We start from the raw sequence: 144,179 nt of genomic DNA on the forward strand, positions 1-144,179 counted from the left end.
CTTCGGGGAACAGATCCACCTACGTCAGATATGACAGCGGACATGGGGGCGTGGCTTTCAGTGTGCCATTTGAATCGGGGCGTGGCTTGCCAGGGTGGGAATGATTCAGACAGTCTAGTCAACAGTGTCAGTGTGACTGGGAAAGAGAGCTGAAATGGCAGAAACCAGCCGCGTGTTCAGTGTTGTCTACTCCCGACTCCTGGTGTTTGGTGACGGTTTCCGATTTCACCCCATGTACAGTGCCTGTTTTCTTCCAAGGTATAGAAGTTTTAAAAGATGAGAACATAACTTTCTTCTTTGGGTTCCTTAGGGTCCACAGGAATTACCTTGGGATATATAGTTGAACAGTGTCCACTGCACCAAACAGCAAAGCTTTGGATCTCCCAGCATGCACAGGGTCCTCCTCCCTACATACCCCAGCCACAGGCATTATTTTTTTGCTTGGTGCGCGGCAAGACGCACCTGTTATAACAGCCGGACTGCTAGGCAGTCCTAGGCTTTTCTCTTTTATGCTTTACCTTAACTTTGTAAGACTTCAGAGTTTAGCGGAACCAGCACCAAGAATTATGCTCAACGTCTACTCCATCTACCTCCGCCGACGCTGAAACACCAGTATTGCTTTATGCCCTGAGGTTCTCGGCAGGCCTCAACGTGGCTTAGCTGGCAGCCAAAAGAGGCTGAGGTCCAGGACTGCAGTTGGGTAAACTGAGATGTCAGGTAAGGATTCCCTTCGTGGTATCGTGCACAAGCAGTCCCTTGCCTCTGGTGTTGAGACGCATCAGAGGCCGCTGCGGGTGAAGGCCTCGGCTAACGTTTCCTCACTAAGGTGGTCGGGACCATATTGTCTTGCCAGGGAGGGAAGCAGTCGGGAAGCCGACGGACGTAATCCTGACCGCCGGATTTCTGACTGTCTAATCCTGGCAAGTGTCTAATGACAGGCGTCGAAATCACAACGCCTGTTATTAGACCTACGTCGGGAGCCCAACACCCGGCTTATTGATCGAAGGTAAGCGGGGCGCGGACATCCGTGGCGGGGGGTTTAGACTTAGGGTTAGGCACCCTCGGGGGACTTAGTTTTAGGCGGCGGGGAAGGGGGCGTTAGGTTTAGGCACTTAGAGCGGGGGTTAGGCACCCCCCTAAGGGACGGTTATGGGGGGGGGGGGGAATTAGGTTAGCATACTTGACTTAATGGACAATCGGGATTTCCACATCTGTCGGGCTGTCACTGTCGGGATTTGAACCGCCGACAGGCTGTCGTAAATCATACCGATCCCACCAGGGGTGGGTGGTAAGGCGCACTAGTCAATGTCTTATTACCGTGTAGTTCAGCATACCCGGCCATCAAAATCGCAGCCTAGGGTAGATGAGGCTCTCCACCGTCCGCTCCTCCCCCCAGACGCAAACTTCCGGGTAAGGATTCCCACGTCTGGTATAAATTACCTCCTCGTGTGTGAAACGCGTGCAGTTTAGCCCCTGTCCACTGCTGGAGCAGTTGGTCTCAGAGGTTTGGTCTGTCTCTATAAACTGCTCCCTTTGGTTTGGCATATAGCGTACTCTATATCCTACCATCTCCCTACGGGGGCCGGTCAGTTGATTGAGTCCATATTGCTGTAGCAATTGCACGTCTTTTTGCATTGTATGTGACTATGCCAGCTGCTGTATGTACACTGCTTATGTTTTCATAAACTGTCAGGTACTGCTAGCGCCTTGTTTCTCCTTATACCTCTAAGGGTGGGGTGTGTCACATTGAATTTAGACTTGCATATTTTATACCCTCTGTACATTTTGAAATTATGTCTGAAGGTAAAGATGAGGATGGGAGTCCTCCGGTGCTTATATACTGTAATTCCTGTGCTGCAGGCCTGTCTGAGCAGAATGGTAATCTGAATGGGTTCTGTAAGAACTGTAGCAAGAGACAGCTACCTAATACATCTGTTTGCCCTCCAGGTTGGGCTAATGCGACTGTTCACTCTAGCCAGAGAATACTACCGTCTTCAGCCTCTCCGGAGGTGGAAAGACCAGTGGTAGTAAAGAAGCAGGGGCATAAAAGGGGCTCTCGTTATGTATTGCCTCAAGAGTCTGACTCAACCTTCTCGTCAGACGATGATTCTCAGACTTCTGGGTCAGTCTCGGTGAAGGAGGACCATCAATACGTGGTGGATGTTCACTCTCTGGTAAGTGCGGTGAGGTCTGTCCTCAATATTGAGGAGGAGGAGGTTGCACTGACATCTAAAGAGGTGGTCTTTAGATGTCATGTGGTGTCTAAGGACTAGTTACCACACTCGGGACATTTGACAAATTTCATGTATGAGGCATGGGAAACTCCTAGTAAACATTTACCGGCCACTAGGAAGGTGACCTCTCGAAGCTCATTTGCACCAGGCGTGTGTAACAAATGGGAAGTTTACCCCAAAATAGTTTATATCACTAGATTAATTAGGAGTGCTAAATTGACCATTCCTGCAGCATCCTCCTTAAAGGAGTGTATGGATAGAAAGCTTGATACTTAAGATTGGATGAAGTCTCTGAGGGAGACTATAGTCGACCCAACAAAAGAGCAAGGGTTCCTTCTGGAACAGATGCAGGAAGCGGCTATGGCATCCAGGGTATCGGCTAACTGTGTGGCAGCCCGGAGAACCCTTTGGTGAAAGACCTGGAAATCAGATCCAGGGTCTAAAAAGGCTCTAGAATCGTTCACAGGCAAGGTGCTGTTTGGACCAGGATTAGACGATATTCTGACTTCGTTGGCAACACCGAAGTCTGCTGAGTTACCGTCTACTTCTAGAAAACAGTTGTCATCCCGGTCCTTTCGTCCACAAAATAAGACGAGGAAACAGTCCGCGGCCAGACAGGGTAAGTCTCCTAGAGGACCACCCAAGAAGTCTTTGTCAACCAAGCCAGACTGTAAGCCTACTGTCTGATGGGGCGGGCCTCCCCCTGGAGGATGTCAGGGTTGGAGGCCGACTATTACAGGTTTCCAAGGCCTGGCAGCAGACAACTACGAATGCCTTGGTACGAGAGCTGGTTGCTCAGGGTTATGCCATAACATTCCAAAACCAACCCCCTTAGAGGCTTGTTACAAACGTTCCTGCGGACCCAGTCAGAGTCTCGGCCTACCGGGAATCTTTGGGGGCTCTCCTGGACTCAGGAGTTATAATCCCAGTTCCTGTGATGCAACAGGGAAAGGGTACTGGTCAATTTTTTTTTTTTCTACTGCAGGGTCCATAGGGCTCCACAGGAGACCTTGGGGTATAGGCTGATGACGTCAGTCGTCGAGCACCTCAATAGTTAAATTTGTGCTGCTAGGATGCTCCAGGCTCCACTCCTATACCCCGCCCCCATGCCAAGGCACCTCAGTTTATTAGGTGCACGGCACGGAGTCGAATCACCTCAAGGAGGCTGCGTGAACAGACCCTGAAAATAGTTTTTTTTTCTTCAAGAGTGGTCAGCAGGGATCACGGCGGGTGTCTGGGGGTTTTAGCTAGCAAAAGCCCCCAGACGCCCAGGACTGTGGCCGGACTCCACAGGGGACGTTTCAGGTAAGCAGCAGGCATCCGCGGCAGTTGCCCGCTGAAGTCAGTCTGTCTACTTCCCAGGTTGGGGGTCTCTGGGAAGGGCTGCATGTGTCAACAGACACAGCGCCTGCTCTGACACTAGACCACCAGGGAAAGGGGGCCACAGCGTGCGGATGTTGTGGCATCCCTGGGGTTAACAGCATGCCAGGGGAGCGGGCCTTCCCTGTACTGCACAGCCGGCCCCTCCCCCGCTGCTCTGCGCGCCTTTCCACAGCGGTCTGGTGGTTGCAGGCAGCTCTCCCTCAGGCACGCACCCTATGAGTCCTCCGTTGGCCATTTTATGTGCTAAAAACGCTGGTCTCACCGGGAGCTGCGGAGCCTGGGTCCCCCTGCATACCGCTACTCCACGTAGGTCAGTGTATGTAGCACTCTTCCTACTAGACACAAGGTCTAGTTAGTTGATAGTGCTGGTTTTCCTGGCATTGTATGTATCTGTTGCTAGCGCTGTCTGACTGTATTCTTTTCTCTGTCAGCCATTTTAACTATCCCTGTACGTCTATGTCACTAGCCCTTGCAGTGACAGTGCTGCTCAGGGGTTCATTTGCTTCACAGTTCAGTTGTTATTGAGCTGAGGAGTGTAACATACATTCATCAAGTCTGGCAGTGATTCTGGACAAGCTGATATTCCCCTCACACGGTCCTGCAACAGGTGTTTGGCTGGAATAAAGGAGGGAGAGATTATTGTGGGAGGATTGTGTAACTACCTTGTGTACCAGAAATGCAGGATTACCTGCTGGGCCCAGCTCTTCTCAAGAGCCGCCCTGGGCTTGTTTTGCACAAGCACTTACTACCCTGATGGGTCGGCTTGCTGCACCTCAGGTGGCCCCACAATTGGGTTACACTCCGCAGGTAGCTATGCCATCTACGTCACAGGGAATTCCCCGACAGTTGGTTGTGGCTCATAATGTGCCCATACAACCTACTCCCTACCAGACATCACCTGAACCTGTATGGGTTAATACTCTCTCCAATATGGTGTAAAACCTGATGGAGGTGTTACAGGGGGAGTCCTTCCAGCGTAACGCTAGGAAGGAGGTACTTTCTCAGTCCACTTACTATCGTGATGACGTGTCGACTGATGGGGAGATTCATGACTTGTCTGATACAGAGCCCCCTCAAAAAGAGGTGGAGCCAAAGTCCAAAATTTATGTACATGGTCTCATTCGTGCGGTCCGTGTGGCCATGGATATTGGGGATGAGGATACCCCAGCGGCCAAATCCAAACATGCTTTCTTTAAGGAAGTTAAAAGCTCAGCGACAGCTTTTCCTCTGTCGGATCAGCTAGTTGAGCATCTGGAGGAAGCCTGGAAAAACTCCAAGCAGGAGATTTCAACAGCAGAGAGGGTTAGAGGCCACTTATCCTTTTGAAGAATGGTGTTTCTCTAAATGGGAGACTCCTCCTCAGGGGATTCTCATATCACGCGCCTTGTCAAAAGTGCGACACTTTCTATGCCGTCCATGTCATCATTGAAGGATGTTACGGACAGATAAGTTGAGGCATGCCTAAAGTCCATTTATTCCCCCTCGGGGGGCGCCATATGCTGGGTGGCCAGGGCCATGGAACGTTGGGCTAATGCCTTGGAGACGTCCTTGCCTGTAGAGACTACCAGTGAACAAATTGAACTGGTAGGTTTATTCAGAGACTCGGCTACATATGTGAATGAGGTTGCTTTGGATGCTTGGGCCTCATTCAGACCCGCTCACAAGCGCTGAGCGCTCGCAAGCAGGTCGATGTTAAGCACGCAAGCCCCGGAGCGAGAGAAATTCTCTCGCTTCTGGGGCTTACTACAAACTGGGCAGCTGTTGATGAAGGGGGGGTGGCTGGCCAAACGGAGGCCATTTGGGGGCAGCCCCACTGACTTCATGTGGGGGGGAGTTTGCTTGTGCTAAGTGTACCCAGTTAGGTGTGGGGGGGTGGGTTTGCTGGTGCTAAGTGCCCAGTAAGGTGGTGGGGGTTTGATGGTACCGAATGTGTCCATTAGGGGAGCCAGGTGTGCCAAGTGTGCTCGGTAAGGGAGGAAGGGGTGCACCACGTGTGCCTAGGAAGGCAGATCTTTGGTGCCAAGTGCTCAGTAAGAGAGGAGGGTGTGCGCCAATTGTGCCCAGGGAAGAGGTGCGCTAAATGTGCCCAGGTGGGGGGGTGGGTGGGTTGCTGGTGCCACGTGTTCCCATTAAGAATGTGTGTCCAGTAAGAGGGGGTATGCAAAGAGTGCCCATTAAGAGAGGGGTGCAAAGTGAGCACTCGAATATGGGGGAGGGGTTGCTGGTGCTGTGTGCCCAGTAAGGGGTGGAGTTTGCTGGCGATGTGTGCCCAGGAACAAGGGGGGGGTTGCTGGTGCTGTGTGACCAGTAAGGAGGGAGGGGTTGATGGTGCTGTTTGACCAGTAAGTGTGGGGGTGTTACTGGTGTTATCTGTGCCCATAAGGGGGATGGTATGTGTGCCTATTAAGAACATACATGGGGGTAAGTCTGACTTGTGCAGTAGGGGAATGGGTATATGACCCTGCAAAATGGATGGTGGATGCTTTTATTAGGCACATGTTTATGTTTGCTCAGTAGGTGTATGGAAATTGAGGTGGTGGGGCGGGCTGTGGCCCTGATTCAGAGCCGCTCGTAAGCGGCCGCTCGTTTGTTCTGACCGATGTTCGCACAACTGCGCATGCGTACAGATTTTAATACGCATGCGCGAACCAGTCAGTGCAGCAGAAAATCGTGTGCTCGCTAAATAGCGAATGCCTGCTATTTTGAGTGATTGAGGCGTCTGTGAGTGGTAACAGGGGAAGGTGCTTGAAAACGGAGAGTGGAGATCAGAACGCAGGCGTGCCTAAAGGTCAAAATGGGCGTTTTAAGGGTGTGCATAATTAATAAAGCAGCGTCATCGACCACGTCACTTGGTTGTTTTGTAGTCAGAACTGCTCACATGATTGTGGTAGGAAAAACCAACCACAAGAATAGCGAGCAGTTCATACGCCGTCCGATGTACTCGATTAATCTAATAGATAGCGGACATGACGTATGATGCGAGCAGCCAGGGGTCGTTTTTTCTCAAAATTACGTTCGCATGTTTTGTTTGCTCATTCAGACATATAGGCGTGAACAGACCGCAAAGAGCGAACGGTTAATTTAAATAGCCAGCCCCTTTTTCTGGTCGAGCGAGCGCAAATAGCGTCCGTCTCTGAATCGGGCCCTGTGTCTAGTAGGTATACTGGTATATTCCAAGTGCGCACTTGGGGGATAAGTATGTCTGTTTACAAATACACTGTAGAGGGCTGGTAAGGGTGCCCAGGAGGCATATAAACAGTGGATGGTGGGTAACTAATATTAGTAGGCACTGATAGGAGTAAGTGTTCATGTATGTATAGTGTTGGGTGCTCAGTAGTTTAAGGCATGTATTCCTATTAGGACATTTTCCTGTCAACCTTCTTACCTGTTGACCTATTGTCTGTCTATCTAATTACTGTCTATCTCTTATACCACACATGGTCTGTGTGCTATTTGTTATGTACCACCGTACCAGCCACTGTCCAGGAGCCACCTTGGGTGTTCTTATCCCAGGTTATGACGCAGCTAGTGGACCACTTATCGGCTCCCACGCTGCTTCCCACAATGGGGTACCCACAGCTGTTACAACCTATTATGTCGGTACCCTCTATGCATCCTCCTTGGATGGATGCTTATGCCCGCTCAGTTCAGAATATGGCTAAAACGTCTGCCACCTATCAGCAAATGGTAAAGGCAGGCAGACCGTAAACCACCAAAGCATATAGTCGAACTGTATCATTCGAGTCCACCAAGCTTTCAGATTCTGACGCATCATCTGAGGAGGCAGATGATGCACAAGGTTCTCTCTCCGGGTCGCACTCGGGCAAGGAGAACCGTCATTCAACAGTTGATAGCCCTTTAGTGAGGATATAGATGATGATGATGAACCGGCCCCTAAGCCTAAAACTCTGATGTTTAAACGTCAAAAGGTGGTTAAGACTGAGGGCCTGATTCAGAGCCGCTCGTAAGCGGCCGCTCGTTCGCTCCGAGTGGTGTTCGCACAACTGCGCATGCGTATGGGTCGTAATGCGCATGCGCCAACCAGTCATTGCGGCCGGAAATCGTGCGCTCGTAATACAACGAGGGGCTGCTAATTTGAGTGACAGAATGAGGCGTTTGTGGCTGGTAACAGGGGAAGGTGCTTGAAAACGGGGGAGTGGAGATCCGAATGCAGGCGTGCCAAACGGCCAAAACGCCGTTTTATGGGAGTGCATAATTAGTAAAGGAGCGTCATCGACCACGTCACTTGGTTGTCTTTTAGCCTGAACTGCTCGCAGTGATTGCGGGCAGTAAATCCTACCACAAGCACTGCGAGCAGTTCAGACACCTTTCGATGTTCCCGATTAATATAATAAATAGCGGAGATGACTTATGATGCGAACGGCAAAGGGGCGTCTTTAGAAAATAGCGAGCGCATTTTTCGGACGCTCGCTCAAACATAGAAGCGTCAACAGACCACAAAGAGCGAGTGCTCAATTTAAATATCCGGCCCCTTTTTAAGAACAAGCGTCCGCAAATAGCGTCTGGGTCTGAATCAGGCCCTGAATTCCCTCAATCAGACCAGCTCACTGAGCTCATGGGGGAAGCTTGCGGTACTCCTGGCAAACCGTTCCTGGTCCCAAAAAGACTAGCGTCTTTTTACCCTCTGCCTAATAGTGAGTGTACTAAATGGAAAGTCCCTCCTACTGTTGATTCACATGTAGCACGCTTAGTCAGAAGCTCTGCGCTGCCTTTATCATATACATCCTCCCTTAAGGATGCCACATATAGAAAACTGGAAACTTGTCTCAAGTCAGTCTACTCGCTTTCTGGTGCTATCACTAGGCCAGCTATGGCTGTGGAATCATGGCTCCCGTGGCAGCCTCAAAATCTGCCTTTCTGCCATAAGCAGCTGCCCCTAAACCTGCGCTGTCCTCTTCTCGGTCTTTTTCGCCCCCAGGGTAAGGCAAGTGAACAGTCCTTTCCCAGGCAGTCTAGTTCTCACAAGACCACCAAGCCACGATCCAAGCAGTCTTTGTCCAGTTTCCAAGTCTGATGACAAACAATCCACCTGATGGGGCGGGCCTCCTCCTGGGGGATCCCTGGGTGGGAGGCCAACTTTTTCAATTTTTCGACTCTTGGCATCAAACATACGCCTGGGTTTGAGAAGTGGTCTCTCAGGGGTATGCCTTCACCTTCCTGAGGCGTCTTCCCCAGCTATTTTTTTTTTTTTACAGGTTCTCCATCAGATCCCATCAAGGCCCTGGCCCTCCAGGAAGCCATTCACTCCCTCCTGCGTTCAGGTGTGATAATACCGGTTCCTTCTGCTCAGCGAGGAACATGTTTTCCACTTTTTAAAAAAAAAAAGCCAAATGGGTCCCATCGACCTATTCTGAATCTCAAATCCTTCAACAGATGTATCCAAATGTCCATGTTCCACAAGGAAACTCTACAATCAATTGACCTGGCATTGGAGCCTGGGGTTTTCATTGTCTCTATGGACATTCAGGATGCATAATTGCATGTGCCTATTACTCCAGCCCACCAACTGTTCCTACGGTTTGCAGTCCTTCAGCAACATTACCAGTTTTGGGCGCTGCCCTTTGGTCTGTCAATAGGCCCTCGGGTCTTTAACAAAATAATGGCAGTTATTAGTGTTCACTCTTGCTCCGGCGGCAGGCAGGGCACCGAAGTTAGAGAGGGCACCTCCACGCGCGCCGCCATTGAAAAGGGTGCCAGTCTATAAGACTCGTCACCTTTTCGTCACTCTTGGTGGCATGCCGGGCAGTCCACAAGCAATTCTGACAGGCGTCTATTCATCCACGGTGACTGGTTCTCCGCACATTTCCCCACCTGCGGGGCACTGCGACCCATGGGTGAAGACTGCACCCGCAGGCTGTCTTAGCACTGCGCGGTGAGGGCAGGGCGCAGTTCTCCGCTAAAAGAGCCTAGCGGGAATGCTAAGTTATGGTGGACTACCTCAGGCGCCTGGGAGTCAGAATCCTGCTATACCTAGATTTCCTCTTAATCTTGGCACATTCATCGCCATCTCCAGCTGACTTTGGACTGCCTGCAAGCACAGGGCTGGGTCATCAATTGGAAAAAGTCCTCCCTATCTTCGACACAGCGGATGGTACATCTGGGGTCACTCCTGGATTCTCGAATACAGAGGATCTTTCTGCCAGCGGAAAAATTTTTGGCACTGCACCTGCGTGTGTGCAACTTGCTCCACAATCGGAAGGTTATCCATTCACTCAGCAATGCAGGTCCTGTTGTCCATGGTATCAACCTTCGATATAGTGGAATACACCCAGTTCCGCTCCAGGCCCCTTCAACAACTGATTCTCTACCAGTGGAACATGCAGTATCATCTGATCCAGTCCCAGACGACCCTCCTGTCTCCGGAGGTTCGGCTTTCCCTCTCATGGTGGCTACAGATATTCCATCTGGACAATTGTCGCCACTTCTGGATTACAAATTGGGAGCTTCTCACTACAGATGCCAGTCTTCGTAGATGGGGTGCATTAATTGGTCATCATACCTTTTCAGGTGGACAACCCAGGAAAATTGCCTGCCTATTAACATTCTGGAGCTTCCAGCAGTGTACAGAGCACTCACAAGACCTTCTCCGGGGCAGGCCAGTACAAATCCAGTCCAATAACACAACTGCGGTAGCCTACCTCAACCGTCAGGGAGGCACGCGAACTCAGTAAGCCATGCAGGAAGTGGAAATCAACCCAGTCTGGGCCGAATGTCCCTCTCCCGGCATTCTCTGCAGTGTTCATCCCTGGAGTCCTCAACTGGGAAGCGGACTTCCTAAGCCATCAGGACATACACGCCGGAGAGTACACTCTCCACCCGGATGTCTTTCAACTTCTGGTGGACAAATGGGGCCTGCCAGACGTAGACTTCATGGCATCACGTCACAACCACAAGGTCCACAGGTCCAGGACCAGAGACTCCTCAGCCGCCTTCGTGGACACTCTGGCATTGAGGTGGGACTTCAATCTCACATACCTCTTTCCTCTAATCTCCCACCTCCCGAGAGTTCTTCGAAAGTTCCAGCAAGACGGTGGCACGGTGATACTAATAGCCCCAACCTGGCCCAGACGACATTGGTTCACCGACCTCTGGAGTCTCTCCATAGACTCTCCTTTTTTGAAGTTCCTCTATGGCAGCATCTACTATCATAGGGTCCTTGCCTGTACCCAGACCTACCTTGTCTCTCTTAGACGGCGTGGCTCTTAAGTCATCCCTCTTAGGATCCAAGGGTTTCTCTCGCTCTATGGTCCAGACAATGCTCAGGGTACATAAGCCTTCCTCAGCCTGCATCTCTTACAGAGTTTGGCACTCTTACTTTAAATGGTGCTCCCCCAGAGGCTATGACCCTACAGTTTTTAGGGTCTCCCGGGTGTTTGCCTTTCTCCAGGCTGTATCAGATTTCTTCCTCCGCCTGGCCTCCCTTAGAGTTCAGGTTTCTGCTCTATCAATCTGGTTTCAACAAAGGATCGCTCCCCTGCCTGATGTTAGAACAGTCTTTCATGGTTTTCTCCGCCTTCAACCTCCCTTTGTGTCAACCCCCCCCCCCCCCCCGGGGCATTTGTTCTTGGTTCTCCGGACTCTACAGGCTCCTCCATTTGAACCTCTGGACTCAGTAGACCTCAAGTGGCTGACGGCAAACGCGCTCTTTCGCCTCGCTATTTCCTGTGCCCGCAGGGTATCTGATTCGGCAGTGCTCTCCTGTCGCTCCCCATTCTTGATCTTTCATCCAGACAGAGCTGTCCTCCATACCAGGGCTGCTTACCTCCCTAAACTGTTATCCCGGTTCCATTTGAATGAAGGGATTGTGGTTCTGGCATTCCAGTCCTTGGATCTTTCTGCAGGTGAAGCCTCCTTGGATGTGGTTCGTACGCTTCGAATCTATGTGGATTGTACTAATTGCTTTAGGAAATCAGATTCTCTTTGTGTTGTATGAGTTAAGTAGACTTACCTTTGGTAACTTTTTCTTCGAGCTCCACAGGGAGCTAAAGCTTTTACTGCTTTGATGTCTTGATATCTCCAACCACACACCCCATGGTATCTCTGTGGGGTATGCAGTCGGTAAGCCGGCAGACCTAATGCCGACAGTCGGCTTCCCAACTGCTTAATTCCGGCGAGGGTTAAATGACCGGCGTCTAAATCTAGACGCCTGTCATTTTACCGACGCCGGGAGACCGGCACCCGACATTGAAGGTGACGGGCGCCGCTGCGGACAGCCGAGGGGAGAGTTAGGTTTAGGGTTCCCGGGGGGGGAATTAGGGTTAGGCACCCTCCCCCGGAAGGTTAGGGTTAGGCTAGGGGGAGGGGGGGTTAGGCTTATGCACCCCCCGAGGGGGACTTAGGGTTAGGCAGCGGGGAATGGGGGGATGGGTTTAGCACTTAGGGGGGGGGGATTAGGGTTAGACACTAGGGTGGATGGTTAGGGTTAGGCACCCTAAAGGAGGGTTAGGGGGTTAGAAATAGGCTAGCTAATACTTACCTTCAACGATCGGGTTTTCCTCCTCTGCCGGGCAGGGGTCCGGTGGTAAATCTTACCGATTCCCTCTGTGGATCCTATGGACTTTGAAGAAATAGAGTTGACAGATTCTACCATAACTCTTAATTTTCTCTCCTTCACTCTGATGTCTAAATTGTTAATACATCTCAACATTATTGCCACCTGTTTCACGAAGCAGGGAGAGCTATAGCAGTGCGATAAGTACTGCTATGCCCCCCCCCCCCTGTGTCAAAATGTACCTTAGAGTGCGTCATGGAATGGTGGTTTCGTTGGAGGATGCAGTCAGCTTGTCCACACACAAATGTTGCCATTTATTAGGTCTACATGGTTATATTGTTAAGGTTATACTTTCGAGCAGGGCCGGCTTTTGGGGTGATTGACCAGTGCAGTCGCACAGGGGCAACACCTCATAGAGGGCGCACCCCTCCACACCATCCCGATGTCAGCATGACAGCACTGTTACAACTGTGGGCCGAAGTGTCCCGCGGGTGGTCTGGTTTGGAGATTGGCCACCCCCCACTGTTGCACAACGGTGCTGGACCACAGAGTCTGAATAGATGCCGCGCGCAGCATCCATTTAGTGCTGGCAGAGGGCTGGGGAAAGCCCAGCTAGTGACAGTGCTGGGCTCGCCCCTAGCCTGATGTTGCATGGGAGGCGTGCCATGCGGGCACAACCCCAAATAATGTAATTTTGTGGGTGTGGCCTATGGTAATTAGGCCATGCCTCGAAGCTGCATGACTAGGGCACACAGGGTGTGGGTATCCCTGGAGTCGGCCCTACTTACCAGAAAAACCATTGCTGACACAATAAACATGCTGACATTCTCATGTTTACCTGGTCATCGTCACCCTAACATACTGAACCCGTCATCCGGACTGTGCTGAGCTACAGAGAGATGTTAAATATATTACAACAAAGAAGAGAGCTGTCTGCCTTACATGTACAGGAGCTGTTCTCAGAATAAACAATGACAATATATTCTGTATCTTAAATGTGGTACAATGTAATATACCTTAATAAATTCATGATACATAAAATTCATTTTCTTGTAAATATGATTTAAAAATGTTGGTTGTATTGATGTTTTAAACATCCAAAATATGCTACAATTTTTTAGGGATTTGCTGGGTACGCACTAGATGATATGTTGGCTGATCTGGCGGATTGGGCTGACATTGTCAACATCGGCCAGTGTGTAACCACTATAGACTACCATGCTCTGTCCCGCAGTTGTCCATCGGGATCGTTCAGTTGGCCTGCATGTAGTGACGATGGAACAACCCAGCTGCCGACGGCAGGCAGCTGAATGGAGACAGTGCCCGACAGTTCTGCACAAGATCATGTAATATGTACTGGCTATCCAGTATGCCGGCCCGTCACATCGCTGGGTACACACATCGGTAAGTGTGTACCCAGCTAAACTTTATTTAATTGTAAATGGTCATACAATGGGTACATATAAGGTGTCTTACCATATTACAAAACTGAGCAACATCATTGCCATGACTGAGTGACCTGCACAATGGGAGAAACTCCTGTGAAGGATACCTTATATCGTTATTATATAATTGCATAACTACATCGTAACCACAGGGCTTGGTGTATCTGGTCAAAAGTTATTATGTAGACCAGAGGTTCCCATACTCGGTCCTCAGGACATCCTAACAGTCCAGGTTTTAAGGATATCGAATTAGTACCTCAGTCAATTTGATTTAATCACCTGTGGTCAACCATGGATATCTCTGAAACCTGAACTGTTGTGGTGCCTTGAGGACTGCATTTGGAAATCTTTGATGTAGAAACAATAATGTCAGCAGATTCAACATGTCGACATCTGGAACGCCAACTTTCACAATGTGGGCAATGAAAATGTTGACAGCTAATTTTAACTGTGATGGTGGGTACACACTGGGCGATTAAAGTGGACGACTGAACGTTATCGTTCAGTTGTCCACTTTATCGTCCATTTTTAACCCCAAAACGATGAACGATAACGACGACGCGCGTTCCCGCGGGTCGTTTGTCATCATCGGGTTAACATGCAGGCCAACCTGACGATCTCGTCAGGGTGCTGCATGTTGGGGAATGGGGGAGAGAGCCCGGCGCTGAACGATATCGTAAATGAACGACATTGAGCACAGCCTGCCGGGGACACACCACACGATATCGCTCAGGGAGCATATCGTGTAGTGTGTACGCACCTTAAACCATGACATTTTGTTTACACTCGCAGTATGTGAGCATTTCATGTATTGCCATTTTTGCAGGTGTCAACATGTTGGTTGTTGACCTTTTAACATTCAACATAATGGTGTCATCGTTTTGACTGTTGACTTAATGACCACACACCAGGACTCCAAAAATGAGAATGGCCCTGCTTGTCAGAGCTTACATTCTAGAGCGAATACCCAGTACCCACCTATGGGCATATGAGCAGTTGGTTTGTTAAACATGGTTACACCACACAATATTAGGAAGGTTTATAAATGAACTATACACACAATAATTATACAGGACTTAACATTAATTCCTCACCAGTCTCTTCGCCACTCTGATGGGATGTCCTTTCAAGCTTATCTAGAGACACAATTGCACTCTCCCTTCATGGCTGTCTGCAAGACAGTACTCCTGCGTTTCTGCCACTCTGCTTTTGATGGTCACAGCTCCATAAGACCAGGAGAGATTTTAGGACAAAGGCAGTACTGCAGGTCCATGATGGGTATATCCTGATAGGTCTCCTTGAGGACCATACCTGGCCTGGCCAATCTTACACAGCCATTACTATCTGGTTAATGCCCTCTTGATGCTGTGGAAGCTCCCTTTCTAAAGGCAAAGTTTGTGCCCTGCAGTGTTCCAGGTCTTTGCAGATTGTAGCTTTTTTTGCATGTGACCCTCCTAGCTTAGAAGGCGGGGTCTGGCATACATTCCTCTTACGTGATTGGTTTTTCTCCAAACTGGAATTGTTCTAGACAGCTATGCAAACCCCAGCTGTGAAGGCTCCAAACCTTAGATTTATTTAGGCACAGGTTGTCAAAGCCCCCAAACTTCAGTGGCTGAACAAGCCTGGTTAAGCGTTTATTGTGTTTTTTAAATTGATTAGTCAAAGCTGACAGTGTTAAGCAGATTTGACAGCCTGCAAATCTATTCCCAATCCTGTCTACTATACTCTTAAGCCAACAATGGTACAAGGATGAGTTACTAGTCATTAATTATGGTATTGTCCTAGGAATAAGGCTTGGAGCCGTTGTACAACTGAGTATTGCTTGTGGCATGATACAGATATGTACGCTAATGCCATCGCAGTTATTTTCACAATTGCGTTCTGTGTGAAATCATATGCCGAGGTCCCCAAGCTTACCCGAGCATAGGGATGCCTACTGCTGCCTTCTCATAATTATCTGACAATGGCCACCAACGCAAACATCGGGAACATCAATTGCATGCAGCTCTTGCGGCAGTTCTGACCTTTCTCATACACTGCGTCTCTCCTGACACGCCGAGAGCTCTCATGCTGTGAAGGGGACTGCGATGGCTAATTTGCAGTATGCACGCCCATGAAATGGCATTTAAACAGTCAGACAGGCCTGCAACTCCTTAACCACTACCCCGTTCCCACAATCGACAACTACATGTCACTCACTTTGTAAGTGAATCCTCAGAGCGTAATTGCAAAACAATCAATGCGCAGGGCGGCTTTCCTGCGTCTGCATTCTGTTGGGATTATGAACACATCCCCCGTGATGAACCCTAGTCACAGGGGGAGGGTTAGGCTGCAAGGAGGGGTAGTTAGGCTGTGGGAAGGGAGGGTTAGGTGTAGGTGCTAAGAGGGAGGTTTGGTTTAGGCTGCAGGGAGGGTTAGGTTTAGGCACTGGGCAGGGGGGTTTAGGATACCAACTGACAAGTGATATCCTAACACTGTTGAGATGCCCACTGTATGGGCCAGCAGTGTCAGTCACTAAATGGTGTCACGGATAGTGCAAGGGGGAACAGGAAGGAGGAGGGCCCTGCATATGACAGGGCCATGCATATTGCTTAGAACAGTTTTAAGTTATGGGGAGGGCTAGTAATGTACATTTTAAGTGCACATTTAAAGCTTAGGAGAATGGTATTGTATTGAATATTCGCCGAGAAAAGTAATTCAATATTTGGGAGTGCACTTGCAAATGTATTAAAACTGAACTATCAAATTAATTTTAAATGCATTATTTCTTAGCCTCTATTTAAAATCGGCAAAAAAATAATAGTAAAGTAGGACATAAATGAATATAAGTGTGCCCTGGCTGATGTTCTTGGTTTAAAAAGTTAATAATCTGAATATATCAGTCTCGCTGTGCTGTTGCAATGTTGAGACTGGTAGAGGGTCTGGTTAGGTGAAGGAGTCAGTGGAACCTAGAGTGATATCTCTGAAGTTTAGTGAGAGAGAAAGTGACCAAGGTTGTGGTGCGGTGGCAGTCAGAGGATTGGTGAGATTCGGAGGGAAGCTGGACAGAAATGAGCTTAGATACAGTATGTAGGGGGAGAAGTGGGAGCTAGTGAAGCTGGATACCGACGGGGAAAGCAGATGCCGCACGTCAAGAAAAGAAAATGAGAAGCAGCAGTAGCAAGGATAGATGTGGGGACAGGTTAGAAGAGAGTGGGAGGCCAGTGAAGAGGAGGATAGTAAGAAAAGATGAAACAGTGATAAGCGTTTTGGATGCATGGGAGTAAGGAAGACCCGCACTCTAGAGATGGGATGTAGTTATAATACCGACAGTTGGGATGCCGCCAACAGAATCCTGACAGCTGGCAGAATCATGGCAACAGCATCCCGACTATTCATGTACCAATGGTAAGTACTTGGGTTAGGGGGAGGGTTAGGCACTAAGGGGGCGGGTTATGGTGTGAGGGAGGTTGGGTTTAGGCACTAGGAGAGGAGGGTTTGGTTTAGGCAGTGGGATTGTTAGGATACTGAACAACACGTCTTTGTATCCTAACCCTGTCGGGATGCCGGCATTTGGCTTCTGACCGCCGGGTTCCCGTAAGCCGGCATCCTGTACCCGATCCCTAGAGAAGTGAGGGTGACTTGCTGACTACTAAGGGGCTAAAAGGTCCTGTAGGTGAAGGGGAAATAGCCTTGTTTGTTTAAATCAGGCTATTTCCCCTTCAGTGTAAAGAACTGATCGCTAGTGGGCTAAAAGGTCCAGTCCCCTTCATATGCAGGACCTGACCACTAGGGGGCTAAAGAGGTCCTTTCAGCGAAGAGGAAAGAGCCCTGTTTACACAAATATGGCTGGTTCCCCTTCATATGCAGGACCTGACCACTAGGGGGCGAAAAGGTGCAGTCCCCTTCATATGCAGGACCTGACCACTAGGGGGCTAAAAAGGTCCTTTCAGCAAAGAGCCCTGTTTATACAAATATGGCTGGTTCCCCTTCATATGCAGGACCTGACCACTAGGGGGCAAAAAGGAGCAGTCCCCTTCATATGCCGGACCTGACCACTAGGGGGTTAAAAGATGCAGTCCCCTTCATATGCAGGACCTGACCACTAGGGGGCTAACAAGGTCCTTTCTGTGAAGGGGAAATTGCTCTGTTTGTGAAGATATGGCTAGTTCCCCTTCGCATGCAGGACCGAACCACTAGGGGGCTAATGAGGTTCTTTCAGCGAAGAGGAAAAAGCCCTGTTTACACAAATACGGCTGGTTCCCCTCCATATGTAGGACCTGACCACTAGGGGGCAAAAAGGAGCAGTCCCCTTCATATGCAGGACCTGACCACTAGGGGGCTAAAAGATGCAGTCCCCTTCATATGCAGGACCTGACCACTAGGGGGCTAACAAGGTCCTTTCTGCGAAGGGGAAATTGCTCTGTTTGTGAAGATATGGCTAGTTCCCCTTCGCATGCAAGACTGCACCACTAGGGGGCTAATGAGGTTCTTTCAGCGAATAGGAAAAAGCCCTGTTTACACAAATATGGATGGTTCCCCTTCATATGCAGGACCTGACCACTAGGGGGCAAAAAGGTGCAGTCCCCTTCATATGCAGGACCTGACCACTAGGTGGCTAAAAGGTGCAGTCCCCTTCATATGCAGGACTTGACCACTAGGGGGGCTAACAAGGTCCTTTCTCCGAATTGGAAATAGCTCTGTTTGTGAAGATATGGCTAGTTCCCCTTCGCATGCAGGACCGAACCACTAGGGGGCTAATGAGATCCTTTCAGCGAAGGGGAAAGAGCCCTGTTTACATAAATATGGCTTGTTCCCCTTCATATGTAGGACCTGACCACTAGGGGCAAAAGGGTCCTTTCAGAGAAGAGGAAATAGCCTGATTTATCAACACATGGCTAGTTCCCCTTCACATGCAGGACCTGTCCACTAGGGGGCTAATGAGGTCCTTTCAGCGAAGGGGAAAGAGCCATGTTTACATAAATATGGCTGGTTCCCCTTCATATGCAGGACCTGACCACTAGGGGGCCAAAGGGTCCTTTCAGCGAAGAGGAAATAGCCCAATTTGTGTACACATTGCTAGTTCCCCTTCACATGCAGGACCTGTCCACTAGGGGGCTTGATGAGGTCCTTTCAGCGAAGGGGAAAGAGCCCTGTTTACATAAATATGGCTGGTTCCCCTTCATATGCAGGACCTGACCACTAGGGGGCTAAAAGGTCCTTATGGTGAAGGGGAAATAGCCTACTAATTTAAAGTTTTCTAATTCCCCTTCGCCATAAGGACCAGGTCCCTGCCGCGTAGGGGAAATATACACAACCATAGTGATACTGAGCACACAGCACAGACCGACACGGAAGTCCGGCAGCTGAGGCAGGTAACATAAACACAGAGCATTCCCTAACCACGCCCCCTCCCGCTGATTGGTTAGTACTCCTTACCATTGCTTCTGACGTAACTGTCACATATGGGCGTTCCCAGTAATAATGATGGTGGGGAAGTAAAGGAGCATCGGCCAATCATCTACGGTCTGAGCGGCTATGTCCGCTGCAATAGTGCTTGTTAGGCTGAGCGGCCTGTAAAGAGCGGCCGTCATCTCATCTTCTCATCGGCCAGTCTGCCCGGTATAGCCGGTGCCCTGTGGGGTCCTGCTCTCAGTGTCATGGGTAAAAAGGACAAGACTGATAGAGGTATGAGATGAACATACATCATCCATCCCACTAACAGTCTGACCAGGGCTCTTGGTCTACAGCCTCCAACTAGAGCTTATAGTTCCCCACTAACATTTGATGCTGGGGATTGTAGCTTCATACTAGAGTCTGCAATGTGATGCTTGAGGTTGTAGTTCTACACTGTAGGTTTGCATGTGCAGCTGGGGAATGTAGTTCCACATCATGGACTGGCATGTGATGCTGGGGTTTCTAGATCCACATCAGGAACCGACATGTGATACCTAGGCTTGTAGTTCCACATCAGGGAATGACGTGTTGCTGGGGCTTGTATTTCCATATTACTGATTAACATGCGATACTGGGGCTTGTAGTTCCACACTGGAGGCAGACGTGATACTGGGGCTTGAAGTTCCATACCGGAGGCTGGCATGTGATACTGGGGCTTGAAGTTCCATACCGGAGGCTGGCATGTGATGCTGTTGCTTGCAGTTCCACACTGGAGGCTGGTATGTGCAGTTCCACACTGGAGGCTGACATGTAATGCTGGGGCTTGCAGTTCCACACAGGAGACTGGCAATTTGATGTTATTGCTTGCAGTTCCATACTGGAGGTTGGCATGTAATGCTGGGGCTTGCAGTTTCACTCAGGATGATTGCATTTGAATGTTATTGCTTGCAGTTCCACTCAGGAGGCTGGTATGTAATGCTGGGGCTTGCAGTTCCACACTGGAGGCTGGCATATAGAATGCTGGGGCTTGCAGTTCCACACTGGAGGCTGGCATTTTGGTGCTGGGGCTTGAAGTTCCACTCAGGAGGCTGGCATTTTGATGCTGGGGCTTGCAGTTCCACTCAGGAGGCTGGCATTTTGATGCTGGGGCTTGCAGTTCCCCTCAGGAGGCTGGTATTTTGATGCTGGGGCTTGCAGTTCCCCTCAGGAGGCTGGCATTTTGATGCTGGGGCTTGCAGTTCCCCTCAGGAGGCTGGCATTTTGATGCTGGGGCTTGCAGTTCCACACTGGAAGCTGGCATTTTGATGCTGGGGCATGTAGTTCCCCTCAGGAGGCTGGCATTTTGATGCTGGGGCTTGTAGTTCCCCTCAGGAGGCTGGCATTTTGATGCTGGGGCTTGCAGTTCGATACTGGAGGCTAGCATGTAATGCTGGGGCTTGCAGTTCCACTCTGGATCCTGGCATGTGATGCTGGGGCTTACAGCTCCACCAAGAAGGCTGACATTTTGATGTTGGGCTTGCAACTCCACACTGGAGTCTGGCATGTACTGCGGCTTGTAGTTCCACACACGAGAATGTATTCACATAAGGTAGTGTGGCATTGTGGGGTTAGTGTTGTTATTGTGGCTTTGTGTCTGTGTTGTCATCAGGCTATTTATGTTTGTGTCCCATATTTGGAATGTGTGTGTGTGATGTCTCATGCTGGGGCTTTGAATCAGATTGGATGGAACTAGGCAGATAGTTTGCTTAACATAATGACTGTTGGCACCTAACATTTGGAAATAATTTTTATAGATGCCAGTAGATGCACATCTTTCGTTTCTATAATACTTGGTTCACCCCTGATATTGCTATTTTGTAATACATGACTCTGGCAGTTAGGTGATCAAGCCATAAGTTAAAATTCAAAACTGTTCTTTTTCATTATGTATTTTTTGTTAATTTAAAAATAGCCATGACTGTAGTGTTAAACACCCATTTTATATATTGTTGTATGTAGGTTTGTAGAAGTTCAAATGTTCATCTAAATATTACAGAGCAGATATCTTTATGCTGTGTTATAATGGGGGTAGGCGATTGGGACCAACAGCACTTGACAATTTGTTCTGATTTTGGTCCATTTTCTTAAGAAAAGAAAAAATCGAAGAAGCGTCACTATGATGATGAGGAAGATGATGAAGATGATTTACCGGGTACTGATCAGGAAGCCATGCCTTCCGCCGCAGGAAAGCAGGTGGACGAAGGGGGTACTAAGCACGATGAATACGGAGCCAAAGATTATAGACTTCAAATGCCCTTAAAAGGGGACCATTCGTCCCGTCCACTTTGGGTGGTAGGTATCCTACAGTAGTGTTATCCTCCCTTTCAAATGCTCTGCTGTCCATACTGTGTAGGGCAAGTATATTTAGTGAGAAAATATAGGGTGAGGGATCATATCTAGATTTGCTCGATATTTACGAAATATGTCACATATGGGTTGCTAGTTTTCTTAGATCTGCCTCTGTGCCAAGTGACGGATCTGCCTTCTGCACTTTTTTCAGAATGGTTTGGAAATGGATAAAATACGAAGATTCCATAAGTTTGGCAATACCTGAGGAGAGAACCGAATAGTTAAGATTTTCCTTCTACTTGTAGACATGGGCAGATTATGGAGTTGGTCCCACATATGTGGTAGAAAGGATGTAGGGTAGCTGCAGGTCACTATACAGTCAGAAAACAGATAAGACTGTTATTCTCAGCTCTTATAATATTGGCACCTTCCAACTGTATGTTTCTAAACCCCCAAAATCCTGCTATGTCTCCAAGCCAAGACAGTCTTTTAATTGAATTGGGTATGAGATCCCGGCAGTTGGGATGGCGGCAGTCAGAATCCCGACAGAATTTCAGAAGTACCCTAACCCACCTTTCCCGCAGCCTAAGTGAACAAATGGAAATAACACCGGCGCTGACAAGGTTGTCTCTCTGAGCATCTGCTAGAAAGAGGGGTAGTTAATCCCTTGGAAGAGCCGAAAAACTAAAGGTGAAAAGCAGCGCTAAAGCCTAAACACATTTATTGAATAATACCAAAAACACATGGATACATGAAAGATGAAATGACTTTGGATGTCAATCAATCTATGAACAATACTTGCAAGTATGAAAAAAAAATTTTGAAATGTAAAATAGGAAATAAAAAATGCTAAAAATTGAATAAAAGGCACTGATACATTGAAAAATCGACATGTATGTCAAAAGGTCGTAATCACTGGATGACCTCTTAAATACCTATTTCAGGCACTACACAATAAACCGCACCATAGAATAAACAAGGAAATAGTTCTGTTGGTGGAACCCGGAGAATCAGTCAGCCAAGGATGGAAATCCAATAGGGGACTGAGCACATATAGTCCTCACCGCTGGGACCCTCCTATATGGACAAATATTACCTCTGTAAGTCTCTTAGGAGTGGTCCAATGTGCAGTGGTGGTAGTCTGGAAAGAGGTGCTCAAAGTCACAAATCAATATCCACAGATTCCTGGTGCTAGGCTGGTAGTCATAGGGGCTTCCAATGAAGAAAAATCCACATATGTTGAACTTCCAAATAAGGTGCAGGGATATATAGGTGCTGGTAGTGCCTGAATCCTGGTAATACACCAACGCATTTCACTGCTCCTCTTATTATTCTTATTCAATAAATGTGTTTAGGCTTTAGCGCTGCTTTTCACCTTTAGTTTTTCGGCTTTCCCGCAGCCTAACCCTAACTAGTGCCTAACCCTAATACTTAAAATTGTGATGTCAGCGGTCAGGATTCTGGTGCCAGGATTTTGACCGCTGGGATGCCGACTACATCCCTTTTTATTTACACTTCACAATTTCGGCTTCATTAAAGTCTTTTCCTTAGTTACATGTAAAGCTGGGTACACACCTGGATGACCCAGCAATGCGATATATCGCATCTCCGTACACACTGCTCGATTTGTTGTACAACGGTGTGATATATCGTTACATGTAGCTATACTGCATTGTCCCATCTGATGTGACCACGTGATTCATCGTACAATGAGTTGTGTGGTTTTCAGGGTATACACTATATGATGGTCATTCCGATCCGTTGCAGACAGTATATCGTATAGTGTGTATCTAGCTTAAGATTTGAGTAATACTACATTTACAATATCCCCTTCTGTGTAGCATATTGGTAACTGTTACCTGATAGTGGCCGCTACTTGGCCTGAATTGCCATGTGAAAGAGACCTTCCAACAATAAAGATGGACTGCGCTGGAGTTTGGCAGTTCTACAAGGGGCTTTGCATTCTGAATTTAGTGCCCGATGGGGAATTTGATCACCAAACAGGGTACACATTAATTAGACACCTCCTGTCCAAGGATGAGGGAGCACCATTTAGTGCTCCTCATTATATACAGAGTTCAGCAATGACTGCCACCAGAGAACTGTCTCGGTATGGGGACCTCACCTTTGCGCTACATTGGCAGGTAGATTTAGTAAAGAGTAGTTTGCCTAAGCTGTCATTCTCGTAGTTTTAAGATGGCTATAGGGATAAATGCTAAACTAGGCTTGTTTAGCATTTATCCTATTGCAAAACTGTTAGTCAAAGCCGTCGATGATCTGCAGCTTTGAAAACACGTTCATTAGTGAATCCACCCTTGAGTGTGTAATTAGTAAAGAAGGAGTTGGCCGAAGATATACAACTTTAGAGTAGGTCGCACAGTTTCTCTAAAAGAGCCTTGCACAGCATTCAGTCTCGCCTGAAGAAACCTATTTTTTTTTCTTGAGTGACGTCATTGTCCTGTCTCAGGATACATAGATTATTGATTGCACTAATTAATTTAAACTTTTTATTGGTTTGCAGAACATCAAATAGTGTCATGGGATGAGCTCTATGGAGAAAATCTACAACAGCTCCACAAGTGAAATAATTTTTTTCAACAAAATAATGAAAGGTTAAACTTTTGTGCAAATGTCACCTTCGCAAGTGTATAACTACTGTATACCTTTACTCTTTGTTAAACCATATAATCTTCATGGCCATAAGTATGTGGACACCCAAACATCACACTCATAGGTGTCGAACATCTCATTCCAAAACCATGGGCATTAATAACTAGGGGTGAGCGGTGCCACTGCCTAGTGGACTTCACTTACCCCATGGCACACAATCCCATAACACCTGGAACGGAACCCTACATCCAGGCACTCAGCTTCTTCTTTGTCGAAGCAGCACTGCCCCAGGCTCGTTGTCCTGTTGTCACATGTTCAGGGGGGTGTGTCTGCACAGAGTCATTTTTTGCCTTGCTACGGCTTTGAATTTGCAACCTGCTGAACGGAAGGGGTGGGTATCATTGCTACTTGCATGACATAGGGCACTGCGTTAATCCATCACTGAAAACTAATTTTCCCAAGTGGCAGTGGCTGTTACATTGTATATTTTAAAAAATATATGGGAATTATACTGTTGTTTAAAGTAAGACTGATATCAAAAATAAATTGCAGAAGGCATTTAATTTAATATTATAATGCTGAAATGCCAAACGATTGGATTTAATGTCTGCCTTGGAGATGTATCTGAATATTAGTTTACAGAAGAAATAGCGGCCTTAGTTAAACTTAGATGCTCGATGAAAATAAAATGGCTACTGATAACAGAACAGAGTAAGTACACACTGACAGATATATTGGCTGATCAACTGATCAGCCAATATATCTGGTGCCCGTAGGCCAGTGTGTACTAGCGATATGCCTGTGAATGACGTGTCGGCTGTGCTGCACAGTCAATGCCCAATATATCTGCAAACATATCTATCCTTCGGCAAGTGTGTGCGATCACCAACCACCTGTACACTTGAAGCGGCAGCCGCATCGAGGGGGTCGCGGCGTGACCCATCGCTTCCTGGAAGATGATGGTCATTCAGTGTATATGAATGACCATCATCTACAGATATATATATGCGGATCACTCGATTTGCAGATGAATCTTTGCAGTGTGTACCTACCTTAAGCATTCCCTTGTATTATCACTTAGGCCAGCACATTCTAATAGTCTTATCATGTTTACCTAAGAAGTTAAAGCTGGGTACACACTGGGCGATATATTGTCCATTCAATCGGCTGATATATCGCGAGTGCATCGGTGGGAGTATACCCTAGATATGTCTGTGAACAACGTCATTCACAAGCATAGCAGATCGGCCCTGCAGCACAGCAGATGGCTGATATATCTGCAGATATATCAGTGCATCTACTGGCACGGACGACCTGCCGATCGCCCGTACACATGCTGCCAGGGACCCGGTGGTGATTGTCATCTCAACTAGGCGGGCAAATTCAAATACACGCCCAGTTGTGATGTCAGTACTGAGAGTGCAGTCACATCTTCAAACGATTGGTAAGTGTGTATGCACTTGCCAAAGGTTTGTTAGGTCGGACTAGTGTGTACCCAGCTTAAGCTAACTTTTTTTGAAAGGTGAAAATCACAATGTTCCAGAAATTGGTTTTCTACATGATCCCCTGACCTGATAAGGGGTATGTATATTGTCTGTTTGTAAGCAATGATGTGATGTTCTCGTAAACAATTATGTAGATTGTAGAACAATGATTTAGGTTGACAGAACTGTATGTAATTAATGTGATAAGACTTATAAAAGTTGTGAAACTTGTAATTTTGGGTTCATCTACTCATTTATCAGCTACTCATCGTTTGCATGTATGACAAATTAAGAACCTTTGCTCTCATCTGATCGGAGGTCATATTTTTTGTGATTAAAAATGTATAAAACACAGCATTCTGATGTGTATTCCCTTGTCACCAGGCTCCGGATGGACACATCTTCCTCGAAGCCTTCTCTCCGGTGTATAAATACGCACAGGATTTCCTTGTTGCCATCTCTGAACCAGTCTGTCGACCAGTGCACGTCCATGAGTATAAACTCACTGCTTACTCACTGTATGCTGCGGTCAGCGTGGGGCTGCAAACCGGTGACATCATAGAGTATTTACAGAAACTGAGTAAAACCGGTGTCCCTGAGGGCATAGTGCAATTTATCAAGGTGATGTAACCTAATTAATATTTCCTACATCTGAATGTGTTTATAATGCTTCATTCCAATCAATTTAATAAAATTCCACATGCTAATTAATTTACATTGCTTTGTCATCCAGTTGTCATAATCTGATCTCTTTCTAAATGCCACCACATTTCAGACATTGATTAGCAAAATATGTAATTTGTATTGATAGAAGACTCCTAGGTAGTTTGTTGTGAACAGCGAGGCCATTTATGAAGCGTAGAAAGTTAGAGGCAAAGCGCTAATTTCTTTTTGGGGACGTCCTGCTTCTCAATTTTTGCTGGTATGACTATATAGCATGAGTTTGCTGAGCCAGGTGGGAGTGTAGAAGGGCACTGGCCAGTGGGGTAATCTTTATAAAGAACTTGGTATGGGCACATAGGGCCTGAGTCAGAGACTAATGCAATGGCAATATTGAAGCAGGTTGAGCTATTTTTTTTTTTTTCCCCATTGCGCATGTGTGTAAGTTTTACTGCGTATTCGTAGCGATTGTTTTTCAATTACTCCCGCACAGAGGATTCATTTACAAAGCGAGTGACAGGTAAGCTGGGTACACATATCCAGTATGTCGGGTGGTGCACACTCCCGTGGGGTTGTCAGCGGCATTTTTCGGGTCAGCCCTACATGCAGCCCAACCTGGCGATGCGGCTGTCGACCGAATGCAGTGGGATGCAGCAGGGGCCGACATGTCGAGCTCCAGATCGTCTAATGTGTACTGGCTGCCCGATATGTCGCCCATCGGCCAGGGCCGTGTCAGGAGAGCTGCAGTGTTTGCAGCTGGCCAAAGTTGACTTTTACATGACTGGGCGATGAGTGTCAATGTTACTGATGTTTATGCAGGAGCGCAACTTTGGATGGATATGAGAAAGCAGCAGTGGGCGTCCATATGCTCGGGTAAGCTATGAAGGCATTAGCATATTTACGTAGCAGCTGCGATTGCATTAGTGTACATCTCTGAATCAGGCCCATTGTATTCTAGGAGCTAGAATTATTAAATTGAGATGTAGAGATGGGAATGGCACAACTTTAGGCACGCACATGTCTCCCTGCAGGAATAACACTTGCGTCTGCACCATCTAAGAGCGGGCAGCGATGATTTCATTCTATACTTTATAGTGTGATACATTTTGCACCTTCCTGTTGCCATTACTGCATCTAAATGGATAGGATTATCAATGAATTTCAGACTTCAACATTTGATATGACATAAATACAAATGATTGGAATGAGTGATCAGATTGTAATGTGTGTAGTAACCTAGCACTTGAAATCCGGTAAATTACTATATAATAATATTTATTATTATTTATATATTTGTGTACTGTCCTTTTTTAAAATTTACATTCCATAAAGTGAAAATTAAAACTTGTGTTAGTTGATTTAATACCAATTGGTTACTTTATAATACACAGGTAACACACATTAAAACAGTACAATATACATTAAACAAATGTATTTGTCCACACTACTTTCCGCTCCAGTACCTACAAGTATGTATCTATACATGTACACACAGCCCTTTATAGCAAAAGGGCAATAGAGCCGGAGTATATTCATCCCTTATTCTATTAAATATTCTACACCGGATGGCTGGATATGACCATTTTGTTGCGCTGTACTCTAGGATGTAGTGACATCAGTCCGGTATACATCCATATTTATTTCAGGGCCTGAAAATAATTACTACTGGTATTTCTAACCCTTGGGAGCTATGTCTATTGCTGTGTATGTATAGAAGTAATTATGTAACACATAAGGCTCCTACACGTTAAATTCCCTGTATCCTTAGCAATCTCAAATACCCTCCAGTATGTATGTTCATGATTAGTTATATTATGTTGATTTAAATGACCGTTGTACATCCCAGCACATGCACAGGGAGAAATCGCTGCTTTCATATATGTGATTGCATAAAAGTATATTTTACATGTATTCATGTTACTTGTGTAATATATGTTGGAGCTGATCTGTGTCAGACGCAATGCTGATATTTCCACCTATTTTCGATGGGGCTGGTGCAAGTCTCAGTGGTGCATCTGATAGTTGCATCTAAAGACACAAAGTGCTGCTCCCAGTCTTTGCATTTCCAGACACCGGCTTTTACACCATTACAGTAATAGCATAAAGTAACGAACGCAACTATGGCAAAAAACGCAAAAGTGGTCGCAGGATTGGACCCATTGCGTCCTGAAAAGCATATTCTCACTTGTCTGTTAAATTATTTGTTTGGGTTTGAGGCTTTGAGCGCATATATTTCAAACTCAAATACAAGGAAAATAATAAAGTAAACCAGAACTATGACAAGAATGAAGGTAGTTATAATAGTTTATTTACATGACACTATTTATTCTTCTGTTTTCCCACAAAACTGAAAGATAACCGTAAATCACGATCTAAAATACTCCCAAGAATGTAATGTAAGAGTTGACGTCGCAGTGAATTCTTCAATAAAACACTGCTGCCGGCTATTACATTCGTTAGTCTTTAGGATAGGATGATTTGTGCTGTTTGTCCATTCCTCGTTGTAATAGTGCTCAGGTTGGGTTATTTGGCGGCACAGATTGTGGATGGGATTGAGGTCAAGGTTTCTATTAGCCACTAAATGACATCTATTCTGTTACTCTTACCATATGTGTTGCATCATTATTCTGCAGATAGACTTTTTCACAGTGTGACTTTTCTGGCAATGATCAGCCGGTGTTTATCCAATATATGCACCATTTACTTTGATCCTGATAAGTTTGCCATTCCCTTGCCATATAAGATGCTGCCACCACTGCCGTATATAATGGTAGAACACTGCCTAGAGTGCAGTGTTTAGCAATATACACACATCCTTCAACTGCAAGATCTTCCACATCTGAGCAGCATTGTCTAGTTTGTATATTATCCTGGGTACACACTGGGCCTGATCGAGGGATGGACAGTATTGCAAAGCCGCTACCGTCCAACAAAATGTGAAATAAACACATGCTTGCTGTATTTGCGATCCGAGTGTAGGGTTTGTATACGCTGCCTCGGATCAGTCGCGATGGTTGCTCCATTGGCCATGCTGCGTTAGCTGAAGCCTACCTCAACCTGGTTTCTGCCTGGTCAATTGCAAGGCCAGGAAATAAGCATCCACCGACACAGACCTTGTCCTCGGCCCTCCTGGAAAACAGGGAATGCACGCCGCTTTTTTAGGAACTGTGGCCAGCCACGCCCCAGCTCTACCACCCAAACACTGCAGCATGTCAATCATACTGCGTCTTGGGAGAGTCTGTGGGTCTCATTCAGACCCGCTCGCGAGTGCAGGACGCTCGCAAGCTGGTCGATGGTACCCAAATGCGCATGTGCACAACGGAGGGAGCTCCGTCGTGTGCATGCGCGAGACCCGGCTAGTGACGGGGTAGCCGTCGCTCCGGGTCTCGCACCGAAGGGGGTGTGCTGTCGATGTTGATTGACAGCACGCCCCCTTTGGTGGGCGTGCCGGGGGCGTGGCTGCCAGACGGAGGCGTTCCTATGGGAACGCCTACCGTCTGGGTCCGGCCCCACTGACATCACTAGTGATGTCAGTGGGAGTGATTTTGGCTCTGATAGAGCCAAAATCACTCCAGGGCTTGCGGCAGCGAGACCCTACCGCAGGGTCTCCGTCGCGAGCCCGATGGTCGCGATGGTCTTGACCATCGCGACCATCATCATGGACGCTCGCATAAGCTGTGGGTGGTAACCCACAGCTATGCGAGCGTCCATAAGGCCGCTCCAAGTTGAGGTAGGAGGGCCCTGATTCAGAGCGAGCACTCTGTTCAGAGCGACCGTCTCTGAATCAGGCCCTGTGAGCGAGATCGCAGGACCCGTTCTGCACATGCACAGTACTGCTCCTGCGCAGACCCCTAAACTTGGATTTTTTCTTCAGGGTCCATAGGGGGTCCACAGGGTTGACCTTGGGGTATAGCTGGATCTGGATCCACGGGCACCACGCAGTTAAAGCTTTAGCTCCCAGGATGCACTGGGTCCATCCTCCTATATACCTCGCCCCCGAGCCACAGGCAACTGAGTTTAAGTTGGTGCCTGGCCGGAGTCGGGTCACCGTTAGCGCAGGGGGGCTGATTAGCAGCCCCTAAGCTTGTTTTATTTTATGAGTTTTTAATTTTACTTTTATTTTTAAAACTCTTCAGAGCAGCAGCATCGGACTGTCCATGGGAACTCCAAGCTGCCGCTCCTACACCACCGGGGAACAGGTAAGCCGCGGGTCATCGCTTGCGGTTACCCGCGAGTACATGCAGCTTTTGGCCTCCTGTCTCTGGGGACAGACTGGAGATGCTAGCGGTGGCGGTGGGCTCCCCCTCTCAGGAGGCATACCCCGCGTATCCACTAGACCACCAGGGAGTAATTTGCCAGCAGCGGGAACTGGCGTCCTGGGGGTTAAATGCTAGCCAGGGGAGAGAGCCTTCCCTGTCTAGCGGCTCCTCCCCTCAGCTCAGCGCGCCTTTCCACTCGGGTCTGGCGTCGCTGAGCTGCATCCTCCTGAGGCCACTACTCCTCCGAGGTCTCCGGCAGCCATCTTTTTCTCTGGTGGCAGCGCAGATCGCTCAGACAGCGTGTGGTATGGTTCCCCTGTGAACCTCTCCCCTGCTAAAGGACAGTGTACACAGCACTATAGCCCTCCCAGACACTTAATCTGGGCAGGTTTATTGTAGTGGTAAAGGTGCAGTGAGTATTCTTCTGCATGGTATGTGACTTTTGCTAGTGCTGACTGTCTGCTTTATTTTATTAATACTGTCAGTCTATACCTATCCCTTTTTTCTCCTACAGCCTGGCAGGTGTGTGTGGGAGGGGCTTCTTTCTGATCTCGCATATATAAATTCAAGTATTTGTGAGGTCTGTCACATACAGTTGCTTGCTACACAGTGCCATATCTGTGGACCGTGTGTTGCACGCTTGTGGGTTTTCCAGTGGTCTGCCTTTTGTGCTTCCCAATAATTTATATATATATATAATCTGTGTGTGCGTAGATTGCAGTCTTCCCCTGGGCCTCAAGCTGTTCATGCCTATCCAAGGGTGCCGCTATATGTGCAGCCTCCTCAGGTGGCGCAACAGTCGGTTGTCCCTTTTCAGGGACTCTCACAGGGGGGGCAGCAACCCTGGGTGGATGTGTTTTCTGGTTCGGTCCAGAGTTTAGCAGCTTCTTCAGCTTTTCAATCTATGCCGAGGAGTGACAAGCCCCATAGGGCATCTAAACGCCCTATTGTGTCGTCCCAGTCTATGCAATTGTCAGACTCTGATGCGTCCTCAGATGACGGGGAATTGCCTGAGGACTCTGACTCAGATTCTCCTGTCAGGGAGGTGGTCTTCTATTAATGTACCAGCATTGGTACGGGCGGTGCGATCCATCCTTGACATAGAGGCCCCTAAATCTAAATTCCCAAATTTCAAACAGGCTAAAGTAGATGTAGCTATTGTTTCTCTCGCTGACCAGTTGACTGACCACATGGCGGAGGCCTGGCAGTCGCCTAGTAAGAGGTTCCAGCCGCACAAACATTTGGTGTCTAGCTACCAGTTTCCTGCAGGGCATTGCAAGAAGTGGGAATCCCTGCCTGCGGTGGATTCTCATGTTACTCGCTTAATCAAAAGTGCTACGCTGCCCTTACCCTCCATCTCCTCCCTAAAGGATACTATGGACAGGAAAGTGGAAACTTGCTTAAAGTCAATTTATTCTCTCTCTGGGGCTGTGGTCTGTCTGTCTATGGCTATCTCCTGGGTAGCTAAGGCTATTGAGAGCTGGGCCAATGTACTTACTGAGGAAGCTCCTGATGTCCAGAAAGCTCTGGTGGGACAGATGAGAGATGCCGCTACCTATATTGACAAAGCGGTTTTGGATGCCAGTCTGCTAATCTCCAGAGTATCGTCCGCAGCTGTGTCTGCCCGCCGCCCTTTGTGGTTACGATCTTGGAGGGTGGATGCTGATTCCAGGAAAGGCCTGGAGGCCTTGCCCTTCAATGGGGAGTTATTGTTTAGTCTTGATTTGGACAAAATTGTAGACACCCTGGCAAAGTCTAAGTCGGCATTTCTGCCGTCAGCTACTGCGCCTTCCAAGGCTAGGACCTCTGCATTTTGGTCCTTTCGTGTTCAAGGGAAGTCCAAGGGTCAGTCCTTCCCCAGGCAAGTGGCCACTAAGGCAGCCTCTAAACCTAAGAAGCAAGTTTGGAGTGCTTGACGCCCTGTTTCCAAACCGGAGGATCAACCCTCTACCGCAGGGGTTCCCAACCACGGTCCTCAAGGCACACTAACAGTCCAGGTTTTAAGGATAGCCATAGTTGAGCACAGGTGACTTAATTAATACCTTAGTTATTTTGATCTAACCGTCTGAACTTAACCATGGATATCACTAAAACCAGAACTGTTAGTGTGCCTTGAGGACCGAGGTTGGGAATCACTGCTCTACCTGATGCGATCTCCTTGCCGATGGAACCAGAGATCTGCAAATAAACGGTGTCTACTACATACTAAACCTTAGATATCAAATACATGCGTTTTATAACATTATACAATAACGAATAAACCTTCTAATATTAGCCTTTTATACTAAGGAACCTTTTTGGAATTTGTGTATGTATAAGTGTAAGAGAATCTTGCGTAAAGTTGCTAATATGCGTGGTGCGTTTATGTGTAGAGTGCTTATGATAACCAGTGCAACTGTGCGTAATGTGTGGTGTCTATGGGTGTGTGTTATGCAATTCAGTGTATTTATGATGGATTTAATATATATATATTATCCCTTTCTAACATATTTTAAAACTACAGTGCAAGGTGTTACAAGCAGTGAGGTTCACTTTCAAGCAGGGTGGAGACCCCAGCTGACTGCTGTTGCCACTTCGTCTGATAGCTAATTCAAAGGTTTTCCTCTGCCTATTTATAATACACTTGTCAGTACTTCTTAAGCAAACCTCCGCCCATTGTTTCTAACTTCTCATTCAGACAAATTCAATTGTGCATATCAGTGTCTGGGTTATATTTCAATTGCCACAGCCATACTTGTCTGTATGCGGGGCTTCTCAATTTATATGTAAAACACTCACAGTATCCTGGTGTATATATTTTTAATTACTTTTCCCAGACATGTATACAGAAGCTGTTTCTCATTACTAACTAAACCCTGCATGAACATTGTTTGTCAGTGTGTGAGTGTTGTATATTATTCGCTATTTAGTGTTGTGCGAATGTGTGGATACGTGTGCAAGCACACAACTGTCCGTCATGGATTGTACCAACATAAATCGGACAGCGGACGACCAAATCGTCCGATAACAGTCGAATTGCGGTCGCATGCTATTATTCGACTTCTACAAAAAAGGGACTTGGAAGGGTTGTGTCGAACAACTGGGAGACCGTAGGCTCATGTGCATTTCTTCCTTTGTAGCCACTGACTTTTCTAGTTGATTCAATGCCACATTTGTCCTCCTAGTACCCTCTCTGCTGGTTCCCTTCTTGTCTGGTTACTAAGTTTATGGGGGTGACCTGTTCTAAGCAGGGCAAAGTACAATCCTACTTCCTGTACTGTACTCCACTCCTGCACCTGGTTACAGTGGAGGGAAAAAGTAAACTGAGAGATGTTTCACATAGAGATCGCCTGATCCTGGTGTTAAACATCACCAATAACTTTCAATGCTGAGTATTTGGAATACCAGTGATTTCAGGAGATTGCTGCAGATAAGATGGATTCAATATACTGAGAGCATTGTTAGCCTAGAGAGGAGGGGACTGATGCGCTTAATTAATTATTTATAACTCTTCATATATTACGCAGCCCATCCAACCCAGTGTGGTCTTCATGGCTGTATTGAATTGGCCCAGTTCTGTGGGTCCCCTTGGTAACAGCATTGGTTTCTGATCACTGCTGATGAATTGTAGACCTGATCCACCCTGCTTAGAATCTGTTAGGAGATCTCCATTTCACCATATAATAATGTGCTGTACATGTTGTCTATATCTCCTGCAGCTCTGCACCGTGAGTTATGGAAAAGTGAAGTTGGTCTTGAAACATAACAGGTAAAGTGTAGCCCATACAATACATTCTGCACTGCTGCACTAAATTTCAACAGTGACCCATGTTAGGCCGATGCAGCAATTGGCAACATGACCTAAAAAAAATGTAAACTAGTTTGACTGTGCTCCTGGGTATAACCTAACCCGGATATAATTTAATTTTCCTTTAATATCCTAATCGCAAAGTGGTTTTGTATATTGACATAGCCATCCTAGAACTTTAAGCAGTCGCACTTTATTCGGGCATGGGGGGACTGATTTAGAATGAGTTTTTTCCTATGTAGTGGGATGTTGGTTCTGTGGGCTATTTTACATGGGAACCTCATTTAAAGAGGGCCAACCATCTACACTTAATGGCACAATAAGATAATCTGAGCATGAAAGTAAACATTTTACACTTATTGAGATCAATTAAATAGGTTCAGATTGTGTTCGGGAATGTGATCTCGTATCCTACCTAGATTGTGGGTTTTTGATCACCCCCAAAGAGGAGCGCACAAAAAGCTGCCATTTTTCCCGAGATTTTGGTTGTTCTTTATATGGCAAATATACACAGAACCGTGCATCACCGGCAACGCCATCTGTTATTGAATTCTGGGAGTCTATACATATTAATGAGAAGATCTCATGTACTGGCAGGAGCATTTCACTGCACCCCTGAGAGACCACCTGTGACATCATCCAACTTTAGCAATGTGCCAGCTTTCCTCATTGGGTAGCGTGTAACATATTCATACAGAGCCAAAGTGTTTTAAAAAGGTGTAAAAGATATAGAGGGAAGAGCATAGTTCAATATGTGAATTTTCTTATTGAAGGTTAACACCTGCATGTGTCCCAGGTTATGTGTGATTAGCTCTCCGTTGTTTTATGTTGTGCTGATCATATGACCTCCCCAGGTACTTTGTTGAGAGCGCCCATCCCGAAGTCATCCAGGATCTTCTGCAAGACTCCACCATCCGAGGCTGTAGACTGAGGAATGAGGAGGGCGAGGAAACAGCGCTTATTACGGAGACCTTTACTAGCAAATCTGCTGTAAGTAGCACAGCCTATTGGTTAGTCCTCAAACTGGCTTTCTAGGAACACCTGAATTTCAGGTGTCATAATTGTATTTGGAACTGCCTCTTTTAGGGTCAATAACAATGACACTTGGAGCTACAGGCTAATGGCATGCTGACAACTTGGTCCCCTTGCAGCAGAGTGTGTATATGTAAAACCACAGGACCCAAATGCAAATGAACTTTCATTCTTTAACTTGTTAATGGATAGGTGACTGAAGAAAAATAAAAACCCATGCTTTTCATTTTCACATTTTGTACAAAAGATGCACATAGAAGTCATCTATGCCATGGTGTCTCCATAGAGCTAATTGTACACTGTGTTGCATCATATCCTGATATGGAGGCCTCATCTGCCTTTCTAATCACTTGATGGAGAACTTTCCCAAACAGTGCAAACATTTGTTATTTATATATGAGGTGTAGTTGACTCCCTTTGGTCTCCAGCCACCCAGTCAGACGATTTTGGGCTTTTAAATCAATATCCCTCTAAATTTGTAGTGTCTGTGACATTTTTGTTTAAAAGATATAATGAAAAATCTATGTTTAAGTCACAGATATGTTTTGGTTACTGATGAATAGATTCAATAAAATGTAATACACTCCTATTTATAAATGCTAGAGTGCTGTATTGCACCGCACTTTAGAACAAATCAATATTATAGGGTAGAACACCAATCTATTCTATGTAGAGGATTGTCTCAATACAGTGGCAACTATTTGCCCATAACGACCAATGGACTGTACCCAGGGACAAAATCTTCTTAACTTTCAGCCTCTTACCTGCATCACTACTGTGGACCGTGTTAGTGATTTTTACTAAACTAAATTCTTAATGGCATATACACTTTCATACTAAATCATGTAACTTAACATTACATGGTCACACACAATACACATATACTCCAGAAATCAATCCTGTTGGCATGCTCTGATGGGAACCTGGTTATCCTCCTAAATTTGGCTTAATGTTACCCAGCATTCTGCGGACATACACTGAAAATGCATACCTGCAGCATCCACTGGGAGATGGGGATTAAAGTAGACCCTTTGTAATTCTATTACTATATCCATCCCCTGTTACCACAGCTGTCCAGAGGAAACCATATTCTCCAGCCAGTCCTATCATTCCAGTCTCCCTGGATCTCCCACAGTCAGCCCTTTTTGTCCTTGCTCAGATTCCCATGATCGGGGCACTTGGGTGCAGGGAGTGAGAGCCATTTCATCTGGCCACCTGATTCAGTCTTTATTATCCTGGGTTTGGTCTGTACATACCCTATTCTCTTCAGATAGAAGGGGTCCTAACTATGTGTCTCAATCATCAGGAACAAATTGGCATATTTACTGTTCACTCCAGATTACTGAGGCACCTTCCCAGTATTTACCTGTTGTTGTATTTTTTCCCCATCTGCTTTGTTTCAACTTATTGACACTTTCTCCCCAGTTTCATTAACCTTCTTAGACCCAGGTCCCAGCGTATGAAAAACATGATTGTTCCAACCAAGAATGTCTTCAGCACAATCTCACCAGGGATGATTAGGCTCTTTTAGGGAATTATGTACCCTATGTATGCATGACAGTCCTGCAACATATACCCACTATAAATATGGGAAAGCGCCATTGGCATTCTCCCCAACAAGGGTCCAGGCGAGCTTAACGTTTATTACTTCCCAATACACAATGGGAATATGAAGGGAAGTAGGAAGCCATAGACTGTGAGTTAGGTAGTGGAAGGAGCAGGATCCTCCGACAGCACAGGATATATTGGGAGATGAGTGATATGTTAGTGAGGAGAACAGGGGCATGATAAGGGATGGAGGCAGCAGGAAGCCATAGACTGAGAGTAGTATAGTGGAAGCATGGATATGATCCTCCTGATGCAGAGAGATTGTGGTATTAAATGCAACTCTATATGAAATTATATTCATACATCCAATTTTTATGTTGTTGACTCTCCACCTGTAATTTTTTATTTGTGATTTTGAAAGCTTTTCTATGGTTCTTGTATGTAAACTATAATGTTACAGTATAAAAAAATGTCTGACTTTGCTTTAGTTGTGTTATACTGAGGGAAATTATTAAATTACATAATCCTACTTTAGGGTTAAAAATCCCTGAGAAACATTCTAAAAGGAACTGAATTTTCCTCAGAACATTTCTCCATATCCGTATAACACAATAGATATCATCACACTGAACCATTTGCCATTAAATGTGTTTATATTATGCAAGGGCCTATCTGCCTCATCACCTGTGTTGAAATAACTCCCAGATTTCCAAGACAAGTGACTCAGCCGGAGGCCCCTCCACCTCCCAGGACCCAGAGACGCAGAATAAGAGTGACGTCCCTGCCGACCTGTTTGAGTTTTATGAACAAATGGACAAAGAAGAAGAGGAGGAAGAAGAGACACAAACTGTGTCTTTTGAGGTCAAACAGGTAAATCCCACAGTTCCCCTTGAAGGATTCTCCTCAATGTATCTGGCAAAGTGTCCGCGATGGTGTCTACTTGACTTTCAATGATCTCTTCATGTTTTACCTATGTTTAGGAAAAGATAGAGGAGCTCCAGAAGCGATGCATCTGCATGGAATACCCCTTGTTGGCAGAGTACGACTTTAGAAATGACACCATGAATCCGGACATTAACATTGACCTAAAGCCTACCGCTGTCCTTCGCCCATACCAAGAAAAGAGCCTCCGCAAGATGTTTGGCAATGGCCGTGCTCGTTCTGGTGTGATTGTTCTGCCCTGCGGTGAGGGTCTTATTAAAAAGTCTGCGTTTATTGTTTGTTTTGTTTAGAATCAGTCTCTGAGACAGATTTCCAGAAAAACACTCCTCTGCCCTTCATTAGGTTATTTCACATATCTCACTTTCCCCCCTCAGATTACAGCCAGACTGTCCAGATTACTGGTTCCATTGATATAAAAATAATTATGCCTCAGGATTCTGAGCTTATAATAAATACTGAATAAAAGTTGGGTTTTCTAAAACTCCTGTTATAGTTTGAACCTTGTGTTTGGCAGGTGCGGGGAAGTCTCTGGTGGGTGTCACTGCTGCGTGCACAGTCCGGAAAAGGTGTCTGGTGTTGGGGAATTCTGCTGTTTCAGTGGAACAGTGGAAAGCACAGTTTAAGATGTGGTCTACGATTGATGACAGCCAGATATGTCGCTTTACATCAGACGCCAAGGACAAGCCAATCGGATGTTCAATCGCTATCAGCACATATTCCATGCTGGGACACACGACAAAGAGGTCTTGGGAAGCCGAACGAGTAATGGATTGGCTAAAAAGTCAGGAGTGGGGTTTGATGATACTAGATGAAGTACATACGATTCCAGGTAAATGACAGATCTGGGCGATGTAAATTAGTTGCTTACTTTGAAATTCAAATGGTTTGAGACTGAGGCAATGCGGAATATCCAAATACCATCCGGATTTAGAACACACACTGGGCCTAATTCAGACCCGCTCGCAAGTGGGTCGATGTTGGCCCAGTGCGCATGTGCGAGACCCGGATAGCGACTGGCAAGCCGTTGCTATGGGTCTCGCTACAAAGGGGGCGTGCTGTCGATGGTGAGTGACAGCATCCCCCCTTTGGTGGGCGTGCCGGGGGCGTGGCTGGCCAGACGGAGGCGTTCCCCTTGGAACGCCTACTGTCTGGGGCCGGCGTTCCAAGGGGATAGAGCTGAAAGCACTCCAGGGCTTGTGGCAACGAGACCCTACCATAAGGGTCTCATCGCAAGCCCGATGGTCGTGATGGTCTTGACCATTGCGACCATCTTCCTGGCCGCTCGCTATAGATGTGGGTGGTCACCCACAGCAATACGGGCGGCCAAGGGGATAGAGCTGAAAGCACTCCAGGGCTTGTGGCAACGAGACCCTACCATAAGGGTCTCATCGCAAGCCCGATGGTCGTGATGGTCTTGACCATCGCGACCATCTTCCTGGCCGCTCGCTATAGATGTGGGTGGTCACCCACAGCAATACGGGCGGCCAGGAGGCCGCTCTAAAATTAAGAAGGACGCCCCTGATTCAGAGTGAGCGCTCTGTCAGAGTGTCCGGCTCTGAATCAGGGCCACTGTGCACAAGAACAAGCACAGATGTGTTTTGTTTTTTTTATTTATTTATGGGATGTACTCTGAAATAGTCTTAAATGGGGATTGACTTTATTGTTGCTGTGGGGGATCTTGTCCGATGTCTGAAGGAAAATGATTAAATGTTTGCTGCTATATTCCTGTTCAGGTACAGCGTCTCCAGTGGTCTAATTATCATTGCAAATTGTTTATTATGCAGTGTTTTTGATTAGTCAATTGGTTTACATCCAAACCTCTGAGGCACGTGAAATTTCCCTACTTTATCCCCCTAGAACATAATGGAATAACTAAATATTTCCATATGATGTACCTTTTTTAAAGCTATAACCAATATTTCTACTTCAGGGTCCATAGGGGGTCCACAGGGTTGACCTTGGGGTATAGGTTGGGAACCAAATCCGGGCACCACGCAGTTAAAGCTTTTAGCTCCCAGGATGCACTGGGTCCACTCTCCCTATAACCCCACCCCCAAGCCAGAGGCACCTCAGTTTCAGTTGGTGCCCGGCCGGAGTCGGGTCACCGTTAGCGCAGGGGGAGCTGATTAGCAGCCCCTAAGCTTATTTTATTTTTTTAGGGACAAAGTTTTTTCCATGGACTTTGGACTCTTCAGAGCGGCAGCGTCGGACTGTCCATAGGACGTCTAAGCTGCCGCTCCGTCACCCCGCTGGCGCTGAGACGCCAGTACAGATCTGGGGATCTCAGCGGGACCCCAGAGTCTGTACTAGCCGGACTCTGTGGGCGCCCAGGACTGCTACCGGATCCACGGGGAGCAGGTAAGGTCGCGGATCACCGCAAGCGGTGATCCGCGCATTTCAAATGCAGTCCTGTGCCTCCGTTCTCAGGGGACAGACCGGAGGCGCCGGCAGTGGCGGCGGGCCCCCCATACCCCGTGTGTCCACTAGACCACCAGGGACTTTGTGTTCGGTGCAGGGAGCCGGCGTCCCGGGGGTTAATAGCCGGCCAGGGGAGGCAGCCTTCCCTGTTACAGCGGCTCCTCCCCTCAGCTCAGCGCGCCTTTCAGTATCCATAGTCTGGCGTCGCTGAGCTGCTTCCTCCGCGGGCCACGCTTCCTCTGAGGTCTCCAGCGGCCATTTTATCTCTGTGGTGCAGCAGAAATCTCTCAGGATGGCAGTTGGTCCAGTCCCCCTGCGTACCTCACCATCAGGTCAGTGTACACAGCGCTGTAGCCTTCCCAGACACTGAATCTGGGCAGTTGAATGCAGTGTAATAGTGCAGTATATTATATGACATGTTTATGTATATATGTATATATCTGCATTGTATGTGACTTATGCTAGTGCTGACTGTCTGTACTTTATTCTCTCACCTGTCAGTGTATATCTATCCCTTTTCTTTATCTGCCCTAATACAGCTGTACTTAGGGTGGTTCTGAGACCTCACATTTATATACTTGTTAATATTTGTGTGGTTTGTCACATACTGTTGCGTGCTGCACGTTGCCATATTTTAGATGGAACTGTGTGTTGCATACGCTGAAAATGGGTCCCTGCAGCTAATTTTTGGCATCAGTCAGGACCAGTATAGTGCTGCTTAATATTTCCGCCAAGATTGGTCAGATATGTCTGACCAGGAGATAGAGCGTTATACTGCACCCATTTTTACTATCCTGCAAGTCATGTGCTGCAGGTGTTAGTGCGGAGGATTTGACTCATAAAGGGTTCTGTATGTGGCGTCATCTGGTGCTGGCCTCTTTCACGACCCCCTTGGGCAGTTTGTTTTCTCGGGATCCTCTCAATTGCGGATCGCCGGGCGGGCCCCATTGTTGTACCTCACTTGGGGTTACTTCACCATACTGCCCTTTTCATCTCAGGGTATCTCGCAGCTTCTTGCACTCTTCCCCTGTGACACAGACTACTGCTCCCTGCAGGGGTTTTTCGCAGTATATGAATTCCCCCTGGTGCCACAATAGTCTGTCATTCCCCTTGCAGGGATTACCACAACAGCCACCCTGGGTGGATGTAGTTTTCTACGAAACGCTAATTGGCGTGGTTGACGCCCTGTGGTTACTTCCCAGTTGGCTCTGCCGTGAACTGGATACTGTTTGGGGCTCTTTCCCTCTTACACGGGGGGAAGCCTATTTCAGGTATTATTATCCCTGTTTTAGGGCTGGTAGCAGGTCCATTCTGGTCAGAGTGAATGTTGACCTGCACCTGTATCATACACCCTCAGTATTGCGTGCCTTCGGGTTCCCTGTTGCTGACTAGCGGGTGGATCGCATAGCGGGACTCTGGCTGTTGCCAGATAGGAGGTGTTACAACAGTGTTTGGCCTCCTTTCCCAAATTCCCTGAGGGTCATCACGAGCCCCTCCTGGGGTGGATGGGCGTGTTACTCGTCTGATTACAGACGTTACTACGCCTCCCATTCCTGCGTGGTCGGATTCTTCGGATCCGTAGGTGGTAACTCTGCCTGAAATCAGTATACTTGCTTTCAGGAGTTGTTACCCATCCTACCATGGCTATAGCATGGTTGGTTAATACTATTGCATATTGGGTTGATGCATTTGTAACGTTTTTTTCCCTCCAACACGTCGGGGGTTCAAATGTATTTGGTCGCTCACGTAATATATGCTGTTGTCCTAGGTGGAAATGCCTATATTGGATACCAGTCTCCTAACTTTCAGAGTTCCGGCTGCGACTGTATCCTCCGTAATACCCTATGGCTGCGCTCTGGGAATGCAGAGGTGCAGATACCATCTTTAGGGTTGATATTGTTTGGTCCTGACCTTGACAAGACTGTAGTAACATTGGCAGTATTACTAACGACAAGTTTACCGCTTTCAGCTATGCCCACTACAAGGCCTCAGACTAAGGGCCTGATTCAGAGCCGTTCGCTATTTGCGGTCGTTCGTTCAAAAACAAGGGGTGGCTATTCAAATGATCCGTTCGCAAATTGCAGTCTGTTCACGCCTCTAAGTCTGAACGAGCGAGCAAAACATACGCTCGTTTATTTGTTAAAAACGCCCCCTGGCCGCTCGCACCATACGTCATGTCCGCTATTTATTAGATTAATCGAGTACATCGACCAGCGTATGAACTGCTCGCTATTCTTGTGGTTGGTGTTTGCTATCACAAATTTGCGAGCAGTTCTGGCTATAAAATAACCCAGTGACGTGGTCAATGACGCTGCTGTATTAATTATGCACACCCATAATACGCTCGTTTTGACCTTTAAGCACGCCTGCGTTCGGATCTCCACTCCCCATTTTCAAGCACCTTCCCCTGTTACCACCCACATACGCCTCATTCTGTCACTCAAAATAGCAGGCACTCGCTATATAGCGTACAAACGATTTTTGGCCGCACTGACTGGTTCGCGCATGCGTACTAAAAACCGTACGCATGCGCAGATGTGCAAACATCGCTCGGAACGAGCGTACTGCCGCTAACGAGCGGCTCTGAATGAGGGCCTAAGTCTGTTAAGTCTTTTTTGTCCTCTGGGTCAGCCTAAAGGTCTGTTTCTTCGTAGACTGTCGGCATCTACAAGGGCCGACATATCCAGTACCGAGCAGGCCTGGACTGCCAGCCGATCCTGCTTCTGAACCTACGGATATCTCTTCAGCCTGACGGGACAGGCCTACAACTGGGAGATACCGATTTTCTCAGTTCGCCCGGTACTAGTGTCAAGTTGCCGCGGCTACGTGGGTAGGAGGGTACGCCCTCTTTACAAGGGCCTTACAGATCCAGAAAGCTATGCAGTTGTTGCGGTAAGCGGAGCTAATTAGGCCATCCCCACTATCTCAGTGAGGGACTGGTTGTTCTGCTTTCTTTCTGGTGCGGTGGCTGAATGGTCCTCTTTGGCCTATTCTCTGTCTCAATTCCCTGAACCAGTTCCTAAAGCTACCTGGGCTCAGGAGGAAATCCCTATGCTCCATCATACGATGTTTGGAACCTGGGGACTTTATGGTATCACTGGATATACAGGACGCGTGCCTACGGGTACTTACAGAGACCTTTCCTCAGCATGGGCTGAGGTTTGCTGTATCACAGCAACACTTACAATTTTTCGGGCTCTGCCTGTTGGGACTGTCCTCAGCCCCACAGGGGTTTACCAGCGTTTTGGATTTTCTGACAGTTCTTCTGTTCAGTATATCCCAATGCTCCTGTACCTGGACGGCCTCCTGCTCTTAGCGGGATCACCGGGGTACTTTACGGCCAGGTCAGGATGACTGTGGCTTCTTCAGGGTGCAGACGTTTAATCAACGGGGAAAAAGTCCTCCCTGCATCCCTCTCTGGGTATTCTTCATCTAGGATCCCTGCTGGATTCTCAGAATCTGAGAATTCTTCTGGCGTAAGACGGAATCTCCTCTCTTCCATTAGGAGTACATGGTTGTCTGCGCAGTCGACAGATGTCTTTACACTCTGGGATGCATGGTGGAATGGGCTCAGTTCCATTCCAGGCCTTTCCATAATTGGCTCATCTCCAGATGGAACGAGTTTTTTCTGTCGGATAACTGTTCAAACGATGATGCTCTCTCCGGAGGCAAGTCGGTCCCTGTCCGGGTGGCTATGGCCATCTCGTCCAGGGTTTTCTTTGCTATGGACAGTGTCTGGATCGAATCCTTTTCAGTGCAGTTGGACGTCTGTCAATTCCACCCTGTCAATTAACTTACTCTGGCATAACTCTTGTTTCCCGGTGAACCTGAAAAGGTTCAGTCCGACAGGGTCAGGACAGTGGCTTCCTTTTTAGCAACACTGTTCGTTGGGTGGCAATGACAGGTATGTCACATATTCGGACATAGTCCGAGGGTCTCCTCCCGACCATCTCGGCAGCGTTCATTTCAGGAGCTCTCCATTGGGAAGCGGGAGTCCTCAGCCGTCACGACGTGCATCCCGGGGACTAGTCTCTTCCCCAAGAGAGGTTTCATCTCCTGGTGAGCAGGGGGGGCCCCCCTGAGGTGACCCTCATGGCCTTCTGACTTTATCACACTATGGTGTTACAGTCCAGCTCTGGGGATTCTGAAGCAACCTTCAGCGACTCTTTGTCGGTGAAGTGGTCCTTCCACTTTGTGTACCTGTGTTCTCCGGTCTCCCTTCTTCCTCGAGGTCTTTGGAAGTGTTTTCAATCGAGACGGAGATGCTTTCCTGCTGGTGGCTCCTGATTGCCCCAGATGTCAGGGGTACTTGGATCTTCGGAGTCTCTACATCGATACTCCATCCCTGATGCTTCACTGCCCGGACCTGTTGTCTCAGGGTCCTTGGTTTTGCCTTGGACCTGGGTCGTTTGTCTTTGACTGTGTCCTTACAGTGGTCTTACGGCTTCCCTGGCTTTGTCATCGTTGGAATGATTAGAGCACATGGATCAGCTTTTGCTGGGACCTACGACAAACTGTGGCAGCCATAACTCTTATGGTATTGTACCTGTCGATACAATCCTCCGGTGTCCAGGATTTCCAGATATTCTGGCATTCCTTCCGGCTGGCTTGGGTTTCACACTTGGCCTGGTCTTCCTGACAGTGCGGATCTCTACACTGTCAGTATGGTTAAGATATGGAATTGCTCCACTCTGGTATCCAGTTCATCCTTTGGAGTGTTTTCTTGATTATGCCTCCATTTGTCCTCCCTAGGGACTCCTTGGGAGTAAGTAGTGGTTCTTCGTTACCTCCGGGGACAGTCAATGGAACCGCTGGTTGTGATAGCCATTACATGGTCTATTGCTTAGGCTCTCTCTTTCTCTCAGGGTGTTTATATCAACCAGGAGAGTGTCTGAATTGGGAGCGTTCTCATGTGGCTCCCTCTTCTGGAGGGCATCATGTCAGGGTGTGAGTTGCTCTCGCCCTGTGTTTCTTCTTAGTGGTTTTCAGGTTCCATATTATTCTGGAACTTATGGTACGGCCATTCTGTCCCCAGTCCTCTCGGCTGGTGTGGCCTCATTGACTGTGGTCTGGCCTCTTTGGATTTATGTGATCCGTTCAGGTTCCTTACGGAAATCGGACTCCTTATTGGTGGTCTGAGATTTCTGGTTTTCACAGGAAAGGATGGCCGGCCTATAACCAAATGTTGGCTGGATGGCCTCGTAGGTCTTCCTCAGGGGCCTACCCATGGGTAGGCCTTCCTGTTGTTGATGCTTGTTTTTTCTCGGGCCATGTGACCCTCGTGTGCGGCTCGCTGTGGCGCCTCGGCTGTTTTGCCTTACTAGGTGGCCACGTGGTCTTCTGTCCACACCTTTTTAAGGTTCTAGGCATTGGTTTCCTTTGCCTCTCAGGATGCTTCCTTTTTGGCGACGGATTCTCCTCTCAGCACAGGAGCGTCCCCACCCTTGGTTGAACTGCTTTGGGACATCCCCAAGGTCAACCCTGTGGACCCCCTATGGACCCTGAAGTAGAAAACAAGAGATATGGTAAGAACTTACCTTTATCTCTGTTTCTACGAAGTCCATAGGGTCCACAGGGCGCCCGCCCTGACGCACCTGGCTTCATATGGGCTGTGTGGCTGGTCACCGGTTTTCCGTCTCCCATTTCTGTGAGTATGGTTATTGAGTGTTCCAGTTTTCTCTCTCTTTTTCTCTCCTCCTCCGGCCTTTGGCTACTTACAAACTGAGGTGCCTCTGGCTTGGGGGTGGGGTTATAGGGAGAGTGGACCCAGTGCATCCTGGGAGCTAAAAGCTTTAACTGCGTGGTGCCCGGATTTGGTTCCCAACCTATACCCCAAGGTCAACCCTGTGGACCCTATGGACTTCGTAGAAACAGAGATAACAAAGGTAAGTTCTTACCATATCTCTTGTTTTGCCCACAAATGTTCTGCTCATTGTTTAATTAATAAATGTTTATCTTTCTGGTTATTCCATTATACTAAATCATAATTGCAACCTCTACTTTTTCCAGCAAAGATGTTCCGGCGAGTGCTGACCATCGTTCAGGCGCACTGTAAGCTGGGGCTCACCGCCACTCTGGTCCGAGAAGATGACAAAATCGTTGACTTGAATTTTCTAATTGGTCCTAAACTGTATGAAGCTAACTGGATGGAGCTGCAGAACAATGGGTACATCGCGAAAGTGCAGTGTGCTGAGGTGAGCTGCTCTATTCATACTTAGACACAGAAAAGAAACTAAGAAACATGGTGAAAAAAACCCTGAATCCTACTACCTATAATCAAATCATGCTCAACGGGGATAACATCAACCAGCCATTAAGGGACAACACTGACTTTGAGAGGGTTTAAGCATAGAATTGTAAAATATAAATAAACAGATTTATTGACATTAACATCCCTTATAAAATTATACTCTAGTATCAAAACTTCTTCAAGAATAACCTACAGTTGTGTTCTCATACATCTAGCCTCAATACACTATGTGGCGCGAGAGGGCTGGCCCGAATGTGCTGTCCCATGTGGTGTAGCTTCTTTTTGCTTGAATGTGCGTCTTGGTCACAATGCGGTGCTACAAAACCGCTGCACTGATTAATATGATGTTCAACACTTGTATATCTGTGTGTGACTGAGTGTGAATCTGAACGGAATTTGGTGTGTAAAAAATGCAGCGGCTGCTTCATTATAGCAATTTGTATACAGATTCAGTCTCCGTCGCACAGAGATATACAGTACAAGTGTCCCATATGAAATTAGTGCAGTCTCATGAAGCGATTGCATTGCGAAAAAGACACTCAACGCTAGCCAAGTTGCACGGGAAGGGCTGTCTGTCGCAACTGTGGTAATAGGACACATCTGTAGGTACAAGAGGATTATTGGTAACCACCTATATGAAGTGGACTGGAGGTTTCCAATTTTAATCACTATTTTTTTTTTCTATACTTTTATATCTTCAGCTTTTTTGACTCTTTTTGCATTGTAATAAATGTAGGATCTTCGTTTTATTGTGATCTCTACACACTAGTTTTGTTTTAACTCAATTTTTAATAAAATGTATTGTTTTATGATCAGTGGTGATGATAGTTTATTTTCTCGTTTTGTGTTTAGTTAAGTGTAGGTAATGCTGTTAGTGGTAGCAGCCCATGACTGATATTTAGCAAGGATAGGTGTTCTCCTGAAATATAGAGCGATCAATAGGAATATCATTTAATATTGTGCTTGGTGCAGTTGGAGCTATTTTACCTAATACGGTGAGCTAATGTATTACCAGGTTATCCTCTACTATAGTAAACTGCTTTGGATGTCGGATTTCTTAGTCCTGGACTGATGGTCTGGGAGTCGGATGGTAATGATTGGGCACCTACTGCTTAGCTTTATAATGTATACAACCTTTACCAGTGGCTATGGGCCTGATTCAGAGATGGACGCAATAGCTACCGTTGTACACAGCGGCTTTTTCTAAAATATGCTAATGTCGCAGAAGGCATCTTGTGTAAATAGAGGCCTCCTGACAGCTTCTCTGATCCGCTGCTGCATCCTAAGATGCAGCGTCTGAGCATCTGCGTGAACATCGGCCAACTGAGTAACCCTCTCTGAACTGAGGATGGCTGGTGCTTTCATACTGCTGGGACCAATGGAGTCCAAGGACATAACCACTACCCTCGGCAGTCCCAGAAAGATGAGCCGACACCCCCCCCCCCCCCCCCCATATTCTCTGACACGTTGGCCATAGCCTCCCCTTCCCCGTCCCCAAACGGAAACAGTATGATTCAAACTAATTTTTTTTAGATAGTCCACAAGTGCTGACCCAAAGGGAAAACCACTCCATTCCTCCAATTCACAGTATGTTCCACCAGTATTCTCTCCTCTTGGCTATCATCCTTCAGCAAAAAACTGGTTCGCACTCACCATAAGGCAAAAACTACGGCTCTAACGTCAATCCTTATGTTGCATCACAGAATACCTCTCTCAGCCCCATTACAACGAGCAAATGGACATGTACTCACCATAAGCTCCTCTTGCTTCGTACCAATAACGGTTTCTTTACTTCCAGGTTTAGAAAGATTTTCAATCCTCAGCCAGATGGATTTTAATCCAATAAAAGGCTTTATTATGCACACTGCTCACATAAATACATATGCAGACGTAAAAATGAAACATCCAGTACTCCTGTCAATAGGATCCAGCCCCAATACCCTGGATTTGAGGCTACCACCCTTTGTCACGATCGAAACGACAACCTGCCCAGGATATCACTGGAAGTTCATGCAAACAATGCTTAGTCCACCACCATCAACGCGTTTCAGACCCACTGGTCCTTCCTCAGGATGTGTCTTTACGTCTGCATATGTATTTAGGAGTGCAAACCAGTTTTTCTTCTGAAGGGTGATAGCCAAGAGAGGAGAATACTGGCTGAACATACTGTGAATTGGTTGTTTTCCCTTTGGGACAGCGCTTATGGGCTATCTCAAAAAATGTGTTCTGCAGATGCGCATGCACAGATTGCCTAACATTGGAGATGTATGTAGTATGTAAACCATCGGGTTTGCGTACATATCTGAATTGAGCCTTATGTGTCTGCATCACCCTCCTCGTTATTGTGCTGTGCAGAATAATCTAGTCTGATATTAGTTATAACACAGCGGACGCTCTTTCTGTGTTACAGCTTTTACTGTACTAACCTCATTAAACTTTCTTTGAAATTTTTCTTAATCCGGTTTATTGACTGAATGTCATGGAAATTTTCTCTCTGGATTAGAAATTCCAGCGTTTCACCACTAGATGGTGCTATCAGGTGCTTTGGCTATATTAGTTGTAAATCTAGCAGGTGGATAAGTATGTTCAGCATGTACTGTAGAACAGACCATTAACATGTTTCCTCTGCATTCGATGACTCCCCATTACCGGCTCCTCCTGGGCACCCATAAAAAAAAAAAAAAAAAAGTCCTTCCTTGGGGATTAGTCCGTACAGCCTCCTATTTCCAAGAACACCCACATATATGGGCTCTCTATACCTTTTACAATATAGTTTTTGCAAGTGTGTGCAATTTCCAGAGTATTCTTACACATAGCCCACAGCTATAGGTGCCCCACATTCATATGTATTTTGCTTGCAGTTCCAGTGACTCCACTCCTCCTCAGTTCCTGCAGACAGTGCCTTATTGATGCAGATCTGATCTGCAATATGTACTTTTCAGATATTCTTCAATGCAGAGTTGTCAGCAGCAAGTTTAAAACATTCTGAATATATGCGTTCTATGGAGCTTTTGATTTAAGCCTTTCAGTTGTAAAGCTGCGATTTATCATTCAATTAGCTGCCCAGGAGTTGTTTCTACAGTTACTCTGTCTGATATAATGGGGTATATAGAAGAAATGTTACATTATTATTAGGTCAATTTATAAATGTAATTGTCTTTCCTCATTGTATATAGTATCTAAACTCCAGGCAGCTATATGTTTATCTGTGATTAAGCTATGTACAGATCTTGTGATTAATACTGTAGCATTTTGGAGATTATATAGACTTGTGCATAGATACTGTATATAATGTACTACAATTTCAAAGGTCTTCAGCCATAAAAGGACTAGAAAAGGACTAGAAGTACAGGTTTGATGGATATAGTGAGTTCAACACTGTTACCCTCAGCTATTTTTCGGTAAGCGGCAAATATAAATATACAAAATCTTCCTGGTGCATTTGGCCGTAACGTTCAATGATCCATCAGTGATAATACATCTTTACAGACCATTCAACCGTTATTACCTCTTACTTGTATAGTCCCTTCCTGGCAGTATATAAGGCAGTCGTCTTTCCTCTTGTGACTCGTACCCAGCTTATATACACCACATATACCAATTTTAAAAAACAAACTTTGTATAATAACAAGAGTAATAATAGTGATAACTGTAGGGGCAGGAAGTGGTAGCATTGCAATTTGCTCATGTAAAGGTCTTTGGAAATGTTCCCACAGAAGCACTCTGTGTTTAAGCTTTGCAGGTTGGTGGATCCTCTACAAAATGTGCAGGATGAAAACCGTAGCTCCTCATCGCAGTCCACCCTATGACCACTTTATAGACGCACACTTGGTTCATTAAATCTACTGTTTATTTTTTTTTAATCTCTGTTTATGACGTAAATTAATAAGGAGACTAAGGGCATATCAGGGCCATCTTTATTACAAGTCTGACTTATGTATGCTTGATCTTTTTAGTAGCATGAAATTATACCTAGAAATGCTTACCTCCCAACCATCCCAAATTTGGTATGACAGTCCCGATTTGGGGTCTCTGTCTCGCGGTCTCAGGACTGCATTGTCCTGATCTGATGTCACTCGCTGTGAGCTGGGTCATTATTGCTCCATTCTCCCACTGTAAATCCAGACATGTTACATTACAGTGACAGTATGTGTGCTCCAGTAAATGACACTCAAACTCATGACACATATATATTGGTAAATGGACTTTAGCCACTACACACCCTTTCGTCTCCTTAAACTTACACACTGCCATTTCCCAATACTCTGTCCCGTCACAACTAATGTACATAGCACGTGCAGTGAGAGGTGTCATGTGCTGCTGCAGTTAGGTCATTATGCAATCATGACAACCTAATTTTTCTTCTTCCTCCATTATGGGGCACAGGGATGACAATGGGAAAGGAGAGTCTGGGCAGCCCAGGCTCCTTTTCTCTATACCATGCCCTCAGTTTTCAGTTTGCCGACAGGAGCTGATCACCAGATTTATTTTGGGGGGGGGCCTGCTTTAGGTGGTCCCCTACAGTTTTTTTTTATTTAATTTACTTAGTTTTTACTGAGTGTGCCCAGTGAGTACAGGGGTTGGCTCTGGTATCCGCATCCTTTCAGCAAATATTTGATAAGAAAAGAACTCCTAGACATAAACCTGCTCCACCCGAGAGTTCCCCTCCGTTATCTGGTGGAGGTTCGGATTCAGAAGTTTCTTCTGTTGGTGATGCTAGTGCTTCCATTATGTCTATTGTTGAGACTTCTGTCTTTGAGGAAGGTATGGCCCTCATTCAGAAGCGGTCGCAAGAAGCGATTGCTCTCTCTGAATGAGGGCGGCCGCTTCTTCTTTTTTTTTTTTTTTTTTAGTGCGGCCTCCTGGTCGCTAGCTAAGCTTTGGGTTACCACCCACAGCTTAGTGACCGACCAGGGTGATGGTCGCGATGGTCAAGACCATCGGGGCTTGCGACGAGACCCTAAGGTTCGGTCTCGGCAACCGCAAGCCCCAGGGAGCTTCCTGCTCTGATCGACCAGGAAACTCCCCACTGACATCACTGTTGATGTCAGCGCGGCGGCCCACAAAACGGCAAGCGTTCCTTAAGGAATGCCTCAGTTTGTGAAACCACCCCCCCGTCACGCCTACAAAAGTGGTGGAGCTGTCGATCAACATCGACAGCCGGCCCTTTTGTAGAGAGCTCCGGAGCAAGAGAATTGCGTGCGCAGGGCCTAAACATTTGCCCGGTTGTGAGCGCTCAGCGCTTGCGACCGGGTGTGAATGAGGTCCATAGTCTGCACAGCTAAAAGACCTCCTAGCGGAGGTGTGGACTCACCCTAGCAGACGCTTTCACGTTTCCAAGCATATTACCCACATCACTGCTTACTAGGTCATCCCTCCTACCTATCCCTAACACGGCATCTATTAAAGATCCCATGGACAGGAAGCTGGAAAATTTTCTTAAAAACCATTTATGTAAATGCAGGGGCTCTGGCTCGTCCAGCCCTTGCATCGGCTTGAGTGGCTAAAGCTGTGGGCAGACACTTTGGAGGAAGAACTTACCTCTGGTGCACACATACCTTACTTGGTTACTATGGTTACACATGTAAGGGAGGCAGCTTCTTATCTCTCCGAAGTAGCCATAAGTTCAGGAATTTTAACTTCTAAGATTTCTACTTCTGCAGTTGCAGCAAGGAGAGCACTCTGGCTGCGCACCTGGAAAGCGCACACAGAATATAAGAAGACCTTGGAAGCCCTTCCTTATTCGAGGGATGTCTTGTTTGGTCCAGAATTGGACAAGATAGTGGTTACGTTAGCAGCTTCTAAATCTGCTTTTTCTACTTCAGGGTCCATAGGGTATCCACAGGATACTTTGGGGGTATAGGTGTGACGTCAGTCATCGGGCACCATAGAGTTAAGCTTTCAGCCTCCCAGGATGCACTAGGGCCCCCCTCCTATACTCCGCCCCCGAGCCAAGGCACCTCAGTTTAGTTTGGTGCCCGGCCGGAGTCGGGTGCACCTGTTGGAGTGGGGGCTAGAAGAGCCCCTGAAGCTTTTTCTTCATGCAGCTGTGGCTGCACATCTGGATGAACAGCATGGACAGTCAATCCTGACGTCCATGCTGTCTTCCCTACACCCCCGCCGGTACCAGAACGCCGGTACCGATCCGGGGATGCTGGTGAGCATCTTGGGTCCCCGCTGTCACATGGTCCAGAGTCCCCAGGCAGGGGGCTCCCTGGGGACTGGCTGCAGCGTGGAGCCAGGTATTGAACCTGCGCTTCCACTACCCCCTGGGACAGCAGACCGCAGCAGAGCGGTAGCGCTGCGGCGTCCCGGGGGTTAAATGCATGCCAGGGGAGCGCGCCTTCCCTGTCTCACAGCCGGCGCCTCCCCCGCTGCACACAGCCCTCTCTGCACACTACCAACTGGTCCTGTAGCAGCGCTCCTCCCCCAGGCCAGCCTCCTCTCTGCTCCTGGGCGGCCATCTTTTCATGGTGAACGCTGCTGGAAGCGCTGGACGGAAGCATCGTGGTCTGGGTCCCCCCGCATACCTCTCCTCCGATTTGGGTCAGGTCTGTGTATGCTGCGCTGTGTCCTACCAGGCCCTGTGTCTGCGTAGTTGAGTGATCAGCGCTGTTAGTGCAGGAATTGATTTTTCTTTGCATTGTATGTGACTGTGCTAGCGCTGCTGCCTGTAACTTTTCTTCTAACTGTCAGCTTTATTACTGTCCCTGTCCTTTCTGCTAAGCCCTTGCGGTGCGGTGCTGCAGGGTGGTCTCTCGCCTATTTAATATATAATTGGTGAGAGCGGTCACATACTTGGTGCCATCATGTCTGAAAGTGATTTTCCTCTCCGACTACAGTGTGCTACGTGTAAAGTACCGTTAGCGGAGGGGGAGGGTAGCGCGGAGGGCCTCTGCCGGCAGTGTTTGTCTATGGCGCGGCCTATTACGGTTGCAGCACCTGTACAGGAGCCGCCCTGGGCTTGTTTCGCTCAGGCGCTTACAACCTTGGTGGGCCAGTTAGCTCCGCAGCCCGCGTTTCCGCAGATGGGTTTGTCCCAGCAGTCAGTGGTGTCGTCACCCATGCAGGGTTTCCCACGACAATTGGTGGTACCCCACAGTCTCCCTATTTCCCCGCTCCCGGTTTCTCTGGAGCCGGCGTGGGTTAACTCCCTGACGAGTTCTGTACAGCACTTGTCGGATGTGTTGCAAGGGGAGTCTGTGATGCGGCCACATAAACGGCCGGTGGCGTCTCTGTCGGCTCCTTATGAGGATGACGAGGGGACGTCTGATGATGGGGAGATACTGGATCCTTACGATCAGGAACCTCTCCATACTAAGGACGCTGACGCTAAGTCCAAGGTATATATTCCTGGACTTATTCGGGCAGTCCGCACAGCCTTGGTGATTGAGGACGAAGTTCCCTCAGCGGCTAAATCAAAGTATGCCTTTTTTAAAGATGTGAAGGGCGATGCCACAGTCTTTCCTCTTTCGGGTCAGTTAGTGGACCATATAGAGGAGGCGTGGAAACAGCCTGGCAAAAGATACCAGCCGCAGAGGCGCCTGGCAGTGGCTTATCCGTTTGCGGATAATTATTTTGCAAAGTGGGAATCCCCTCCACAGGTGGATTCTCACGTGACCCGTCTTGTCTGTAGTGCCACATTGCCGATGCCATCCATGTCCTCCCTTAAGGATGCTACGGACCGCAAGGTGGAGATCTGCCTGAAGTCCGCTTATTCCCTTGCGGGGGGGGGCAGCACGGCCGGCTATGGCCATTTGCTGGGTTGCCAGAGCGATGGAGCGCTGGGCGGATTAATTAGAGGCATCTTTTGATTCCGACTGTCCGGCCGAACAGGCGGTGTTGATTGGTAATCTCCGTGATTCGGCCACTTATATCAATGAGGCGGCCTTAGACATTAGTACTCTGGTGTCTAGAATTTCTTCAGCAACGGTGGCTGCTCGTCGCACCTTGTGGCTGCGATCCTGGAAGGCGGACGCAGATTCCAAAAAGGGTTTGGAGGCGTTGCCATTTACTGGAGAAGTTCTCTTCGGTCCGGATCTGGACAAGATTGTGGCCACGCTGGCGGCAGCCAAATCGGCTTGTCTCCCGTCGACCACTGCTCCTTCTGGTTCTGGACCATCGTCCTTTCGGTCTTATAGGGCCCAGGGCAGGCCCAAACCACAGTCTTTTCCTCGACAGGCTGGCCCTAAGAAATCGGCCAAGCCCCGGAAGCAGGCATGGAGTACCAGACGTCCGGCCCCTAAGCCAGATGACAAGCCTGCGGCCTGACGGTCCGGGCCTCCCTTTGGGGGATCCCAAAGTGGGAGGCCGCCTGCTGCAGTTCGCCCAGTGTTGGTCGGTCACTATGACAGACACTTGGGTTCTCGAGGTGGTCTCCCACGGGTACGCCCTCTCTTTCCGGCACAGACCCCTGGCTCGATTCTTCACCACGGGTCTACCATCAGACCGGAACAAGGCTACGGAGCTGCGGAAGGTATTGCACACTATGCTCCAGGCTGGAGTTATAGTGCCTGTTCCATTCTCCCAGAGGGGCCAGGGTTTCTATTCAAATCTTTTTTTGGTACAGAAACCCAATGGGCCGTATCGTCCGATTCTCAACCTCAAGGCTCTCAACAGGTCTTTGCGTGTTCCGAAGTTTCGGATGGAGACCCTAAGGTCCATCATTCTGGCGCTGGAACCTGGGGACTACATGGTGTCATTGGACATACAGGACGCTTACCTGCATGTCCCTATTCTTTTGCACCATCAACAGTTCCTCAGGTTTGCAATCCGCAGCGACCACTTCCAGTTTTGGGCGTTACCTTTTGGCCTGGCGACAGCACCACGTGTGTTCACCAAGGTGATGGCGGTCATGGCGGCTTCTCTGCGGCTGCAGGGAGTCCGCATGTTGCCGTACTTGGACGACCTTTTATTGGTGGCAGGATCTCCAGAGCTCCTTCTACGCCACTTGGACCTGACCATTGCGCTACTGCAACGGCACGGCTGGCTAATCAACTGGCAGAAGTCCACTCTAATCCCGTCTCGGCGGATTCTGCACCTCGGAGCCTTATTGGACTCAGAACAGCAAAGGATCTTCGTGACGGGGGAAAAGATCTCTGCTTTACAGTCGAGGGTGCGCAGTTGTCTGCACAGCCGCCGGGTGTCTCTACATTCGGCGATGAGGTTACTGGGCTCCATGGTGTCGGTGTTCGACATGGTGGAATATGCCCAGTTTCACTCCAGACCTCTGCAGCACCTGATCCTGTCCAAGTGGAACGGGCTGCCTCAGTCTCTGAAGTCCCAGACGATTGTGCTCACCCCGGAGGTTCGCCTGTCCCTTGCCTGGTGGTTACAGACGACCCATCTCAGCAAGGGACGTCTGTTCTGGGTTCCAAATTGGGTCCTGTTGACAACGGACGCCAGTCTTCGGGGCTGGGGAGCAGTTTCGGGTCCACACTTGTTCCAGGGCAGGTGGACGCCGACAGAAGCGGAGCTTCCAATCAATATCTTGGAACTCTCCAGCAGGCACATCGGGTTCTCCAGGGTCGTCCGGCACAGGTCCAGTCGGACAACGCTACCACCGTGGCCTACATAAACAGGCAAGGAGGAACCCGAAGTCGGGCGGCTCTCGTGGAGGTCTCTCGGATCCTGGTATGGGCGGAGCGCAATCTTACGGCCATATCAGCGGTCTTCATCCCGGGAGTGCTAAATTGGGAGGCGGACTTTCTAAGTCGCCAGGACGTTCATCCGGGGCAATGGTCCCTGCACCCGGACGTTTTTCAACTGCTGGTGGACAGATGGGGTCTTCCAGAGATCGACCTCATGGCGTCCCGGCACAACAACAAGTTGCCGGTGTACGGGTCTCGCACAAGAGACGAAGGGGCGTCTCTGGTGGATGCTCTGTCCGTCCGGTGGACGTTCCGGTTCGCATACCTGTTCCCTCCGGTCTCCCTTCTTCCACGGGTAATCTGGAAATTCAAACAGGAAGGAGGGACGCTCCTGTTGATAGCTCCCGCGTGGCCCAGACGGCACTGGTTCTCAGACCTTCAGGGTCTGTCCGTGGACAGTCCTCTGCGGTTGCCGCTACGACCGGACCTTCTGTCACAGGGTCCTTGTCTTCACCCGGACCTGACTCGGCTGTCTTTGACGGCGTGGCTGTTGAGACAGCCATGTTGAGGTCCAGGGGGTTTTCCAGCTCTGTGGTGCGTACCATGTTACGAGCTCGGAAGCCGTCTTCCGCGAGGATATACCAACGCGTGTGGCATACGTTCTTCCAGTGGTGTCGACCGAGAGGTTATGCACCGCGGGAATTTCGTCTGTCTCGGATACTCGCCTTCCTACAAGCGGGACTAGATCATGGGCTTCGCCTTGCTTCTTTTAAGGTACAGGTTTCGGCCCTATCTGTCTGGTTTCAACGTAGTATTGCTACAATCCCGGATATGCACACCTTTATGCAAGGTGTTCTCCGCATTCAGCCGCCCTTTGTTCCACCTGTGGCGCCTTGGGATTTGGCTGTGGTCCTGAGGGCTCTCCAGGGACCGCCGTTTGAACCACTGGGCTCAGTGGATCTTAAATGGCTAACTGCTAAGACTGTTTTCCTTCTGGCTATTGCTTCGGCCAGATGTGTTTCTGATTTAGGGGCTCTTTCTTGTAAACCCCCTTTCTTGGTTTTTCATGGGAACAGGGCAGTGCTCCGCACTCGGCCCGAGTTTCTTCCCAAAGTTGTTTCCCAGTTTCATGTTAACGAGGAAATAGTTGTTCCGGCCTTTAACTCACCTGGTCTGTCAGTGGGTGAGGCCTCTTTGGATGTCGTGCGGGCCTTAAGGACTTATGTTGACCGCACTTCTTCGTTTAGGAAGTCGGACGCCTTGTTTGTCCTCTATGGCTTCCGTAAAAAGGGTTGGCCTGCTTCAAAGCAAACTTTGGCAGCCTGGATCCGTATGGCTATTTCTGAAGCTTATCTTCATGAAGGCCTGCCGGTTCCTCCTTCTTTGAAGGCTAATTCCACTAGGTCTGTGGGTCCTTCGTGGGCAGCTCGACGTGGTGCCTCTGCAGTCCAGATCTGCAAGGCTGCTACGTGGTCCTCTGTCCATACCTTCGTGAGGTATTACAGGTTTGACACCTTCGTCTCTCAGGATGCTTCCTTCGGGCGGCGGATTCTCCTTTCTGCACAGGAGCGTCCCCACCCTTAAATGATACTGCTTTGGGACATCCCCAAGGTATCCTGTGGATACCCTATGGACCCTGAAGTAGAAAATATGAGATATGGTAAGAACTTACCCTTGTTATCTCTATTTCTACGAAGTCCATAGGGTTCCACAGGACTCCCGCCCTGTCGCACCTGTGCTGCAGATGGGCTTTGCTCTGGTCACCGGTTTTTCCGTCTCCCTCTGGTGAGAATGTGATGCTTGTGTGTGTCCAGATCTTTTTTTCTCTCTCTTCCTTCTCCTCCTCCGGCCTATGGCTTGGTAACTAACTGAGGTGCCTTGGCTCGGGGGCGGGGTATAGGAGGGGGCCCCTAGTGCATCCTGGGAGGCTGAAAGCTTAACTCTATGGTGCCCGATGACTGACGTCACACCTATACCCCCAAGGTATCCTGTGGAACCCTATGGACTTCGTAGAAATAGAGATAACAAGGGTAAGTTCTTACCATATCTCATATTTTTTTACTGTCTGTCACCACTACGAGACCTAGGACTTCAGCATCTCGTTCCTTTCGCCCTGAGGGTAGGGCCAGAGGTCAGCCATTTCCAAGATCCCAGGGTTCTGCTTCTAAAAGCTCACCCTGGTCCACTAGACGTCCAGCGGTAGGCTTTTATGCTTATCTATTTCTGGTTCAGAAGCCGGACGGCTTCTTTCGACCCATCCTTAATTTGAAATGCCTGAACAAATTCCTTCGTATTTCCAGATTCTGCATGGAGTCCCTTCGGTCCATCATTCTAACTTTGGAACCGGGGGACTTTATGGCATCGTTGGATATTCAGGATGCCTATTTGCATATCCCTATACGAGCCAATTGCCAACAATTTCTCAGGTTTGCTATCCAAAATAGTCACTACCAGTTTCAAGTGTTTGTCCTTTGGTCTGTCCACTGCCCCTCGTGTGTTCACGAAGGTCATGGTAGTATTGCCAGCACATCAGCGCTGCAGGGGCATCAGAATTTTATCATACCTGGACGACTTGCTTCTACTGGCACAATCTCCGATAGTTCTCACAGAGCACATCCATCTGAAAGTAGAGCTCCTACAGTCTTACGGATGGCTAATCATTTGGAAGAAATCCACGCTATCTCCATCTCAGGAGAAGCTCCACCTAGAAGCAGTGTTGGATTCCAGAGCTCAGCGAGTATTCCTCCCTCCGGAAAAGATTGTAACCTTACAGACCAGAATACGTAACTTCTCGGTCAGCGTCAAGTGTCCATACACTCATGCATGCAAATTCTGGGGTCGCTGGTCTCAACATTCGATATGGTGGAGTACGATCAGATCCACTCCTGGCCTCTCCAAGGGCTCATTCTGAAAAGATGGATCAAGTCTCGTCCGAACCTCAAGGCTCAGACTCTAATTCTTTCTCAGGAGGCATGTTTCTTCCTGTTGTGGTGGCTCCTACCATCACATCTGGACAAGGGATGCCCATTTTGGATCCAGGATTGGGTCCTTCTCACCACCGATGCAAGGTGGTGGGGTGCGGTAACTCGTCACCTAATGTTTCAGGGCCATTGGACGCGTCAAGAGAACAGACTATCAACATTCTGGAACTTTGTGCCGTGTACAGGTGCCTGACACAGAGCCAACAACTCCTTCGGGGATGACTGCGAAGCTACAGTCGGACAATGCCACTGCGGTGGCCTACATAAACCACCAAGGTTGCACTCGCAGTCAGGGAGCCATGCAGGAAGTCAGTCAAATTCTTCGTTGGGCAGGGCATCATCTTCCAGTCTTCTCCGCCGTCTTCATCTTGGGCGTTCAAATATGGGAAGCGGACTTCCTAAGTCGTTAGGACGTCCATGCAGGCGAGCGGGTACTGCATCCAGATGTCTTCCAGCTATTGGTCCATCGCTGGGGCCTGCCGGACATCGATATGATGGCGTCTCGCTACACCCATCAACTTCCACAGTATTGCTCTTGCACCAGGGATTCGGAAGCTCTCCTGGTAGATGCACTAGTGGTTTCTTGGACCTTCCCTCTGATTTATGTCTTCCCTCCGATCTCAATGATTCCTCGGGCCTCCGCAAGTTCAAGCTGGAAGGAGGCACTCTGCGGATTTGCCTGAAACGCATGTGATATGCAGATCTCCTGGGCCACTCCATAGACTTCCTTCTACGGCTTCCGCTGCGGCTGTTTCTTCTGCCTCGTCCATGTTTCCAAGCTCGCTTTGACACTGTGGCTTTTGAGACGTCTATCCTTAGAGCAAAAGGATTCTCCAGAAGAGTTGTTCGAACCATGCTGCAGGCTAGTAAGCCTTCTTCAGCATGTATTTAAAGGATTTGGCGTACTTATATTACATGATATGCGACCAGAGTTCCTTAATCCCAGGTCTTTTCGCCTTTCCAGGATCCTTTCTTTTCTGCAGTTGGGTCTGGACTTGGGCCTCCGGCTCTCGCCCTTAGGGTTTTGGCCTTGTCCGTCCTCTTCCGACGGCAGATAGCTCTGCTGCCTGAGCTGCAAACCTTTTTTCCAGGGAGTTCTCCATGTTCAGCCACAGTTCGGGTCTCCTGTGGCTCCTTGGGACCTTTCTTTGGTTCTCCGAGCTCTGCAGTCGGCTCCGTTTCAGCCGTTACAGAAGGTGGATTTACACTGGCTCACGTGGAAGACTGTTTTTCTGCTAGCCATCGCGTCAGCCAGGCGGCTATCTGATTTTAGCGCCCTCTCATGTCGCTCCCCGTTCTTGGTTTTCCATTCAGACAGGGCTTTGCTACGAACTTGTATGGGCTACCTTCTCAAGGTGGTATCCCGCTTTCACATTAATCAGGAGATTGTTGATCCTTCATTCCAGACTACGGATTCTTCACAACCAGAAGCTTCATTGGATGTGGTGAGGGCTCTCCGGATTTATGTCAGGAGGACCAAGGAGATCTGTAAGTCGGACTCTTTATTTTCTTTTCTTTTTTTTTGTATGATGTTCTTAAGCGGGGCTGGTCGGGTACTAAGCAGACCTTGGCCCGGTGGCTCCGCTTCACCATTCGCCACTCTTACTCCCTGGTGGACCGTTCTGCCCCCGCGGTGGTGACTGCACATTCCAGACGGTCAGTTGGGACTCTCTGGGCAGCACGCTGTGGGGTTTCTGCAGAACAGCTCTGTGAGGCTGCCACGTGATCGTCTGCTCATACCTTCAGCTTTAGGGCGTCCCTTTGTCATCCCTATGCCCCCTAGTGGAGGAAGAAGAAAAGGAGACTTATGCCTTACCTGTTAAGTCTTTTTCTTCGACTCCATAGGGGGCACAGGGCGTCCTCCCTGTCTCCTGGGGGTTTTTCCTTGGTGACCGTTCTGGCTGTACTTTCCAGGGTATGGATGGTTCTGTATGTATGGCGGCATTCCTTCTCTTCTCGTCTCTTTGCCTCGCTCCTGCCGTGAGCTTGCAAACTAAAACTGAGGGCCTCTGGCTGGGGGTGGGGTATAGAGAAGAAGAGCCTGGGCTTTGTAGGTATTTGCATTTAACGGTTTGGTGCCTAGACTCTCCTCTTCAGGCTATACCCATTGTCATCCCTGTGCCCCCTATGGAGTCGAAGAAAAAGACTTACAAGGTAAGACATAAGTCTCCTTTTTATCAGAGACCAATTTTATAGTACTAGATACATATTTGTTGTTTCTCGTATACTTTTTTTTTTTCTTGCACTGTATTTATGTCTGTTGGTTTAAAGCCCTTTCCTATGTTGTGGAAACATTTTAGTTACTTCTCCAGTCTATTTGCCAAATAAGCTCATGAAAGCTTCCAAACCATGATTAAGACGTCTTTATTCCCGAACGCTGCACAAGCTTGTTGCCGTGGTAAAATGTTACTAAGCCCAGCACTTGTATTGTACCATCCATGAGGGGGTGGCCACTGTTTCTATTCACCTACATTCTCTATTAGACAAACAGATGCGTGTTTAGAATGTACGTTGGACTTCCGTGCTAACTGCATGCTCTCTCTCTTCTCCCCCTCCCCAGGTTTGGTGCCCTATGTCTCCCGAGTTTTACAGAGAATATGTTGCCATAAAAACAAAGAAGAGAATTTTGTTGTACACCATGAACCCAAATAAATTTAGAGCCTGCCAGTTCCTGATTAAGTTCCATGAGCGGAGGAATGACAAGATCATTGTGTTTGCAGACAATGTATTTGCGCTGAAGGAGTATGCCATCAGGCTGAACAAGTAAGTGGCCCTGCATTACAATGAGGCAGAGGGTCTGCAGCCGTGTGAATAGTCGCTTTGTTATTTTAGGTACCAGCTTGATGGGGGTTCTTGGGTTCACTTTTTGTATCCTGTCGGCAGAGGATGGGAAGCTCTCATTTCAGCCGGGCTCTCTCTTTATGTATGACACAATGTAGTACAGAACTTCACTACACACTTATTCAGCCAATTTATGTATGAAGAAGCGATTTCTATACACCTTTTATTCCATGTGTTGTGCGTTCCTGCTGTGTAGCCTGTTTACCTTCCTTTTCTCTGCCCTCTTCTTGCACTTTACTGAACCAGCTCGATGTTCATACAAAGCTCAGGATCTGTCTGTAGTGTGACTAGACAAAGGCAACTGATTTGAGGAGTTTTTCACTTGTAGACCCATCAAGCAAAATTTAGCCTTTGTCCCCACCATCTTTTCAAAGTTTGGTCACCCCTTGGCTGCCCATTTGGTGTTTTCATTTGATACCCCTCATCCTTTAGTTTCTCTCTCTATTAACTTCAGATGACAATTTGGTTCCTAATTTGTAAAATTCACATGCAACCTGTAATAATTACTTTGTTTATAAAGTGCTGACATTGAGAGCTTCATCACACATCAAATTATATAACATTATGTAATATAGAAGGGAAAGATGGCACTGTCAAAATGGATTTATAATCTAAGAGGTGTGAAAACATTTGAAATCAGATATATAGATATACTGTGCATACAATATATCTGTGTGTTATAAAAAATTTTTATATATATATTATATTTTATATTAATGTGTACAAGTGTGGCACTCAGTGGTCTTAGCAAATGAGAAACATGGCACAAATTGTCCAGCAACTTTTCAGGCTTTATTTGCCAGTCGTCATATACACATAAAATGTACAGAGTTCTGCCCAGCGTCCCTGGGTCAAAGTTCTGCCCAGTGTATACCAACGGGAGGTCAGACTGGGACCCTAACCCCCCCTAATACCTGGCCAGGATCTAACTGGACCACCTCGCAATGGTTTCATACCAATCAATGCAGGTATGCCCGAATACATAATCAGACAAACACACAAACAAACACACAAATAAATAAACAGACTTATTATTATAATTAATCTTATAAATATCGAAATTTTGAGTCCATGGCCAGGAAACTCCCCAGACTTCAATCCCATTGAGAATTTGTGGTCAATCCTCAAGAGATTGAGACTGACAAACTCCAAGCATTGATTAAGCAACAATGGGTGGCCATCAGTCAGTATGTGGCCCAAAATTTGATTGACAGCATTCCAGGGCGAATTGCAGAGTCTTGAAAAAGAAGGGTCAACACTGCAAAATTGACTCTCTGCATAAGCTCAATGTAATTGTCAATAAAAGCCTTTGACACTTATGAAATGCTTGTAATTTTACTTCAGTATACCATAGTAACATCTGACAAAAAGGTCTAAAAACACACTTTTGGCCACGGCTTTGGCCTCTATTCACCACCATAATGGCTTTGAAATGAAACAAACAAGATGTGCTTTAACTGCAGACTTTCAGATTTAATTTGAGGGTAATTACATCCAAATCAGGTGAACGGTGTAGGAATTACAACGGTTTCTATATGTGCCTCCCACTTTTTAAGGGGCCAAAAGTAATGGGACTATCAACTCAAAAGCTATTTCATGGACAGGTGTGGGCTATTCCCTTGTTATTTCATTATCAATTAAGCAGGTAAAAGGTCTGGAGTCGATTCTAGATGTGATATTTGCATTTGGAATCAGTTGCTGTAGACTCTCAATATGAGATCCAAAGAGCTGTCACTATCAGTGAAGCAAGCCATCATTAGGCTGAAAAATCAAAACAAACCCATCAGAGAGATAGCAAAAATATTAGGTGTAGCCAAATCAACTGTTTGGAACATTCTTAAAAAGAAAGAACGCACCGGAGAGCTCAGCACCACCGAAAGACCCGGAAGACAATGGAAAACAACTGTGGTGGATGACAGAAGAATGATTTCCCTGGTGAAGAAAAACCCCTTCACAACAGTTGGCCAAATCAAGAACACTCTCCAGGAGGTAGGTGTATATGTGTCAAAGTCAACAATCAAGAGAAGACTTCACAAGAGTGAATATAGAGGGTTCTCCACAAGATGTAAACCATTGGTGAGCCTCAAAAACAGGAAGACCAGATTAGAGTTTGCCCATCAACATCTAAAAAAGCCATTACAGTTCTGGAACAACATCCTATGGAGAGATGAGACAAAGATCAACTTGTACCAGAGTGATGGGAAGAGAAGAGTGTGGAGAAGGAAAGGAACTGCTCATGATCCAAAACATACCACCTCATCAGTGAAGCATTGTGGTGGTAGTGTCATGGCGTGGGCATGTATGGCTGCCAATGGGACTGGTTCCCTTGTATTTATTGATGATGTGACTGCTGACAAAAGCAGCAGAATGAATTCTGAAGTGTTTCGGGCAATATTATATGCTCGTATTCAGTCAAATGCTTCAGAACTCATTGGACAGCGCTTCACAGTGCAGATGGACAATGACCCGAAGCATACTGCAAAAGCAACCAGAGTTTTTTTAAGGCTAAAAAGTGGAATGTTATGCAATGGCCAAGTCAATCCCCTGACCTGAATCCGATTGAGCATGCATTTCACTTGATGAGGACAAAACTGAAGGGAAAATGCCCCAAGAACAAGCAGGAACTGAAGACATTTGCAGTAGAGGCCTGGCAGAGCATCACCAGGGATGAAACCCAGCGTCTGGTGATGTCTATGTGTTCCAGATTTCAGGCTGTAATTGTCTGCAAAGGATTTGCAACAAAGTATTAAAAAGTGAAAGTTAGATTTAGGATTGTTTAGTTTGTCCCATTACTTTTAGCCCCTTAAAAAGTGGGAGGCACATATAGAAACCGTTGTAATTCCTACACCGTTCACCTGATTTGGATGTAAGGAGACTCACTGCATTGTGCTCATGAAAGTATATGTAAACCTTTCCTCATTGAATTTTGCCTCTTTGTAAACTTGGATTTTATGTATCCTTTTTCAAATTGAGACTCACTTACTGGCACTTATCACAGTAGTTTTAGTAGACCGATCCTATATGAGAAAAAGCTTTTAATCAGTCTTAAATCATCTTGAAAGTAGATTATTCAAAATGACACTTAAGGAATGTTGTTAGGCAGTGTTCCTTGTTCCGGGTGAGTGGGCAGTGACAGAGGTTAGGGTACCTTTATAAAAATGTTATGTTCACATCCATCCTGGTGTCTGAATGTTCTGTGGCCTCCATTCTGGATTTGCTGCATACATGTCTCTGCTTATAAGGAGAGCAAAACCTGAAATGTTAATGAACCAGTTTTTATGTCACATTTTATAAACCCTTTCTGTAAAGTTTCAGGAGCCTGAGAAGTTGATCTAATGAGTATTCTCGCTCATAGAGGTGACCAATTATGGTGAGATCTAGTCACTCGTTTCACAGGTCCAGTGAATGGATCAATTTGGGTCCAATAAGTGTCATCACAAGTGTGGTCTAACTTGCCCAAATTGTCTATCCAAACTGTTGCTTGTATATAACTTGTACAATGATTAGGATGTGTACAAATGACTGGCAGCAGTTCAATGCCAGCTATTCATTAGACTTTGGGGATTTGTCCTGTTCTCCCTGTAGGTATCTGTCCCAAGGAAGCAGTGATTTAAGGCGTTGTTTAATATGCTGTCTCAGTGGTGACAGGTTCTCCTTAAGTGGAAATTAGAATCTTCTCTTTGTGGTGCTAAGAGGTAGATTGGTATTGTTCTATGATTGGGCTTTTTAGCAATTAATGTTGAAATGGGAGTTGAATTATAGCTGTAGTATAACTTGGTGGACAGCAACTGGTGGGTCCACCGTATCAATTCCACATGCCCGCAGCCTTTTATATTGGGTATGGTATAGATGTTGGTAGATTAAAGGTGAATCCACCATAAATATGCTTCACATCCCTTACATTTTGTATTTGTGTTTCAGTGGCACCTACAGTAAGTAAGTGTTTTGAAAATCAACTTTTCTGCTTTATGTAATTTCATCCATTTAGACCATATATCTACGGTCCAACTTCCCAAGGAGAGAGGATGCAAATTCTACAAAACTTTAAACACAATCCAAAAATTAACACCATCTTTATATCAAAGGTGAGTAAATGTAATGAGGTTATATTGATGGATATTCAAGTCTGAGTCATTTATTTACTATTGCACTTTACAATTGGGATCAAAATGGTAATAAAACAAGACTGGGTAATAGACAAAGTGCTCAATTCAAGTAGATACAACATAATCACGGCACGACTTACTGCTGCTATATGCCGCACTTACGTTACTGCCGGACTTGCAGATTATCCTTCTGTAAGAACGCCATTGCAATAGCAACTCTCTCCTAATTGAATTACTCGTAATCTTACGCTCTATAGGGTAATGACTGTTGTGTTCATTAGAGAACATTTAATATACACTGTAAACTTGACCACTGCTTTAAAGATTGTTTCATACTAAGTACCTGTTATATGATGTAGGTGGGAGACACATCCTTTGATTTACCTGAAGCCAATGTACTGATCCAGATATCATCACATGGGGGGTCTCGCAGACAGGAAGCCCAGCGCCTGGGGCGTGTGCTGAGAGCAAAAAAAGGTAAAATATGTTTTCCATTCCTTCCCCCATTTCCTGTCAGTAACTGGAATTTGTGCTGTATAGTGAATAAGAAATGAACCTCATGGAACGTATCATTTGCGGGAAATCTTAGTTCTATGAATGGGACATCTTGTGTAGCTGGCAGGACATACAGGGCTTGTAGTATCCTTTTTTGTTCTTTGTATTTGTTTTCCCTTCCCTGCCTGGGATAACTCTCATTTCCTTGAAGCAAATATTTTATTTTTATCACTAAATCATTTCTGAGAATTTAATAACTAATTATACACCATTAATAGCCTACTCACAAGGTTTTACCCAGGTAATATACCTTTAAAACATTAGGATAATTTAATTTAATGAATGCACACAAGTGTGAAATAGAGTAAAGGTATATTATTATTAACAATTCATACTCCTAAAGGTCACACATAGTATATCCTGAAACAGTATTAAACAAATACAATGTAAGATATAGATAGATAAATTGATGTGTATGAGTGATGCAGTGTTAGACACATTTCAGTCGCATCTCCACTTGTGACTGAGTAGGAGGAGCTGAGCGTTCTCATTGAGGCTAGGTTCAACGTATCTGTGGAATTGCAGGCTGTGCATGGTTGTACACCAGGTCCCGTGCGACTCAGCCGAGCATTTTTCTCACTCAAATGTCTCTTATTTGCATAAAGAAAACACTGGAAGTAACAAAACTACTTCGCTAGACTGCACTGATAAATTTGATGTGCAAAATTTGTACTTGTGTGTGCGAATGAGTCTGAATCTGCATACGAAGTGCTATGATGCAGCGGCCACGTATTTTTTTCGTGCCACGTTCCGTTGTGCTTCATCTGCGACTCTATGTAACCCCCCCTTTTACCACTAGGGGCCCTAGATTACCATTCACTTCAGTGTCTAGGGTGTACCCACTCCTATCCTCTCGTTAAGTGGTACACATACTTTATTTGTGCCTCCACCCAAGTATCTGTGGTAGATATGGGCCTACTTGGAAAAACCCACTTGACTGGTATAAATAATCTCTAAGTTTTAATAGTGAGCTATTTACAACAGGTAATGGGACACAGAATATTAAAGTGTGTAAAATGTAAACCACCTGTCCCTTTCTCATCCATAGGGTTCAGGTAAGTAATTACACTGTACAGATATACAAATTAAGTTTTTCTTTATATAAGTTTTTAAGAAATAACATCAGTAGTATACATAGATATGATCAAAGTAATAGTAGAGGGCGTAGATTGCATTCTCCCAGCTTTCCGCTATAATCCTGTTTTTCAAAGATAATACACTGATGGTGTTGCGCTAATTGGATTTGTAATTACAAATAAATACTTAACGTGGCAGAAATGAATTCAAGACACCAAATAAATCTACCATGAATTTAATAAATACACATTAAGCATATCAGTAATGGTATACAAATGACATATAACAATCACCTTAATATTGTAAAAGTCTGTACAGACTATCATATATTACCATGGAACCTCTTGATTCCTAATAGAAACCTGCATAACTGACAGGTTAACTAAAGAAAACATAAAAATATAAAAAGATTGTATATTGCATGTAAACTTTGACCAATCTTAATCAGACTGTTCTCACCCGATCAGTACAATGCTATTTAGGAAACACGGACTCCATGCTAATTCGAAAAGTGCACATATAATCCACCTGTATATCCTGAAGAGGTGTAGTGGTTACTGGTATCTCCTACCGCCTGGCCAATGGAGAAGGTTATCCTCTTACGGGGAAATCCTGAGGCTGTAATATGGTGAACACATGACCGCCTGGTTATCTCTCACCATCTTGAATCCAGCCAGCGGGCACCGTCACCGCAATGTGTAGCGCTTATGGCTCTCCGTGGAAATAAACGGGTATCCAAAGTCAGCAAAACGACTGTGTCACTTGATGAAAATCCTCTAACTAGTTTCGCTTCCACTCCATGAAGCTTTATCAATTCATGCTCTTTGATAAAGCTTCATGGAGTGGAAGCGAAACTAGTTAGAGACCAGAGTAAAAGAATAACAGGAGAGACCAGACACATGCACAGCCTTTTATTCCTGTGAATTATCTGTCCCTGGCTGTCGACCTTCAGTATGAGTACTCTGCAACAGATTCTTCAAGCAATTGATGCCTCTGCCCTGAGGCTTATTGGCAGAATTGGAAAGTTGCGGGTGGATAATCCTCCTCCCTGTTGTGTCCATCAGAAGATGTGTAGGGGGGTTGATGTGCCTCTGATTCCTGCTTACGAAGTCCTCTTGTCTCCAGTACTACAACCTTTGCCTCTTCCAGTGGCTCTAGTTGCGATGGAGGCTGACTATTTTTTCATCTCCGGTCCCCAAGATTTGCTTTCAAGTCCTTACATTTGCAATGATGTCTCAAGATGTACCTTCTAAATATTTTACTTGTTTCATGTACTTCTCTGTTTATTTCCATGCGAGCTGTGGTGGGATTTTTGTTTCTTTACCTCCCTGCAAGAGTTTGAGGCCTGGCCGGACTAGAACTTTGTAGTTCATAATTTGGTCCTAATGTTTTGATATTTTGGATGTTTTATTTATTTTTTATTTGTATGCTGCTGGTTTTTAATATATCCTGTTTTATCTAATTTATATATATATATATATATATATAATATATATTATGAATATGTCATTTTAAAGCTGTCTATTTACATTTTGGTGGAACTCCATTTTTATTTTTTGCGCACGGGGGAGCTGGGCAGAGCCATGTTTTTGGTCACTTAGTAGCCCCAGTCATTTATCTGATGTTTAGATCTTTTACTTGGGTTGGGGGGGAAGGTTAGGTAAGCTATATGTAGAGTAGTTGGGATGGGGTTAATATGGGGATCCAGGTATACTTAAGTTGGGGATAGGTTATACAGGGTGGGAGGTTATAGGGAGGTTTTTGGGTATAATTATTATAATTTTTTTCTTTTTTGTGTAGTTGCTTATTTTGTAGGATAGGGCATATAGGGAAGGGAGCTATGTGAAGTTTTTGTTTTGATATAATGGCGGATGTGTAATTATTTTCTTTCCTATATTATCAATTATTGTGTGTCACCTGTGCCCCTCCTTTTTTTTTTTTTTGTTCACTTTGGTGTGCACCTGAATGGCGCATTCGGGTGTTGCTTAGCAGCTTATCCTTGATTGTTGTGGGGTATTCTTTTATGTGACCTTTCCCATTTCTTAGTGTCTCATGTCCGTCAACACAACGACTAACTTTTATTTTGCCATTTGCTCATTGCCTCTGTTATTATATATATATATATATATATATATATACTTTTTATATATGTCCTCATGCTTATATATGAGTGTTTCCTTTTGTGGGTGCATTTTATTTTTTTTTCTCTATTTCAAAACTTTCAATAAAAACGACATGATCAATAGTAATATAGTAGAATGTTTAACCAGTAAAAGAACATTTAAGGTAAGTAGGGATGTAGTCGCCATCCTGGCGCCAGTACCCCGACTGCCGCCATCCCGAAGGTAAGTATTGGCAGTTAGGGGAGGGTTAGGGTGCGGGGTTAGGCACTAGGGGGATGGTTAGGGTTAGGCACCGAGGAGTGAGGGTTAGGGTAGGAGCTAGGGTTCGTGCTAGCATACTTGCCTATGGGTGTCGGGATTCTGACTGTCGAGATGCCGCTGTCAGTATTCTGACCAGCGGCATCCCGATCGCCGGCAATCCACCCCAACCCGGTAAGTATACCAAATATTGGTGCTCAAATATAATATTGACAGAGTAGTGTAGATCACATTCTACTAAATAGAAGTACAGTTCTTAGTCCATAAGATTACCTCTCTCTTATTAGTACAGATGGACATAGTTTGCTGCTAAAGCTGTAAATAGTCCTGTGGGAAAACCTCTGAACCTAGTGCTTAAAACTAACTCTAGGTTGCATTGCTTGTCAACAATATGTATGGTGCATGGTTGCAGTGGGGAAGAATATAAGCCCTCTTGGTGTTTCCTGTTGAGTAAGAAGTATACAAATAACAATATTCTTGGTAACGGATAAAAACGCTCTCCTTTCCACAAAGTACCACTTCAATTAATTCATATAACATGTAACAGCTGGGTTATATGTAGCAAACTTGGGACTCGCATGACTTGAGATGTCAAATGGCTGATAATCCCAGCTCCTAAAGATGCGTATCCACTACACGAGAGTTAAACGACTGTACGATTACAGCATTGTAATCGTTCATCATCCTGTGCAGTGGATAATGTGCCTACACTGAATGATATGTCGTCACCCTCCCTCATCCCCGAACATGCACAACCTGACCATCTCGTTAGGTTGGCCTGCATGTTCAGGCACTGACAAATGCCAACAATGACCAGCGGGAGCGCATATCGCTGGTCGTTGCCGGCATATTCACTGCACGATTAACATATAACGATGTCGTTATCGTTCAATAGCTAATTTTTCTCGTGCAGTGGATGCGCGCCTTAAGACTTTAACTCCTTAAGGTAAATAGTGATGATTATGACCAAAACTGTGGGTGCAGTTTACTATGATGGCTATTTACTGTTTAAGTGGCTTGTTTCTAGTAGTGGGAGTACTTTTCCCATAAAGGAGATGGCCTCAGTAACAACAGTGTACTCAGTGGCGTAAGTTCAACCCAGATGCCCGGAAGCAAGTTATAATTTGTTCCCCCCCCCCCCCCTGTCAAAGCCACTGACACTGTAAAGTAGCCATTCTCATGCAGACAGGCTATAGATACACAAAGGCAGCAGCTGATGGTCTGACATGGAGCTCTCCACTAGTGTATGGCAGCTTCTCAGGTGCTGTGAAGGGGTGCCATGTAGTGACGGTACACTCCGGGTACATAGTTACAGCCCTAAGTGGGGTGAATATATTGTGGACAAGGGGCCCCTTCAGAGCTGGAGCCCGGCGGCAGGCGCCTCCATGGTCTCCCATAGTTCTGCCTCTGAGTGTACTAGCCTCTGGTTAACTTCTGGCAATTGTCTGTGGAACTGTGCATTTGTGCTACTCACTGCAGCCTTAATGTCTGGATTAAATAAGGCCCAACTCTGTTCTATTTGATACTACTCCCCCCATCTCTCTCCTTTTGGTGGAGTAATGAAAGAGCTGTAATATGAATATGAAGGGGCTGTTGCAGGCTTTGGACACTAGCAGGCTGCCCACACATAAAGTTGTCTGTAGGCAAGTGCTCTATCCTCTGGTACTGCGGTGAGTGTATAACTGAGTGCAGTGTGACAGTTTATACTCTTTTTTTCTGGTAGGGCGCTGCTACCACTACCAACCACACACCAGAGTGCTTAGTTGCTCCCTCTGACGGCTGCACTTTGTAACGCGGGCCATTTGCAGCCTGCTGAAGTCATATGCCGGCTGTATAATGTAGCTGCCTCTCCTAGCTTTGGCGATCTGGCACTACCACTGCTGCTTATCAGCCTCATGGGAGCCGCTCCACTGTTAACCCAGGGATCACCTACAGGACCCCCGCTGACACCGCGGCCACCTCCGACCCTGCCGCTGGATACCATCGCTGCTTTCACTTCTTCACAAGGGTGAGTACCCCTGCCCACTGGCCTCCACAGCTCCGGCTGGGTCTCCCTCTCCGGCTCTATCCCTCTGCGCCTGGTAGCACATCACAGCTCATCTGCTACCTGGGACACGGGGGCAGGCACTGAGAGGAGGGATTAGCAGACTGGCCTGACAGCTGTTATATACCATTTTGAACCGGACCCTCTTTCGCTGTATCACTCCGCCCCTTCTATAGTGTATTGGCATCCCTCACGCTGGGGCACATCCTGACTACAAAAAAAAAAGTACCATGTTAATCTATGTCATTTTTATTTTTTATATATCACTTTTTACATATTCACATATATGTAAAATATCTATAGCAGTTCCTACACATTTACCATATTATACAATACATTTACTAACTCCAACTAGTCCTAGCCCTTCACGCATACATCCCATCTTTGGAAGGTTCAGGATCGGGACTGCAACGTGCTTTCGAAAAGGGGGCATGGCCTCACAACGTCATCTATTCACCCGCTGCTCCGCAGTAATGTCTTTACCCTTAACCAGGGTTACATGTACATGTTTAAAACTAATTCCTATGCTGTTAAAGTCGCAACCCGGCATCGCTGGTACTCTTTAAGTGGTGTTTTGCTGCGTCTGTTATGCAAATAATTCACAAAATGTAAAGTAAAAGATGCTGCGCTGCTCTTCTTTGAGCGTCCCAGTTGCACCGGGCGTCTCCCACTGTATGTAGGTGTATGAGGACACATCTGCATGAGCACTGATGTCTGCTATGTGGCCGCACATATGTATATGAGCAGTCCAGATGAATACAACTCTGTGTATGGCTGAAAATACACGTTTAGTTCTATGTGGGAGTGAGTGCGGCTGACTTGTGTTCAGATCTGCACCATCATGTGTCTATTTGGCCTCTTCTCTCTGTGAGTGTGCTATCCAGGAACCAGAAATGTATTTCTCGATGAGAGAATGTTTAATACACAGTGATAGGAATAGTTATAACACAGAGGGGGGAATATACTGTTCCAGGAAAGTACAAGACTGATAGATGCTGAATTTAAATGTATAGATAAATGTTCACTGCATACACACTATTTGCTATAACAGTCGCAGATTTGCTGCTTTGAGTTGGCATGCTGGGTGATGAGGTGCAATCACAGCACCGTGTTCGTGTTTCCTTCACTCAGCTAATTGACTTGAACATTTCTCATGACCTGTAACATTATCACTTTGTTACCCTGTGGGGGTGGAAGGGTGAACTTTATTCAATGCATCCCCGCCGGGCCCCATCTGAGCATAATTCCCTCCCGCCATCACTGTGCCCACTCATTCCTATCACTGTCTGTAGCTTTCTCTGATTTATGTACCTTCATTAAAGATTTCTCCTGCTCCCAGATGTTCCACTTTTCTGCCTATAGAACCTTCTGTACTGGTGTGTGTTTTTTTTATTTTTATTTTATTATTTGATGCAATTATAATAACAGCCAAGTACAATCTTTACTTGTGGTGATATATTGTTATTTTTCTTTCTCTTTACTTCATTTATAAAATGCTACCCCAGATAATACATCATTGTTTTTAAAGGGACATTCCATAACGGCCTCTGTTAAGAAACCAGGTATCTTTCCTTATTCCGGTTAATGTATCCAGGTTTGGTATGTTGTCTACTGTAGAATGCCAACACAGGAGTAATGTTATTTAAAGCATTTTAACTGTGTCATTATTACTACTTTAAAAATGATGCTAAACCTTAGTGTTAAGTTACCATTCCGACATGTTGTACTGCTTTAAATAACATTACCCCTGAGTCTGCATCATGCAGTCAACATTACAGTGTCAACATTTTATTGTTGACAGCGCAATCGTTGACGATCTATCTCCCTATTTTTCCACAAATCTTGTCTTTATTCTCTTCCAGAAGAAGTCACCAATTTGCTTTGAGTGGAGACCCCTATGATGTACAAGAGCTGTGCATTGCGGGAAGGGCCAAAAACCCTAAGGGTCTCCACCATTGCATTTCACAAGCTTCACTGTTTGTCTGTAACTGTACCAAGGATCTCTGTGAAATGTTTTAACCAAAATATGCATTTTAATAATGTCCTTAGCTCAGATTACGTTGTGGGGACCCATGAAGATAGGGTATCACCTCTAATGCGTTACTGATATGTGTTCATATGTTTTATGAGTATTGTGGAAGTCCATTTCATGGATCATTTAAAGACATGTCTAGGGGTAATGGGTTTATGTCACTGAATAACCCCTGCTGGCTGGAAAGCATTGAGATATGCTATGTATGACAAGTGTTCTTCTTTAAGGAATGGTCGCAGAAGAATACAATGCCTTCTTTTACTCTCTGGTGTCTCAGGACACACAGGAAATGGCCTATTCCACCAAAAGACAGAGATTCCTTGTGGATCAAGGATACAGCTTTAAGGTAAGTTTTTTTTTTTTCACTAAGGGATTTAAATAAGCCCTGATTTGAGCCATCAGTTTTTTGGGCTGAGCAACATACATCCCTGAGACACTGCTCACCAATGTCCTGGAGGCCTGACTGACCTATTTATCATGTCCTGGTCCCTAGAGAATTGATGAGCTACAACCTCAGGTATATTTGTTTATCTCATAAAATGACTGTGTGTAGGTTAGAAGTCCAATTTTCATTCAGAGAATTAGCCCATCATGGTCCATTGGAACAGTTTCAATGTGACACGTGTGTGCATGTATGGATATGATGCCAATCTGCTGCAAGAAATATAATATGGTAAAGTTGGTGGAAGACGGGCACCATTTCGAAATTAACGTTAATCCACTGTCCCCAGATATCCAAACTAACGTCACTTCAGCCACTGTCACTTGTAACTTCTCTGCATGTTCATCCATCTTCGTTACTGTGAAACACATAGAAAATCACAATGCTCATCTGTGGTAAAATCATATGTTCGTATAGCGAACAGGGCATGATAGTGGGTGCCTGACGGATGGGACATTCCATTTCCGAATTTGTGTGGAAATTTAACATTCTTCGATCTACAGTGTCGCGTGTATACCAGGAATACCTCATGGAAGGCATTACCACCCACCGTGGACAGTGCAGTGGCCAACCACAGGTGCTTAATAACCTTGGCCAGCGACGTCTGCCCAGAATTGTCTGTGGTAACAGAGAAGCAACACCTGCTCAAATTACATCCATATTCAATGAAAGAGGTACCAGACAGGTATCCAGCAGGTCTTGATATGGGAGCAGAATATGGTCTGGGATATGGGAGCAGAAGACCCACCAGAGTGCCCCTGTTAACAATTAAACACCAAACACAGTGCCTCACCAGGGCTTGTGACATCACTAATTAGACCCTGGAGGACTGGCAACATGTGGCGTGGTCCGATGAGTCACGGTTCCAGTTATTTCAGTTGATGGTGGGGTTTGGGTGTGGCACAGACCCCATGAGGCCATGGACCCCAGTTGTCCACAATGCACTGTTCAATTTCACTTCCACTGATGCCCTGACTTCGGGTCTTAAGCCCGGGAGACACTAAACGATATGTGACATATCGTCCACATCAGGCAGTACAGTGTACTTGCTGAATATGAGCGCATCGTCAGCGACATTGACAGTCGGACCTGCATGCAGGTCCGATGGGCGATCTAGTCAGCGGGGGCCATGCTGCTGAATGCAGCATGGCCCCTGCTGTTGTGCCGTTGCTCGGCAAGTGTGTATGCACTTGCCGATGCCGAGACCCGTTAACGTGGACGATACACACTAGACATCGTCTGCTGTGTACTGGCTTTAGATTCTGGGAATTTCCCCAATACATTGCAGATGTGTGTGGGGGGGTGGGGGCCTTAGCTCTAAACCTTTTGGGCTGTTGATTGCTTAATTAGATCAGGGTCATTATGGAAGCCCCTGCTGTCTGTAAGATTTCTACACATTAATTACTCAAGTGCTTTGTTTTTGGTTTTCACTTATAATGGGGATCACTGATCCCAGTTCCGAGCCAGCCAGCCAGCCATCCATCCATCTATCTTACATAATATAAAGTACTTTTTTTTGTTTGTTGTCTGCACTTGGATTAGGTGATTACAAAACTCGCAGGGATGGAAGAGGAAGATCTGGCATTCTCCACCAAGGAAGACCAGCAGCAGCTTCTGCAGAAAGTGTTGGCGGCCTCGGACCTCGATGCAGAGGAAGAGATTGTGGTCGGGGAGTTTGGCTCAAAGTCTACACATGTAAGAGTAACACTGTGTGTATGTATAATAGATAAATAGATAGAGAAAATGTCTTAATTAATGGCTTTATTAATTGTGGTAGCCATTAAGAACATAAACCTAGCACTATAAATGTGAGTACTGAGAAAATCATATGGTTACACAGTACTTTAGTGATAATTATGATTAAGGCATAGGCTACACTGACTTAATGATCTGCAAGAGATTGTATGTAATGGTACAGACCCTGCTGCTGATATGAGACATCCTACTTGTGCTCATGCTGTAATGATGAGTGAGGTATGCAACTTTATCAGTTTCTGTGTGTCGGAAGAAATGGCCACATGTAGCTAGGGTCATAAGGGGAATGGTTTTAGGTTAGCTGGACACTTGCAACTTAATGGAACCAAAATCAGTAGCATAGACTAGCTCTAAAGCTGGGTACACATTGGCCGACATATCGGCCATTCTGTTGTGTGCATGTTGGCCAGTGTGTACCAGTGATATGTCTGTGAATGATGTTGTTCACAGACCTATAGTGTCGGCTGTGCTGCACAGCCGATGCCCAATATATCTGCAGATATTCTGCATCGTGCTGTAAGTGATTGACAGTTCAACTGGGCGGGAGCATGTACCGCCCAGTTGTGACGTCATTATGTTCTGCACAGTCTGCAGATATATGTGCAGATCGATCATTCTGCAGATATATTGGTTAGGTGTGTACCCACCTTCACAGCCAAAAAAAAGTTGAGTAATAATGGCTGCTTTGCATGGAAAATGTGTGAAGCACCACAAAAAAGTAATATGTTTACTAAAAATGGATAGTTCTGTTTCATGTAGAACTGAAGAAAAATAATTCACGTTAAAGTGTTCTGTCCCTTTGCAACATCACTTTCTTTTATCTGCAGGTGGCGCGGCGTGTAGGCGCTATGAGTTCTATGTCTGGAGCCGACGATACGGTTTATATGGAATATCACGCTCCCCGAAACAAGGGCGGTAACAGCAAGCACGTGCACCCGCTCTTCAAACGCTTCCGTAAATGATGATGAGAAGTCCGCGTCTTCATTCAGGCAGTCCGGGTTCATCATTTATACACAATAAAGGAACTGGCGAAGTCTGGTGTGTAAAATTAACATCATACAAGCTTCATAGGTAGAACTCAATAGAGTTGGATTTCCATTTAATATTTTTCTAATGTACAGACTAAATCTTACATTTAAATGTCTGCAAGTAAAACCATTTTATTCAGGCAATTTCTTGTAACTTCGCTGCAGATTTGGGAATTTTCCTTACCGGAATAGCAGAAAGTTGTTTTGTTTTTTAAAATTTTTGCTGTTCAGTTTTATTCCTTGTGAATAAAGAGAGCAATTATAAATATGGCTCGTTCCAGATTGGCACCTATGTCTGAAGTGGTGATTTAAGGTGTTTGAAAATATTTAAGTGATTTTATAATACAATATTAATGTTGTGTGAAGTGTAATTATATGTAGTAACACATGAGTAAAAATATTTTGTGTGTTTATTTTTATTAATTTCCAGTCCAAGGGCCCCTACTTCATCCCCTTTGTTACCTTACAGATATGTTTTCTTTTTCCACCAGTAACCTGCCATTACTGGCAACTCCTACTGGTTCTATTTGTCCACCAGACACTCATTGATTGGGTGTCCGCTTTGCACCATTGGAGAAGAGTAGGTGCTGTCACCAGCACCTGGACCTACTTTCTTCATGGTTTGGGGTAAAAGTTGTTGCAGCACCTGTTGGTTGGATCCTCCTGATCGCTTGTTTTGGATCAGGACTGCAGGCAAAGCATTGTGTAGTACATGGGGTATTTCTACTTCAGGGTCCATAGGGTCCACAGGGTTGACTTTGGGGTATAGCTGGATCTGGATCCACAGGCACCACACAGTTAAAGCTTTTGCTGCTCCCAGGATGCACTTGGGTCCATCCTCCTCTGTACCCCGCCCCCGAGCCACAGGCACCTCAGTTTTAGTTGGTGCCCGGCCGGAGTTGGGTCACCCTTTTGCAGTGGGGCCCCCTTGTTTAAAGTCTATCTACTCTCTCTGGGGCAGTGACCCGTCTGTCCATGGCCATCTCTTGGGTGGCCAAAGCCGTTGAGAGCTGGGCCAACGCTTTAGAGGACACTTTACCAAAGTGATGGCGATCATGGCCACACATCTTCGGAGCCAGAATTTATGGCTGCTGCCGTATCTAGACTACCTCCTTTTGCTGGCGAGCTCTCCGGAGGTACTGCTTTAACATCTCCACCTGACGATCGCTTGTCTGCAAGCGCACGGGTGGTTGATAAATTGGAGAAGTCCTCCCTGATTCCATCACAGCGGATGGTTCATTTGGGAGCCCTGCTAGATTCTCATCAGCAAAGGATCTTCCTGACTCCGGAAAAGGTCTCCTCCCTACAGCTGCAGATACAGTTTCCTGAGCAGTTGCCGCCTGTCAGTCCATTCGGCGATGAGAGTTCTGGGGTCCATGGAGTCGGCATTCGACATGGTGGAATTTGCCCAGTTCCATTCCCGGCCCCTGCAGGGGCTGATTCTATCAGGATGGAACGGGTTACCTCACCGGATCCGCTCTCAGATGCTGGTGTTGCCCCTGGAGGTCCGGCAGTCTTTGGCTTGGTGGCTTCAGACAGCTCGTCTGGTCGAGGGGCGCCCCTTTTGGATCCCGGACTGGGTCCTGCTCACAACAGATGCCAGTCTCTGGGGTTGGGGGGCAGTGACAGGCTCGTTGTCACTCCAGGGACGTTGGACTGCGGAAGAAGCACTTCTCCCCATCAACATCCTGGAACTGCGGGCGGTGTACAGGGCCCTGCTGTCGTCCGGCACCGCTCTTCAAGGAAGGGCGGTTCAAGTTCAGTCCGACAACGCATCCCGGGGAATGGTCGCTGCACCCAGAGGTGTTTCAGCTACTCGTGGACAAATGGGGGCTGCCAGAGCTGGATTTGATGGCCTCCCGTCACAATCACAAGTTGCCTGTTTACGGGTCAAGGACAAGAGACGCAGGCGCATGTCTGGTAGACGCGCTGTCGGTGAAATGGACGTTTCAACTGGCGTATCTGTTTCCTCCGATATCCCTGCTCCCTCGGGTCCTGCGGAAATTCAAGCAGGACGGCGGCACGCTCGTGCTGGTGGCCCAGACGTCCTTGGTACTCCGATCTGAGGAGCCTCTCCATCGACGCTCCGTACCTTCTTCCTCAGCGTCAGGACCTATTGTCTCAAGGGCCCTGCCTTTACCCGGATCTGGGTCGGCTGTCTTTGACGGTGTGGCTGTTGAGACAGCCGTCTTAAGGTCACAGGGCTTCTCGGGTTCGGTTATTAGTACCATGCTCAGGGCACGCAAGCCTGCTTCTGCACGGATTTACCACAGGATGTGGCGCACTTAGTTTCTGGAATCACACCACAGAAAGTATGATCCTCAGGTGTTTCGAGTTTCTAGGATCTTGGAATTTCTTCAATCAGGTTTGGACCTAGGCTTACCCCTTGCCTCCCTGAAGGTGCATGTGTCCGCGCTGTCCGTGTGGTTCCAACAAAGGATCGCTACTTCCGGATGTTCACACTTTTTTCCAAGGTGTTCTCCGAATCCAGCCTCCTGTGGGACTTGGCGGTGGTTCTACGGGTCCTCCTTTTGAGCCTCTTGAGTCGGTGGAACTCAAGTGGTTGACGTTTAAGACTGTTTTTCTCCTGGCAATTGCTTCTGTCCGGAGGGTGTCAGAATTGGGGGCGCTTTCCTGTCGTCCCCCTTTTTCTGATTTTTCATCAGGACAGAGCGGTGCTTCGCACTCGTCCTGAGTTTTTGCCTAAAGTGGTTTCGAAGTTCCACATCAATCAGGAACTTGTTGTGCCAGCTTTTCAGTCACCTGATCTTTCAGCTGGTAAGTCTTCCTTGGATGTAGTCCTTGCTCTCAGAATCTGTGGACTGGACTGATTTTGTTAGGAAGTCTGATTCATTGTTTGTCCTCTTTGGTTTTCACAGGAGGGGTTGGCCTGCCAACAAACGTATGTTAGCCCGTTGGCTTTGTTCTGTTATTTGTGAGGCTTATGCACAGGAGGGTTTACCTGTGCCAGCCTCTGTTAAGGCTCATTCCACTCGTTCTGTGGGTCCCTCTTGGGCTGCTAGACGGGGCGCCTCTGCTGTTCAGCTGTGTAAGGCGGCTTCCATTCAGACGTTTTTGAGGTTTTATGCGTTTCACAGCGTTGCCTCTCAGGATGCATCCTTCGGGCGCCAGGCTCTCCTTTCTGCACAGGAGCGTCCCCGCCCTTAGTTGAACTGCTTTGGGACATCCCCAAGGTCAACCCTATGGACCCTGAAGTAGAAAACAAGAGATATGGTAAGAACTTACCTTTGTTATCTCTGTTTCTACGAGGTCCATAGGGTCCACAGGGCGCCCGCCCTGACGCACCTGGCTTCATATGGGCTGTGTGGCTGGTCACCGGTTTTCCGTCTCCCATTTCTGTGAATATGGTTTCTTGTGTGTTCCAGTCTTCTCTGTTTAGTCTCCTCCTCCGTCCTTGGCTGCTTACCAACTGAGGAGCCTGTGGCTCGGGGGCGGGGTATAGAGGAGGATGGACCCAAGTGTATCCTGGGAGCAGCAAAAGCTTTAACTGCGTGGTGCCCGTGGATCCATATCCAGCTATACCCCAAGGTCAACCCTGTGGACCCTATGGACTTTGTAGAAACAGAGATAACAAAGGTAAGTTCATACCATATCTCTTGTTTTTTGCCATTTTTACACAAACCATTGAACAGTTAATCCAGACCCTTGTCCCCTTCTAAACCAGTGGTTCTCAAACTCTGTCCTCAGGACCCCACACAGTTCATATTTTCCAGGTTGCCTAGCAAGTGCACAGGTGTATTCATTACTCACTGACACATTTAAACAAATCCACAACTGGAGCTAATTATTTCACTTGTGATTCTGTGAGGAGACCTGGAAAACGTGCACTGTTTGGGGTCCGGTGGACAGAGTTTGAGAACATGTGTTCTAAACATTCCAGGTCGATTCACTTACATATCTTGCATGTTAATCAGCCTGGACCTTGGACTTGTTTTCGGTAATAGAGCAGGGTGTGTTCTCCCTTCTGTCCACACACAGCTAGGGTGAAGGGGGCTCGGCTCCCTCTCCATCTTCAGTCTAATAAGTCTGGTGCCCCTACAAACCGAATATGTTTCTGGAAGTCTTGTATACAGACATCACAGCAGTAATTTTACTGTTGCAGCAGAGCGAATATAATCCTTTAGTTCCTGGGACTGCCAGGGGGCTAACGCAGCATCCAGGATTAGTTATAATTCCTTGGGTGCTCCAGGTGGGGTGGGGTGGGGATGAGGATGAGGATGATGATGCTTTCCAGGCCTCATTATTTGGGAACTAGGTAGCAGCTGCCAAAATACCTCTGGTCATCTCTGACTGATTTGTTCCTTTGAGGTTCATGCAAACCCAGCACCGCCTTCTCCTGTGTCAAGCACTGTTCTAACAATATCCAAAGAAATAATTTTCCTCAGAATTTTTGGGGTGTGGCAGAAGGGAGAGCTGGCTACCGCCACTAATTAGACACAATGGCTCCCCTTCGGTATAACTTTGCTCAACTGGTTTACGGATGAACATTGACTGCTGTGATTATGTTGCAGCCAATCTGCCCTCAACCAACAAAACAATCCATCTGTAATAGGCACCACTGATTTACATTTGTATATATATTGTTGCTTATTGAGGTGCCAAGTACTCCACTGCGCCAGACAGGAGGAAAAAAACAAGGAAGACTAAAGCTGCATACACAACGATTTTATGAACGATTATCTGTCAGATTTTTTTAAAGTGTAATGAACGATTTTTTTGAACTACAAATAATTTTTGCATATTCCCTTAATGAAAATCGTCCAGTTAGTCAGACTGACTGAACTACAAACGTGAACGCGCATGAACGATAATTGTTCATTGTTTTAACTCAGAAAGTGATTTTTTTTCAACGATAAATTATATCGATAATTGTTAAAAAAAATTGTTGTGTGTGTATGCACCTTAATAAATGCTGGTGTGAAAATGTTTCATCAGAGATTTTACAATCTAATGAGAAAATGGGATATCCCTATAACTGTGGTTCCCAAACTCAGTCTTCAAGGCACCCTTGACCTGGGCATCCAATATACAATTTTCTGTCAGATATCTGTCCAATCTGGCTGGTTGGAATGAAAACCTGGTAATGTATGGGAGCAAATGACAATCGATCATATGGTTTTAAACACTAAAAAAAAAGACAAAAAAAATTGTTCAAATTGGTTAAATTTGTGTGTTTTAACCAATTTGTCTAAACAACCATTTTTGGCTATTTTCCAGTGTTTATGAGCAAATGGACGATTGTCATTTGCTCCCATACATTACCAGGTTAACGATACTGGATTAGAACCTCTATATACCCCTGCCTATACCTTCTAATAATCCTACCTATAAACCTCTAAGGATGATGCTAATTTGCTTACGCAGTCATGCAGTAAATAGAGACTCCAGACTTAGAACTTGTGGTTCCAAAGCACAAAGTATTATTCAAGTAAAAAGTACAGTCAGTTACACGCTATTGATCCAGACACAATTCGGCGCAAAGGAATTATACAGACTCAAGTACAGTATACATACGCAGCGCTTCCAGACCAGATGTTAGGCATCGGCAAGAAACCCTCGTCTATCAGCATTCAGCACGAAGACTAACAACCCAGCGTTTGAGCACACATTTTTATACCCCCCAGGAATAGACAACACAATAGAGAAGTTTGTTGCTGATGCTATTGGTTCCCAAGGGGGATACATCTGTTACAGAGCATTTAACAGGCTGATTCAAATAGACACAACCCAGCCTCCAACAACTGAGGGTCCCTAGATTCCCGCCACATGCAACATCCTAACAGTTATTCATATCCTATACATTTTGTTGCTTGAAGTCTCTGCGGTCCATAAGTTGAGAATGCATGATGCGATCTCCACACCGACGATACCGGAATACTGTGGAAAGAGTACACATCAGTACAAAACCAAACACGGCTTACTTAGCATGTATAAAACCTTAGTTACCAAATATTCTTTATTTCACAGCATTTATACTAAATGAACGAACTTAAATCTTATACCTTAAACCTTATGGAAACTTGTACGTGGATATGTAATGTGTGAGTATGCTGGGTCTGATATAAAGACGCTAGTTAACTGGGGACAGATGCGTGCGCATTTAGCTACTAAACGGTATTTTCATATAGGATCTTATGCATTCGCTAATATGCGACTAGTTAACAGCGCAATTGTGCGTATTACTGTGTATATGAGAAATGATGAGAGATGCAGTCGCATGGTGCTAATAGTAATCTCGCCATATGTACTTAATTGTGAGTTTATCTAAAATGGCGCTGGGGCGGCCATTCGCAAAATGGCGTCTTGTGATTTCATTTCCAAGATGGCGTCTTGCGGCCAGTCGCAAGATGGCGTCGCCACGATTCAATTTTAAACTGATCTTGTCTCAGCCAATTATCCAGCTTCGACAAGGTTTTCGTTTCAACCAGCCAGATTGGACAGATATCTGACAGAAAATTGTATAGGTTTTTCAGAATAGCCATACTTAAGCGCATGTGAATTAATTAGTACCTCAATCAGTTTGATTATACCATATATGCACAAACATAGATATCCTTAAAACCTGAACTTTTGGGGTGCCTTGTGGACTTAGTTTGGGAACCTCTGCTATAACAAATACTATTATAAGTTTACTTAAACACACAACCCTGCATGAAATGTTGGGAGCAAACTGGAGAACAGATTGCCCACCTTCAGGTGACCATAATATATTAGCCTGAAACCTATACTAAATAAGTTTTCATATGTTTAGCTCCTTTCTCTGCTATTTAGCCATGTATTTATATCACTGGGGAGAGCGGTTTTATTTTGTTTGCCCTAGACCAGGGTTTCCTAAACTCCGCCATTACAGTCTAGGTTATAAGGTGCATACACACACTATTTACTAAATGAAAGATTTTAGTAAACTATTTTCGTTAATTTTCTTCAAGGGAAAAATTAACGAAAATCCTTTACTAATATCGTTCATTTACTAAATGAACGAACGATTTTTTTGAACTACAAACGATTTTTGCATATTCCCTTACTGAAAATCGTTGACTTGGTCAGTCTGACTGAACTATAAACGTGAACGTTCATCGTTTTAACTCAGAAAGTGAACGATAAACTATATAGTTATCGATAATCATTAAAAAAATCATTGTGTGTGTATATATGCACCTTTAAGGATATCCATGCTTAAGTCCAGCTGTTTAAATCAAATTGACTAATTAAGTCACCTGTGCTTAAGCTTGGATATCCTTAAAACATGGTCTGTAATGGCAGAGTTTGGGAACCTCTGCCCTAGACTATAATATATTTGTTTTCCAAGGGATGAGTAATCCCTATGACCATTGCATTTTTAAAAGTACCATTTTGCTGTGACCAAAGATTGCGTAACTAGGTCTGTATTGTGGAGCCATGATCAGATTAGTTTCTCTATTAAGAGGTTTTTTTTTTAACAGTCTGTATTATTTATATTAAGTTATTTTATTGTTTCACAGTTCTTGGAAAACTATATACACAGCTCTAACTCTTTGCCCAAGTGATGCTTTTTGTCTTAACATTTTTCATGTTCACCTGTTGGCTACATTCAGATGAGTATTATTAATAATGCTACTGCTAATAATTTAACTAGAAACCAGTGACATCACTGCAGCACAATTTTCTAGTGAATTGTTTGGTGTCGTTATGCTGCACTGTAATTGTGCCTGCTCCACTCTACATGGGCATTGGGTTGCCAGCTCCTCCATATTGCCAGTGCCATCTCACACTTGTTCTGGGCAGATGAATGAAGAGGAAATTGCAAATTATATTTTTTCTGTTTTTAACACACAGTCTGATTAAACCTTTTATGCAATGTTTAAATACAGTGCTGTACTTTATGTGAGTGTGATAAGTCCATTTTAATGTTATTGTTTGTGTTGCCCATAGACATTTGCCAGTATCCGTTCTGTATCAAGAAATGTAATCCAAAGCTGCACCCCTGCCCACTACCAGATGGCTGTTTTCATTTAACCTGAAAGCCAAGTGCTCCTCCACATCTGTTTCTAATATCTGGAGACTATTATGCCAGAATTTTATTTCTCTTACATTTTGGCACAGGGACCAACATGGAATGTAAAACAGAATGAAGTCATAGACATACTGCAGTTATCCTAAAGCGTCAATGGAATATTGTGTAATTTCATTAATTGTGCATGTTCTCATGACCTATAGCCACACCTCCCATCTGCTAATAAGTCACCCATAGTTTTATTATTTTCACACCACTCTTAAACTATAACTAAATAATAAATAAAGACGCAACAACTGTATAAATTGCAAAAAAGAGGTCACAGCCAAATTTATTAATACAAATTAGAATTAGAATCAGAATTAAGCCTGGTGGCGAAAAAAGCAGTGCTCAATCGGTCTACAGCCCATATAAGTATTATTTACCAAAATTGGGGTGGAGTTTCCACCCCATGCGCAAACCATCCTGGGTAGTACCACCTCCCCTTAACTAGCAAAGTGCTGGTCCCTCCTTAGGATGATGACCTGGTCCTCATAAAGAAATGACCGACTCGCCTTTCTCAAAGGGGAAATGCTAGCCAAGATCTGTTGCACTAAATTGAGCCGCCGATGAGCACTGCTTTCCGCGACACAAAACGTGAACCCTGACCACGTCACGCCACCAATAACCTCTAGGACGCCTCTAAACTATGAGAAACATGACAAAATGTCTGCGACAAATAACTCTAAACCCTCGTCTGTCAGGTGAACCCCATCTGGCCTATACAAATATTCCTCCTCGTAACGTATGCGTGGATGCCTCACTACAATCCCATTTAAACCAACTATATACCTGGATACTGCAGCATTCAACTTCCTCCTAATCCGGTCTATAGCAGGCCCAGTGTGCGTACCACGCCAAAACCTCCGCGGAATGACCTCTGACCAACAGAGCTTAACTTGAGGCCAACGTTCTGCAATCACCTTCATATCCCTCTTAATGGCAATGATCAATTCCACTCCTTTACCGGTACCAAGATCATTACCGCCTAGGTGCACCACTAAACAATCCGGAACACCCCACTCTCTAAATGCCAAAGAAGGTCCAACAGACCATTCCACTTAAAACCTCTCAAGCCGATCCAGCGGATTCCGCAAGGACCTGACCTGGCACAAGGGTGTCTACTTGCCCAGAAAACAAAAGTGTCCTACAATCCACACCCGACAATCTCTTCCCAAAAAACCTGTAAGTGTGAAGTATATAACAAAGCATTAGTAACTGAAATTCATTAATATGATAAACCAAGGTAGGGGAAAACTGAGTTAATTGGGTGACCCAGATGGAGGTGAACAACACCAAACCTCTTTTTACTTTTGAGGGCAAAGGTGAAAAGAACTCCAAATCCCCCCTAGCGGCGGGTGACATAAGGTCCTGGGTTTCCCAAAGAAAAAACTCGCAGGGAGCGCAATTACTTTTGCAGCTTATCGCTTCTTATATAGCTTTTGAATGCAGAAGACTTCCACCTTCCCAAGCGCTTTATCGACTCAGCAGAACAGCCTGACTCTGCCGCGCAGGTTGCTGCCCCTATTCTGAATGAATGAGTGCCATACAGCTCAACTGGCAAACCCAGAGCTACAAGGCAATCACCAAAAACACTCGTAAACTGAAACTTCGAAAGCGGGGAAAGATCCGCGTGCGCTAACCATTGTACCCCTCCCTTAGGCCTGCGCTGGTTGTAACTATTAGCCAACACTACCGGGCATATGCTCGGCTTCGGATGCGACGGGACAGAGATCCAACGCCCCCTTCCTAATTGATCTGTCTTTGACCTCTGTATTTTAATAAGAAGCAATTCTGGTTTAATTATCACATTAACTAACATAATACCTGAAGTAACGGATTTCTTATTAATAGCTGTTAACTCCCCAACCCTTAACGCCCGAAAAAATGCTAATGCAAAAGCTAAACTAAACAAACAAGCCTCAAAATCATCTTTTGCTATACCCGATACAGCCACCACCAAGTCCTTTAGCATCCCCATGTCAATAGGTCTACGAGAATCGCTCGTCTTCAACTTTTCCTTTGCCCATCCCTTTAATGCTTTAGAGATTACAAAAGACTTGGTGGGGTCCACCAAACCATTTAAGCGAGCAAAATATGAAATTCCTACTAATGCGCTCGACATGGATGACTTTGAACGGCCGCTCTCATGCCAGCGCCAGACAAACTCTAACATCAAATCCTGAACACTCTTACCCTCTTCTGCGCCAGAAATGAATGCCTGCCACTCGCTCCAGGCCGCCGAGTAGGATCTCAAAGTACCAGGAGCCAGTGCTTTTAAAGCAAGTCCTATAATGCCGGCCTTATGATCTGCCAAACACAATCAGGACAAGATAAACCATAAACCGCTGCAGAAGGCGCGAGCGCTCTAAATCTCTCCCATTGAAAACGAGATAATGCATCCGCAATCTCATTTTCAACTCCAGGAACATGCTTAGCTGTAAATTCAATATTCATAGACAGACAAACAAAAATCAAATGCCTAAGAAGCCTTATTACTTGCTGGCAAACTGACTTCTGATTATTGATGGCCTGCACTACTCCTAGGTTATCACACCAAAATATGATTCTATGATTACTAAGCTTTAAAGCCCAAATCTCCACCGCCACCACAATGGGAAAAAGTTCCAGCAGGAGTAAATTACCTTGCAAGCCCTCAGCGTGCCACGATTCTGGCCAAGCTTCCCTGTGCACCATTCTCCCTCAAGGAAAGCTCCAAAACCTATAGAACCTGACGCATCCGTATAAAGCTGCAAATCATTATTGGATACTGGCGGCAGCAGCCAAATTCTTATCCCATTAAATTTGCGTAAAAATTTCAACCAAACCTTAAAGTCATCTTTCATTTCTTCAGACAAGCGAATCATGTAATGGGCCTTTTTAACACCTGCTGAAGCTCGCTCTAACCTCCTGCAAAAAACCTTACCCATTGGGATGACTCTACACGCGAAGTTAAGTAAACCTAGCAAAGATTGCAATTGCTTCAAAGAAACTTTTTTAGCTGAAACTAAACTGAACAACAAATCATTAAGTTTTTGCACCTTATCAGCTGGCAATCTGCAGAGGCCCAAATCAGTATCGACCTCAATACCCAGATAAGACAATCTGGTAATCGGCCCTTCCGTCTTTTTCTCAGCTATGGCTACTCCCAAGACCAAGAAAAAAAGCTTGCACCGAAAAGAGAAGTTCAGCGCACACATCACTATAACCCGGACCTACTAACAAATAATCATCCAAGTAATACGTGACACCTGCCTGATTTGTACCAGCCTGAATACACCACTGTAAAAAGGAACTAAAACATTCAAAAAAGGAACATGAAATAGAGCAGCCCATTGGTAAACATTTGTCTACATAGAATAAACCGCCCACTTTAAAACCCATATAACGAAAGGAATCAGGATGAAGGGGAAGCAACCTAAATGCAGACTCAATATCTATTTTGGCTAACAAAGCCCCCTTTCCAAAACCCTGCACTATACTAAGGGCATCCTCGAAAGACTGGTAAGTGACGCTGCAATCCGCTGGATCTAAAGCGTCATTCACCGAACCACCTTCCGGGTAAGACAGGTGTTGAATTAACCTGAATTTCCCAGGTTCCTTTTTCGGCACGATCCCAAGAGGTGAAATACAAAGAATACCTATTGGAGGTAGGGTGAAAGGGCCACACATCCTACCCAAACTAACCTCTAAGTTAATCTTTTCTGCTAACACGTCTGGAAAGTCCCTAGCTGATTTCAAGTTCCTTTTAGCCACTACTAAAACTGGACGAACTAACGGCAGCCTAAAACCTTCCTTAAAACCTTGGATTAAAAATTTTGCTTCCTCCTTAAGAGGATAATGATTTGCCCAACGCTCTAAAACTCTGACATTAACTGGCGACGCAGCTTAATTTAGGGTTAGGACGCAGTTCTCCCTTCCCCCCTGCACCTGGGCGACTGCATTCCTTTGACGGGTGATTACCCCCGCAGAGGATGCAGACATGCCTGTAACGACAGCTTGTCCCCCTAGTGCACTGCGAGTTGTTAAATTCATAGCACTTCCCTCTATCCGCAGTGTTGAAACCTGGTCGCGACACAAAGGGCTGTTTACGCCCCACTGGAGCCTTGTTAGTAGGTCGTGTATGCTGCGTGACCTCTAACCACACTTCAACATACTTAAAACCAAAATTACAAATTTTCTGGCCATCTTGCTTTTTCCTACAGAGCTCGTCATATTGCCTCCATACATTAACCCTAGCGGAAACATACATGCCCTGTACTAAATGCAGATATTTTAATATATTTAAGCACTCCGCTGGCCGAGTTTCTATGTAAGGCCGCAAAAACATAAACACCAGAAAGCCAATTCTGGTAACTCCTTCTAGCCTCCTCCGCTGCTGGACCCCCAGCCTTAGCTAAGTCTAAAGCTTTTTTAGCATCATGGGTTATTGAAAACATATCCACATAACGACTCTTTCTAATCCTCTCTCTAACTTTAGACCTAACCCCCCTTAATATCGCTGTATTTGAGCAATGGACCACATCACCCGACGCATCCGGAGCAGAACTGGCTACGCTACCTGCCCTTTTAGGGGTCTTGCCTTTTCCCTTCAACTGCTGCATGAAATACTTCATCAGCTTGCGTGGTTTTTCTGCGGAGCTGGATTAATCAGAAGATTCCTCCGATCGCGACAACAAAGCGCTATCATTGGGCATAATATTTTTCTCACCTGCTCCCGATGTGGAAGGGACCAGCGACTCGACCGCAGATAAAGAGGCCTGATCCTTGTTGCACGACTCGCCCACCGCACTTTGACATGCCGATAACTGATCCTCAGCGACCGTAGAAGTCGATGCCGACACCGCTAGTGCTGAATGAAAAGAAGGAGCCTGCGAACTCAAGACAGCAGTATTAGAGTCTATAACATCTAAAACATTTGTATCAACTAATGGCACTGACATAATCTGAGGTGACTCAGAAACGGGGGGCTGTGCTGGTGGTGCCTGCCTAGGAATGGGGGGTAAAGCTGGCGGGGGAGCAAGCGGAAGGGGAGGTTGCAACCTCTGCTGCTGACTACCCTGTTGCCCATGCATGTAATGCACCTGCTGTGTATATGGATTAAATTGCAAAGGAGCATAATTTTGATGAAATTGACCGGCTCCTTGAACAAATTGAGGGGGGCACAACTGTTGCATGGGCCCTGTGAATTGAGGCTGTATTGGCTGATGCCCCAAACCTGGATAAAAATAAGGGGGCCAGTAGAAACCCTGCACAGGCATCCCCCCTTGGGCAGAAGTTAATGCCTGCATCCCACCTTGATTACCCACTGAAGCTAGTGGAGAAGGCATTATAGGTGGGACAAGGTTAGGGATCTGTGTCCCACCAAATGGGTTAACCAGCCTACGGAGTGAGCCTGCAGCCGGTGAAGCCTGACCACTACCTATCTGGCCCCTGGAAGAGGAATGCCCACTGCTACCGGAAAGTGCACTCAGGCCCCCAGCTCTTAGAGCGATGGGGGGTGAACATGAAGAGGTTAAAACCTCCTCACTTATCAAAATGGCGCCCGTGCCCTGGTGGGCGGGGCTTATCGGCGGAGCCGAGTGAGAGTCTCCCCCGTCGCTGGCATTGCTTGCCTGCGACCGGGGAGTGCCTGTAACACCCGCCGCTCCCCTTGCCAGCCACGCTTGCAGGCTGGAAGGAGAGGGAGACGGCGGGGGGTGACCAGAACCATGCGCAGCCGCCGCGGCGGCTGGCAGGGGGCTGGATCCGGCGCGCGCTGCAGACAGGTGCGCGCCGCGGGTGGCAGAAGAGGCAGCCGCGACTTAATGGTCTCGCTGCCTCGACTAAGCAGCGGGGGGGAGCGCTGCGACGTGGACGGGGCATTATAAATGTAAAACAAAAACGGAGACAAACGAAAATAGAAGGGGGGGTGTTGAAGGGAGTGAGGTAAAGAAGGTGAGGGGGCTAGAGAGGATTGAGAAATGGGCTAAAAGGATACAAGTAAAAAGAGAAAATAGAGTAGATTATGAAGGGAAAGATATAAGTAGTACAGAAAAGAATGTAAGAAAGAAAATAGGGAGAGAAAAAACCACACAAAATGGCTGCAAATACAGTATCAGCAGATAGTTTACTTATCCGACTGGATCACAATCTGGAAAGAGGAAGCTAGACTCCTCCTCCAGCCTTTATATAGCAATGCTAAACCCCGCCTAAACGGAGGCCTAATAGGATAGCTATTTTTTTTTAATAATATTTTTATTGATATTAGTGCATAAAATTTGACAGAGAACATATTTCTCAACATACAATAGTAACAATACCATATTGTGGCAATGTAGAAAAGTCAAAAAAACAAACAAACAAAAACACATGGCATAGAATGATAAAAAGAAAGCATTCTCCTCTCTATAGTCAGTATTTTAAAGAATTCATACAGAAAACAAAGTATGAACCATTTAAGAATGATTTTGTATAAAATATTCCCATACAACCTAATTGATTTATGCGTGACATGGTTTATCCTTAGAATGGTGGGTGACCTTTCTCTAGTATCTCCATATTATACCATGTGGTCATAACTGCCACCCTACGTATATTTTCTTTGAGAGATGGAGATAGATTATTGATATAGGGGAGCCATATTTCAAAGAAGTTCTTTGCATTATTTTCAATATCGAGTGAACTTTCCACCCAATCCATCTGATAGAGATACATTAGTCTCGGTAGCATAAGCGTTAAAGGAATGGGATTAGGATCAATCCACTGTGACAAGATAGTTTTTTTTGCTGTTCCCGCCACCCTGGCTAATAATAAACATTTTCCTTTTGTTAGTCTTGGTTGGGTCTCATTAGAATAATGGTTCCATAGCGCCCATGCCATTGATATCTCAAAGGAAATATGTAATATATTATTTATATAGGATTGTACTTCTTTCTAAAAAATCTGGACAATCTCACACGACCACAAGCAATGAACTATGTCAGCATTGGGAGCTGAGCTTTTAAAACAATTAGAATTGTCTGATATTCCTGTTAAATGTCTAAGTTTTGGTGTGTAGTACGCTCTATGCAATATTTTATAGTGCATCTCAGCATATGAAGATGAGACTAACTGCTTATTTAGTGTATTCCAGGATGTAATGATGCATTGGAGCGTTAATTCCGGAAATGTTTCTGACCATTTGGCTAAGCCTGTATCTACCTTAGCAAGATCCAAACGTCTTCGTACATAATCATAGAGCATTGAAGTAGACCATGGATCTCCCATCCTGCTCCTCACTACAGCGTCTAGAACATTGACTCTATTCAATTGATCAAGTTGCGACATTTTTTTTTAAATATAGCTTCTTACTTGAAAATAAGCAAATACTGGAAAATTAATATTAGGATAACGCTCCTTAAGTACAGACAAAGACAGTATTGTGGAACAGTCTTCATCTAAAAATTTGTAGATCGGGCTAAGTCCCCGAAGATTCCAGTCCCTAAAAGTCCTTGCAGATATATCATCTTGTAGAGTGACATCACAAAAAATAGTTTGAAACAAAGACTCTGTGTGTGAAAGATGAAGTCTCTTCCTCAACAGTCGCCAAGCAGAACAAGTAGTATTTAGCAGAGGGTTGCATTTAATCTCTGGAGCAATTTGTGAGGGCAGAGTATGTAATAGATTAACCAAATTACACTCAGGGCTGAAAGCCTGATCCAGTTCCTTATATGCAAAACAACTGCTATTCCCTATCCAATCGAGAGCATATCTATAATTGGCTGCAATGGCATAATCCTGTGCGCATGGTAAATTTACCCCTCCCAATGATAATGGTTGTTGTAACTTTAATAACGAAATTCTGGGTCGTTTGTTAGCCCATATAAATTTGGATAGTGTTCCATTAATTAGTTTAACATCAGTTTTTGCTAAAAGAAAAGGAAGCATCTGGAGTGGGTATAATAATCTGGGGAAGGAAATCATTTTATAGAGTTGGCATCTGCCCAAAAAAGATAAAGGCAAATGTTTCCATCGTTCAAAATCTTGTAGCAACTGCTGAACAGAAGGTGTAATATTAGCTGCATATATATTTTCTATCTTATTTGGAAACTTTAGTCCTAAATATGTTAGATGACCCTGAGCCCATCTAAAGGGAAATTGATCTCCCCATGCTAATCTAGCCTCCGCATACAGTGCTAAAGCTTCAGTTTTGCTAAAATTCACCAGAAAACCTGAGATGTCATGAAAATCTTTTAATATCCTCAATAATGATGGAAAAGCCTTCTTTGGTTCACTAAAATATAAAAGAAGATCATCTGCAAAAGCTGATACCTTAATCATAGAGTTCCCTAGCAAGACTCCCGTCCATAGATCATCTTTGATAAATGTGCGTATTAAAGGGTCTAAAGCAATATCAAAAAGCAATGGGGATAAAGGACATCCCTGATGTGTGCCTCTTGACAAATAAAAGGGAGAAGAGTTCCATCCATTAATTGTCAGGAAGGCAGTGGGGCGTGTATAAAGTAATCGAAAAATATTAATAAAGCCGGTACCAAATTGCTGCATGTGTAAGATACGTGATATATGTGACCAGGAGACGCGATCAAACGCCTTATCGGCATCACAACTAACTATTATAGTCTCTCTATTATTTATTTGTTTAGATCGTGTCAAAGCTGCTATCAACATTCGTACATTATGTATAGATGTACGTCCCTTAACAAATCCATTTTGTGCTGGGTGGAGTATCCTAGGAAGAATATTTTGAAGTCTCTGAGCTAGTAACTTAGTGAACAATTTTAAATCCTGGTTTAATAATGATATGGGTCTGTAGGACTGAACTAATGTGGGGTCCTTTCCAAGTTTTGGCAAAACTATAATTCTGGCTTCGTTAAAACCAGTCGGCGGTGGTTTCCCTCCAATAATAGCATTAAATAAGGACAACAAATGTGGCAGCAATTGAGTGGAAAGAATCTGATAATATTCTGCTCCAAAGCCATCAGGTCCTGGGGTCTTACCTTTAGGTAATGTTTTAATTAACTGTATCAATTCCGTCTCCGATATTGGTTCTACCAAAGATTCTCTTTCCTCCGTTAATAATGGCAAACCTGCTTCCCTCAAAAATCTTGTAGCTGACTCAGGAGAATCGGGAGGAGCCGTGTATAATTGTTTATAATATTGTTGAAATTGTTCTGAAATATCGGCTGAACCCGTGACACAAGTACCCAAATTATTCTGTAATTGAAGAATATTTGAAGATGTATTGTGGGTTTTGGCTAAGTTTGCTAATAATCTGCCTGGTTTATTACATCCTCTAAAATATTTGTTACGTTGAATATTATGTGAATATTGGGCACGTTCTTCACACAAAAGATCGTATTCATTTTTAGCTTCCACATATCTTCGCCTATTCTCAGGTGTCTCGTTCAGAATGAGTGTGTCATACGTTTTAGTCAAGTGTTTGTTAGAGGAATCCAATTTAGAAGTTAGCAGCTTACGTCTCCTGGTCACATACTCCATAATCTGTCCTCGAAGCACCGGCTTTGAAGTAGCCCAGAATAAGTTAATATCCTCCAAGTGTTCAATATTATCATTTGTATAATTACAAAATGCTCCTTCTAAATGGGTACGGAAATCATTTGATTTACTCAAATACGCCGGGAATCTCCAATTATATGAAGTATATATGGGGGATTGTAATGAAAGAGTGAACCATATCGGAGCATGATCTGAGACTGCTATGGGTGCTATCCCTGAAGACTCTATCCTTTGATATAAAGAGCGAGATATTAGCCAAAAATCTATTCGTGAAAAAGTGTGATGCGGATGTGAGTAAAAAGTATATTCACGAGATACTGGATTTTGACATCTCCACGGGTCGCACAGTTGCAGTGAATCTACTAGCAACTGTACAGGGGACACCAAAGCCTCTCTATTTCTACCTGGAATGTTGGATCTATCCAAACCTTGAGATATTACACAATTAAACTCACCTCCTATAATCAATTCACCTTCCATCCAGTCATTCAGTCTAATATATAAATTTGTGAAGAATACTTTATTTGGACCAGTAGGAGCGTATATAGTAGCCAAGGTATAGATCGAATCATGTAGTGATATCTTTACAAAGAGATATCTACCTTCAGGATCTATCAATGTGTCTTTAATAGTATATGGGATATTTTTGCGAAAAAGAATCAAAACTCCTCTACGCTTAGACGTGAAGGAGGCAGCTTTATAGTCACCTATCCATGTATCTCTTAATTTATTGGGGTTCCTAGAATTCCAATGCGATTCTTGCAAAAATGCCACATCCGGTTTCATGCTTTTTAAATGTTTAAGGACCTTACGTCTCTTGACAGGCGTATTTAATCCCTCCACATTCCATGAAATGAATTTAAGTACTGACTTAACCCTCGTGGAATCTGAAGAAATCACTGCCATATCAACCTATTCCCACTCTGGGTGCTGAACAGTAAATAATCCTAATACTTGCACCACCCCCACCCGTCCCAGCGAGCAGGTATCGGGGTAAGAGAACACACTTTTCACGAAACCACGTCATGATAAATATAACAAAGAGAACATATATCTCCGTAAATAACCATGTAAGTAACAAATAAAATTTTTGTGAATTTTTACGAACCCAATAGTGCGATTGGAATAATCGCCTTATATAACAATGATATAAAAAACGTTTAGAAAAGAGAATTGTAATACCTATATAGGTGTCATGAGACCATTGTAAACACAATAAAATTATGTTGCCCCAAAATTTTTCTTGATATAAAAACTCTTGATAAACTAGAAGAGAAACTAGCATGGGATTTGCTAATGGTCCACATTTTGGCCACCCAGAACACCACAGCAATAAAAGTATTACCACTGCAGTATAGTATATCACAAAAAACTGTACCATAATATTAAAATAATTAAATGCAAATATCAACAAACAGATATAGAGAACATTTAGCATATAGAACCTGAATGTACTTCACTCATAGGGAATTCTTCACATATAATGAAGCATCTGTGACCCATCAATCATAACCCTGCGGTGAAGTGTCAGATGGAAGTGAGTCCACAAAGTTCTTTGCAGCTTGTGGTGTTTCAAAGAAATACGTTTTTCCTTCATAGGAAATTCTCAACTTGGCTGGATATAATAAGGCGAAACGGTGTCCCCTTTCAAATAAACTTTTGCAGATAGGAGCTTATTCCTTTCTTTTTGTTGCAACCATATAAGAGAAGTCTTGGAACAGGAGTATCTTAGCTCCCTGATATCGTAGCTCTGATTGTTTTCTGTATGCTTCCATTAGTCGAGCTTTTTCAGCATAATTCAATACTCATAATAACAGGTCGTGGTCTGTTTCTGGTGTTTTGTCTGTCTGGACCAATACGATGGACCCGTTCCACCATCAGCACTCCCTGGTCAGGGACACTCTTTAATTCACGAGGCAACCATTCAGAAACAAGTGTCATCAACTCAGTAGTTTTAATGGTCTCAGAGAGACCAATTATGCGCACGTTGTTCCTCCTGTTTCTATTTTCAAGATCTTCCAACTTATCTTGCATGGATACTGCTGCCTTTTCTTGGGTTAATAAGTCAGCCTTAAGTACAACAAGCTCATCCTCCAAGTCTGAAATCCTTTGTTCCGCCTCTGAGATACGTTGATCATGTTGTGTCAATTGTGTCAAGGCTGAGTCTAAAGAGTCTTTCAATGGGGCTAATTTTTGATCCAATAATGAAGCTAAGATGTTGGTAATCTCATGCGTTGTGAGAGGGCCAGCAGTACTGTTGGTTCCAGCATCTGACTCCCGGTCCCTAGGGCTACTTCCCGGGCTAGCATTCTGAGAAGTCGGGGAAGATGAGGAGGCGGCCGAAGGAGCCTCTCGTCCCCTGCCCCTTCCTGTCTGATGTCCCTTAGGACCTCTAGGTGTTTTGACCACATGTCGATCCATAGCGCTATCTGACTGTTAACAGTAAGGACTATGACGAAAGTGTGTACAGTCAATTGATGTAAATGTCTGTTGCCCTTGTTATTGGGCTCTGATTCTGGTGTTCTGGGAGTGTGTGGAAAGGATGATAGCCCACTACTTCTTACCAGGACCCCCACGGAAGATTAGTGATAAACGTCCACTTTTCTTACTACTCGTCTCAATTGAATAAGACAGTTGTGTTTTAATATAGACTCCGTGAGCCAGCAGTCACTCAAATAGGACCGCCCACCAGATTTCAGCATTGACTTTCTTTGTAAAATTAAGTTTTTAGTATATGATGACTGTATTCACTCTTTTGATTTGAGATAGCTGTTCAATGTGGCCGGAGGTAATGTGGTATTCGATGAAAGATTATGTCAGAGCAAACAGCAGTACAAACGCAGCTTATAACTGCAGCATCTTCAGAGAAAAGCAGTTAGGCCGTGTTACTACAAGTTGCAGTGTCTACGTGGGAGGGAAACCCCAGCAGGGAAAACCCACACAGGAAAGTCCTATATGAAGTTTTGTCTTGTCAAAGATAAATTTATGGGAGGTCTATCTCCAGGTCACAAAGGGAAGCCTTTTAACCAGCACATAATGGGGGGAAGCTGCTGTATATAGAGAAAGCCCAGTAGTGCATGTGAGTTATCCAGGAGTTTGCACTCCTCAGCATAGACCCATGGGTCTTATTCAGCCAAGGGAGAGCCAGATGCTATAGGTATGTCACCCAGAGCACTCACCCCTAAGTCTGGCCCAGTCCTGGATGCAGGCAAGTCTCAGAGTCCGTCCTCAAAACGGTGGCCCCCCGCGGGATGCGGCTCCGACCGCGGGCGTTTTCTGGCTGTTGGCGGTCAATTCACCCACCGCCTGTCTCCACGTCCCCAGCAGAGCCCAGCGGAGGGTCAGGGAGACCGTGGAGATGTCCGGCGATGGCGTGGCAACTCCGCCGAATCCGCGGGCTCACAAATCTAGTCCCCGGCTTCTGGAGGTGCAGTAGGCTGCAATGACGCCGGAGCCGGAGGTCACTCCAGGAACGAACAGCGGGGCTCAGCAGAGCATGCGGCGGCTCAGGGCAATCGATAGGGCCCCCCAACACAGCCGGTATTTGGGTATTGGTGTCCTTTTAGTGGGGTTTCAGAGGAGCCGATCTGGGACACGTCTTCCTCCCTCAGATGTCCAGGATAGCTATTTTGATTGACAACCAATAAACACCAATTCCAAACTATCAACATTAAACCAGCCCTAACCAGTTTTGCTCCAATAAAAAACAGGGTGCTTATATCTTCTCAAGCTTATACAAGCATTCGAGTATTTTTATAGGGGACTTTTGGTGGTATGTCCGTCTCTAGTGTGCAGTGGTGTTTTTAATGGAGGAGGGTTTGTATGGCTGAGGCTTACCCCAGGGAGTAATGGTATACGCCACTATGGTTTGGGCATTCCAGCAGCATACTCTCTTGCCCCAATTCTTACATTTTAACTGATGTAGGTATAGCGTAGCCAATCCAAGTATTAGACCATTAATTGGCCTAGACCAAGTTGCAGCCAATCAGAACAGTAAAATATGTATTGGACTAGATCACCCTGTAGCCAAATAGAGCATTATATGTCAACCAAATATACTTAGGAGGTTCATCTCTAAATTATAGTAAGTCCTTCCAACTTCTTTCTAGTCTGATTGCAACATATTTTATTGGAATATGGAGCTTGGTCATTTAATATCAGGTTTTGTTTTATTTGCGTTTATCAGATTATACTACATTTCATAATAAAAGGTAACCACTTAGAAAACGGTTGGAAACGTAACTCTCCCATCTGTTAGCTGTCTAAAGTAATATTCCCGCACCCAGACTGGAGGACATGAATGACAAATAGCTGAATTATTTTCCCTAATCTGCCAAGTCTCCACTTATGAATCATATATTGACATTTTGTCTGCAGAGAATAGCTGACAGAAAGCAGATCTGCCTGCCAGGGGGATAAATTCTGACATGGCACACACTCGCCCACATATGGGGCCCAAGAGTGCCCCCCTTCATTCCTTTCCTGATACTAACTCATTATACTTCATTTCAGATTTTTATATTGTATGAGAAATGATCAGCCAGATCCTCTCTTCCTAAAATATGTGTTTTGTCCAGGCCCAGGCCATCACTATTAAGGGGGCATAAGAAAATAACTGTCCCAGTGACAATATCCTGAAAATGTAATTGTTGTATGTTCTAATCTTATAAATAAAGGCTAGTGTCCTATGAGCCCTGTTACAGAATGAAAGTAACCTATGATTTTGTTTTACCCTCTCTTTGGGGACAATTGAAATATTCTACGTTTCCCCTGCTGGGCATCTATACGAATAGGCGCTCATAAGAGCAATTCAATTGTTTCTACGTTCCCATTATTATTTAATGCTGCCAAAAGCATCGGGTTTAGCCGAGCAAAGCGACTAAACCCGTCTAGAAGTGGTTAGGGCACCCAAAGCAACAGCCTTTGCACACATTTCTTCCCCGCCCCCTTGCTTTAGGTGTCTGAACAGAGCAGCAATTGAATTGCTCTGTTGGACGCCTACTCGTATAGACGTCCAGCGCGCAAAACATTTGAAACACCCCCTTTATAACTATCTTTGAATTACTCTGTGCAGGTTCATTGTCTCTGTACAAGAACCTTGCGCAGCAGCCAGTCTCACACAGTGATTTCTTTTTATAGTAACTATCCTTTATCTGTTACCTTCCTTTTTTTTTTTTTCCCATCAATACATTTTTATTGAGAATCGTAAAAAATTAGGGTACAGAAAAAAAAGAGTAGGGGGTATGGATTCCTACCTATCTATACCTTCTAACAATCGATTCCTGCCTATACCTTCTAAAATTGTCGCTATTCAGCGTAATGAGCCGCACAAGAAATAAATGCCTTCAGACTTTGAATGTGGTTCCAAAGCACAAAAAGATATTAGTCAATAAAAACAGATGGTTACATGCTGTGATCTAAATACAATTAGCGCAAATAAATCATACAGACCCAAGGTACAGTTGTTACATACGCACACGCTCTGGGCCCAGATACCGGCATCAGCATTAGAAACCTCCGTCAACAGTTCAGCAAGAAGACTCAAGACTGGGGTCAGAGAGTGGACATATATACTCTTGCAGGGATAGGCAGTACAATAGACAAGTTTGACATGATTCCATTGGTTCTTCTTAAAGGTGCTTTTGTTACAGGATAGTTCATAGGTCAATTCAAATAGACACAAACAGCCTCCAACCGCCCTTTGTGTCCTTTTTCCCGCTGCATGCTAATCTAAGCTGCTAACATTACAGAGTACATTTTAATGTTTTAACTCTCTATAGTCCATAGTTTGCAGACGCATGTTCCGATCTCCTCACCGATGATGCCGGAAATCTGTTAAGACACAGTGGATCAGTACAACACCAAACACTGTCTGCTTACCATGTACTAAACCTTAGATATCAAATAATCTTTATTTCACAACATTAATAATTACTGAATAAACCTTGAATATTACACTTTAATACTAGGGAACCTTTTATTTAAGTATGCAGTGTGTAAGTATTGGGGAATTGGGAAAAGACGCTAATTAGCACTGTGCGACTGTTTTGTGGAGTACATGTTATGAAGGGATAATCATTTTATATGTTTTAGTGACTGTATTTACATGGTGAGGACTTTTAATTTCTTTCTATTGCATGAGAATCGCACAACGCTAAATAATAGCATCGCCGTATGTATTTATAATGGCGAGTTTCACTAAAATGGCGCTGGGCGGCCAGCCGCAAAATGGCGTCTCGCAGATCTCATTTTAAATCGATCCTGTCTCAGCCAATTATCCGGCTTTGACAGTCCACCCTTTGATAGCAAACATGCTATCATACTCTGTTTTTAAAATTAATTTAGGCTTACAATATGACATATTCAATGTTATATTATGGGATGGCACAAAGTAATCCATCAATAATGTGTCTCTAGGAGGGGACATAAGACTACCTTTATACGCACACCGCGGATCTTGGGAGATCATGGGAAAGATGTGGGGATGCACCAATCCTATAATGGAAGTCTTGAGGGGGAATAGGGACTTACATTATTTAACAATTACATTTTAATAACATGTTATGCATGTCTAAATATTATACATTATAAGATGGTATTTCCTAGTTCAGGGTTATAATGCAGTCCTACATTTACCTCAGTATTCATATTGTTACCACTAACCACTATCATGAATTCATTCCTTTGATTCACCTTCTCTTTACATTTTCCACATTTCAACACAATAGGAACACACCTGACACATATGCCAATTACTATGATGACACACAGTATAAGGATCAGGAGTTTACCTATGCTTGCAATCATTTCCTGGACCCACTCTCCTAGACCTGAGAACCATTTCACTGGGTTCAACCATGAAACCCATTGCTCTGCCTTCTCCTCTACTTCAGCCACTGAAGCATTATGGTTCTTTCGAAATTCCCATTTTAGCTGCAGAATTTCATCCATTTTCCAGTCTATCACCTCCTTGGGATCGCTGGTATCGTTTGTAATATAAGTGCATCACTTTACTCCAAATTGGGTGGCTGAAGTTACGCAATACCCTCCGGTGCCAGCTGTTAAATAATTTAACACTAGTCTGTGTTGCACCAGTTCTTTCTTGTACGCTTGCAACTGCCTACTTGTATACCTGAATGTGTCATCATACATCTCGGTGATATTATCTATTAATTTAGCAAGATCTTGGCTATATCTAACATTTAGTGTACCCCGAGCGATCCTGGTGGGATCCAATGCTACTAAAACTTGAAAGCCAGTTGTCTCACTAATTAACTGTGTGGCTTTATGCACGTCACCAGGTTTCATATTTCTTTTGTCTCTGTGTTCATACTGTGTGTGAAGATATGGTGATGGTGTGTCTTTATGAATACAAATCATTTCACCATGTGTGAGGGTCATAACTTCAGGAACTATTCTTCCCAAGTAACATAAACCTTCGGAAATCGGAGAGAGCCACTTATACGCTTTCCTTCCACATATAAAATATACATCGGGGAGAACATAAGGAATAGTAAACATCATTATTGTCATACACATTTCTCTGGCAAGTGATTCTACTTCAGGTTCTCCCATTTGACTCATACAAGTTTCGGGTTGTAATATCTTGGCACAATACCCTTCTGGTACCCTACCAATCATTTCTTTGGTGAGACTCAGTGTATATTTATACCAGAAGTGTCTTCCGGTACTCGACCTAGTTGTGCGTAACAGTTCATAATTCATAGGCTCACGGTCAGCTCTTAGTGAGAAGGTCTTCGTCTGATTATTCCCAGTCACCTCCAAACCTCCTGGTTCATTGGAGTTGGTGATGTTTAAACATAAAAGTGATTTATCTACTTGGTACTGGTGGAGTTTAAAATGGGGTGGTTTGGTATTAAGAAATTTTCCATCTAGTGCATGCCCTCTTTGTGATTCTAGAATTTCAGAGACATTTAATGGGAACGGCACTAATCCTACATTATGCTGTCCTTGGAGCACGTGAGAACACACCCAACAGTCAGTTTGGTTTAAAATTTTGCCCACCATGGTGTGATAGTCCTCTAAAGGATACCCACCTCAATACTGGATGCAATTCTCATCAATTACGGACCCACAGAACTCAAACATACAATAATACTCAGACAATAGACCTTCACACTGTCTCAGAGTATCCAAAATTGCAGATCTCTTAACAATTACTGTTCTAAGATTGGTCGAACACTCCCTTGATTGGCATAGCACCTCCTCTCGACTCCACTCCATCAATACTGCCACTAGCTCCCATCTCCTCTATCAGTCCCCTGTCACAGAAACCAGAAATCTCCGAACAAACCAGGATGATGGAAACTGGAAGAGAATACAAAAATGAACACAGCAGACCAGTCCATTGCTGCAGCAAGGACCTGCAAATTTCTTTAGTTCAGATATCTCACTGCAACCTTTTAACCCTCCCGGAACAAGCTCGCGATCGACAGGTCCACGTTATCAGCCTAGTCTCCGCCTTGTTTCTCGACTGGTTGGTTGACCTTCTTGCAGTGAGTGGAATGGACCCAGGTATCTCTCTCGGCCACCTTCAAAGATGTGGTACTCATCAGCAACACCTGATACAGACCCTCCCAACGATCAGACAAACAACGTGAACGCAAGAAATTTCTGATCATAACATATTCTCCAGGTTCAACATCATGACAGTTTGTTTCAGGCATATCATGTTTCTGCTGTTGCTGTTTTAACTGTTTACTCATTGTTATAAGATACCTTACAGTTACCTCGTTGTTACTTTTCAAAACTTCCTGCGGACTTATAATCAATTGAGGTTGTCTACCAAACAGTATTTCAAAGGGGGACAGATTTAGAGGGGGTCTAGGAGTGGTCCTTATGCTATGTTTAACCAACGGTAATGCTTCTAGCCATCCTAGTCCAGTCTCTGCCATGATTTTACTTAATTTATTTTTAATAGTACCGTTCATCCTCTATACCTTGGCACTGGCTTGCGGTCGGTAGGGGGGTATGAAGTCGACTATTAATACCCATCAGTTTACAAATATTTTGAAAAAAACCTGTGAAATGAGTACCCCTGTCACTCTCGATAATTTTAGGGATACCATATCTGCACACAAACTCCTGAACAATTTTCTTGGCAGTGAACGCAGCAGTATTAGTGGCAGCTGGGTATGCCTCAACCCAATTGGAAAACACATCAGTGCACACCAATACATACTTGAGATTCCTGCAGGGTGGTAATTGGATGAAATCAATTTGTATTACCTGGAAAGGTCCGTCAGTCGGAGGAATGTGAGATTGTTCGGTAGAGATCGTTTTCCCAATGTTTTTCCTCAAGCAGGTCAGACAGGACATAGCTCTTTTTTCCGCTTGAGAAGAAAAACCAGGTGCACCCAAGTATGCTCTCACCAATTTGCACATACCTTGCTTTCGCAAATGAGTCAGACCTTGTGCTGCCTCAGCCAGGCTGGGGTAGTATGCCTTGGGAGCCACTGGCTTCCCTTGTCCATCCCTCCAGAGGACTCTTGCCCACATCCCTTGGACCTCCAGACTGCCTTTTCCTGGATAGAACACACATTTTGCATCTCAATTAATTTCAGCATATCAATTGTTTGAAAAGTCATGATTTGTTCAATTGGTAAATTCATTTTTAATCCTGCTGCCCATTCTGCAGCTTCGTCTGCCCTGTTGTTGCCCAGTGACAACGGATCATCCTCACATGTATGGGCTTTACACTTAATTACTGCCACTGCCTTTGGCAATTGGATTGCTGTTAATAGTCCTTTTATATGTTTGGAATGTGCAATTGGTGTGCCTGCTGCTGTCTCAGACGCCATAAGGCACCGAAATTGTGTACTACCCCGAAGGCGTACCTAGAGTCAGTGTAGATATTAGCAGATTTACCTTTCGCTAATTCACATGCTCTCTTTAGTGCCACCAGTTCTACCACTTGGGTCGAGTGTGGTGGTCCTAAATGTTCGGCTTCTATAATGTCCTAGTCATTTACCACAGCATAACCTGTACATAACTTTCCAGTGTCAGTTTGTCTATGACAACTCCCATCCGTGTAAAATGTCACATCTACATTTTCTGAAGGTGTATCCTGTATGTGAGGTCTTGCAGTAAAGGTTTGATTCAGATATTCCATACAATCATGTGCATCAATATACCTGCAGAACTCACCTGTTGCCAGCGGCTCACCTCTCTCCACCCTTTGTGCATCATGTTGCACATATGGTAAATACGTAGCTGGATTTAACTTACTGCACCTTTTGATGGTGATGTTTGCAAGAGCTTTTAAGGCTAGTTCCCATTTTGTGAACCTAGCTGAGGAGACTCGTCTGGTTTGGGCAGAGTTTAGCAATGCAGATACAGCATGGGGGGTATAGACAATCATATCATGGTCTAGTACCACATCCTCACTCTTACTGACCAATAGAGCAGTTGCTGCTACACTTCTTAAACACGTTGGGAGTGATCTTGCCACAGTGTCCAATTGTGCACTGTAGTATGCTACGGGCCTACTGGCATCACCATGTTTTTGTGTGTGGACACCTGCTGCACAACCATCGGCTTTCGTACAATACAAATCAAAAGGTTTTTCATAATCAGGTATTCCCAATGCAGGTGCTCTTGTCAGACTATCCTTAAGATTAAGGAAAGCCTGCTCTGATTTCTCTGTGTGTATGACATGATCGGGCTTTGAGGAAGGACCTCATTCAGAGTCGTTCGCGAGCGACGATGCGCTCGTACCCGACTCGATGGTTTGGCCATGCACGTGCACAAGCCCCGGAACAACAGAGAAACTCTGTCGCTCCGGAGCTCGTTACCAAAGGGGCGGCTGTCGATGTTGATTGACAGCTAGCCACGTTTGGTAGGCGGGCCGGGGGGGTGGTTTCCAAAACTGAGGCGTTCCTTAACGAACGTCTACCGTATTGTGGGCGGCCGCACTGACATCATCAGTGATGTCAGTGGGGAGCTTCCTACGCCATTAGAGCAGAAAGCTCCCTAGGGCTTACAAGTGCCCAGACCCAACCTTAGGGTCTGGTCGTAAGCCCCGATGGTCGCGATGGTGATCACCATCGCGACCATCAACCTGGTCGGTCGTTAAGCTGTGGGTGGTAACCCACAGCTTAACTAACGACCAGGAGGCCGCACTTAAAAAATTAAGCGGCCGCCCACATTCAGAGAGAGCGATCACTTGCGACCACCTCTGAATGAGGGCCTAAGTCCTGTAATGGCAAGGCCAAAATAGAAAAACCTGGGATACACATTCTGCAGTATCCACACATTCCCAAGAAGGTACGAATTTGCTGTTGATTCTGCGGCAGTGTCATGTTCTGTATCACCTGGATTCTGTCGTTTGTGAGATGTCGTAACCCCTGAGTTAGGCAGTGTCCCAAATATTTAATCCTGGACTGGCATGGCTGTAGTTTGTCCTTAGCAACCTTGTGTCCTGTTTGCGAGAGATGAAGCAACAAAAGTTTAGTATCATTTAAACATGACATAAACGAATCAAAACATAACAGTAAATCGTCCACATATTGTATTAGAACAGATCCATTGGCAGGTTCAAAAGATTGTAAAAAGTCGTGTAAGTCCTGGGAGAAGATACTGGTGCTGTCTGTGAATCCCTGGGGTAATCGTGTCCATGTGTATTGTACACCCCTGTATGTAAAGGCGAATAGGTACTGACAGGATGAAGAGGTACAGAAAAGAAAGCAGAACAGAGGTCAATGACAGTGAAATGGGTCGCATTGGGTGGGATCTGCATAAGAATGACAGCTGGATTTGGCACTACGGGAAATTTGCTCTCTACCACCTTATAAGCTCCTCTAAGGTCTTGTACCAGCCTATAACCCCTCCACCACTCTTCTTTACAGGAAAGATGGGAATGTTTGCTACACTTGCTGTACGAACTAAAATACCCTGCTGTAACAATTACTCAATTATGGGATAAACCCCTAATTCTACCTCCTGTTTTAATGGGTACTGGGGAATATTAGGAGCTTGCCTACCACTTTTTAGATTTACCATTACGGGACTTACGTTTGCCATTAATCCAGTGTCCTGTCCATCCTTGGTCCAAAGCGAATCTGGAGTTTGTGATAACATTTGATCTACCCGAGATGGATTTTTGTCTGAACCAGTAGAGCGATACATTATCCTTTGGGGAGTGTCCAACATATCCCTCACCTCATGTGCAACTCAGGGATATCTACAAATACACCATCAGGGGTACAATATATGACACATCCCATCTTACATAACAAATCCCATCCCAGTAGGTTAGTAGGAGCCGCTGCTGCCAGGAGGAAAGAATGCCTGGTATGCAATGGCCCGATAATGACCTCTGTGGATTTTGTTAAAGGATAATGTTGCACTTTACCCGTTACATGCATTGTTGGTACTGTCTTACTGGTTACCTGTAAGTTAGCGGGAGATTTTATCACTGACCTGGTCGCCCTGTGTCTACAAGAAAAGGATATTTAGTACCAGCTACATCAACCATTATTACCGATTCCTCCCTAGTACTTCCCGTTAACCTGACTATCTGTAGACTACAGGTATGACCTGACCCCTAGCGTTGACTCACACTCTCCAATACAGCATTTACGGCCACAATTGGAGCTGGTGACTGTTGTGGGTTTCCTGTACTCTGTGTATATCCCGTATGGGGATATACAGGTATTCCTTGGTTGGGGGGTCCTACCATCTTCACCTTACACTTACTACTTACATGTCCCACTTGGTTGCAGTTAAAGCACCTTCGTGAGTAGGGTGGGTGAAAGGATTGCTGTGTGGGTTGAGTGGAAGAGAAAGATGGTGGGTGTGGATAAGGATATTGAAGGAAATATGGTGGTTGTGGATAGTATGGGTTTTGTGGTTGTGTGTGATAAGTGGGGTATGGCTGTGTTTGCGGTGGTGCAGGATTGGTGAGACGTGTAGCTGTGCAGGTGTGTCTGCCGGCTGTGATGTTACAGTCATTCCTTCTAGAGCTTGAATACTAACAGCCATTAGCTTCTCGCTCTGGGTCTCTCTTTTTTTAAGGATGTTCTTATCGTGTTCAATAGCGGATTCTATGAGGGAGTCTACAGTGACTCCCCTCCAGCCAGGTTGTGAGGTCAGAACTCGGGTCTTTAGGTTCTCTTTTATGCCATCCATAAGTAGGGGTGTGCACCGGCCACTTTTCGTGTTTTGGATCTGCATCTTTCTTCGTGTTTTGGATCTGGATTGGTTTTGCCAAAACCACCCTTCCGTGTTTTGTGTTTTGGATCTATTTTTTTTTTTAAAAAGCATAAAAACAGCTAAAATCACAGAATTTGTGGGTTTTTCTGCTCCTATGCTATTATTAACCTCAATAACCTTAATTTAAAGTCTATACTGAACACCTCACACCTCACAATAGTGTTTTTATGTCCAAAAGGTTGCACCAAGGTAGCTGGATGACTATGCTAAGAGATACTAGTGGGCGGCACAAACACGTGTCCCATCTAGGAGTGACACTGCAGTGGCAGACAGGATGGCAGTTTGAAAAACTAGGCCCCAAACAGTACATAATGCAAAGAAAAAAAGAAGTGCAAGATGGAATTGTCCTTGGGCCCTCCCACCCACCCTTATGTTGTATAAACAGGACATGCACACTTTAACAAACCAATCATTTCAGCGCCAGGGTCTGCCACACGACTGTGGCTGAAATTATTGGTTTGTTTGGGCCCCCACAAAACAAGCTATCAATTAATCTGTCCCTGGACAAACTGGCTCTACGGAGGCAAGATGTCTTCCTCATCCACCGATTCCTCACCCTCTTCAGTGTTGTATACATCCTCACAGAGTATTAGTTCGTCCCCGCTGGAATCCACCACCACAGGTCCCTCTGTACGTTCTGGAGGCTGGTCTCCCTGGAAGAGTTGATCATTTTTATGAACATCATCTTCTCCACATTTTGTGGAAGCAACCTCCTACGCCTTTCGCTGACAAGGTTCCCGGCTGCACTAAACACTCTTTCGGAGTACACACTGGAGGGGGGGGGGCAACTCAGGTAAAATAGAGCCAGTTTGTACAGGGGCCTCCAAATTGCCTCTTTTTCCTGCCAGTACAGGTACTGACTGACTGACATGCCTACTTGGATGTTGTCACCGATGTAATCCTCCACCATTCTGTCAATGGTGACAGTATCCTATGCAGTGACAGTAGACATGTCATAAATTGTTGCCAGGTCCTTCAGTCCGGACCAGATGTCCAAACTTGGTCCTGCCTGCCCTGCATCACTGCCAGCGGGTTGCTTAGGATACCTAAGTTTTTTCCTGGCAGCCCCAGTTGCGGGAGAAAATGAAGAACGAGCTGTTGACATGTCACGTTCCGCTTCAGCTGACAGTGTGTTCACCAGGAGGTCTTTGCACCTCTGCAGGCTTGTGTCGGCCGGAAATAGAGACACCACATAGGCTTTAAACCTAGGATCAAGCACGGTGGCCAAAATGTAGTGGTCTGATTTCAACAGATTGACCACCCTGGAATCCTGGCAAAGCAAATGAAGGGCTTCTTCCACAAGTCCCACATGCCAAGCGGAATCGCTCCGTCTTAGCTCCTCCTTCACTTTCTCCAGCTGCTTCTGCAAAAGCCTGATGAGGGGAATGACCTGACTCAAGCTGGCTGTGTCTGAACTGACTTCACGTGTGGCAAGTTCGAATGGCTGGAAAACCTTGCACAACACGGAAATCAGTCTCCACTGCGCTTGAGTCAGGTGCATACCCCCTCCTTTGCCTATGTCATAGGTGGATATATAGGCTTGAATGGCCTTTTGCTGCTCCTCCATCCTCTGAAGCATATAGAGGGTTGAGTTCCACCGCGTCACAACCTTTTGCTTCAGGTGATGGCGGGGCAGGTTCAAGAGTGTTTGCTGGCGCTCCAGTCTTCGGCACGCAGTCGCTGAATGGCGAAAGTGGCCAGAAATTTTTCGGTCCGCCCAAAGCTTCTCCTGCACGCCCCTGTCGCATTTCAGAAAATTCTGCACCACCAAGTTTATTGTGTGAGCAAAACATGGGACGTGTCGGAATTTGCCCAGATGTAATGCCCGCACAATATTGGTGGCGTTGTCAGATATCACAAATCCCCAGGAGAGTCTAAGTGGGGTAAGCCACTGGGCGATGATTTCCCTCAGTTTCTCTAAGAGGTTGTCGGCGGTGTGCCTCTTACTGAAACTGGTGATACACAGTGTAGCCTGCCTTGGAATGAGCTGGCGTTTCTGAGATGCTGCTACTGGTGACGCTGCTGTTGTTGCTGCGTAAGGTGATACATCTGCCCAGTGGGCTGTCACAGTCATATAGTCCTTAGTCTGCCCTGTTCCACTTGTCCACATGTCCGTGGTTAAGTGGACATTGGGTACAACCGCATTTTTCAGGACACTGAGGACACTTTTTCTGACGTTTCTGTACAGTCTCGGTATCGCCTGCCTAGTGAAGTGGAATCTAGATGGGATTTGGAACCGGGGACACACTACCTCTATCAATTGTCTAAATCCCACTGCACTAATGGCGGATACCGGACGCACGTCTAACACCAACATAGCAGTCAAGGCCTCAGTTATACGTTTTGCTTCAGGATGACTGCTGTCGTACTTCATCCTCCTCGCTAAGGACTGTTGGAGGGTCAATTGTTTAGTAAAAGTAGTGGTGTTCCTACTTCCTCTCTGGGATGATGAACGACTCCCAGCAGCAACAGCAGCAGTAGGCGTAGCAATGCAGGATCCTCCGGAGGAATCCCGGATAAGAGAGTCAGTCATGCCAGTGACATGGCCTGCAGGACTACTTCCGATCCTGACTAAGGAGGAAATTGACGAGGAGGGAGTTGACGGTGTGGTTTGCAGGTGCTTGGATACAACAGGACAACGGGATTTAGGTGTCCCTCGACTGATTACGGTCTTAGCCAAAGTTTCTGAACTTGACAGTAACTTTTTATGAATGCGCTGCAGGTGTCGTATAAGGGAGGATGTTCCTAGGTGGTTAACGTCCCTACCCCTACTTATTTCACCTTTACATATGGCAAGACAGTTGTTGTCCAGTTTGGATAGAAATATTGCCAGACCAAAGAGCTGGAATGTTTGGTCTTCTGCCCAGGCATGACCGTGATGGGCTTTTTCATCCCACGGATAACAACTCTCCCCCAGAGCCTGATTTAAACAAACCACATCACCATCAGAATCCTCCTCGCCAACTTCCTCCTCAGCGCCAGCTACACCAGTATCCTCATCCTGTTGTATTTCAACAGTGACATCTTCAATTTGCATATCAGCAAGTGGACTGTGGGTGCTCCTTTCAGCACTTGCAGGGGGCGTGCAAATGGTGGAAAGAGCCACCTCTTCCCATCCAGTGCTGGGAAGGTCAGGCATCACAACCGCCACCACACTTGGACTCTCCTTGGGGATTTGTGATATCTTCTTAGAATGCACAGTTCTTTGCTGTGCTTTTGCCAGCTTAACTCTTTTGAGTTTTTTAGCGGGAGGAGGGCTTCCATCGTCATGTGAAGCTGAACCACTAGTCATGAACATAGGGAAAGACCTTAGCCATTCCTTGCCACTACGTGTCGTAAATGGCAAGTTTACGTTTCTCCTCAGATGATTTAAATGGGTTTTTTTTAAGGTCATTTTCCTGAACTTTGTCATTTGGGATTGTATGTGCCCTCTACTATGACATTGGGCATCGGCCTTGGCAGACGACGAGGATGGCATGTTATCGTCTATGTCATGACTAGTGGCAGCAGCTTCAGCACTAGGAGGAAGTGGTTCTTGATCTTTCCCTATTTTATTTTTATCGGAGAAAGTTTGGTCCTCTATTTATGTTATATTGATATATACGTGCAGCTAAGGTGCACACAAACACAGAAAATAATTTTTTATTTTTGTTGGAGACTAGTGCACTTTGTGGGTTACACCACCCTTTAAGAAATGAGCCAGCCGGCTCTTTACTTATGGGACACAGGCGCACGCTTGGCGCTGCTCCTTTGTTGATGCACGTGCAGCTACAGTGCACACAATTCACAAAGACAGAAAAAAAAGAATATTTTATTTTTTGTGGAGCGCACTTTGAGGGTTACACCACCCTTTAACACACAGACGCAAGCTTGGCGCTGCTGCTTTGAGGATGCACGTACAGTGCAGACAATTCACAAACACAGAAGAAAATGTTTTATTTTTGTTGGAGTGCACTTTGGGGGTTACACCACCCTTTAACAGACAGACGCACGCTTGGCGCTGCTGCTTTGAGGATGCACGTACAGTGCAGACAATTCACAAACACAGAAGAAAATGTTTTATTTTTGTTGGAGTGCACTTTGGGGGTTACACCACCCTTTAACTGACAGACGCACGCTTGGCGCTGCTGCTTTGAGGATGCAGATGCAGCTACAGCCCACACAATTCACAAAGAGAAAAAAAAAGGAGAATTTTTGGTGGAGCGCACTTTGAGGGTTACACCACCCTTTAACGGACAAGCCAGCCGGCCCTTTACTTATGGGACACAGGCGCACGCTTGGCGCTGCTACTTTGTTGATGCACGTGCAGCCACAGTGCACACAATTCACAAACACAGAAAATATTTTTTTATTTGTTTTGGAGTGCACTTTGGGGGTTACAGCACTCTTTAACGGTCAAGCCAGCTGGCCCTTTACTTATGACACAGGCGCACGCTTGGCGCTACTTTGTTGATGCATGTGCGGCTACTGCGCACACAATTCACAAACAGAAAAAATATTTTATTTTTTTAGCACTTGGGGGGAGCACCCCTGATGGACAGAGCACCCCCTGGACAACACTACAGCACCCCTTTAGGACTGGGACACTGCACAGGACTTTGGAGTGGACACAGCCCCTATGGACAACTGACTGCACAACACAGTCCAGCCAGCCCCTATGGACTTTGGAGGAGTGGACACAGCCCCTATGGACAACAGCAGCACAGCACAACACAGCCAGCCCCTATGGACTTTGGAGGAGTGGACACAGCCCTTATGGACAACAGCAGCACAGCACAACACTACACAGCCCAGCCAGCCCTAACTCCCACCCTCCCTCTTCACTGTCCACAGCCGAGTGAGAAAATGGCGCTGACGTGGGTACCTTATATAAAATCCAAAACCCACGAGACCCGGAAGGCGGGATGATGACGTTTTGCCTCGATTTCAGATCCGAGTCAGGGAAAAGTCGAGCCTGACTCGGATCGGGGGGGCTTGGATTTCAGAAATCCGAACCCACTCACCCCTATCCATAAGTAAAGTGACGATCATTCCCCTGTAATGAGTGCTATCTTTAATATCCTCTAACTCAGTGTACTGGGTGATAGCCTGCAGAGCTCGATTACAATAATCCTCTGCAGATTCACTCTGTTTTTGTTTTATGGTGAAAATTTTGCTCCAGCTAACTACTACTGGAAGATATACACCCAATTGAGTTATAATGCGGGAAATGTTACCTTGGTTAATTTAGTCTGTTAAGGGAACATGTCCATCCAATACACAATCCGTGATAAACTTTGTCACATCAGTATTGCGTGGAAGACAAGCCCTTAACACCACTCGCCAATCTTTATTGGTTGGCTCGTGAGCACTACCCAAATTTTTCAAAAATCTTTGGCTAGTTCCTTTTTAGGGTCAGGGAAATCATTCATTATGGAGTTTAGCTCCGCTCTTGTCCAAGGACAATGCATTGTTACCTCCCTTATGGGCACTACACCGTTCCCATCCGCATTCCCATTCGGAACAGTTATTGTCCGGATGGGATGCAGACCGGCCGCACTGCAACTTTTGACCTTGTTACCTGGCTGGGGATTTAGTCTATTACTGCTACATATATGGTTAACAACTTCCTTTACGTGTGCAGTGGATGTTAACACTTCCTGTACTATCACTGATGAAGAGGGCGGCACCACTTGTGCTTGTGGTAGAGCATCTAACATGTGTACAGCATGGGAAATGGCAGACATAACAATAGGCTCATCATTTTATCATAAACATTTTCCTTATGATTACTTAAGAGAGGGTACAAGTTACTTGTTACATTTTTATGTTTTTTTTTCAACAACTGTACCTGCACCCCCATCCGCATAGGGCGGCAGTGGTGCGCGTGATCCACTGGCGATACCTTCCGCAACGCTACCTTGCTGCACATGCGCGTTCTCATGGCATGCACGCAGCACAGTTTAGCGCTGCGTGTGTACTCTCCGGTAACGTGCTTGCAACGCTAGTTTGCGTCATGTGCACACTTTTAAGCCATGCATCCCCCTCACGCTGCCATAATTTTAAACACTCGTTATATTTTACCTTTTTCATTCGAGAGCGCACCATACAGATGCTTTCTCGGTCATTGATCAATACCTCCTTATCAAACCTGCCAATTTTGGGAAAAGGTCTAACACTCCTCATCGTCATTTTAAACCATACATCACAGTACCTAATTGCATAAGCACCGTACTTAGTATGCATAATATGGCGTGCCGACCCAAGCGGCGCTTCCAACAGCAGCACATCATCTAACATCTCTACCGTTTGCTTGGCCCCCATCCTGGGAGAACCCTAAGCTTTTCAATGGAGATTTAAACTGGTGAAAGACAGTCCAGATACTTTCACTTACCTGCGGACGATATTAACAGGATGTGCCCACACACCTATGGAAGGATATTCGAGATGCCTCTACTCACCTAAGGAAGAAAGTCTAGATGCCTCCACTAACCTATGGAAGAAAATGTAGATGCCTCCACTCACCTATTCCCTTTTTGACTACCTTTCAACTGCTAGCATGTAGGTATTCCAATAACACCTACCCTTTGCAGTGATTTTGTCCACCCTCTACCCAGTTCACAATCACAATTTAGCCAAAACTGTGCAGTTCAATTCCAATGCTCAAATAACCCTAACTGATCACTGAATACTATAATCACACTGGGAGCCGAATCTACAACAAAGACAACAGATACACCTGCTTATGTGTTTACAACAATGCTATCTATCAATATCACCATGCACTCTCAACGGCTTTATTTAAAACACGTGGCACCAATAGCGGAAAAACGTATACGCTATTGTGCGACTAGTGACTACTACACAACACGTATTATGACTTTTACACTATATTGCGACTGGTCACATACACAATAATGCGACTTCCCCTTTTTACACACAAAAAAAACTATCGATGAAAGAAAACAAACTTTTTCCTCCCTCGTCCCTGGATTTTCCATCAGCGCTCCTAAAGCCACAATAACAGATAGCAGACTCTCAGCAACAAAGTGATCGCAGATTTCAAAGGCACAATGCTTTCTCCTGTTAGGCGCCTCCACCCTTTTCCTGAGAGATCGCTACCGAGTGTCACCTAGTGACCGGTAGCGTGATAAACACTGCGAGCCCCCAACTATCGATTCCTACCTATCTATACCTTCTAGCAATCGATTCCTGCCTATACCTTCTAAAATTGTCGCTATTCAGCATAATGAGTCGCACAAGAAATAAATGCATTCAGACTTTGAATGTGGTTCCAAAGCACAAAAAGATATTAGTCAATAAAAACAGATGGTTACACGCTGTGATCTAAAGACAATTAGCTCAAGTAAATCATATAGAGCCAAGGTACAGTTGTTACATACGCACGCGCTCTGGGCCCAGATACCGGCATCAGTATTAGAAACCTCCGTCAACAGTTCAGCAAGAAGACTCAAGATGGGGGTCAGAGAGCGCACATATATACCCTTGCAGGGATAGGCAATACAATAGACAAGTATGACATGATTCCATTGGTTCTTAAAGGTGCTTTTGTTACAGGATAGTTCATAGGTTAGTTCAAATAGACACAAACAGCCTCCAACGTGCTGCATACTAATCTAAACTGCTAACATTACAGAGTACATTTTAATGTTTTAACTCTCTATAGTCCATAGTTTGCAGATGCATGTTCCGATCTCACCGATGATACCGGAAATCTGTTGCGACACAGTGGATCAGTACAACACCAAACACTGCCTGCTTACCATGTACTAAACCTTAGATATCAAATAATCTTTATTTCACAGCATTAATAATTACTGAATAAACCTTGAATATTACACTTTAATACTAGGGAACCTTTTATGTAAGTGTGCAGTGTGTAAGTATTTCTGGAATTGGGAAAAGACGCTAATTAGCGCTGTGCGACTATGTCTTTTGTGGAGTACATTATGGTGCGTGTTATCCAGGGATAATCATTTTATATGTTTTAGTGACTATTTGTATTTACATGGTGAGGACTTTTAACTTCTTTCTATTGCGTGGGAATCGCACAACGCTTGTCCCCGACGTCATCTAGTTGGATCACAGATCAAATGGTTTTGCAGAGAGACCTATGATCTTTTGAGTACACCCGGATTCACTTCTATGCATCTTATCCTATGATCTTAATGATCAATCGTACACCATTTGACCACATCTTACGAAGAATTTCAAGGGAAATCGTACAACTTATCTTACCAACTTTGAATCTCACCGTGTATGGCCACCTTTCCTTTATCAGAGAAACGTTTTAAAATGACCACCGGCCCTTAAATAGAAGTTACCAGAGGAATTACAGTTGCTGCAATAATTCCGGGTCATTCGCTACACTCTGCTCCTCTAATCATACACACAGACTGGCACATGGGCCCAAACTTGGCTCCACTGCATATGTGTCAGGCCAAGAGCATGCTCAGAATGGCAGAGTAGGGGACCTTTGGGATTTGTTTACACTTGAGCACAGGTTCTCAAACTCGGTCCTCAGGACCCCAAACAGTGCATGTTTTCCAGATTTCACAGAATCACAAGTAAAAAAATGATATCCATCTGTGGATCTTTTAAAATGTGTTAGTGACGGGTGGAACTAGCGACGGTGCAGCTGGTGCCTTGCACCAGGGCCCGCTGTGGTGCAAAGGACAGCACCTTTCCTGCCAATCCAGTCCCCATTAAGTAAATGGATGGAGCCGGAGCGGGCCCGCTCCGGCTCCTTGAACATGACAGACACCCACTGCGGCCTGGCACTTGTTTTGACACGGCGCATATGGAGTCATGCGCAGGGCTGGAGGGAGAGGTAAGAGCCACAGATCGAAAGAAGCAGCGCCGGGGAAGAAGCACACTCTGACAAGAAGAAGCCGAAGGAAACATGGTAAGTGTAAGTGGTAAAAAAAAAAACTGGACAGGGGGGTTGTGGACGGTGTAAAGTGTGAAAAGAAGGCTGAGCAGCGGGCTGGGGGGGTGGGGGGTTGCAGTGTAGTGTACAGTGGTGAAAAAAAGGCCGGGCAGCAGGACAGACACTATATTTAATGACTGGGGGGGGAGTTAGGTGGGGGAAAAAAAGCCTGGGCAGCAGGACAGACACTGGATTTAATGAATGGGGGGGGACAGTGGCGTAAGTTCATCCCAGACGCCCGGAGACAAGTTATAATTTGTTACCCCCCTGTCACAGTTGCTGACACTGTGATGTAACTATTCGCATGCAGACTGGCTATAGATAGAAGAAGGCAGCAGCTGATGGTCTGACATGGAACTCTCCACTAGTGTATGGTGGCTTCTAAGGTGTCGGGAAGGGGTGCCATGTATTGGGCGGCCGTGACGGTATACTCTGCGTATATAATTACAGCCCTAAGTGGGGTGAATATGGTGTGGACAATTGAGGAGGTGCCCCTTCAGTGCTAGAGCCCGGCGGCAGGCGCCTCCATTGTCTCCCATAGTTCTGCCCCTGGGGGGGGAGTTAGGTGGTGAAAAAAAGGCTGGACAGCAGGACAGACACTGGATTTAATGACTGGGGAAGGGGGAGTGAGGTGGTGCAAAAAAAAAAAAAGGCTGGGCAGCAGGACAGACACTGGATTTAATGACGGGGGGGAAGCTTAGGTGGTGGAAAAAAAAAGGCTTGCTTTTCTTCTGTGGGTTTGTGTCAGATGTCAGAGTCCGGGGTGCCAGGAATGAGGGGGGCAAAGCATATTCTTGCATCTGTGCCTAGTTTCAGAACCACTGCACTTGAGGCTGTCAATTTTCCTTCTTGCCCCAGGCCCTATAAATATATTGTTATGGCTCTGAATGGCATCAAGAGATAATGACTTGGTTTTATCTCACTCTTTAAGGATGCTGATCCTAGGAAAAGCCAACTAACGACAGGGACATAAAATAAAGTAAAATTCTTATAAGTTGCTTTATAGATGGTACATTGTCCACCTCAATTATATAAATGTTCAGCACACATCCCTGATAGCTGCTGCAGAGGTTGTTCTGCAATGGGTACATTTTGTCATATATGGTGGGATTGTCCTAAACTGATTCCCACTTGCAGGAGTGCAAATTATTTTCCACCCTCATGAAAATGGAGTTCCCCTTCCCCCCCAGGTGGCTCCTCTGTCCTGCTACTTGGATTTCCCTTTGGCCACTAACGCACAGAATAAGCAGATTAGACATGTCACCTTAGCATCCACTTGTCAAATTCCCTCAGTTTGGCGGCAAGCAGCTACCCAATCTTTGCAAGCTGTGGCATGTATACCAAATGGAATACATGACAAGTATTTTACGTAACACCTCAAAGTCCTCTCAAATTTGGGAGCCTTGGTCCTCATATTATGGTTCTTGCCTCGTTTTCTCTATAACTTCTTTCTTCTTAGGCATTTTGACAGTCCTCCCAGCTTATCCCTCTCCTCCTTCACTCTCTCTCCTCCCTTCGCTGATGCGGCTGGCTTCCGCTTCTGTCCTTCCTTTACCTTCCTGTCTTTGTTTCTCTCTTTTTCTTCAGTATCTTTAAATGAATGTCTCAATCTGCTCTGACTTTTATGAGCTGCCTTTCTTTTCTTGAGTACTATTATGGAATTGTACCATGTATGTGACCTTTATATTTTACCATTCGTGCACTTACATGTCTTTCTGCATGTCGTTCTACCAATAAATAAAGTCTTTAAAATACAAAAATAATTGCTCAAAAAATAATAGTAGAGTGTCACCCACTTTCAGAGAGATCATGGTGGGAGCGAAAAAAGTGAGTCCGCCATCCGGCCAGCATCCGGTCAGCAGATTTGGATTGTATAGAGTGAAAGCCATTCTCTGTATAATTCAACCTTGCTAATGCCAGTCTGTTGACATGACTGTAATATTAGTTCCATACTACCCCATACAGCGCACACACCCTGGAGCATCCAGCAAGAGGATTTTTGTTCAGGTAATATTAGTTACACTATACCAAGTGAATCTAATCAGCAATTGAAGGTACAGTGTATATATATTTTTATAGTTCATTTAGTACCACCACTGAGTGATTTACATTATTATTTTCAGTAATCATTCAGAGAAGCCATACGTTGTTTCATTTTGGGGGGGGAATAATGGAATATACCATGTTTAAAACTGTCCATGTAGCCAGACATATAAGTTAAGTGTGATTTGATTGTGCTCAACCCCCTCATACAAATACAACGTCGGTGTTATTTTCTGGGTTGTGCTAAGTGCATGAAAGTAAGGGAACCAAGAAGTACTGCATATATTTATTGTAATCTTTCTTGTTTCATTACAATCTCTTTTCTCTTATTATATAATGGAAGACTTATTTGCACCTTAAAACAGTGTCTGACTGGGGCTTGAAGGGCTCACCGGGGGAGGGCAATGTTCGGAGCCCATGCTTAAAGGGTGTGGCCAGCCACCACAGATGTTTGGCTAACCATTTATAGAGGACATAGCCTGCAGACAACATGGATACTACACTGCATGGTCTGTTCATCAATGTTCCTGCTCTACCTAGCTAACTGACCCTGTAATAGACTAGCAATGTATTCAAGTGCACAGTCTGAATCCTGAAATTAGAATAGGAGGTAGGGCCCTCAAACAGTGGGGCCAACCAGGGATTCCCCTGTACCTCTGTGGGCCAATCTGACCCTGTCTTGAAACTGTATTTAGTTTGGTGAGAATATAGGTATATATCTATTCAAGCAAACAACATGAAAATGTGTCTTGTTCTTGATGTACAAATCACTTCTTATCATGAATGAGTTAAGTATTGCAGTATATAACTTTGTCAAAGTTATTATACAGTTCTGTGTATAACAGGATGTAAAGTGATTTTCTGGTTTGGGAGCAATTACACTTATTATTTCAATCATAAACTAAAGAATTAGAATGTGACAGCTCCATGGGAGCCTGACTAGGTGGACAAAAGCCAAGAATATGTTATTACAATTAGAGATTATGGAGGAATTAGTGAGTACTGAAAACACTGCCTGGAGCAAAGGCAACTAAATTCCAAAGATGGAAACCCTGGGAAGTCAACGCAATAATGTAAAAATATATTTGTTAATAGTGTTCAAATTCCCTATTGTGTTTGCCAACACGAAATGCTGTATATTTTAAACCAAGATTAGGCAAAGTGCAACTCCCCACCTGTTGTAGAACTATAACTCCCAGCAAATCCTGTGAGTCAAAGGATAACAATTGCAAAATTCAGGTGCCTACGTATGCTAGTCAAGGAATTACATTTTGAAAATATTTTCAGAATATTTTAACCTATTAAAAACATTTTGTTCTTCTGTGCATCTTTAGATGTCACATCATTGAAACTTTCACAAGCCCTAATACTAGGAGCAGATAATCTCTCTGAGGGGCTTATTCAATTGGGGGTGAGAAAAGCAAAATTCCCGCACCTGCAAGGTTTTTCCTGCTGGTGCAGGATTTTTGCTTAGGTGTGGATTTAAAAAATTTTTGCGCATCGGTTTTTATTCTCGCACCTGCACAGCAAGTGTGAATTTTTCTAAAATCGTTAATTTTAGGAAAAATCAGCAGGACTTGCTCTGGGACCCTGGCGGCACCCCCCCTGAGGATTAATTAAGCAATTGGAAGTTTCCAAGTTTCCAATTAGCATAATTAGTCCATAATTACTTACCTTCTGCAGCGCTGTCTTCTGCATCTTCTGCATCCAGCGTCGGAAGACGAGTCTTCTGCAGCAGGATGAATATGTCAGTGTGTGTATGAGTAAGTGTGTGTGTGGCACCCCAGTGACTGTGCCCCCCGGAATGGGTGCTGGGAGAACTACATCTTCCTGCAGCCCTGGAGCCTCCCAGCAGCCCCCTCTCCAGTGAGAAGATAGAGGGGAGGCCACCGGGAGCCTCGGAGACCCCCTTCAGCTAAGTGCATAATATTTTTTTTACGCGCCGCTGGGTTTTCAGAGCTGAAAACCCTGTGACCACTTTTTTTTTTTTATTGGATACCACAGGTATCGGGAGCGGGCATACCCGCTGTAATCCAAAATTGGATGCGAGGTGTTCCTCGCTAAACCTCGCGCCCAATTGAATATGCCCCCGAGTATGGCCTCCAATGTGAGCAATCCAGTATCTCTATATGCAACCAATTTCAGCAACATGCCCATACTACGTTACACCTGAGTCTGATTAGTCAACTCCCTGTGACAACCCAACACATTTCTAATACACTCAGGGTTGCCGACATTCTGGCTGCCTCTTCCGGGAGGGAGCAGCCAGATCGGCATAGCAGGGGTGAGTGGCCAGGTGGCTTACCAGGCATTTGTGGGTGGAGCTGAAGCGTGGCTACATGATCACGTAATTTTGGCCCCGCCTCCGCTACACAATGCCAAGATTACCGGAATTTTGAAGCAGGGGGCGAGGCCAAAATGACACGATTCAGTGTGAATTGCTCCATTGCGTCCCGTCCCCCCCCCCGATGTGGGGATTTGTGTTGTAACTGTGGGGGGGGGGGGCGGAGCGGTACCCGATTTTCAGGAGGCTCCCGGCCGAATGGGGAGGGTAGGCAAGTGTGAATACACTTCTTGTGTGTGTGTATTTGAATCTGTAAGAACACCATTAGGAACGCAAGCACAGACGAGAAACATAGCGCAAGAAAAAATAAAACACTTTGGCCCCCATAGGAAAAAAGTTAAACACAATGGCATCAATAGAAAATTAAATAAAATACACCGGCCTCAATAAAAAAATATATATAACAATGACCTCCACAGGAATAAAACACACATTGGCACTGGAACAGGGCGGGGTGTATGTTCCTGTGGACATTAGGGGGGGGTAGCATGAGTATTATGTGTCCTAAGGGGTATGGTGGGCAGGGGAGGGTAGAGTGGGCAGTTTGTCCCTGGGGTCGGTGGACTAGAGTATGTGCAGTGTATATCCCTGGGGTTGGGGAGGATGGGAGGGAGGGGTTGAGTGTATAATGTATGTCCCTGGGTTGAGGAGGACACTGTGTCTAGAGGCCAGGAGGTAAGGTGTGGAGTGTATGTCATGGGGCGGAGGGTGTTTTGTATATAACACTCCGCCTCTGCCCGCACACTAGCTTTTAGGCAATATACAGTAAGTGTGGCTGGTTAGTAGAAAAGTCAGAAGGTAATTAATGATATTACAATAATGGGATGTCACTCTCTCCACACAGCCCAAATCACAACCTAGAGAATCACACTTGTCCTTTGTTTATAATGGGAAATAAGTGCTTCCTACAGCATAGATTGACTGCACTGCTACAAGTGGATAAACCCCCGAAAGTCTCAAAAAGCAGAGTTAGTAACAGATTAGGGATCATCTACTGTATATACCTGGTCTGACTGGCCAGTGACTCACCTGTGGCGGTAAGTATTAAGTGGCGTGCAAAGCTGGCTTGACTCTGATGTCCACTGCCGCTGCCAGGCACCAAAGCGGCGATGCACTGCTTACCAGGGCTGCTGACGTCATCTTGTCAGCGTGCCAAATGGAGGTTCCTGGTGCACAGTCAGCCGCTGCTCCCTGCTAACGGCACTCGGAAGTGCCCGCGAGCCTGGAGCCAATGAGAACTTCTGGTTTGCGTTCCACAGTGGAAAGCAAATCCCGGAAGTGCAGCAAACGGCCGGGCTGATGCATGAATCAGCCCAGGCCAGTATACAGGCCCAATCCTCCCCGTAGGAGAGCATGTTGAAGAATATCCATAAAACCATGAATTATAAGGATTTTGTAGTACAGAAGGATGAACAGGATTTTGTATTTGAAGATAAAATCAAAAGAGTTAGAAACTTTAAAGTTCATAAGGTCATGAAAGAGATGGTGACAAAAGAATGGCTAAACCTAGGCAAAAAGGCATAGTAATTACAGCCCTGTTCTATTCTATTCTAAAATGTGTTTTGACGGCAGTTTTGCAGCGGTTTTGGCCTTAGTAAATCTGCAGATAGCAATACCGCCGCCAAACTGCAGTCAAAACACATTTTAGAATAGAATAGAACAGGGCTGCCATTTAGAAACCGCTGCAAAACCGCCACCAAACCCCCGGGGTTTCGAACAGAATAGAACCCGTCGTCAAACCTCCACCAAACCGCCGGGGTTTAGAACCTGCTGCTTAGTAAATTTTGCCCAATGGATAGTAGAATGGAGAATTAATTTAAATAGTTGCATCTTTTTTTCTGCTGTGTCTTTAAAGTCCTGCATAGCCATGGCCTTGGTTTCTCGAGCTTTAAGGTTGTGGAGCTCGGCTATGCATACTAATATAGTGTAGACGCCTTTGCACAAAAGTGGAAATTTACCGTATGTGTTCCCACCGCTCCCAATCAGGGAAGAACGGGCGTAAGCAATCTTACCATTTTGACCCAGAAGCACATGGTTTGCAACAACATTAGAAATGACAGTGGAAGAACCATGGGTGCTACCAGTCAGTTCAGACATATTGACACAAGGTCTATTAATTCATCAGAATCCAGTAGTCTTCAATTTAACAGCCTGAAGATTAAGCGGGAAATGTTAAAATAGAAGGGTCTTTCTGAACAAGTAGTCCAGATTCTGCTACAAGCAAGAAAGAAACATTTTTCAGAGGCTTACTATAAGACTGGGAAATCTTTCATCTCTTATGGTGTGTACACAAGGTATGATCTGCACAACCAACGATATCACTGAACGATTTCCCTTGAACTTTCTGTAGTGCAGGACAAACGATATTGGGTGTACACAATGAAAGATATCTATGATAGATACCTTTCAGTGAAAATCCTGCCACATCTCTGAACATGCAAATCTTGATGAAATCGTCCAAGTTGGCCTGCATGTACAGACGACCATAGATATCGTTATCGTCCATGTGGGAACATGCATCGTTGGTCGTTCGTTGGGCGTTCACTGCATGAAAATGAACGATTGATCGTTGAAAGATATCGTTATCGTTCATAGATATAATACCGTGTGTATGCACCTTAATATACAGTAGGAATGGAAACTGAAGCAGTAAGAATAGACCTCTCACAAGCAGGGGTGTATCTATAATAGGTGCAGGGTGTGCAGGGTAAGGATACTGACTTTTAACCTCTATACGCTCCTGCCTATACCTTCTAAAAACCTGCCTATACCTTCTAAAATTGACGCTATTTGCGTACGCACAGTCATACAGTAAAATAAAGACCTTAGACCTTGAACATGTGTTTCCAAAGCACAAAGTATTATTTCAAGCAAAGTACAGTTAGTTACATGCTGTGATCTAAGTACAATTTAGCGCAAAGAAATTATACAGACCCAAGATAGTTATACATACGCACGCGCTCTGGGACCAGATTCCGGCATCAGCAAGAAACCTCCATCAACACCATCAGCATGAAGATTGGGGTCAGAACACACATATTTATACCCCTACAGAAATAGACTACACAATAGAGAGGTTCGTTGCGATCCCATTGGTTCCCCATCACGGTGCTTCTGTTACAGGACATTTAACAGGTTGATTCAAATGGACACAGACCAGCCTCCGACAGCTGGTTATCTCCGTTTTCCCGCCTCATGCAAATCTAGGCTGTTGGCTTTACAAAGTACATTTTGGTGCTTTAACTTTCTACGCGCCATAAGTTGAGAATGCATGTTGCGATCTTCACACCGATGATACCGGGAAGCTGTTGAGAAAGTGCAGATCAGTATAACACCAAACACAGCTTACTTATCATGTATTAAACCTTAGATACCAAATAACCTTTATTTCACAGCATTTGTAATAAATGAATCAAACTTGAATCTTATACCTTTAAACTATGGAACCTTTTACGTGAATGTGCAGTGTGTGAGTGTTAGGGGTTTGGGAAAAGACACTGGTCAACTTGGGGCAGATGCGTACGCACGAAGCTAATAAACAGCGTTCACATGCGGGGTATTATGCATTCGCTAATGTGCGACATGTTAACAGCGCAACTGTGTGTATTAATGTGTGTATGTGGTATGGTAAAATATGCGATCGCCTGATGCTAATAATAGCATCGCCATATGTACTTAAGTGTGAGTTTAGCTAAAAAGGTGCTGGGCGGCCATTCGCAAAATGGCGTCTTGCAGATCTCATTTTCAAGATGGTGTCTTGCAGCCAGTCGCAAGATGGCGTTGTTTCAATCTAATTTTAAGCTGATCTTGTCTCAGCCAATTATCCAGCTTAGACAGTCCATCCTTTGATAGCGAACAACATGCTATCACACTCTGATTTTAAAATGTAATTTAGGCTTACATTTATATATATTATTAAATGTTATTATGGGATGGGATGTGTAGTTCCACAGCAGCTGGAGGGCCAAGTTTGAAGACCCCTGCTCTAAAGGATACCCACCCAAGTATGGGTTATATTTAGGCTGGCACCGTTGGATACAGTTCTCATCAACTAGGGACCCACAAAGCTCACAAATACAGGAATCTTCAGACGATAAACCTCCACACCGTCCCAGAGTACCCGGAATAGCAGCTCTCTTAACAATTACAGTACTAAGATTGGTCAGACACTCCCCTGATTGGCATAGCACTCCTCCTTCTGACTCCACTCCATGAGCACTGCCATCAGCTACCATCTCCTCTATCGGTCCCCCGTCACAGAAACCAGACATTCCCGAACCAACCAGAATGGTGAAAACTCTGGAAGATAATATGAAAATGAACACAGCAGACCAGTCCATTGCCACAACAAAGACCTGCAAATTTCTTTTAGTTCAGGTATCTCACTACAACCTTTCAATCCTCCCAGAACAAGCTCGCGATCGACAGATCCACTTTATCAGCCTTGTCTCCTCCTTGTTTCTCCACCGGTTGGTTGACCTTTTTGCAGTGAGTGAAATGGACCCAGGTATCTCTCTCAGCCACCTTCAAGGATGTGGTACTTGTCAGTAACACCTGGTACAGGCCTTCCCACCGATCAGTCAAACAACCTGAACGCAAGAAATTTCTGATCATAACATATTCTCCAGGTTCAACATCATGACAGTTAGTTTCAGGCATATCATGGGACAACAATTTCAGTTTGTGCTGTTGCTATTTTAACTGTTTACTCATTGATATAAGATACCTTACAGTTAACTCGTTGTTACCCTTCAAGTCTTCCTGTGGACTTATAATCAAATGAGGTTGTCTACCAAACAGTGTTTCAAAGGGGGACAGATTTAGAGGGGGTCTAGGAGTGGTCCTTATACTATGTAGGACCAACGGAAATGCTTCTGGCCATCCTAGTCCAGTCTCTGCCATGATTTTACTTAACTTATTTTTAATAGTCCCGTTCATCCTCTCTACCTTGGCACTGGCTTGCGGTCGGTAGGGGGTGTGAAGTCGACTATTAATACCCATCAGTTTACACATATTTTGAAAAACATCACCTGTGAAATGAGTACCCCTGTTACTCTTAATAATTTTAGGGATACAGTATCGCCACACAAACTCCTGTACTATTTTCTTGGCAGTAAACGCAGCAGTATTAGTGGCCGCTGGGAAGGCCTCAACCCAGTTGGAAAATACGTCAGTACACACTAATACAGACTTGAGATTCCTGCAGGGTGGTAATTGGATGAAATAAATTTGTATCACCTGGAAAGGTCGGTAGGGATCGCTTTCCCTATGTTCTTCCTCAAGTAGGTCAGACAGGACATTGCTCTCTTTTCTGCTTGTGAAGAAAAGCCCGGTGCACACCAGTATGCTCTCACCAATTTGCACATACCTTGCTTTCCCAGATGAGTCAGACAGTGTGCTGCCTCATCCAGGCTGGGGTAATATGCCTTGGGGGCTACTGGCTTACCTTGTCCGTCCCTCCAGAGCCCGGTGGACTCTTACCCACATCCCTTGGACTTCCAAACTGACTTTTCCTGGATTGAACACAAATTTTGCATCTCAATTAATTTCAACATATCAATTGTTTGAAAAGACATAATTTGTTCTGTTGTTATGTTCATTTTTAACCCTGCTGCCCACTTTGCAGCTTCATCTGCTCTGTTGTTGCCCAGTGACTCCGGATCATCCTCACATGTATGGGCTTTACACTTAATTACTGCCACCATTTTGGGCAGTTGGATTGCTTTTAGTAATTGTTTTATATGTCTGGAATGTGCATCTGGTGTGCCTGCTGCTGTCATAAAATTTCTCAGACGCCATAGAGCTCCGAAATCGTGCACCACTCCGAACGCATACCTAGATTCAGTGTAAATGTTAGCAGATTTGCCTGCTGCCAGTTCACACGCTCTTCTTAGTGCTACTAACTCTGCCACCTGGGCTGAGTGAGGAGGACCAAGGGGTTCAGCTTCTATGATGTCTGTGTCATTTACAACAGCATAACCTGTACATAATTCACCTGTGTCTGTTTGTCTCTGACAACTCCCGTCCATTTAAAATGTCACATCCACGAGAAAGCAGAACAGAGGTCAATGACAGTGAACTGGGTTGCCTTGGGTGGGATCTGCATAAGAATGACAGCTGGATTTGGCACTACGGGAAATTGGCTCTCTACTACCTTATTAACACCTCTAAGGTCTTGTACCAGCCTATAACCCCTCCCACCACTCTTCTTCACCGGAAAGATGGGACTGTTGGCTACACTAGCTGTACGAACTAAAATTCCCTGTTGTAATAATCGCTCAATTATTGGATAATCCCCTAATTCTACCTCCTGTTTTAGTGGGTACTGGGGAATTTTTGGGGCTTGCCCATCGCCTTTTAAATTTTCCATTACGGGGCTTACGTTTGCCATTAATCCAGTGTCTTGTCCATCCTTGGTCCAAAGTGAATCTGGAATTTGGGATAGCATTTGATCTACCCGAGATGGATTTTCATTTAAACTGGTAGAGTGATACATTATCCTTTGGGGAGTGTCCAACATATCCCTCACCTCATGCGCAACTTTCTCTGGGATATCTAGAAATATACCATCAGGGGTACAATATATGACACATCCAATCTTACATAACAAATCCCTTTCCAGTAGGTTAGTAGGAGCTGCTGCTGCCAGGAGGAAAGAATGCCTGGTATGCAACGGCCCAATAGTAACCTCTGTGGATTTTGTTAAAGGATAATATTGCACTTTACCTGTAGCACCCATTGTTGGTACTGTCTCGTTGGTTACCTGAAAATTAACAGGAGATTTTATCACTGACCTGGTCGCCTCTGTGTCTACAAGAAAAGGGTATTTAGTACCAGCTACATTAACCATCATGACTGGCTCTTACCTAGTACCCCCCGTTAACCTGACTATCTGTAGACCACAGGTATGACCTGACCCCTAGCGCTGGCTCCCACTCTTCAATAAAGCATTAACGGCCACAATTGGAGCTGGTGCCTGTTTGATATTTGCTGGTCTCTGCGCATATCCTTTATGGGGATATCCAGGTACTCCCTGGTTAGGGGGTCCTACCCTCTTTGCCGTGCAGCTCTTACTTAGATGTCCTGGCTGGTTGCAATTAAAACACTTTCGTGGAAAGGATTGTTGTGTGGGTTGAGCAGGAGAGAAAGGTGGTGGGTATGGGTAAGGATATTGAGGAAAAGGATATTGTGGGAGGTATGGAGTTTGTGGGTAGTATGGGACTTGTGGCTGTGTATGATAAGTGGGCTAGGGCTGTGTTTGCAGTGGTGTGGGATTGGTGAGGATGTGTAACTGTTCAGGTGCAGGTGTGTCTGCTGGCTGTGTTGTTACCGTAATTTCTTCTAGAGCTTGAATACTGACAGCCATTAGTTTCTCGCTCTGGATCTCTCTCTTCTTTGAGATGTTTTTGTCATGTTCTATGGCGGATTCTATGAGGGTATCGATTGTGACTCCCCTCCAGCCAGGCTGTGAGGTCTGAACCCGGGTTTTTAGGTTCTCTTTAAGGCCATCCATGAGTATAGTGACAATCATTCCCCTGTGGTGAGTGCTATTTGTAATATCTTCTAACCCAGTGTACTGGGTGATAGCCTGCAGAGCCCGGTCGCAATAATCTTCTGCAGATTCACTCTCTTTTTGTTTTATAGTGAAAATTTTGTTCCAGTTAACTACTACTGGAAAATATATACCCAATTGAGTTACAATGTGGGAAATGTTACCTTGGTTTACTTGGTCTGTTAAAGGAACGTCACCATCCAATACACAATCCGTGATAAATTTTGTCACATCGATATTGCGTGGTAGACAGGCCCTTAACACCACTCTTTATTGGTTTGCTCGTGAGAACTACCCAAATTTCTCAAAAGTCTTTGACATTTGGCTATTTCCTTTTTGGGATCTGGGAAATCATTCATGATGGAATTTAGCTCTGCTCTTGTCCAAGGACAATGCATTACCACATCCCTTGTGGGCACTACTCCGTTCACATCCGCATTCCCATTCGGAACAGTGATTGTCCGGATGGGATGCAGACCAGCCGCACTGCTACCTTTTGACATTATTACCTGGCTTGGGGTTTAGTCTGTTGCTGCAATGTATAGTATTAAAAACTTCCTCTACAGGTGCAGAGGATGTTAACACTTCCCGTGCTGTTACTGATGGAGATGGTGGCACCACTTGTGTTTGTTGTGGTGCAGCATTTAACATGTGTACAGCGTGGGAAATTGCAGACATGACAATAGGCTCATTATCCACATCATAAACATTTTATTTATGGTTACTTAAGAGAGGGTACAAATTGCTTGTAACATTTTTATGGGTTTTTTTCAATAACTGTACATGCACCCCCATCCACATAAGGGAAATTCTGGGAAACGGCCTCACACTCTTCATCGTTATCTTAAACCATACGTCACAATACCTTATTGCATAAGCACCGTACTTAGTATGCATAATACGACGGGCTGATCCAAGCGGCGCTTCCATTAGCAGCACATCATTGTCTACCATCTCTATTGTTTGTGTGGCTCCCATCTTGGGACAACTCCTACGTTTTTCAATAAAAATTTAAACTGGTGAAAAGACAGTCAAGATACTTTCACTTACCTACGGACGCCTTTGAAAAAGGGTGTATCCGCGAACCCTATGGAGGACCTCTAGACGCCTCCACTCACCTACGGAAGTAAAGGCCGCTTCCACTCAGCAATCCCTTTTTGACTACGTTTCAACTGCTAGGGGACAGCACCCTTTGTTTTCCAGTTGATTTCGTCCACCATCTCACCAGCTCACAATCATAGTCTAACCAAAACTATGCGGTTCAATTATAGTGTTCAAATAAGCCTAACAGATCACACACATTGATTACTGAACACTATAATCACGCTGGCAGCCGAACCCTAACAAAAATAACCCATACACCTGCCTTGTGTAAAGTAAATGGTAAGCTGCTACCGAGTCACTAGGCCGTCCGTTACGCCTAGCACTTAAGGGTCCTACGATACCCTTAACATTTAGGTCCCATGTTACACCCTAAACAAGTACTCACAGTTACACACTTTTTTCCTGCGCAGAAAAATACACGTTAACCCAGTTATTGGCAACAATTGATAATGTAACCTCAACGGCTTTGTTTAAACACGTGGCAGCACAACCTGAAGTACGTATACGCTATTGTGCGACTAGTCGCATACACAATAATGCGACTACTACACAACCGCATGACTTAACTTTAGCTGCGTACGCAAAAGTGAGTCTCTACTGTGCGCGCAAAAATGCGACTCAGCCACATACACAATACTGCGGCACCCCTTTTTTAGCGTGAAATTCTATCAACAAAGGAAAACAAACTTTTTCCTTTCTTGTCCCTGGATTCTAGTCAGCGTACCGACTCACACGATAACGGGTAGCGATCTCTCAGCATCGAGTGGTTGCAGATAAACTGCGTGTGGCCACTATCCACCCTTCGGTGAGATATCGATAACCGTATGTTTATCGTGTGAATAGGTAAGTGACCTCACTCTACGAGGCCCCAACTAAGGATACTGACTTTTAACCTCTATACGCTCCTGCCTATACCTTCTAAAAACCTGCCTATATCTTCTAAAATTGACGCTATTTGCGTACGCAGTCATACAGTAAAATAAAGACCTTAGACCTTGAACATGTGTTTCCAAAGCACAAAGGGCCTGATTCAGAGCCGCTCGTAAGCGGCCGCTCGTTCGCTCCGAGCGATGTTTGCCCAACTGCGCATGCGTACGGACCGTTATACGCATGCGCGAACCAGTCAGTGCGGCCGAAATTCATGTGCTCGCAAAATAGCGAATGCCTGATAATTTGAGTGACAGGAGTAGGCGTATGTGGGTGGTAACGGGGGAAGGTGCTTGAAAACGGGGAGTGGAGATCCGAACGCAGGCGTGCTTGAAGGTCAAAACGGGCATTTTATGGGTGTGCATAATTAAAACAGCAGCGTCATTGACCACATCACTGGGTTATTTTATAGTCAGAACTGCTCGCAAAATTGTGGTAGCAAAAACCAACCCCAAGAATAGCGAGCAGTTCATACCCTGGTCGATGTACTCGATTAATCTAATAATTGCGGACATGACGTAGGATGCGAGCGGCCAGGGAGCATATTTCTTCAAAAAACGCCCGCAAGTTTTGTTCGCTCGTTCAGACCTAGAGGCGTGAACAGACCGCAAACAGCGAACGGTTGATTTGAATAGCCACCCCTATTTTCTGGACGAGCGAGCGCTAATTGCGTCCGGCTCTGAATCAGGCCCAAAGTATTATTTCAAGCAAAGTACAGTTAGTTACTTGCTGTGATCTAAGTACAATTTAGCGCAAAGAAATTATACAGACCCAAGATAGTTATACATACGCACATGCTCTGGGACCAGATTCCGGCATCAGCAAGAAACCTCCATCAACAGCATCAGCATGAAGACTGAAGACTGGGGTCAGAACACACATATTTATACCCCCACAGAAATAGACTACACAATAGAGAGGTTTGTTGCGATCCCATTGGTTCCCCATCACGGTGCTTCTGTTACAGGACATTTAACAGGTTGATTCAAATGGACACAGACCAGCCTCCAACAGCTGGTTATCTCCGTTTTCCCGCCTCATGCAAATCTAGGCTGTTGGTTTTACAAAGTACATTTTGGTGCTTTAACTTTCTACGCGCCATAAGTTGAGAATGCATGTTGCGATCTTCACACTGATGATACCGGGAAGCTGTTGAGAAAGTGCAGATCATTATAACACCAAACACGGCTTACTTATCATGTATTAAACCTTAGATACCAAATAACCTTTATTTCACAGCATTTGTAATAAATGAATCAAACTTGAATCTTATACCTTTAAACTATGGAACCTTTTACGTGAATGTGCAGTGTGTGAGTGTTAGGGGTTTGGGAAAAGACGCTGGTTAACTTGGGGCAGATGCGTACGCACGAAGCTAATAAACAGCGTTCGCATGCGGGGTATTATGCATTCGCTAATGTGCGACATGTTAACAGCGCAACTGTGTGAATTAATGTGTGTATGTGGTATGGTAAAATATGCGATCGCCTGATGCTAATAATAGCATCGCCATATGTACTTAAGTGTGAGTTTAGCTAAAATGGCGCTGGGGGGCCATTCGCAAAATGGCGTCTTGCAGATCTCATTTTCAAGATGGTGTCTTGCGGCCAGTCGCAAGATGGCGTCGTTTCAATCTAATTTTAAGCTGATCTTGTCTCAGCCAATTATCCAGCTTCGACAAGGGCACACGGGTCCCTGGGTCTAGGGGAGCCCACACTGCACTCATTAATCTTATACTTACCTGTCCGTAGTGCTGCTCTGCAGCGCCAGTCAGGCACTGCGGTGCAGCAAAAATCACTGGGAAAATGGTGGTGGCCAATTTCCCAATTACTTGCGCATGCGCAGGACTGCTGTCCTCGGGAAAACTGTGTGGGCTCCATTTTCCTGGAAACCCACGCATGCGCAGTAAATTTTGCCACTAATTGGACAAAAGAAAGAATAGGGATCCGTATATGGCGCACAAATATTTTGCCACTAAGCCAGAATCTACTGCACCTGGTGTACTGCTGGAGACAGGAGGGGGCCTGCACTGAATCTGCACATGGGCCCCCTCCTCTCTTAAAACGCCCTGGCTCACAAATACTGTAATTTTTACCTGAAGGGTTTATTAAAGTACAAATATCAGTGTGCTTTTGGATTAGAAATTGGTGGAAGATGCATTGATTAAGAGATTCTGTCAGACATTCAAGAGAATTTGGCCACAAATCAGACCTTTCATGTTTCCATGGGACCTGAATCTAATTTTGAAGGTGTTGATAGTGGCACCGTTTGAGCCGTTACAGGAAATCTCCTTGAAATATATAACATGGAAAGTGTTCTTTGATTGCAATAACATTAGCTAGTAGAGCGAGTTAACGACAGGCCTTACCTAAATATCATGCCGAATAGGGTGAATGAATCCAGAATTTGTACCTAAAATAATTTCTACTTTCCATCTAAACCAAGATATTACCAGTTTTCTTTCCTCAACTGAAGAATGATAAAGAGAAAGACTTACACACGTTAGACCTTGTGAGAGCAATTTCTGTATGTCTATCCAAAAAGATAGAATTCAAGAAATAATTTATTTACCTACAGGAATCAGAAAAGGCCATGGGCCTAATAAACAGACATATATTATTTATTTATATATAAAAAAATGTATGTGGATTTGGCGCCAGTAACAAATTGCAAAACAAGGTAAAAAATACCAACTTTGGTATGAAGTGTGGATATGCCCAGTATTAATAGGTGGGCGTCAGCTCCCTGTCAATAGTAAGTAGTATTGGAGATATACTACCTGGGAACTGAGAAAAAGGGGGAATTGACTACAAGCGATACTTTCCGCTTAATAAGTGCAATAATACAATTTTTGTGCAAATGATCAAGCATAAAGTGCTTGTTAAAGTGCATAGCTGTGCTTAGCAGTGTAATTACAAGAGGTCCGTGCAATAAGTATAAATACCAATAAATAAAATTAAAAAGATATACAATTTATTTAGGAAATTTAACACAAGAGACAAATAGATAACAAGTAAAATGGGGATGCTCAGTTAAGAGATTTCCTCAATAAAACATAGCCGATTCAATTAGAAAACAAGGTAACTAAAAACTGCATAGTTTGTAAACATTAAAAGTAATAGCTTATCTGAGTCAAGATTCAGAGGAATACACTCTTCCTAGGGTATGATCGCTTTACAATTATTATCTGATGATATAGTCGTCTATAGCCTGATGACGTGTTACTTGGACGCTGCTTTGTTTCGGTGCAAATCCAAATGCGCACCAATGCGAATCAGACTCACATATGCGAACACATACATGCACACACATAGGCACACACATAAAATGGTTCCCACACATTATAGTTAATAATTATTAAAGTTATTGTTAGCTAATAATTATGATGTAAGATGTACTTAAGAGATCTAAGGTTCAGAATACAGTGGACATGTCATGTTTGGTATCATACTAAATCCCTGTTTATTAGCAGACATCCGTTTCTATCGGCAAAGAAATCGCATCATGCGTCCATTAGTTATGGATGATAGGGAGTTATTAAGTAGAATGTTATTAATGATATGCAGTGTTGTAGCCAGTATTAACCAGTTCTTTGGAGGGAAGACACACAATGGGACTGTTGGAAGGCTGATCCATACCCCTGATGACACCGTATGAACTGACCAATGACCAGATTGACCAGAAGCGAGAATCAATGAACACCTGCCAACTTGTCCCTTTGTTATCTCTGTAACCTGTACCGTATATAGGCTTGTGTACTGGCTTCAGTGTACAGACATCTTCTTTGCGACCGCAGACTTCTGGACTGAATGACTGGATACTGGGACCAGTGCGCACGCTTATGTATTGGCTGTACTTATTGTATAATACTTGCTTTTTACTCTAATTGTTAAACTTATATCATGTTACCCCTTCTTACATAAATAACTTTTGTGCTTTAGAACCACACAATTAGACTGGAAAGCAATTCTTTCTAAAGCGACTTGCACCGCAAAATAGCGACTGAACGGTATTAATAGATGGGGGCTCACGACTGATATCACACTGCCGGAGATTACGCAAAGCGTACGGATTTCGGTCCCTCAACAAAGGGTGGACGCGTCATATACCGGTAAGAATGCAATCTGTTCAAAGCCTGTTTATCTCTTTATGTTGTGAAACCGAATATCCGTTTTTGTATAATTTAAGGATCGCTGATTAGGACCTAGGGACAAGAAAGAAAAGTCTGTTTCTTTTATTGTCATTTTTGCGCTGCAATAGGCAATTCGCATATAGCGTATGCATCTTCCCTGTATTGCTGCTACATGTTTAAACAATCGTTTTGATACATAGTCTTGTTGTATTTATAGCGTAATCACTTGTTAAAACCTCAGAATAGTTATTGTCACTTGGGAAAGCAATTTTTCTGCGCAGAAAACAAGGTGTGATATGAATGTGATTGTGATGTGGAAAAACTTTTTTGTTTTGTACTGTTGAAATGAGATAGGGCCGGTTAGGTGTCCAAGAGGTGGGTAGGACAGCCGTAGCAGTATACATAGCAGGTATAACTGGGCAAGAAACCGGAGGTTGTTCTCAGCCAACCCCCAATAGTAATCTCAAAGTCCATTGATAAAGTTAGTGTCTCTGGGCAATGCGATCGGACTGTATGGTGGTGTAAACCGTGATTGTGACTTGGGGTGTTGTGGGAGGAAATCGCTGGCAAGGTTAAGTGTTAATGGAATACTTCAATTCTACCAGTTAGAGACTACTCAAAGTAGGAAGCGGTCGGACAAAGCCTGGTGTAATTTGTCCGGAAAGCAGAATAATTGCATAGGCGCTATTCTGCTCCTCATTGTGTACACTGACAATCACACTTAAGCAGTCGGTTGTGCACAGTGGGAGGAAGTGAGTGGACACAGCTTGTAAGATTCATCCACCGGTTGAAGTCCCTAGTGAAAGTAGTGAAAGCGTTGTCCCAGATGGGTGCTAAGCAGTCACTAGGAATGGTCGATGAGGTGCTGCTTATGAATGGGCCGACTGGATCAGCAACGTATATAATGTATATGAAGTATGGGCCATACACTACGGCGTACTGCAACATATGGGTCAAGATGACCACAGGATGTATGAAACCATTTCCCAAGTTGGCACTTTCGATTCGGAGGTATTAAGTAACGTTAGAGATAACATATGTTTAGTCAAATAGCTGAAAAGTAAAGTACAATGATTGTTTGAAGTTATGGCAGCACAAGGGGAACACGTGGCAAGGTGATGTATGCACGCGCAAAGCAGTGTACTCACACCGCAAGGTAGTGTGCACATGCCGCAAGGTAGCATGTTCATGCCGCAAGCTAGTGTACTCACATGGCAAAGTAGCACGCCGCCAGGTAGCGTACCCATGCTGCAAGGTAGCGTTACTGCACATAAAGAAGAGAGCGCATGCACACCTCTGCCGCCCTATGCGGCCGCAGGTGAAAGTACAGCCGATACCAAAAACAAAGAAATTGTAACAAGTAACTTATATCCTGTAGTAAGTCACCTTAAAGAAAATGTTGTTGTAGAAGATAATGAACCCACAGTAATTTCAACCATTGCCCATGCTGTTCATATGCTAGATGTTCCACAGAGACAAGGTAAGGGAGTAATCCAATCAGCAGGAGCAGCGGCTGAAATTGGTAAGAGTAGTGAAGAGCATAGTAGAAAGGGAACATCCATGGTACCGAAACAGTAAGTCCAGAAATTAATACTGAACATAGTGATGTGGTAGGTATACATCCTGTCCGTACAATAGCAGTTCCCAATGGGAAACTGGACAAAGATGGTATAGTTCCCATCAGGAATGTAGCAATGCATTGTCCATGGACAAGAGCAGAATTGCATGTCAGACTTCCCAGATCCTAGGAAAGAGTTAGCCAAATGCCAGAAATTTGTTAAAGATTTAGGTAATGCTAATGAGCCATCTAATAAAGATTGGCGAGTGGTGTTAAGGGCCTGTCTTCCTTCCAATACTGATGTACAAAAGTTTATTGCGGATTGTATATTGGAGGAGGATGAATCCTTAACTGATGAGGATAACCAGGTAAACATCAAGCAAATAATCACACAGTTGGCCATATACTTTCCAGTGGTAGTGAACTGGAGCAAAATCTTCACTATTAAACAAAAAGATAGTGAATCTGCAGCAGAGTATTTCACCAGAGCGCTGCTAACAATAACCCAGTATACAGGGATATCAGAGATAAAGGATGATGTACACCACAGAGAGGTAGCCGTTATGGTACTAATGGATGGTCTCAAAGATAATCTAAAGACCAGGGTGCAAACCTCTCTACCTAACTGGAGAGGAATTACTGTAGATGCACTTAGAGAATCTGCTATAGAACATGATAAGAACATTTCCAGGAAAAAAGAGACACAAAGCGACAGGTTAATGGCAGTGAGCATTCAGGCTCTAGAGGGAGCATATACACAGCCACAAACTTACAATACATACAAACCATGAAGGTGTTATAATTGCAATCAAGGACACCTAAGGAGGGATTGTAAATTGAGAAATTGGGGGCCACCTAAGAAGGGAACACATAGATACACACAGACAGGGCAATCACAAGATTCTGGAAATTTCCAACAGTTACCCACTCCCATAGTGACAGCAAATGCTCTGCAGGAGAGCAATAGTCAGTGCTAGGGGTCAGGTCATACCTGTAGTCTACAACCAGTCAGGTTAACTGAGAGTACTAGGGAAGAACCTACAATGACAGTTGATATATCTGGTACTAAACACACTTTTCTTGTAGATACAGGGGCGACCAGATCCGTGATAAATTCTCCATTTAATTTACAGGTTACCAACAAGACCATATCAGCAATGGGAGTAACGGGGACAGTACAGCATTACCCTTTAACCAAATCTGCAGAGTTTACTATCGGGCCGCTGCACACCAAGCATTCCTTTCTCCTGGCAGCGGTGGCTACTACTAACCTGCTGGGAAGGGATTTGCTGTGTAAAATGGGATGTGTCATATATTGTACCCCTGATGGTAAATTCCTAGATATGCCAGAGAAGTTTGCGCATGAGGTACAGGATATATTGTACGCACCACAAAGGTTAATGTTGCACTCTGCCGTTCTAGAACAAAGTCCTTCTCAGGTAAAAGAGATGTTATTGCAAATACCGGGTTCCCTCTGGACCAAAGATGGATTGATGGCAAACGTAGCTCCTGTAATGGTTAACTTGAAGAGTGGTAGGCAGGCTCCAAAAATCCCTCAGTACCCATTAAAGCCTGAGGTGGAGCTAGGGATGTATCCCATAATTGAGAGGTTACTGCAACAGAGGATTTTAATTTGTACAGCAAGTTCAGCCAATAGTCCCATTATTCCAGTGAGGAAGAGTGGGGGGAGGAGCTATAGATTAGTACAGGACCTTAGAGGAATTAACAAAGTTGTTGATAGCCAATTCCCCATAGTGCCCAATCCAGCTGTCATCCTCATGCAGATTCCACCGTCTGCTACTCATTTCACTGTCATTGATTTATGTTCTGCTTTCTTCTCTGGCCCTCTTCATCCTGACTGTCAATGTCTATTTGCATTCTCCTACAGAGGGGTACAATATACATGGACATGATTGCCCCAGGACTTCATAGATAGGACCAGTATTTTCTCCCCGGCCTTACTCGACTGTTTGCAATCTTTTCAACCAAGCAATGGGTCTGTCCTAATACAATATGTAGATGATTTGTTGTTGTGCTCTGATTCATTTATGTCATGTTTAAATGAAATGAAATTGTTGTTGCTTCATCTTTCACAAACAAGGCACAAGGTTGCAAAGGACAAATTACAGCCATGCCAGACTAAAGTCAAATACTTAGGACACTGTCTAACCCAGGGGCTACGACACTTGACAACGGACAGAATTCAGGCCATACAGACCATGACACTGCCGCAAAACCAGCAGCAGATCCATACCTTCTTGTGGATTTATGGATATTGCAGGACGTGGATCCCAGGTTTTTCTATTTTGGCATTACCATTGCAGGACTTGGTTTCATCCTCATAACCCAACCATGTCACACACACTGAGGAAACAGAGCAGGCTTTCCTTAACCTTATAGTTATATATAGAGTTATATTGTATGGAAGCTGATGGCTGCGCAGCAGGTGTCCTCATACAGAAACATGGTGATGCTAGCAGACCTGTAGCATACTACAGTGCACAATTGGAGACTGTGGCAAGATCACTCCCGACATGTTTAAGAAGTGTAGCTGCAACTGCACTTCTGGTAAATTAGAGCGAGGATGTAGTATTAGGGCATGATACAACTGTCTATACACCGCATGCAGTATCTACTGTGTTGAATTCTGCCCAAACCAGACATGTCTCTTCAGCAAGGTTCACAAAATGGGAACTAGCTCTGATGGCACCTGCAAATATCGCCATTAAACGGTGCAATATGTTAAATCCAGCAATGTACTTACCATATGTGCCCCGAGATGCACAAAGGGTGGAAGGAGGTGAGTTTCTGGTTGGAGGTAAGTTTTGCAAGTATACTGACACACATGATTGTATGGAATATTTGAATCAGACATTTACTGCAAGACCAGACCTACGTGACACACCATTAGAAGATGTAGATTTGATGTTTTACATGGATGGGAGTTGTCATAGACAGACAGACACAGGAGAACTATGCACAGGTTATGCTGTTGTAGATGACGAGGATGTCATACAGGCTGAACCCCTTGGTCAGATAAAAGAAAGGGAGAACAAAATAGAATTCGTGCATATTTAATAAAACTTGGAATTAGAAAGTAAAATAGGAAATAAATATCACATATCAATAAACATAAATTACACATATATCATGCACAGTATTGGTAAAAAATCAACTTGGCGTCAGACAGTTATGTGGACAGCAGCATTTTGATACTTTTATACAGAAATGTGCCAGTGATTCAAAGATGGTATACACTGTAACTAATGTCCTTAAAAAGAATGTACTGTATCCAATCACACAGGAAAAAAAGATGATTCAATTTCCAAATGTCAGCAAAAAATCGGAAAGTTCAATTCATAAACCAGTGCTATCCTGACTGATGTCCCTGCACTTGTGGTAGTGAAAATATCCCAAGGGGACTAGTTAATAGCAAAGGTTAACCCAGAGAAGCATGTTGACTTTAGTTGTAAATATTCAGTTAGTGCAGTGCTTAGCTGATTCGTGGTATCGACATGACCGGTCTGTACACATCGGGTCAATGATCCTCCTGGTCCCGTCCTCTTACATGCAGCAGGCAGTGTCCGGAATGCCGCTCTGAGGTGGCCATGTGGAGGGAAAACAATGGTCAGAGGTACTGCTCTGTCTGAGCTAGTGCGTGGTGTGATGGGTTAGAAGAGTCAATCCTCTCGCTCTCTGGTCACGCTGTGACCAGGACAGATGGAGCCAATGTGGAACAGCTCATAGTTGGTTCAGGAATGGTAGTGGCTGTATGTGAACCGGTGATTGCCGGAAGGAGACAACTCGTGGGGGTCTGAGAAGTCTGATATGGCAAGTGTCGGTATGGAATGGGATAGTAGGATGGTCTAACGCATTTCTCTGCCTACAGTCATCTGGCAGTTTCCTCAGAGGTAGTGTTTCCTACTTCTCACTCAGACTCAAATATACCAACACTAATTAGTAAAAATTAGATAGCAGGTGTGGTCTCTGCTGATACTCATATAGGGTAACAAGACATGAGGTTGGATTTGGATCTAGTATTGCTGATCACTGAATACATAGATACATACATATATGAAAAGACAGTGTTGTTAATCAATACTCTAAAAAATTAAATCAGATAATAGTAATAAAAATAGTAATGATTAATATATATACAGATAAATTGAAGTAATGAATTTGGTTCTAATAGGATCTAAGGGCCTGATTCAGAGCCGGTCGCTATTTGCGCTCGCTCGTCCAGAAAATAGTGGTGGCTATTCAAATGAACCGTTCGCTGTTTGCGGTCTGTTCACGCCTCTAGGTCTGAACGAGCGAACAATATTTGCGGTCGTTTTTTGGGAAACTATGCCCCCTGTCCGCTCGCATCCTACGTCATGTCCGCTATTTATTAGATTAATCGAGTACATCGAACAGGGTATGAGCTGCTCGCTATTCTTGTGGTTGGTTTTTGCTACCACAATTTTGCAAGCAGTTCTGGCTATAAAATAACCCAGTGACGTGGTCAATGACGCTGCTGTTTTAAATATGCACACCCATAAAACGCCCATTTTGACCTTTAAGCACGCCTGCGATCGGATCTCCACTCCCCGTTTTCAAGCACCTTCCCCTGTTACCACCCACATACGCCTCATCCTGTCACTCAAATTAGCAGGCATTCGCTATTTTGCGAGCACATGAATTTCGGCCGCACTGACTGGTTCGTGCATGCGTATAACGATCCGTACGCATGCGCCGTTGAGCAAACATCGCTCTGAGTGAACGAGCTGTCACTTACGAGTGGCTCTGAATCAGGCCCTAAGATCGGATTAAAAAAAGGAAATATGCATTAAACCAGACAGAGACATATGTATTAAACCATAAAAGGTATCAAATAATTGCATGTACCTGTATTATAACTAAAATAAAATTGATAGAAGTGCATACAGATGTCTGTACATTCATGATGCTACAAGAGATAAATTAAACAAAGGTACTGAAATAAACCAAATTAATTAAATTCCAATGCCTTAAGGCTGGATTAATATTGCTAAGTGTCAATAACATATCAATAAAAAATTCTATTGGGTAGATTTAATAAATTATACCTTATTCTAATCAAAATAAAATCTTAAATAAAAAGTGTGAACACATTTTACAAGAGGGGAAGTTTAATAGCAACAGATATATTCCACCCGGGGGGACTCCAAAGAAATGGAAAATAACTAAATATACATTTGGAATATATATGTTTTAATATGAAATAAAACAATAGTAGATGGTTATGGATCAGACGAGAAGAAAAGTGCGGAATTAGGTGCAGCGTCGGCATGTCCACACCTCTGAGATATATTTAGACTCAGAGTAAGTGGGCATGACGACGGTGCACCCAGTCCACTCTAGTGCTGAATTGATTCTCACATAGAAAAGTCATCCTATACTTGACCTCCAATTAGCCCACAGGGAACTGTGGTAGCAATAGGGGAAACATAGGAAGATACTCTCAGATGTTGTTTAATTCAACCGTATCATTAAGACCTAGTGGAGTCATAGTATTGAGCTTAAAAATCCAGTAGGCTTCTCGTCTACATAAAATCCTAAATCTATCACTCCCTCTTTGTGTAAGTTTTACTTTATTGATGGCCATAATAGTCATACTTCTCTTAACATTTTGGGGACAACTGTTAATATGTTGTGAAAGGCTATGTAATTTATAGCCCTTCAGAACATTTTGTCTGTGCTCCAAGAACCTAATGTGTAAGCTATGGGTCGTTCTGCCCACATACTGGATACCACAGTTACATTGTATTACATATATGACTAATTGTGACCTGCAGTTCAAAAAACCCCTTGGTCCACCTCACTCAGCCCAGGTGGCTGAACTAGTGGCATTAAGGAGAGCGTGCGAGTTGGCAGAAGGTAAATCAGTTAATATATACACTGACTCTAGGTACGCCTTTGGGGTAGTACATGATTTTGGGGCTCTTTGGTGTCTTAGGAACTTTATGAAAGCAGCAGGCACACCAGTAGCACATTCACAACACATAAAAGGACTTCTGACAGCAATTCAGTTACCGAAGGCAATAGCTGTCATGAAATTCAAAACCCACACATGCGAAGAAGACCCGGTGTCGATGGGCAATAACAGAGCAGATGAAGCTGCCAAATGGGCAGCAGGGTAAAGTGTAAAAATACCAACTAACAAAGTGATGGTCTTCCAGACAATAGACACACAGAAATTAATTGAATTGCAAGATGTGTTCCCTACAGGAAAAGGCGGTCTGGAGATCGAAGGGATGTGGTCAGGAGTCCTCTGGAGAGATGGACAAAGTAGGCCTGTTGCTCCCACGGCATACTACCCAGGCCTGGCTGAGGCAGCGCATGGTCTGACTCACCTGGGAAAACAAGGTATGTGCAAGTTGGTCAGAGCATATTGGTGTGCACTAGGCTTTTCTTAATCAAGCTGGAAAGAGAGCAATGTCCTGTCTGACTTGTTTGAGGAAAAATGTTGGGAAGACAATACCAATCAAGCCATCCCATATCCCTCCGACAGATGGACCTTTTCAGGTAATGCATATTGACTTCATCCAATTACCACCTTGCAGGAATCTCAAGTATGTATTAGTTTGTACTGATGTATTTTCTAATTGGGCAGAGGCATATCCAGCTGCCACTAATACTGCTGTTTTTACTGCTAAGAAGATTGTTCAGGAGTTTTCATGCAGATACGGTATCCCTAGAATCATAGAAAGTGATAGGGGTACTCATTTCACTGGTGATGTTTTCCAGAACATGTGTAAACTTATGGGAATCAATAATAGACTTCACACCCCCTACCGACCGCAAGCCAGTGCCAAGGTGGAGAGGATAAACGGTACTATTGAGAATAAACTGAGCAAGATAATGGCAGAAACTTGAGTAGGATGGCCAGAAGCCTTACCGCTCGTCTTCCATAGCATCAGAACCACTCCTAGACCTCCTCTTAATTTGTCCCCCTTTGAGATACTGTTTGGAAGGCAACCTCATTTGATCATAGGTCCACAGGATGAGTTGAAGTGTAATAATGAGGTTACTGTGCAATATCTTATAAAAATAAGCAGACAATTGAAACAACAGCAACAGAAACTGAAAATGTTGTTACCTGGTATGCCAGAAACAAACTGTCATGATGTTGAACCTGGAAAATATGTTATGATCCGAAATTTGTTATGCTCAGGTTGTTTAACAGACCGGTGGGAAGGTCCTTACCAAGTGTTGATGACAAGTACCACATCTTTGAAGGTAGCAGAAAGCGATACCTGGGTCCATTCCACTCACTGCCGAAAAGTCAACCACCCGAAGGAGGTACAAGGCGAAGTCGAGACAGACAACGTGGACCTGTTGATTGCGAACCTGTTCCAGGGGAACTAGAGACTGCAGTGAAAACACCTGAGCCAGAGACGTGTACAGACTACTATTCAGCAATGGAGTGGCGATTTGATTCTCTTTGTTGTTCCTGGGTTCTTCTCATTTTTATTTGTTTCAGGATTTCTTATTTCTGTGATGGAGGACAGATGACGGAGAGGGAGGCCGATAGTGATGTCAATAGAGTGAAGTCAGAGGAGAGAGCAATAGAACGATCATGGCTACATATGGTCTAACTTAGTTCAGGGATTGTTAAGAGATCTGTTAGCCATGGAACTCAGAGATAGTGTGAGGGGCTATTGTCTGAGGAATATTGTATCTCT

At 45.1% G+C, this 144,179-nt stretch overlaps 1 protein-coding gene across 1 annotated transcript; it reads left to right on the forward strand.

The window, feature by feature from the left end:
- The first annotated feature begins 19,035 nt into the window (after positions 1-19,035).
- On the forward strand, positions 19,036-77,496 carry ERCC3 (ERCC excision repair 3, TFIIH core complex helicase subunit). Its single transcript, XM_088455819.1, has 15 exons — positions 19,036-19,241; positions 21,079-21,281; positions 25,757-25,993; positions 33,990-34,039; positions 34,933-35,068; positions 37,364-37,528; positions 37,639-37,843; positions 38,115-38,429; positions 46,028-46,212; positions 61,400-61,602; positions 65,669-65,765; positions 66,146-66,263; positions 74,103-74,221; positions 75,860-76,012; positions 76,900-77,496. Exons 1-15 carry the CDS (start codon positions 19,214-19,216, stop codon positions 77,032-77,034), a joined length of 2,349 nt encoding a protein of 782 aa, XP_088311945.1. The 5' UTR covers positions 19,036-19,213; the 3' UTR covers positions 77,035-77,496.
- The last annotated feature ends 66,683 nt before the right edge of the window (positions 77,497-144,179 follow it).

Source organism: Taudactylus pleione, unplaced genomic scaffold (assembly GCF_031769625.1).
Source record: "Taudactylus pleione unplaced genomic scaffold, aTauple2 ptg000671l, whole genome shotgun sequence".
Taxonomy (NCBI): Eukaryota; Metazoa; Chordata; class Amphibia; order Anura; family Myobatrachidae; genus Taudactylus; species Taudactylus pleione.

Bases quoted from the DNA above. Each gene is read 5' to 3' on its own strand.
- ERCC3 (XM_088455819.1), top strand. From the start codon at position 19,214: ATGGGTAAAAAGGACAAGACTGATAGAG. The intron at 46,213-61,399 runs GTGAGCTGCTCT...CCCCCTCCCCAG, and splicing joins CGAAAGTGCAGTGTGCTGAG to GTTTGGTGCCCTATGTCTCC. The intron at 74,222-75,859 runs GTAAGTTTTTTT...CACTTGGATTAG, and splicing joins ATCAAGGATACAGCTTTAAG to GTGATTACAAAACTCGCAGG.